At 52.9% G+C, this 139,689-nt stretch overlaps 6 protein-coding genes and 3 pseudogenes across 11 annotated transcripts in view; 6 read left to right on the top strand and 3 right to left on the bottom strand.

The window, feature by feature from the left end:
* The first annotated feature begins 546 nt into the window (after positions 1-546).
* On the top strand, positions 547-7,454 carry LOC132499519 (keratin, type II cuticular Hb5-like). The gene is made up of 6 exons (XM_060114181.1): positions 547-966; positions 2,644-2,852; positions 3,425-3,485; positions 3,627-3,767; positions 4,383-4,547; positions 7,434-7,454. Exons 1-6 carry the CDS (start codon positions 547-549, stop codon positions 7,452-7,454), a joined length of 1,017 nt encoding a protein of 338 aa, XP_059970164.1.
* Positions 7,455-19,520: 12,066 nt separating this feature from the next.
* On the bottom strand, positions 19,521-26,056 carry LOC132499168 (keratin, type II cuticular Hb6-like). The gene is made up of 9 exons (XM_060113566.1): positions 25,688-26,056; positions 24,741-24,949; positions 23,880-23,940; positions 23,009-23,104; positions 22,618-22,782; positions 22,230-22,355; positions 21,756-21,976; positions 19,834-19,865; positions 19,521-19,702 (listed from the first exon to the last, which is right to left on the bottom strand). The coding sequence occupies exons 1-9, from the start codon at positions 26,054-26,056 to the stop codon at positions 19,521-19,523; spliced, it is 1,461 nt and encodes a 486-aa protein (XP_059969549.1).
* Positions 26,057-35,032: 8,976 nt separating this feature from the next.
* Positions 35,033-40,110, top strand: LOC132499520 (keratin, type II cuticular Hb1). The gene is made up of 9 exons (XM_060114182.1): positions 35,033-35,401; positions 36,140-36,348; positions 37,149-37,209; positions 37,985-38,080; positions 38,307-38,471; positions 38,734-38,859; positions 39,113-39,333; positions 39,602-39,633; positions 39,881-40,110. The coding sequence occupies exons 1-9, from the start codon at positions 35,033-35,035 to the stop codon at positions 40,108-40,110; spliced, it is 1,509 nt and encodes a 502-aa protein (XP_059970165.1).
* Positions 40,111-46,488: 6,378 nt separating this feature from the next.
* LOC132499521 (putative keratin-87 protein) lies at positions 46,489-51,771 on the bottom strand. The gene is given in 10 exon segments (XM_060114183.1): positions 46,489-46,649; positions 47,179-47,210; positions 48,199-48,245; positions 49,183-49,356; positions 49,594-49,631; positions 49,634-49,718; positions 49,959-50,123; positions 50,364-50,459; positions 50,838-50,898; positions 51,521-51,771. Coding segments are annotated over 10 exon segments (1,110 nt in total).
* Positions 51,772-54,185: 2,414 nt separating this feature from the next.
* Positions 54,186-62,345, top strand: LOC132499522 (keratin, type II microfibrillar, component 7C-like; annotated as a pseudogene).
* An 821-nt stretch (positions 62,346-63,166) lies between these two features.
* KRT7 (keratin 7) lies at positions 63,167-81,858 on the bottom strand. Of its 6 annotated transcripts, XM_060113561.1 has the most exons (11): positions 81,756-81,836; positions 79,394-79,522; positions 76,370-77,103; positions 74,711-74,922; positions 72,303-72,363; positions 71,055-71,150; positions 69,435-69,599; positions 67,818-67,943; positions 65,323-65,543; positions 63,814-63,848; positions 63,167-63,442 (listed from the first exon to the last, which is right to left on the bottom strand). In XM_060113561.1, the coding sequence occupies exons 3-11, from the start codon at positions 76,700-76,702 to the stop codon at positions 63,285-63,287; spliced, it is 1,407 nt and encodes a 468-aa protein (XP_059969544.1). In that variant the 5' UTR covers positions 76,703-77,103; positions 79,394-79,522; positions 81,756-81,836; the 3' UTR covers positions 63,167-63,284. The 6 variants fall into 6 exon arrangements, with proteins under 6 accessions (XP_059969544.1, XP_059969548.1, XP_059969547.1 ...); XM_060113565.1 differs by lacking the exon at positions 79,394-79,522 and having other exon boundaries at positions 76,370-76,435; positions 81,756-81,858; XM_060113564.1 differs by lacking the exon at positions 79,394-79,522 and having other exon boundaries at positions 76,370-76,438; positions 81,756-81,858.
* Positions 81,859-81,949: 91 nt separating this feature from the next.
* On the top strand, positions 81,950-94,667 carry LOC132499523 (N6-adenosine-methyltransferase TMT1A-like; annotated as a pseudogene).
* Positions 94,668-95,545: 878 nt separating this feature from the next.
* Positions 95,546-97,324, top strand: LOC132499166 (dixin-like; annotated as a pseudogene).
* A 22,562-nt stretch (positions 97,325-119,886) lies between these two features.
* KRT80 (keratin 80) overlaps positions 119,887-139,689 on the top strand; it is a 20,875-nt gene continuing 1,072 nt past the window's right edge. The window contains exons 1-6 of the mRNA XM_060113568.1: positions 119,887-120,186; positions 125,941-126,149; positions 130,674-130,734; positions 131,011-131,106; positions 138,334-138,498; positions 138,984-139,109. Coding sequence (XP_059969551.1) covers positions 119,887-120,186; positions 125,941-126,149; positions 130,674-130,734; positions 131,011-131,106; positions 138,334-138,498; positions 138,984-139,109 — 957 coding nt within the window. The remainder of the gene's footprint in view (positions 120,187-125,940; positions 126,150-130,673; positions 130,735-131,010; positions 131,107-138,333; positions 138,499-138,983; positions 139,110-139,689) is intronic.

The following is a 139,689-nucleotide window of genomic DNA, read 5'->3' on the forward strand; positions in this document are numbered from 1 at the left end:
TGCCCCTGAAACACATGGATTTACTTGAGAATGTGTTCAGTGTGGAGCCAAGAGGACAGAGGTGATGACCACTGGTGGTCTCACCCAACCTGGGACCCTAGAACTTCTCCCTGGAGACAGTGGCCCCAGCCCTTACCCCATGCCCAGCCATCTCAGACAGTTGTGGAGTTCAAACCCGCCTCCAGGTGTGGGTGGAGACCATCTCACAGGGAGACTGCGAGAAAATTCATTACCTAATGTATGTAAACGAGCTTTGAAGATGAAAAGTGCAAACACACAGTATCCCTAATAACATCTTCAATACTTTTAGGGAAGCCCAGAGTTGCAGCTGAAGTCACCTTTAAGACAAGTCCTTGAGGAGTCTCTGGCAAACTCCCCAAGCCAATAAACAACATAAAATGACTTTTCACTCCTTTCATGCAGCCAACCCCAGCTCTCCCCACCAATAAAAGGACCAGGATCAGAGGAGCCAGAGCATCCTAAGCAGCTCACACGCCGCCCTCGACACCCCAGCGCGCTCAGCCTCCATCCGCTCAGATCCACACCATGACCTGCCGCTCCTACAGGATCAGTTCAGGATGTGGGGTCACCAGGACCTTCAACTCGTGCTCAGCTGTGGCCCCCGAAACTGGCAGCCGCTGCTGCATCAGCGCTGCCCCCTACCGAGGGGTGTCCTGCTACCGGGGGCTGACGGGCTTCGGCAGCCTCAGCGTCTCAGCCCTGGGCTCCTGTGGGCCCCACAGAGCGGAGGGCGGCTTCCACACCGGTTCCTGCGTCCACAGCTTCGGGTACCGCTTCGGCGGCGTGTGCAGCCCCAGGCCACCCTGCATCACCACCGTGTCGGTCAACGAGAGGCTCCTTGCGCCCCTCAACCTGGAGATCGACCCCAAGGCACAGTGTGTGAAGCACGAAGAGAAGGAGCAGATCAAGTGTCTCAACAGCAGGTTCGCTGCTTTCATCGACAAGGTCAGTGAGACCTGGGATGGTCCAGAGACAGCCCCAGCCCTGCCCTCCCCTTGGGAGGATCTGTAGGGGAGCCAGCATGGCAGCCAGCAGCGGGAGAGAAATTCAGACCAGTGTGCGCGGAACAATCCGTCTTCTCGTTTAATTCCTGCAAAGTATATCGGACACCCACTGTGGTCCAGAAATTGAGTCTATAGTCTATAAGGTGTGTGTGTTTCCCGAGACAAGACAGCATGGGAATATCAGAGCTGCCACTGAAACACAGGGCACTGGGTACCGGAAGAGCGGGAGACGGTGGGGAGAGGAGATTCCTGCGGTGGGGCTGCTACAGAAGTCGTTAGGGTGCTGCAGCTCCGGAAGTGTTTAGGGTGCTGCTCAGAGCCATGCTGCCTCCCCACCCTCGCCCTGCCCCTCCGCCATGGGAGTCCTCAGGCGGGCTGCTTGTCCGGCCTCACATGCTTGGTGTGAGGATTCACGGGGTTCATGCAGGGACAGTGCTGGCACACAGTAAGTGCTTTTGATAAACGTTAGCTGTTAGCATTCTTTTCCAAGGACAGTAGTGGGTGGGGAGGTGTGACAGTTAACCAAGCAGGCTGGGCAGCCTCCTTCATGGACGCAGAGCTGGGAATGGGGAAGGCAAGGCCGCCAGGCTGGCGGGAGGAGGCCCACCAGTGCAGAGCGTGAGGAACCTGGAACTGCCCTGAGGCTGCCTCTCAGAAAGGCCACCTCTGCATCTCCCCTCATGTCGGCTTCTACTGTGTCGGTGAGGCCTTACTCCAGCTGAGGAAGTATGACCAGGCTCTGGGGTCTGGGAGCGGGGGCAACAGGGGTACCTTCTTACTATCCCTTTCTCTTTAGTGATCTCAGTTAATACTCAACATGACTCAATGGAGTAGCTGTTATCATCTTTATTTTTTGAATAACAACTTGAAGCTGAGAGTTTAGTGAGCAGCTTAGACAGACTATGGTGACAGGCAAGTGAAGGGGACTCAAGGGCCATGAGATCCTGACTCCTTACTAATTATGAGACAATAAGTTAGTCATTTCATACCTTGGGGTCTGTGTTTCCCCTTCTGTACTATAGGAGAAATAAGATCTCCCCCCAAAGGGTTGTGAGAATTGAATAAAATTGATTGATAGGTACAGACATAGACAAAGGGGTGTGTGTGTGTGTGTGTGTGTGTGTGTATTAGCACAAGTCCTGGCACCACATAGTAAATATTCAATAAATGTTTATTGCATAAATGAATAAATGAAGAATGACTGGTAATTAACAAGTCATAGTTCAACTGATTGAGCACTTACTGTGTGTCAGAAACTGTTCTAAGCACTTTACATATAGTAACTTGTTCAATTTTCACAACTTTAAGGAAGGTACTATTATCATCTCTGTTTCGGAAATGAGAAAACCAAGCACCCAGAGGTTAGACAATTTGCTGTTACAGTGGCAGACCTGGGAGCTGAATCAGACCCTTGACCTCAAGCTGGGGGCACTCACACCCACAGTGCCTCCCTTGGGGACTGGGAGCAAGGCCCGCTGAGTCGCAGACACTCCATGGCTCAGCCCTTGCCTGGCCCTGGTTGTTCAGAGAACATCAGAGCAGAGGGAGAGAGAGCTCTGGGGAGGCAGGCACCTCCCCAGCCTCCTCCTGAGTCTCTTTCTCCCACCCTGGGCGGCAGGTGCGCTTCCTGGAGCAGCAGAACAGGCTGCTGGAGACCAAGTGGCAGTTCTACCAGAACCGCCAGTGCTGCGAGAGCAACCTGGAGCCCCTGTTCCAGGGCTACATCCAGACGCTGAGGTGGGAGGCCGAGCGCGTGGAGGCCGACAGCGGGAGGCTGGCCTCGGAGCTCAGCCATGTGCAGGAGGTGCTGGAGGGCTACAAGGAGAAGTGAGTGCGCCCGACCCAGAATAACAGGGGCAGTGGGAAAGCTCCACCCACAAGCCTGTTGAAGCAGCTTCATTAAGATTCCTGCCTGTCTGTCAACAGGGGCTTCCTGGGACCCAAGGCGATGGTCAGTAGGGCCCTAGGTTTTTTCAGATTCTTTGGCTCCACCTCAACCCCATGGAGGCCCGTGAGTCTGAGAGCTGTTTTCGGGGGAGTAAGGAAACCCAATATGGGGTTCTACAGCTTTCTTGTTCCTCCACTCCCGCTCACCTTCATGACACGGGCTCTGTGCCCTTCCTGTCCATGGCACCACCTCTCTTTGGATCTAGGATGCAAAGATGATTTTAGACTTGGGGGATGGAGTGTTACTCATCCAGAGGCAGCAGGAGTGGGGTGGAATAAGCCAGGCTGGGACAGGGCTAGCCCACGAACAATGCACAAAATAGACCAAGGAGAGGACAGGATGACATTTGCACAGTTCATCCCTTCTGAGCCCCGGAAGAGCTTGCCCAGGAGCTGAGATGGTTGCCAAGCCCCGACCCCTCACTTCCGGACCCTGTCTCCCCCACCCCCAGGTCTGAAGAGGAGGGGGCTCTGAGGGCCACAGCAGAGAACGAGTTCGTGGTTCTAAAGAAGGTGAGGGGCTGGTCACAGGGCAGGGAGGGAGGGGCACCCTCTGTGCAGCCTCCACCGTGGTGGGTCACCACACCGACCCAGAGGCACCTTCCGGGGGCCTCTTCCCACATGCACACCCCCTCCTCTTCACCCTACTGCCAGGACGTGGACTGCGCCTACCTGCAGAAGTCAGACCTGGAAGCCAACGTGGAGGCCCTGGTGGAGGAGTCTAGTTTCCTGAAGCGCCTCTATGACGAGGTGAGAAGGCCCCTGCCAGCCAGCCAGGAAGCAGGGAGGGAAGGCGTGAGGACTCGGGGGAGGTGTTGTTTGCATGTTTGCACGTTTCCCTGAGTGACGGAAGCATGTAAAGAACATGCACGCACAGGCAAGAGGGACGTGTCGTGTAGCTGTCACAGACACGTGCAGGTAAGCCCCAAGGATGGTGGCGCTTGAGTGTGCTTGGGCCTTTCTGTGCCAGTGAGCCCCTGGGTGTTGCAGTGTGTGTGCCTGTGCGCTGGCCTTTGTGCGTGTTGGTCTCTACATGGATATGAAAGAGTATATGTGGGAGGGGGATAGGGTGGGTTTCCAGTTAGAGAGGGGGTCTTAGTTCCTGGACAGATCACTAGTCCCGGCATTCAGACCCCAGCTCCCTTGCTGAATGACTTTGAGTCAGGCCTTTTTCACATGCTGGGCCTCAGTTTCCCTCTTTGTTAAGTCGTGGGCTGTCCCCAGCTGACCTCTGAAGCCCCTCCCAGCTTTACTGTCTTATGATGTACCTGTGTGTGGATGAAAGGGAGTGGGAGTCATGTATCATACATGACCAGTGCCCCATCCAGGGAGTGGACACGGCCCCCAGGGGTGGAGCACATGGCCCTGACAAGGCACCAGAACCAAATGCATTGGCTCTCGGCCCCCCAGGAGCTCCAGGTCCTCAACGCCCACATCTCAGACACCTCAGTCTTCGTCAAGATGGACAACAGCTGGGACCTGAACATGGACTGTTTCGTCGCCGAGATCAAGGCTCAGTACGATGATGTTGCCAGCCGCAGCCAGGCCGAGGCTGAGTCCTGGTACCGCAGCAAGGTGAGTGGCCCAGGACACCTGCCTCCTAGACATGGCACTGGGAAGGATGCGAGGTGCATATTAGAAAAGGCTTCTTTTGTCTGGGAATTTTGATCTTTAGGGATGGTAAGAAAAGGACTGACATCTCAATTTGGGGGTCAGGGTGGGGCTGCCATGTCTGGCTGCACAGGCTGAGCACTGTACAAACTTCACAATCATCCATGCTGTCCTGAATGGATGGGATGTCCCACCCTGGGAACGGTTCATCCCTGTAAGGAGACAGCGGGTCTGAATTCTCTTCCATTCCAGACATGGTGTGACCCAGAATTTTTCTGGAACCAATGACTACCTCTCTTCACATGCTAATGGACCGGTGACATGAACCTTTTTAAACTACAGGAAAAGCTAAACCCATGGCCATCTTCTTGAAGGAGTATGATTAGCAAGTTGGACACCTAAATCTACTTGACTAATGTTGCAATGTTGAAACCTTTAGGCAAAAACTGACTGATCACAGGAGAGGAATCATCTAGAAATATGGTTGCTGGAAAGGTGAGGGGAACAGATAGACACCTAGGCTAGGGGCTGCACACACACTGAATTATTAAAGATACAGATTTAAGAGATGCTTTCAGTAGCCCCAGCTGATCAGAATACACAGCTCATGTTTTTTTCTCATAAAACACTGTACCACTTGAGGAGTATTCTGTGTGGCTGAAAGACTTGGGTGACTTTTGCAGAACTAATTAGCGGGTCCGAATTTGCCACATGCATAAGCTTAGGCTTCATGGATGCTCCAGATGGATCCACGTAGGGGCCAAATATTTTGGACCATCCATTTCTATCAGCTCCTTCACCCAGTGCCCTGTGGACAGAGGTTCAGTCACCAGTCAGAGGCAACCCGATATTAAGGCCACTGACCCCCAAAGAACCATGCCCACCCACATCCCCAAATGTGCAGATATTGATGGAGTCCATGTCTTCCCACACCCTACAGGGGAGAGGAGAGTGAGCGGTTAGCACCTGGTTCCTCTGTTCTTGAAGCAGGCCTGTTCTCCTCCATCCTGAAGCGGGGAGGGGGAGAGATGAGGGGTGGGGCCTGCTGCAGAAGGATCAGGGCTAGCACTGCTCCTGGGGATCCCCAAAGGACAGAGGAATGTTAGTTTGCAGGATCCAAAAGACCACTTTATGCCCTGTTTGCTTCTCGGCCATGGAAACTCAGGGTGTTGAAAAGTAGGGGTGGGGTGGGGTCACCCTCCTTGTCCCTGTGCTAGGGAGAAAGGTGATGGGAGCAGCTACTGCCTAACTGGACACCTCTGCGTAGGAAAAATCTTCCTAGCATCCAAATGGATCCATTTTTATCTCACGCTTTTAAATGTTACCCCAGACACGCACCTGACTTGATAAATTCAGAGGGAGGGAGGGAGGGTGGAGGGTGTGGTAGTTAAGAGCCTGGACCCTAGAGCCAGGCTGCCTGGGCTCAAATCTGGCTGAGCCACTTACTAGCTGGGTGACCTTGCCCAAGTCACCTAAACTTTCTGTGCCTCAGTTTCCTCAGCTCTAAAATGGGGATGATAATACCACCTCATAGGATTGTTATAAGCTCTATGTGTAAAGTGCCTGCGGACAGAGCCTGGCATGCAGTAAATCTGATGTAAGGGTTTGCTGTGAGCACTATAAACATTTCGTTATGAGGAGACATTATACCAGGACCTTGCACTCTTCATAAACACCTGTACTTTCTGTTCTCTGTCTCCCCCCTGTTTAAAACAACTCCCAGCTTCAAAACTTTTCCTCCAGGAAAGCAGTGCTCTGATTCATTCTGCCTAACTCAGAACACTTCTCCACTCCACAGCTTCTCAGGGGATATATGCATCCAGCTCACCTTCCTCCTACATGAACCTGGCTTTGCCACAGCCTCAGAACTGTGCCCTTCCAGAAGATTCGATTCTAGCAAATGCCCATCATTGTGCCTGTCAGGCCACAATACTGGCAGCAGCTATCTCCAGGTTGAGTGATTATGCCTGCTTTTATTTTCTGTGTTTTCCGCAGTGAGAATTATTTGTATAATCTAATTACACACGTTATATGCAAAAGGAGAAGGTCTATTAAAAGGGCAGTTGCCACCATACGCAAAGATACTAAACCACCTTTTAAAATCTCATGTGTAGGGAACGATGCATCATTCATTATATGATTGAGTTATCAACACACTAATGATGATTTCCGTAATGAAAGTAAGTTTCACGGTGCAAATGCCGAGAGCCACACTGAGTGCTGGCAGGTGGATTAGGGACTTCCGGGTGCAAAGGAGGAGACTGCGCTTGTGGCTTCACTCAAAGTCCTGAGGAAATGGACAGAAAAGTTTCCCTGCTTCGGTCAGCCATGGCCAACTGCTTTGGGTGCCACTCTTGTCAGATTTCTAACACTACCCAGGTTAATAAAGAGTCTCTCCATGGGTGCGGCCCTGCCCGGCCACCCTGGATAAAGATATTCTAATTCTGATAATAACCTGTTTCTACGTACACTTACTATGTTCCGTTAACCCTTTGAATCCCTGCAACAGCCTGAAGCAGTGGATTTTATGATTATCTGTTTTACAGATTAGGACACTGAGGCATAAAGGTTCGAAGCTAGTAAGTGTAGAGCTGGGATCTAAACCCAGGCGATCTGGCTCACAGCCTGTGATCTTAACCTCTATACTCTACTCCCTGGTCTAGCCTGCTCCCTGGGATGGGATCCAACTCAGAGGCAATAATGACATGGCCACCCAAGGCTAGAGGCCCATGTGCCATCCGATGTGCAAATCCACATTGCTCCCTCCCATGCTGACTTCACCTGACCCTGATTCTTGGCTCAAACTGTCAGCACAGCCTGAAGTGTCCTGTCCCTTTCCTGCCCCCTTAGCTCCTCTACCTCCTCCCCTGAGAAGCCTCTGACATCCTCCCTGGGACACTGAGCCCAGTCACCTGGAGGATGGATGGATTTGTGTCTGCCCCTGTCTTCCCTCCTGGGCAAGGATACTGCGCTGCTCCTGTCTATTCGCTGGTCCTGAACCCCAGACTATCCAGGCTGATAGGATTCCTTGTCTGTGCATCTTAAATCAAATGGTCTTTAACAAACCTTCTGAATGATTGCAGCTTTCACAACCCACTGAGATGTGACTGCAGAAACACCCTTTCAGCCAACAGGGTAGAATAGTTACCTGGGAACGAGTTTTAGATGCAGCTGGAGGGGCAATGCGGGAAGGGAGAGAGATTGTTGGAGTGCTAGCCAGGAGGCTGATGCAGTTCTAGCTTAGCCACTAGCTAGCTGAGATCTTGGACGAGCCCTTCCCCTCTCTGAGCCTCAGTTTCCCTATCTGAGAATGGGGAAATGGCAGAACTCTCTAGATCTCTAGAGACTTTGCCAGTTTGAATGCTCTCTCCCTGGAGATAAGTCAGTGAGGCACTCTTCTAGCCCGGAGTGGGGATGTGAAGTGACCCTGGACCCGTTCTCACCGGCTCTCCTCGCCCTCCAGCAGTTTGCGATAAGTGGCGATCTCCACGTCCAGGCCCAGTTTGGAGTTCATCACCTCCTGGAACTCCTTGAGCAGGCAGGCCATGTCCCGCTTGGCCTTCTGCAGGGCCTCCTCCAGCCCGGCCAGCTTGCAGCGGGCATCATTAAGGGACGCCTCGCCCTGTTGCTCCGCCTTGGCCACGGCAGCCTCCAGCTTGCCGCACTGCAGGGAAGGAGAGGAGGGAAGGGGCTTGAGAAGAGTGCAGGCTGTGGGAACCCTGGTGGGTCTCCCATGGCCTTGGTCATCCCAGTTCACCTCCATTCAAAATGGTCAACTTTTAAATTACCTAGGCAGGGAAATCACAGCCATTTGGAGCTTTCTTCCTTCATTTCTTAAACCACCTTATTGTAAAACTCAAGTCCATGGTGAGCCATTAGGGGAAGGAAATGTTAGCACTAGAATCGGACTAACACTAATATAAGATAATTATCTTATATTTTTGTACTGTTGCTGTTTACAAGGTACTTTCGCAGATGGTATCTTATTTGACCAGGAAGTTACCCCTGAGCTTGTCAGAACAGGCATCCTTATTTCCATTATGCAGATGAAGAAATTGAGAGTCAGAGACGTTGTGACTTGCCCTGAGCTACCCAATTAGTTAGTGCTAAGCCCAGATTCTCAGAGGCCACTGTATGGGGTCTCATTCCTTGGCCCACTGAGGTGAGCATGCTGGAAGAAGTTCCCCACACACTAACTATAGCTCCTTCTTTTTGCCCAGCTTAAGAAAGTGTAAGGCACTCCTACAACTCAATAGGAAAAAATAATAATAAAGACAAAAAAAATTAACCCGATTTTTTAAATGGTCTAAGGACTTGAATAGACATTTCTCCAGACAAGATATATAAATGGCTAACAGAGATATGAAAAAAAAGTTCAACATCACTAATCATCAAGGAAATGCAAACCAAATCCACAATTTCACAGGCTATCAACTGTCTGTTAACTTCATAGTCTTTCATTGAAGTAGAATTCTTAACTTTGATGTGATCATGTCAATCTATTTTGTTATCTTGTGGTTTTGATTTTTAAAATTTTTGGTGTGGTTTTGATTTTTAAGGTTTGCTTAAGAAGTCTTTCCCCACCCTTAAGTTACAAGGATATTCTCTTACATTTTCTTCTGTTTGCTTTATACTTTAATCTTTCATGCCCAGGCCTTGCATTCATCTGAGGTCCCCCATGGTATATGGTACAAACTGGACTCCGGCTCTACTTAGGCTTTCCATACAGTGGGTCTATTTTTACTAATCTCACCAGCTGAATAAACAGCCTTTTACTTGTTGCTACCTTCATCAAATACTAAGTTTACCTTACATCAAAGGGCCTGTTTTGAGCTCTCTCTTCTGCTCCAGTGGTCCAATGGTCCATTTACCTGCTCCTACACAGGTACTAGACATTTTTATTACTGTGGCTCTCGAATCCTCAGACATTCTCTTTGCTTTCCTTTTCCTTTTCTTTTTTTTTTCATATTCTTTTCCATTATGGTTTATTACAGGATATTGAATATTGCTTTCATTTTTCATAACTGACTTTACTATAAATGGACTTTATTTTTTGCATAAAAATTATATTGATCTCATCAAGTCCCTCAAAAGAAATTCAGATGGAATTTTATTGCATTATACTTATAAATTAGAGGGAATTGATATCTTTAGAATATCAGGCCAAATTATGTCTGAATATGATATAATTCTACTTAATCAGATTTTTTTGTATTTTTTATAATAAAGCCTTACACTGTTTTTCATGACTATGAATACTTTTTTGCTATATCACAACTACTTCACTGTTTTTATCACTCTTAGGAATGGTATCTTTATTTTTCTATTTATTTTCCAATTGGTTGCCACTGATACTGAAAAACACTTTTTAATTTTTGCAAGTTGACCTTGTAACTAGAAGCACTGCTCAACTCATTGTATTATTTCTAGAGTTTATTGGTTGATTTTTGTTGGTTTTTCTACGTAGCTGATCCCATTGTCTACAAATAATGCCAGTCCTATCTCTTCTAATACTTGAGCATATTTATTTTCTTGGCCAGGCACTTGGCCAGTATGTCAAGCAAGGCATTGAGAGCGGGTGTCCTTGTCTTGCTCCCAGTCCTCATTGGAATGAGCCCGAAGTTCATCCTTTAGGTCTGACATCCTCTCAGCTCCACCAGTGCTCATCTACTGCCCTTTGAATAGTTCTGTGCTTTTCTGCCTTTCTTCAGCTGGCAGTGCCTCCATCCTTCCGACTTTTCCAAGCCCTTCCCACCCTTCAAAACCCAGCTCAAGCCTGACCTTTCCCACAGAGCCTCCCTGATTACACCAGCTCAAGGTGAGCTCAGCCCCTGAAACAGACCAGAGAGGGCCCCTTGTCAGGTAATTGACAATCAGTCACAAACTGCCTTGAAAAACAGGTGTCTAAGGCTTCCCTGGTGGCACAGTGGTTGAGAGTCCGCCTGCCGATGCGGGGGACACGGGTTCGTGCCCCGGTCCGGGAAGATCCCACATGCCGCGGAGCGGCTGGGCCCGTGAGCCATGGCCGCTGAGCCTGCGCGTCCGGAGCCTGTGCTCTGCAACGGGAGAGGCCACAACAGTGAGAGGCCCACGTACCGCAAAAAAAAAAACCCAAAAACCAGGTGTCTCTTACCCGTTTAACTTGTACCTATTTCCGAATCTACCCGACTGAGCAGTCAGATCCTGGAGGACAGAGCTGTGGAGTATGTGAAGGTGCCACGATTTATCAGCTCCAGGCCATAGGCCTCAGTGTGTTGCAAGTTCAAGATCAAGAAGGCAGGGCCTCCCTGGTGGCGCAGTGGTTGAGAGTCCGCCTGCCGATGCAGGGGATACGGGTTCGTGCCCCGATCTGGGAGGATCCCATATGCCGCGGAGCGGCTGGGCCCGTGAGCCATGGCCGCTGGGCCTGCGCATCCGGAGCCTGTGCTCCGCAACGGGAGAGGCCACAGCAGTGAGAGGCCCGCATACCGCAAAAAGAAAAAAAAAAAAAAAAAAAGAAGGCAAAACCGGAGGCGGCAAGATTGGAGAACAAAGCAAGCAAAGGCGAGGCAGTCCCCGTCCTGGTCACAGGCGATGCAGGCTCAGCCTCGGGTGCTTTCACAAAGACCATCTCATTTCATCCTTATGGAGGCCCAGGAGGCCAATGTTCCAATCCTCACTTTTCAGATGAAGAAGCAAGACACACAGAGAGGGACTAGCTTGTCAAGCAGCTAGTCCGAGTCAGACATGGGATTTGCATCCACACCTCCTGGCTCTCAAATCCTCTACTTCGCTGCAGTAGCCTCCTCGCTTCCACGGCCAGACAGCAGACAGGCACAGCCAGGGCCAGGATAGTCCTCTTGAGCCCAGTGATTCTACCTCCAGTAATTTATTTTAAAGAAATTATTAGAGATGTGCACAAAGATATATTTGTGAACGCTCATCACAGAGTTGTTTATCAAAAACCCATGAAGAAGGGACCAAAAAGTAAAAGGCTCATGGATATTAAGACAAGAAGAAATGACAAAAGTCAGGGCATCCATGGGTCACAAGCCAGGCAGACAGGCAGGTTACCACCAGAAAGCCACACAGTTATGAAAGGCCCGGTGATGCTTGCAAACCCATGGAGGTAGGCAGGAATCAGAGGACCAGAGCTACAGGGCAAGCTCTCATTCCAGGCAGCGGAGACAGGTCAGCCCCCAGGCCAACTCAGGCCAGCCGTGTGAAGGGCAGGCACAGGACACAGACCTTGGCGACTGAACCGGCCTGGGATTCGGCCAGAGCCTTTATAGCCCGTGGTGAGGGCGGGACCCAATCCAGCCTGGAGCCCAGGTGGAAGAGAGCAGCCTGTCAGGCTGCTGCTGTCCCCTTGTCAGCTTCCTGTCTACGGCTGTTTTCAAGGGGCTCACCCTGTCTCAATTCTCTCTGTTCTGGGCCATTTACAAATAGGTGCTCTAATTCAAGCTTTCTAAGGTGGCCATGATTGCCTCGTAAAACTGCAGGGCTGTGGGCTGTTTTCTGCTCACGCAAGGATGACACTTCACAGCCGATGCTCACTGTCCCTTTGCAAGGTTCTGCTGGCCGCATGCAACCCAGACCAGTCACCTTGTTAAAGTACTCAGGGTGGGGGGAGCACCTCCTGCCTCTAGGCACTCGCCTCATCCTCCCAGCATCCCAGTGAGGCCTGGATTGCTGTTCATATTTTACAGGTAAGGAACCTGGGGAAACATCACTTGTCACGGGTCTCAAAGCTAGTAAGTGGCAGAGCTGAGCTTCCAACCATGCTTTTTATCTCTGGAGTCCATGCTACCGTCATCTCCCATCAGGACAGGGGCCTGGGTACACTCACAGCTCCCCCAACCCAAAGAGATGGGTGTGTCTACACAAAGACCCTCAGTGAAGGGTCCAATTTGATACTGAGCTTGCTGGGTTGGGGCAGATGTGCAGGATCAGAGGACAGAGGCTCAGTTACCAGCGTGGTGATAGAGAAATGCTTTGTGGGAGACCCGCCATGTTGCATCCCTCAGCATCTGACCGAGACTCAATCTCACGTAACTATTGCATGTGCATTGAGAACCATCCAGATGCTCACCAGTTCCAGCTTCGAGGGTTGGCTACCTTCCTTCAGTTTCGCTCTCAGCCATGGATTTCCCAGGCTACCGTGCTCCTTGCCTCCGGCTCTGAGCTGGCCTGCCCACAGAGGGCGAGGACCAGGACCAGAACCCAGGGCTCCTGACTCCTAGGCTAAGGTTCCTTCCACACCTTCAGAACTAGAACTGAAGGCCCTTGTGTCCTTCCCTGGAGGGTTGGACAGATCAGAGAGGCCAAAGGAAGGTGGCCAGATGGGGTGGCCACCAGCCAGGCCTCCTGACGCTGCCCTTGTCCCCGCAGGTGTCGGCAGCACCCAGGGCGGGGTCGTCTGCGGGGACCTCTGCGTGTCGGGCTCCCGGCCGGTGACGGGCAGCGTCTGCAGCGCCCCTTGTAGCAGGAACCTGGGGGTGAGCACCGGCCTGTGCGCCCTGTGGCCAGCTCAGCAACAGCTGCGGAGGGGGTTCCTTCGACCTGGGGAAGTGCTAGGTGGCCCCCAGAGAGAGCCAGAGAGGCCCCTTCTGCCTGCCAGACATTCCACTGCCCCCACTGCCAGCTGAGAACAGCCGCGCCTCGGTAGCTGTCCCCCTCGTTCTGAGAATACACCACACTCTCCTTCCCATCAGCCACTTCTCTGCTCCTCTTTGCCCACTGGAAGGGGATGCTGCGTGGGAAGGGACCCCTCCCTTCCGCTGTCTGGGCCTCTGGCCCCGCCCAGGAAGAAGGGCTCCCCTTCCCAGGAAGGAGCACTGTTGGGCCACCTCCCGCAACTCTCTGGCCTCTTGTCCCCCGTTTTTCCAATAAACTGAGGGACCCGCTTTCTGTGCTGTGATGTGTTGCTTTCTGGGAGTGAGTCCCTGTCCACCGACGGGTGAGCACACCAGCCCATGGAGGTGGCCTGAGGACTGGGGTGCTTCTGTCCTGCTCTAAACCTGTGCACCGGCAGGGCATGTCCCCAAACAGTTCTGGCCTCCCCTGGACAGGCAGTGCCAACCTTCCACCTCGGTCACGCCTCTGGGTCTGGGGTAGTTGGGGACTTATTCTTCTGACTGGTTTTGAAGGGAACCAGAGGAGGGCATGGGATCTGCTGGAAGGCTGTGTGTGCGCGCGTGTGCGTGTGCATGCTTTCTGGGCACGCCACCTCCCTTTCTGGGCACACATTCAGCCTGCTCCCCCGCCATCACCGCCACACACACGCACCACAGCCACCACTACCAGGGGGCTACCTGTGTCAGTCTGGACCCCACCCCACCCATTCCCACTGCTGCCCATCAATCAAGGGGAGATGAGACCCTTGACACCCACCTCTCCCCCCATACACGCCTCTTCGGCACCTGGAACAGCCTCCCCACCAAAGCCCTGTAGCCGGTGAGGGGAGACCGTCTACTCCCTCTGTCAAGCGCTCTCTCGCCCCACTCACTGCCCTCAGCCCCAGATACCTCAGAGCTTCAATTCCGGGGCTAAGCTGGCTCCTCTGCCTCCACCATGGCCTGACCTCACCTGTCCTCTGCTCAGGGAGAGTCTGGGAGGTCTGGGAGGAAGACCTTCAGGAGCCCTTAACCCCATTCCGGAAGCACCAAGCCTGGAATAGCCCCGCTCCTGTGCTGTCATTTCCTTCTCACTGGCCCTCTCCTTGTCTCCCTTCACCCAGCCCTACCCCAGCCCCAGTGCCGGTCCTTCCTCAGACCCTGGACTTTCTATGCATCTCACCACGCTGTCCCAGGAGGACCCGCATCTTCCCTCACTCCCTCCTGGTGTCTCTAGGGTCCCCTCAACTCCTCATCCAAGCCCTCTCTGCTCCCCATTGCCCTCGCCCCTCCCCCTCTGGAGCCCTGAGTCTCCAACCTTTCACTTCCTTGTTCTGCAGGCCAGGCTCTCAGTTCTTCCCTGACTCACTTCCCTCACCCAGACAACCTCACCCTCAAGCAAGAAAGTGCCTCGGCGTCCTTCTCTCGCTCCTCTGCACACACTTCCTGGGCAATCACATCAGCCCCTTGCCTTCAGTTCCCACCCTGGTTAACGTCCTCCCTGGTTCAAAGCCTTCAGCTGTGCTCAAGTCCCGATGGCTCTCCTGCTGCCCTGACCTCACTCCTCAGCTTCAGACCCACTTGCCCCAGTTCCTCCAAGATCTCTCCACTTGGCTGTCCTGGAGACTCTTCCAACACAGCAGACCTTCAAGCTGTACTCACTACTTCCCGCTCTCTCCACCGGTGTCTCCTGCTGCCTCTCCCCTGTCAAGATCATCAACACAGTTGCCCAAACCTGAACCTATATGATCTATCCGGGCCTTCACCCTCACCCTCAAAGCCAATTAACCCCCAAGTGCTTTCCTTTTCTACCTCCTAAGTACCTCTCTCATCCATCCCTTTCCTCTCTCTCTGCTACTACCACCCACATTCCAGCCACCACCACCTTGGTTGGAGTCCTGCTCATCTCTCCTTCCAATCCATACTATGCAGCAGCCAGAGAGATCTTTACAAAACACAGATCTGACCTATCAGTGGATGAAGTCCAGACTCTTCACCATGGCATGCCAGTCCTGTGTATCTGGCTGTGACCCATCTCTCAGTGTCTCTCATCACTCCCCACTGCCCCGCTCCTTCCTCCCCTGCTCTGACTCAGGGGCCCTGAACACTTGTCAAATGAGGGCTGGATAGGGGCCCTACAAGGGCTTTTTCAGTTCTGACCCTCTGGGGAAGTGACTCTGAGCTCTGCTCTGGGATTGTAACACCTCCTTCCCAGGGACTTAAGGAGGATTCTGTAATAACTGCCAGCCTTGGGAGGTCATCCACATGCCACCTAGGGAAGCCCAGGGAAGCTCCACATTTCTGGAGGTGATGCACCTGCCTTTCACCTATCAACTCAAGGGACCAAGCAGGACTGACATTGCATACTTACCTTCTGTTAGAACCTCCTGTTCTGAGTCCCTGAGCCCTACCTCACACCTTACAAAATTTTTTAAAGAATTATAGCAGTTCTAACTACAAGAACAGAGACCATTCAAAATGAAAAGAGGCCTCTGGGCTCCTAACCTCCTACAGACAGGAAGCAGGCTAAGAACACATGGGCTGTTTATCATGGAAAAAAAAGGATGATACAGAAGGTGGAGCCAAGATCCCAAAGGATAGAGCCAAGAGCAGAGGGAGAACCACTTCCAGGGAGCAAAACTAGGCACAAATCAGATATAGTCACTGCCACTACACCAGGAGGAGTTTGCAGTGGGTGCCTGACTGTACTTAGAGTTGTTATAAATCAGGGACTTCCAAGTGCCTCCAGCTTTTCCTCTTTCTAAACGAGAGTGTGGGAATTCCCTGGCTGCCCAGTGGTTAGGACTCAGCACTTTCACTGCCGTGGGTCCAGGTTCAATCCTTGGTCAGGGAACTAAGATCCCACAAGCCATGTGGCACAGCCAAAATAAAAGTAAAAATTAAAAAAATAAATGAGAGTGCAGACTATGGCTATCCTATCCCATCTCACCATTGCATGATAGGTGTGGTGGACATAAATAATTGCCATTTAATTCACAGGACTTCAGACTGAGGTAGACCATAATGGGGGAGCTGCAACAAAAGAACCATATCCCGGGCCTCCCTGGTGGCGCAGTGGTTGAGAGTCCGCCTGCCGATGCAGGGGATACGGGTTCGTGCCCCGGTCCGGGAGGATCCCATATGCCGCGGAGCGGCTGGGCCCGTGAGCCATGGCCGCTGGGCCTGCGCGTCCGGAGCCTGTGCTCCGCAACGGGGGAGGCCACAACAGTGTAGAGGCCCGCATACTGCAAAAAGAAAAAAAAAAAAAAAAAAAGAACCATATCCCAAGAGCTTCACATGTAACTGGATTGAATCCAAATAGCAAGATCCTGAAATTCAAGCTGATATAATAATGGGGAGAAATCTGGGGGGGTCTCTGGAGGGGTGAGCATATGTTGTTTGTGGGAGGGACATGAATTGTTGTGACCAGAGAATGCACTGTGGGATCTAGTCTCCACAAGTGGCCCCAACAATTCCTTCCCTCTCTGCACATATAAGCCATCACAAGGAGAAGCCTATTTCCTCTCCCCTTGAATCTGAGCTGACCCTGTGACTGCTCTGCCCAATAGAATATGGTGGAAGTGAACTTCTGAGCTCAGGCCTAAAGAGGACTGGATGCTTCTGCTTCCTACCTTCCTTCTTCTTGGAACCCAGCCACCAGGCTGCGAGGAAGCCCAAGCAGCTACATGAGAAAGGCTCCTGTGAAGGAGAACCAAGTCCCTGGATGCCAATTATCAAAGTATTTTCTCTCAGCTCCAGATTCACCCCTCATTGCCTGCTCTATGAAAATTTAGAGGGGCTCTTTAAATATTTTCCTTTGTTTGCTGGCACAATATTACGCTTTGTCAGTAGAGGATGCTGGAGAGATATTGCAGGAGGAAGGGGCTTTCCTTCCTGGTTCCAGGTTCCTCCTGGCAGATTCTGGCAGCACCCACAGTTTCTCCAGAACTGCTCCTGCCGTGCGGTAACTTCACTGCTGCAGTGCACGGTGGTCAGCAGTATCCTGAGGCCAGCAGCTTCCAATATCCTTCTCAGGTGGTTTTGAGGTGGAGACATGTCTTCTTGAACAGGTTTCCCTAGCTTCCCCTGGATCTGAGGCCCAGATCTTGGCCACAGGGGGTCCACTTCCTTGGGTGCACTCTCTCAGGCCTAGGGGTAGGGGCTGCTCCTTATATCTGCAGCTCCTGTATGCTTTATTTTGTTTTAATAAATTTATTTATTTTATTTATTTATTTTTGGCTGCATTGGGCCGTTGTTGCGCGTGCGGGCTTTCCCTAGTTGTGGCAAGCGGGGGCTGCTCTTCATTGCGGTGCACAGGCTTCTCAGTGCTGTGGTTTCTCTTGTTGCGGAGCATGGGTTCTAGGCATGCGGGCTTCAGTAGTTGTGGCTCACGGGCTCTAGAGCGCAGGCTCAGTAGTTGTGGCGCACGGGCTTAGTTGCTCTGCGGCATGTGGGATCTTGCCAGACCAGGGCTCGAACCTGTGTCCCCAGCATTGGCAGGCGGATTCTTAACCACTGCGCCACCAGGGAAGTCCAGCAGCTCCTGTATGCTTTAGATTTTTTGCTTCTTACTAGCCAGTCTCTCATTACTCAATCCCCTGTTATAGTTAATAATTATTTATATTAAACTTCATCTGTTCAAATTATTGTCTCCTGATTAGGCCCTGACTGACGTGTCCTGGCCAATAGCTCCAGCTGAACTCATAGCTGGTGGCTAGTACCAAATCCAGCCACATGGAATGAGGTCATTTTGGACCTTCCAGACATCCTAGCATCCCAAACAGCATCACATAAAGTAGAAGAACTGCCCAGTAAGCCCATCGAGTCATGAGAAATAATAAAGCATTATTGTTTCAAGCCTCTAAATTTTGGAGTGATTTGTTATGTGCAATAGATATCTGAAACCTCCCTACAACCCAGGAGGTAACATTATTCCATTTGACAGATGAAGAAGCTAAAGCTCAGTGAGGATCAATGACTTGCCCACAATTACAGAACTAGTAAATGGCTGAACCAACATTCAAACATAGGTTTGTATTAACCAAACTCTTTTAAATACATAATCTCACTTAGGGAGCCAGAAGGGACCTTAGGAATAATGTCCAACATCCCTCATTCTATAGCCAAAGAAAATGAAGCTCAGAAGGTGGAAGCAATTTGCCCAAAGTCACCCACTTAAGAAATGGCAGAATCGGGACTCTGAATTAGAAGCCTGGTTCTCCTGACCCAAATCTCTTCGTCTCCCTCACACTGTCATCCCACATGCCTTCCTTCACCCATTTCCTCATGTACTTTCCCCCTCCAAGAATGTCCCCAGCAGGGTGGAGGAGACGATCACCCTGGTTGAGAAGCCCTAGGGCACATCTGGCCATGTCTAGGGACATCTTTGGTTGTCACAATTGGAGGTGAGGAGTACTACTGGCATCTAGTGGGTAGAGGCCAGTGCTACTGCTAAACATCCTACAATGCACAGGACATTCACCCTCCAACAAAGAAGTCTCCAGCCCAAAATCTCAATAGTGTTGAAGTTGAGCAACCTTGGTCTATAGAAACCCATAACCACACAAGGCAGGGAGGGATTCCCTGCCTCCATGGGTCTTCTCTTGTTTTTCCAAGCCTCAGGTTGCTCAAGGCCAGATGGGCAGCTTCTACTGCAGTCATTTTCACCTACTGAAAAATAACTAAGTGCATGAGAGGTGCTGAGGAAATCTCTGGCAGGGAGCACCTATCACATTAGGGCCCTGGCATTTGCAAGACTCTGAGGCACCAGGTTGGATTAACTACAATTAGTTTATTGGAAACACAGAGTGAAATAAAGGCAAACAAACTTGCAGGCAGTTGACTCACTGGCTTTTTTAGAAGCCTCTGCAGGCACCCCTGGAAGGTGATGGTCTCCCCTCCAATGGGTCACATCCCTCACAGAGTTACAGGAAAACCACCATCAGTGTTCTTTATCTCCATTCCATAGGTACAAGCACACTGGCAGATTCCCCAGGATGTGCAGATGGGGAGATTCTGGGGCCTGTCCTGTTCCTCCAAGCTTAGATGAAGGGATCAGGCAAGACCAATGAATCCAGCAAAAAACAGAAGGCGGAAGAAAGGATGAATCCTCAGAACAACAAAACGACTACTAGGAAAGACTACAGAAAGAAGCCAAGGTGCGCCCCAGTCTCACTGGGGCTCAGGTGCCAGGGGACGGCACACAGAGGGAGCAGCTAGGGAGCAGGATAGGCAAAAGGTACACATCTGGAGCCTGTTCTCGGGAAGCCAGCAGCCGGCGGCGCGTGGGGCCACGGAAGGGGCGTTCCGCTTGCGAGAGGTCCTGGCTGGGGGGAGGGCGACCCTAGCACCTCTTAGAGCCCACGATGCTGCGGCCCAGCCCGGAGCAGGGGCCGCAGGCGTCGGCGGTGCCCACCACCACGTTGCCGCTGCAGGGGGCGCTGCAGGCGCTGGTGGTGACAGCAGGGGCAGCGCCGGAGGCGCAGAGATCGCCACAGATGACGGCACGGCGGCAGCTGCTGACGCCTGGATGGGGGAAGAACAGGCAGAGTCGCGGGTCAGGCACTGCCACAGCCAGGCGGCTTGAGGCAGCGAAAACGCCCCCTCCCCAAAGGCACTGTGACCACCCAGCTGAAGGGGGTGGGGCGGCTACTTACAGACATTCACAGCCCCGACGCCCTCGCACAGCCTGCGGGAAAAGGAAAAGAGAAAGGTCAGTGCCCTGAAAAGCCGCTGGACCACACGCAGCCAAGGTGAAAGGTCAGGTCCCCCACCTTCCTTCTGCGCACTTGCCCAGGGGAAGGGGCGATTTAGCGGTAACAGGGTCCCTGTATGGGTTCTGGAGACAGATCACCTGGTGCGCCGGCTCTCCACCCCTTATTAGCTGAGCAACCTCAGAAATGCCCTCCCTCAGCCTGCCTCCTCCTGGGGAAAATCTACTCCCTGATCTGTTGTGAGAATGAACTCAGAATACGCCTACAAGTGCGTAATGCCTGCCACGCAGTAAGCACTTCAAAAATGGTAGCTGCTACTCTTTACTTCGGTTCTTATGGACTTGTAAATGCAACTGAGGTGCAGCAAATTTAAATTCCTGAATCTGGTCTGATTGGTGTCACTAAAATGTGAGTTTCCGGAGGACAGAATTTTTTGTCTATTCTTTTCCCCATTGCAGACAGTGCCCCAAACGATGCCTGGCTCAATAAATAACTTGCATGAATGAATGGGATGCTAGAACCCATTGAGAGCAGGCTCAGAGACTAGCCACACCAATTCCCTCACTTAACAGATGGAGAAACTGAGGCCCGGAGAGAGGAAATAACCAGTGCCGGAGGCAGGGATATCACTCCTGCCACCTAACTCCACCCCGCCCGTGTTTCCTTCCCACACAACGCTCTCTCCTTAAGGAAAACACACAGAGTCCCTCTGAGAGACCGTGGCAAAGGGTTGTCAATATCAGCTTCAGAAATGTGGAGAATCTGCAGCCCACCATCTACCGTCCCATGCCCAGGTTTCCTAGGGAACCCACACCAAAGCTTCGGAGTTCATTCCAAGAGCGCTTGTGGCAAAGGGGTGGACCTCTCTATTTCCAGTGCTACCTCTGTGTCTCTCCAGTGTTCACACTCAGTCTTGAAAAAGTCTCCCTCCCAGATTTCTGCCCCAATGAAACTACCCAGGCCCAGAGAGCCCCAGTGCCTCTGAACTCTCCAAGGCAATGACTTGAGTTTGTTGCGAGTCTCACAGGTGATCACTTTGATTCCAGCTACCAAACCTGTGTCCCCATTTCCCCAATACACAGGATGCTCCCTCTGCATCCTCACTCTACTCTGTCCAGGGCCAAGGGCCTGGCTGGACATGAGAAGAGGAAGGCTCAGGGTAAGAGCACCTGACTAACCGGGGGAAAGAACCAAAGGGCAACATCCCGGGACTGTTGTCCTCATAGGAGCTGTTCAGCCGCCCCCCTCCAGCTGAACATAGAAGGCTGATGACCAGTGGGTCTCCCCACGCCCTCAAAACAAGCAACAAGCAAAAATGCCCAGACCAGGGCAACTGCTTCAAGGGACCAGTCCCTGCTGTCTGTCTATCCTTAGTCCCACTTGCTGCAATGGATGACCACTTAGGGATGCTCACTGTAGTTAACATATATAAGTGTGTGTTGATAAAACCCCCTATTGAAGCTGTCATTTGGGGAGAAATCTGAACTCCCAGGGCTGGGGCCAGGATCAGGCTTGAAAAGAGATCTGGAACCCTGAGGGGCATCTGCAACGAGGGCCTGGGAGGGAAGAGGCACTATAGAGGGAAGGTGGCCCAGCCCAGACAGGACTTCTCAGGAACAGCAATTACTATGGCCTTGACTCCAGGCTCTGAGAAACAGATCTGCAAAAGGCACCAATCCCAGATCAGCACCTAAGTGGGCATGAGAGACTCAAATGGGGCTAGAAACATACCTAATGAATAACTCAAATTACCTTTCCAGTTGCAGGATGGGGAGGTTGGGAAACAGGATTCAAGTAGGAATGTGAGGGACAGCACACTGAGAACCCAGGCAGGGCTGAGAGAGAAACTGGGCTACAGAACCCACCTGTGCTCCTCGCCCTCCAGCAGGCGCCTGTAGGTGGCGATCTCGATGTCCAGGCCCAGCTTGGAGTTCATCACCTCCTGGTACTCCTTGAGCAGGCAGGTCATGTTCTGCTTGGCCTTCTGCAGGGCCTCCTCCAGCCCGGCCAGCTTGCAGCGGGCATCATTAAGGGACGCCTCGCCCTGCTGCTCAGCCTGGGTCACAGTGGCCTCCAACTTGGAGTTCTAAAGGCCCAGAAGAGAACAAGGTGGGTTATGGTCCCTGGGTCTCTGTCTCCACTTCCTGGATGCATCCAGTCTCTCCTGGCCAGCTGGGATCACCCCAGGAAAAGGTCTCCCCTCTTCATCACCTGCATTTCCTTAAGTGACCACAACCTGGGACTCAGGTCATGCAGATGGGCTGGAGAATGAATGGTGAGATCCAGTTGGGTGCACACACTGCCTGTGGGACCCTGGGTGGGCCTCAGACGACCCCTACCTGGCACTTGACATTCTTGACCTCGGCCGTCAGCCTCTGGATCATGCGGTTCAGCTCGTTGATCTCCTCCTTGGAGCGGCACATGGTCTCCCCGTGCCGGATCACCGTGGCCTTCATCTCCTCACACTGGAGGGAAGCAGAGAGGCTCATGAAACTCAGGATGGAACATCCCACCCACTCAGGACACCACAGATGATTTGCAAATTGTACAGTGCTCAGCCTGTGCAACCATACGTGGCAGCCATGTCCTGCTACTATAACCTGAGAGGGGTCTGCACTTCTTTCACCACCTCTAGGGATCAGAATCCCCAGACAAAAGAAGCCTTGTTAATATATACCACCCATCCCTCCCACCATGTCTAGGAGACAGGTGCCCTGAGACACTCACCTTGCTGCGGTACCAGCTCTCAGCCTCGGCCCGACTGCGGGCGACAATGTCGTCATAGTTCGCCTTGATCTCGGCCACAATGCTGTCCATGTTCAGGTCCCGGCTGTTGTCCATCTTGATGATGACCGAGGTGTCTGAGATGTTGGCGTGGAGAACTCGGATCTCCTGCAGATGAGGCGGGGGGGAAGGATGTGTGTGGTTTACACCATCCCCTCCCCCACCACAGTGTATACCCAGCCTTCTCAGCCCTCCTTGGTCTCTAGCTCCTGCCCTCTCTGACAGCCTCACGGACTGCAGCTCCTGCCCCAATCCCTGTCCCACTCTGATCCCAGACCAACGCCCTCTCTTCCAGGCCAGCTGCTGGTTTTCTGCCTGGACCACAACCCCTCACCTCCTCATACAGTCGCCGCAGGAAGTCGATCTCCTGAATCAGGGCCTCTGAGTTGGCCTCCAGGTCTGACTTGCAGAGGTAGGCGCAGTCCACATCCTAGGAAGGTGGGGAGTCTTTGAGTTCAGAGGACCTCTGGTGATCACCACCCCCACATTCCTCTCTCTCTTCACCCATTACATGGAGGTGAGCGGGAAAGGATTCCCAGTGCTCCTATTCCCGTCCCATCTCCATACCCTCTGCCCTTCCCCAGAGGCACCTCACAACCTCCTCCCCTTCTAAGAACAAACCCTTCGTGCCTTGGAGATGGGTCACCAGCCTTTCACTCCTCCCACCTGAGACCTCTTACCTCCCAGCTCTCCTTCTTACCCTCCCCTGTACCAGGAAGCCTGCCAGACTGGCTCCCTCACTCAGCCACCTTGACACTTCCCTGTCCCCAGCAGTCCTCCGAGACTCCACCTGGCCTCTCCTGGCTCTGCTCCATGCTCCCCCAGATCCGGAGCCTGTGCCCCTCTTCTTAATCAGACTTCCTGCAGCACTAGACAGGACACCGTCCCTCAACAGAGAGGCTGAAGCTGCCATGCCTCCACGGGACCCCAGCCACAGACCACCACCTCTGAAGCAGCACAGAACATCCAGAGGTCAACTCAGCCACCCCCCTGCTTCAGGGCAGGGTGCTAGCGGATATTCCAAGGTTATTGCCCTTCTCAAAGCCCTACATGTGCCTTTCATGGCCTAATCTCTGGGAACTTCCCATCCTGACTTGGCAAGGTCACTGCACCCCGCCGTGAGGTTGAGACCATGGGTCTCCCCAACAAGAGCCTGTCATTCTGAGATCCCTCGTGTCTCTGCTTCCCGATCCCATGTTACTCACCTTCTTCAGAGCCACAAACTCATTCTCCGCTGTCACTCTCAGAGCGACTTCCGCCTCGTACCTGAGGCAGAAGAGGGCAGAAAGGGAGGTCATGGCAGGGCAGGTCTCCCCAGAACCCCCTCCACTTCATACCAGTGAAGGAGGCAATGTTAGGGACCTGCCAACACAGCCCGCCCCCTGGCAGCCCTGCTGGGGTCCTCATGGTTGGATTTGGGATGTGTTTGTGATTCTCTCTCCACTGTGAATTGAGGGGTCCAGGGGGCTACTCTTCTGGGACCTCACAGCCCTGTTCCCAAAGCTGCTCTGAGGTCACGTCTGGAGGAGAATGAGGACTCAGCACCAGCCCCATGCTAGGAGTGGACAGCAGCACGTGTGGGGGACTGCAGCTTCTGCTCTCCTGGGTGTCCATCCTGCTCAGCTGTGGGAGGGCCTATGAGTCCCAGAGGCCCTCAGCGCTCCGCACCCTAGACGGTGGGACACCAGCAGCCCCAGGACCTGGCAGCCCTGAGCGACACTGGGACTCCTATCTCGTCCAGGTGCTACAGGTGGGAGCCTGAGAGGCCAGGAGGAGATGGCTTCGGAGACTGCAGAAGCCCCCTCCCCACAGACCGCAGGGCAAGCTGCTGGGTGATCAGGCTCCAGGAAGTGAAGGCTGAAGGAGCAGAGAGAGACCTCCTGGGGAATCACGGCCCTACTCTTAGGCATCTGATCAGTGACTGCCTGATGTGAAGATCTTGCCGCACAGCGCCCACCTGCCCTGCAAGGTCACTCGCCCTTCTCGGAAAGTCTTCTCCAGTCTCATCCAATAGGCTTTAACTCAAGTCCATTCCCGTGCCCTACGTCATCCCTGACCGCACTCACTTCTCCTTGTAGCCCTCCAGCACCTCCTGCATGTGGCTGAGCTCTGAGGCCAGCCTCCCGCTGTCGGCCTCCACGCGCTCGGCCTCCCGCCTCAGCGTCTGGATGTAGCCCTGGAACAGGGGCTCCAGGTTGCTCTCGCAGCACTGGCGGTTCTGGTAGAACTGCCACTTGGTCTCCAGCAGCTTGTTCTGCTGCTCCAGGAAGCGCACCTGCCATTTGGGGTGGGAGGACGGGTCAGATGGCTCCCACTGCCCCAGAGCCTACTTGGGGCATGGAGGGATGGGGGAGGGCGCTGATTGCTTTAAGGTAAACTCCCAAACCAGGAGCTCAGCAGAGATTACACAGAGGGCGCTGAGGAAGGCAAGGCAACTTCTGGATTTCGGGATTGGGATCTATGTTTGGATTTTCCAACCTAGGGGTGAGAGCAAGGGGCTGGGAGAGATCAGTCCCTGCTCAGGTGAACTGAGTTATCCTGACGTGCTGAGCCTAGGTGGCATGTGGTCAGGAGCCAAGTAGAGGTCTTTTTGCCTCCAACTGCCCCATCAGTGCCCAGCCTGAATTGAGCATGGGTGGGTTCAGGAAAGGTGTGATCAAGGACACCCACCCAAAGGCTGACCTGTGGTCCTCTTCCTATATCTTATGTGCATTTCTTGTGTCTTGTTTGCACATATGGCCTTCTTCCTCTGACATGCGGTTCCAAACCTTGTCCTTGTCTGTCTATGGGGACCCTGCCTGTCTGGACAGAGGTTGTATATAATAACAAGTGCCTAATCAGGAGCCCCTGCTCTAGACTCATCTCTCTGATCTTTCTGTGCCCTGGATGTGTGTCCATCTCCTCCATTAGACTGGGATCTCCTGGGCACCACATCTCTCCTGCCCCCCGACTACCCCTTCGGTGCCTACCCAGGAAGGGAGGGTTCAGGAAGGGTGTGATCAAGGACACCCACCTTGTCGATGAAGGAAGCGAACCTGTTGTTGAGACACTTGATCTGCTCCTTCTCCTCGTGCTTCACACACTGCACGTTGGGGTCGATCTCCAGGTTGAGGGGCGTGAGGAGGCTCTTGTTGACTGACACGGTGGTGATGCAGGGCGGGCTGGGGCCGCACGTGCTGCGAGAGCTGTACCCGAAGCTGCGGCCGCAGGAGCCGGCGCGGAAGCCCCCGCTGAGGCTGCGGCTGCTGAAGCCCCCGGTGAGGCTGCTGTAGCAGGAGGCGCCGCGGTAGGGGGCGGCCGTGATGCAGCAGCGGCCGGGCCGGGGCCCGCAGGCTGAGACGCAGCTGAAGGCGCGGCCAGCACGGTAAGATCCACAAGTCATGGTGCTTCCTTGGGGCACGGGAGGCTCTGAGGAGGAAGACGGCCTAATGGAGGACACAGTGGACGAAGGTGTTTACTTCTTGGACATCGTTGCACATTTTATATATGTGGGGAGCCTGACGCATCCACAGGTTACGAGCAGTCAGACATTTATAGGCTTGGGCTGTTTAGCTGCTATTGCTTCTTCCTTAATGTGCTTAATTGGGGGCCAGATGAGACCAGATGTTTCTGGTCTGTTTCTGGTCTCTGTTACCCTAAAATGCACAATTTTTGACTTCAAAGAGCCAGCTGACCTCCCCCACCCACCCCCAACCTCCCTATACAAAGTTGGCAAAGCTCAGGGTTTGGAGGATGGGGGGGAGCGGTGACTCAGGTTGGAATGGAGGGCGGGGAGAGGCGGGGCTGCGGCTCCTCCTGTCCCGCCCCATTTGATGAATCATGCCGCTGTCCGTGGTGCCCCGCACACCGGGGAAGTGTGAGATCAACAGAAAGTGTGGAACTTGAGGCGCGCTTGGTGATTTCCCTCACACTGACGGCCTCTTTCTGCACTACCAAAGCCCCACACTTACACAATCTCTCACTTAATCGCACACCTGCTCCCAAATCCCTCACCTACATCCATCAACATATTCTCTCTCTCTCTCTCACACACACACACACGTACACACTGTGCACTCACATGCTGGCCTTCCCATCCACAATCTCACACATACTCACACGTGCTCACATACACACGTGCCGCTTGCACACAGACCAGTCCCTAGGCCACTTATTAGATCTTCTTTGTCAACCTATGCTGAGAGAAGGCAATCCCTCCCTCAGAGTCTTCCATGAGGCCTAAGGGGGCACACACGGGCTCAATGGCCTCAGGAATGCCCAGCCATTTCCAACAAGGCCCCAACCAAGGATAGCCTGTCTAGAGTTCACCTCCAGTCTCCATGTTTTCTCCAGGGCCCAGAAGGACTGGAGTAGACACAGCTGTTATAAATCTTTATAGCATTTGGCTCAAATACCAGAGAATCATTCTAGATAGGGACATATAAGGAGAGCATTCAGCCCCCTGCCATCACCCCCCTTAGCCCGTACTGCTTTCCATGCTGTACCAAACCTGCAAGCCCCTTCCCTTTACAGCAGTTTGTCAGTAGCCTTGGAAGATGTCAGAACACATCCATTTTGGTGTGTGCCATCCATCCAGTGTGGGTACGTTGGGCCTTGAACCATAAAAGACTGGGTAGGAACCAAGGCTCTGCCATGAATAGCTCTGTGTGATCTAGGGGCAAAGCAGTTCACTCCTCTGGGAAATGGATTAAGCCTCTTCTTCCTAGAGCTGCCTTGGAGTATTACAGAAATGTGCATATGCTCAGTAAACTCCAGAGCACAGTGCAGACGTGCTTTACTGTATCATTAAGAAGCAGCAGGCTCTGGGACTGCATTTTTTTTTTTCAGAGTTCACATTGTGATCCACCAATAGGAACAACCAGAATTTTAATGAGACAGATTAGGACAAAATCAAGTAGAGTAGAATATAGTAGAAAATATTAGAGTGTAACATATGTAGTAAAAGTAACATTTCAGGATCTTTTGTTTCAATAGCATGTGATATGTATGTATGTGTGTACTTAGTCATTATGCAAAGTTATTTCTTAATATAATTGAAACTAAAAAGTTTAAGTACATGGTCTATCAGTTAAGAACACAGACCCAGATTCCAAACTGCCTAGTTTCAAAGTCCAGCTCTACCACTTTCTAGCTGTGTAACCTCAGGCAATTACCTAACCTCTCCGCATCTTATTTCGTAATTTGTAAAATAGGGATAATAGTACCCACCTCATAAAGTTTTTATGAGGATTAAAAGAATTAATCAGTGTCAAGCACTTAGAACAGAGCCTGACACACTCTAAGTATGTAATCATATTAGTGGTTGGTATCGGTGCTGCTGCTGTAGTTATAGTGGCAGATTGGATGCAGAGACAGAGATATGTGTTATTGTTGCTGCTGCTGTGGATGTATCAGCAGGTTTGATGGAATATACCTACCCACATTCCTAAACCACCTATGTAAAATTCCCACTAATAGTGCCTATCTGAAAGGACTAATAGAAGGATTAAATTTAAAAATACATGGACAATGCTTAACTCAACACCTGACACATAGCAAGTACTCCATAAATGTTATCAACTATTATTCTACCATGGTGGTCAGTCCAAGGGGCAGGGAGGACTGGAGACCTTTGACCATCGTCACTTCCTTTATCCTGGAAAAGAACCCCAAATCAAACATCCATCCTCAAGCCCAGCTGCCCCAGGGAAGGCCCAATGAGAATCTCTCCTCTTAGGCAAAGGGAAAATGTCACCAATCCTTGGGCAACCACACTACTGAATGAAAAGAAAAGCTTGGACAGTCCAAAAAGTCTGTTCTCTGTAGTAACTGATAAATTTGTATGCCTTAATTTGGCCTTATTGGAAGTCCTCAGCCATAAATCAATGACATGCTCATTCATCTTGCTTTTTTGCCTGATTCTGAAAACTCCTGATTGGTCAGTAGCCCAGGGATACCATGGGGTTGAGAGTGGCGGATTTGCCATTGATAATCCATCCAAGTATAATGGAATTCCGAAGAGAGAAAGAGAAGTCAGGCTTTCACTGCGACTGGAAAGATAGAAGTTGGATTTGAGGAAAGACTTGCCAGAGGAGGGCAAATAGTCATGGTTTCCTAAGGAGCTTGCATTATGTCTCCCATTTAGGGAAGCTTTATGTAAAAGAGAAACACTGTTTATTCTGGAGTGGCTATCATGTTTGTGGAGCCAGGGCGAACCAAAAGACCTTCAGATCTGGAGATCACAGCCTCTTCTTTTAGCCCAAGTAGATCTTGTTTCAAGGGTTGCCTGGAAAGAAGGAGTAAATCAGGTGGTTTTAACATTGAGAAGTTTCTTGTTCAAGACTCCCTTCAGTCCATCCTGCTCCTCTGGAGGATGTTACAAGGCAGATTCCCCAAAATGGATAATGGGTTAAACAAGGTAACATCTTGTTGTGGGATTCAGGGATTCTGTGATTGATGTGTCCCTGCAATATGCTGAATCCTGTCTTAATTTTGGAGGGAGGGAGGAAAACACTAAGAAGAGGAACGAGACATGGATTCTGGAGCTCCTGATCTGATGAGGAAGACAGACCCAGAAGTTCATGAGAAAGTCCAGAAGTCTGAAGAGGGCTGGGTTTTAGCTACACCATCAGATGCTCAGGAACACAATGCCTACTGATAGGGCCCATTCTGAGGCAATGTGAAGTACAGCTGGTCTGATGAGAAAGGCAAGAAAGGCTCCCTGGGAAGGGTGAGGACAGGCTTCAGTAAGGCAGCAGGAGGGACAGTGTTGGTAAAAAGATGTACATGGAGATATTTCAGAGAGTGGACGGTAGGGGCAGCTGAGGGACCTTGCAGAAGAGGAAGGGATCATGAGATACTGTGACAGTAGAGAACCAGCTGAGACAGAGACCTCAGAAACAGGGCCCATGTCATTCTGCTCCATGGCTAGAGGCTGGGAAGCAGCCTGTGGACTCTACATCTGGAAGATACCAAAACTGCACTCTAGGCTTGCAGGTATCCAAGAGGTCGCGCCAGAGCTCTGCCTCCTCACCAAGACAGCCTGAGACAGTGGCCAATTATCCATGAGAACTCACCAGAGGAGGGAGGGCCAAAGGCCATCCTTGAGAGTCTGGCAGAGGATGAAGCCTGACTCAGGAGCTCCACCCTTGGTGAGGTCCATTCCCACTAACTGGCTGAGCCCCTGCACCTCCCCCAGCCCACGTCTCTGCCCCATGGAGGTTCATTTCTTTAGAGCTGGAGACGAGGTTGCCCACCCCTTCAGGTAGGTCTACACCTTGTCCTCAGTGCTGTGCCCCTTCCCTCATCAACCTCCTCCTCCTCTGCTCTTCCACCCCTGGAGTGTCTCCCCACCATTCTCCCATAGGTCTTCTCCCTCTTTTCCTCCACTGTCCTCCACTTCCCTCCTCTCCTCTCTGTCTCCCACAATCTCCCCTCCCTCCTATTCCCCTCACCTCCCAGCCGGTCTCCATCCTTCTTCCAAGGGGCCCTGGAGAGTAATAGTCTAACACCAAGCATCTTCTTCCTCCTTTTATCTAGAAATCTACCTTCCATCCACTTCTCTCTTTCTTTCACCAACCCTACCCCATCTCTACTCTGACCTGTGGCATTCAGAATTCTTGCCCTTGTTGGTTGCTTTTCCCTACCACCCCATCATCACTCAGATCAAAGACTCAGGTAAAGAACACACCTACTCACTGCGTCTTTCCTTCAGGCCCCAGACAGGATCTCTCCCCACCCCATCCCTAGCCCCAGGAATGGCTGCCCTCTGGTCTGCTTCATCTGGTCCCCACCCCATCTTACCAAAAAGCTTTGCATAATTAACCACCAAGCTTTGATGGCTCCATTACTCAGCACTTAATATGTAGCTGGTATTCATTTCATTCACTCAAGAAATATTTATTGAGCACCTACTATGTGCCAAGCCCTTGGAATATAGCCATGAACCAAACATTTGTACCCATTGGTGTGCTGCAGGGTTTGCATTTTTGTTCATGATCTAGGTATATGTTCAGCTTTTCTCTTAGAACTGGAAGCTCACATCAAATAAGGGTGAGTTCATCCTCTGGCCCTGAACACTGAGAACACACTGAAAGACCCTGAAGAGGTACTGGAGGGAGGAATTAGCGAGTGTGTATGAATGTGTCCTATACAAACACCATCTACCATGTGATGCTTTAGTGATGACAGATGGTGGGTTGATAGGAGTGCAGTGAGATAAACTCATCCCTTCCACTGGTACCAAACACACCAAGCTCTGAGTGCCAGCTCTGCCTCTAACTACACAACCTGAGCAATCTCTTAACCCTCTAGGCCTCAGTGTCCTCATCTGTAAAACTAGAATAATAACACCTGCTTCAGAGGGTAATTGTAAAAATTAAATGCTTTAACAAAAATTGGGCAATCAGTATAGTATCTACTATGAAGTAAGATGGACATCAAAAGATGTTGTTATAAGTTTGGAAGAATATTCATAAAATAGTTTTCTACACTAAGCATATGCTACCTGAATATTTTTTTTTTTAAATAACCCATACCCTAGAGAAACTCTTGCACAAATACACCAGAAGACATGGAAAAGAAAGTTCATGGCAGCTCTGTTCATAATACAAACTCTGGGGACAACCATGAGGCTACCAGGGTGGAAAGATGAATAAATCGTGACATATTCATACAAAGAATACAGTCCACAGTGAAAATGCACACAATACAGCTACAGGAAGCAACATTGAACAATGGAATACACACAATATGATTCCATTTATATGAAGTTCAAAAACTGGAAAACTAAATCATATGGTTTAGGGATGCCTTCCTTGGTCCTTAAACTGTAAAGAAAAGCAAGGGAATGATTCAACACAAAATCCCAGAGAGGAGCCATGCCTGGGTCAGGAAGGAAGGGGGTACAGTGAGAATGAGGCTCAGAGGAAGCTCCTAAGTTACACATATGTTCTATTTCTTCCTACAGGTGGTAGGCACACCACCTATACTTTCTTTTTGGGGGGTGGTCTATTTCACCATAAAAGCAATTTTAACTTCCATAAAGCTCCCATTGCCAGAGCCAAGACCACGGAGTGGTCATTCTGCCAACTATCCCCCCCTCCCCTCTTCCCTTCCCCCACCACAAGCTGTTTTACTCCAAGAAAACCTACGGATTGAATGTCTTTTTAAGCCTTCAAAATTAGCAGCCATTAATAATACCTGAAGTTAAATGAAATGTCACATCTGAATTTTTTTTAATATCTTGTTTTAAATTGCTTGCTGTTCCTTTCAAATTGCTTAGCAAAGACCAGCCATTAGTAATTAGCTCATGTTTATGCGTGTCATTTTTATAGGGAGTTACACTGGTAGAAAAGGCAAAGCGTGTGTGAGCTGCACCCTGACTCACAGGGCTTCTCCTCAGGACACCCGGCCAGCTGGCTGGCTGGGAGCACCACAGCTCCCTTGTGGGCAGTGCCCAGAGTGGCGGATGAGGGCATAAAGGGCCTCAGAAGAGCTGACCCAGCTCCCCAAACACATAAAGTTTCAGGAGCAACTCCCTCCTCTGGGATGGCAAGATGGCTGACACAGTCCGTGACCCCATGTCAGTCCTGTCACAAGCCCCACTCCTGAGTGTTTTGCACAGACACACTATTCTCTTTTCCCACCAACCCCCTCCACCCGCCACCTTCCTCCTGCCCTAAGCTGATTTGCCTGCCTTTGCCCCTAAGACACAGCAGCTATGGGGGCAGGGCAGGGGGGCGGGGGAAGACTGCCAGCTGCGACGTTTCACTTCTCTTTTCTTCCCTTCCATTTAATGCAAACCCCTGTACTTTACGGTATCATTTTTCTAGACCTGCTCTATTGGAATGGGGTGCTTCACGGGTACATAGAACACAGTATAACCTATCTAGGTACTTACAATATACCAGAGGTAAACAAATAACTAAAACTGCTGTTCTCCATCCCCTTCCTTCAGTTCGCAGCCACACGGTCCTGCAGATCTCCACCCCGCCCCCCAGCCTCTCATTGCCCTGTGCCACATACATGCCCATTGGCCCTCCTGGTTCCAACCATTCCAGCTTCCTCTGACTCTGCCCACCTTCCTTAGACTGACTCTCCCCAATCCTATATCCACAGATATCCTCCCTCTAACAACTTCTCCACCCTCTTGAAAGTTTGCAGGGATTAGGAAATCCAGGGGTTGCCATAGCCTATAGGTGAGAAGGCATTGCATCTCCTGAGCTTCACTACTTAATAGATGGGAGACTGGAGCCTACCCGGCTCTTTGGTGGGGATAATGGCAGACTCTGGGAGGGCTCACGCCAAGGAGTACTTCCCAGAACTTCTACTGCCAGTGTCCTTGTTCCCCCGGTGAGCCACAGCCACCCCCGCCTCTGCAGAAGACCCTCCAACACTAGCAGGAGTTGTATCCTTTTGATGGGATTCGATTTGGGGTGGTCCGGGAAGATCCCACATGCTGCAGAGCAACTAAGCCCGTGCACCGCAACTACTGAGCCTGCACTCTAGAGCCAGCGAGCCACAACTACTGAGCCCGCGTGCCACAACTACTGAAGCCCCTGTGCCTAGAGCCTGTGCTCTGCAACAAGAGAAGCCACTGCAATGAGAAGCCTGAGCACCGCAACGAAGAGTAGCCTCCACCAGCTGCAACTAGAGAAAGCCCACGCACAGCAACGAGGACCCAACACAGCCAAAAATAGATAGATAAATAAATAAATAGATAAATACATTTTTTAAAAAAACAGAAGCAATATTGTAACAAATTCAATAACGACTTTAAAAATGGTCCACATTAAAAAAATCTTTTAAAAAAATAGATGGGAGACTTTGGTTGAGTTATTTAACCTCTCTGAGCCTCAGTTTCCTCATCTGTAAAATGGGGATAATGATACATACTTCATATGGTTGATGTGAGAATTAGAAATCATTTATAGCATATAATGATGGTCACATAGTAGGTGGCCAATAAAAAGAAAATAGGACCTATGTTGCCCTGTGGAGTTCTTTCTAATTGTAAAGGGGAAAATGTACTCAAGTGATCCAGTTTAGCATCACCAGTAACAGGACAACCTGATATTTTGTGCTTCCTGGGGTGATACAGTAAGAGTTATAAAGCATCAGTTATGACGGATTCTGCCCAAAAATGTTTCAGTTAAACCCAGTCAAGCCTCCAGACCAGCACTATCTAATAGAAGCTGGTGTGATGGTGGAACTGTTCTGTAGCTGTGCTGTTCAATAAGGTAGCCAGTAGTCATGTGTGGCATGTAACTGAGGGACTAGATTTTGAATTTATTTAATTTTAACTAATTTAAATAACCACATGTGTCTATTGGCTACCATATTGCACAGCCTAGCTCAAGAGTTAATTTTCAGTGTACAGAAAATACAAGAGATAGAGCCATAAGTTAAATCAAGAAAACCTATCTTTAAAAATTATTAGGGCAATTGGGAAATTTTAATATGGAATGGATAGTAAATGATTCTTTGGAATTATCATTCTTTTTCTTGCGTATGAAAATGGTACCGTCCTTATTCTTAAGAAATGCATGCTTAAGTATTTAAGGGCTCCATGTTATGCTTTCTGTAATCGTCAAATAATTGGGCAAATGTGAAAGCAGATATGGCATAATGTTAACAACTCTTGAATCTGGGTACCTGGGTGGAACACATCAGGGTGTTTGTTACACGGGTACTAGTCCTTCAACTTTTCTATATGTTTGAAAACTCTCATAATAAAAGTGGAAGAAGACATAAAACAAATATTTAATAATCTGCTGGCTGCTACCATGACAGGAAAAGTCAGGTGTATTTCAGCAGCCAACTGGACTTTCTGCAGATGGGGGAAATACAGCTTTATGTTATAGTAGGACCTTGGCCACTACTGGGATGGAAACTTCTAGAAGTTATTCATAAATATCGCAGTCTTTCCTGGGTCCCCCACTCACACCTTACACACATACAGTTTGCCTGCTTCTGCCCCATCTGGTTTCCCTTCTCCTCCCCTTTTCTTGGCCCCATTCTTCCCTCCCTTCCCCTGCCCTGCCCTTCTCTCTCCAGTACCCTCAGATGTGTGCATGCCCTGCTGTCAAGGCACTTTGAAGATGAAACATGCTGAGTTCCCCTACAGCCCACGGGTTGGCATCATTTACACAGAGGAGGGTGCGGGCCACAACACTATTAAAGCACATTCTAGAGAGGCGTTGGACCCAGCTAGCTACCCAAGCCCATAAAGCACAAATTGCAAAACCCCATCTGCATAGCCAAGCACTTCCTATCGGAGCATAAATAGGACCCGGACTCCTAGAGGAGGACATTAGAGTTTCCACAAGACTCCAGTTCTCCTATCCTGTACTCCGCAAGCCAAACGGCCAGAAGCATCATGACCTGCAGATCAGGATTCGGCGGCCGCGCCTTCAGCTGCTTCTCAGCCTGCGGGCCCCGGCCCGGCCGCAGCTGCATCACGGCCGCCCCCTACCGCGGCGCCTCCTGCTACAGCAGCCTCACCGGGGGCTTCAGCAGCCGCAGCCTCAGCGGGGGCTTCCGCGCCGGCTCCTGCGGCCGCAGCTTCGGGTACAGCTCTCGCAGCGCGTGCGGCCCCAGCCCGCCCTGCATCACCACCGTGTCAGTCAACAAGAGCCTCCTCACGCCCCTCAACCTGGAGATCGACCCCAACGTGCAGTGTGTGAAGCACGAGGAGAAGGAGCAGATCAAGTGTCTCAACAACAGGTTCGCTTCCTTCATCGACAAGGTGGGTGCCCTTGATCATACCCTTCCTGAACCCTCCCTTCCTGGGTAGGCACCGAAGGGGTAGTCGGGGGGCAGGAGAGATGTGGTGCCCAGGAGATCCCAGTCTAATGGAGGAGATGGACACACATCCAGGGCACAGAAAGATCAGAGAGATGAGTCTAGAGCAGGGGCTCCTGATTAGGCACTTGTTATTATATACAACCTCTGTCCAGACAGGCAGGGTCCCCATAGACAGACAAGGACAAGGTTTGGAACCGCATGTCAGAGGAAGAAGGCCATATGTGCAAACAAGACACAAGAAATGCACATAAGATATAGGAAGAGGACCACAGGTCAGCCTTTGGGTGGGTGTCCTTGATCACACCTTTCCTGAACCCACCCATGCTCAATTCAGGCTGGGCACTGATGGGGCAGTTGGAGGCAAAAAGACCTCTACTTGGCTCCTGACCACATGCCACCTAGGCTCAGCACGTCAGGATAACTCAGTTCACCTGAGCAGGGACTGATCTCTCCCAGCCCCTTGCTCTCACCCCTAGGTTGGAAAATCCAAACATAGATCCCAATCCCGAAATCCAGAAGTTGCCTTGCCTTCCTCAGCGCCCTCTGTGTAATCTCTGCTGAGCTCCTGGTTTGAGAGTTTACCTTAAAGCAATCAGCGCCCTCCCCCATCCCTCCATGCCCCAAGTAGGCTCTGGGGCAGTGGGAGCCATCTGACCCGTCCTCCCACCCCAAATGGCAGGTGCGCTTCCTGGAGCAGCAGAACAAGCTGCTGAAGACCAAGTGGCAGTTCTACCAGAACCGCCAGCGCTGCGAGAGCAACCTGGAGCCCCTGTTCCAGGGCTACATCCAGACGCTGAGGCGGGAGGCCGAGCGCATGGAGGCCGACAGCGGGAGGCTGGCCTCAGAGCTCAGCCACATGCAGGAGGTGCTGGAGGGCTACAAGGAGAAGTGAGTGCGGTCAGGGATGACGTAGGGCACGGGAATGGACTTGAGTTAAAGCCTATTGGGTGAGACTGGAGAAGACTTTCCGAGAAGGGCGAGTGACCTTGCAGGGCAGGTGGGCGCTGTGCGGCAAGATCTTCACATCAGGCAGTCACTGATCAGATGCCTAAGAGTAGGGCCGTGATTCCCCAGGAGGTCTCTCTCTGCTCCTTCAGCCTTCACTTCCTGGAGCCTGATCACCCAGCAGCTTGCCCTGCGGTCTGTGGGGAGGGGGCTTCTGCAGTCTCCGAAGCCATCTCCTCCTGGCCTCTCAGGCTCCCACCTGTAGCACCTGGACGAGATAGGAGTCCCAGTGTCGCTCAGGGCTGCCAGGTCCTGGGGCTGCTGGTGTCCCACCGTCTAGGGTGCGGAGCGCTGAGGGCCTCTGGGACTCATAGGCCCTCCCACAGCTGAGCAGGATGGACACCCAGGAGAGCAGAAGCTGCAGTCCCCCACACGTGCTGCTGTCCACTCCTAGCATGGGGCTGGTGCTGAGTCCTCATTCTCCTCCAGACGTGACCTCAGAGCAGCTTTGGGAACAGGGCTGTGAGGTCCCAGAAGAGTAGCCCCCTGGACCCCTCAATTCACAGTGGAGAGAGAATCACAAACACATCCCAAATCCAACCATGAGGACCCCAGCAGGGCTGCCAGGGGGCGGGCTGTGTTGGCAGGTCCCTAACATTGCCTCCTTCACTGGTATGAAGTGGAGGGGGTTCTGGGGAGACCTGCCCTGCCATGACCTCCCTTTCTGCCCTCTTCTGCCTCAGGTACGAGGCGGAAGTCGCTCTGAGAGCGACAGCGGAGAATGAGTTTGTGGCTCTGAAGAAGGTGAGTAACATGGGATCGGGAAGCAGAGACACGAGGGATCTCAGAATGACAGGCTCTTGTTGGGGAGACCCATGGTCTCAACCTCACGGCGGGGTGCAGTGACCTTGCCAAGTCAGGATGGGAAGTTCCCAGAGATTAGGCCATGAAAGGCACATGTAGGGCTTTGAAAAGGGCAATAACCTTGGAATATCCGCTAGCACCCTGCCCTGAAGCAGGGGGGTGGCTGAGTTGACCTCTGGATGTTCTGTGCTGCTTCAGAGGTGGTGGTCTGTGGCTGGGGTCCCGTGGAGGCATGGCAGCTTCAGCCTCTCTGTTGAGGGACGGTGTCCTGTCTAGTGCTGCAGGAAGTCTGATTAAGAAGAGGGGCACAGGCTCCGGATCTGGGGGAGCATGGAGCAGAGCCAGGAGAGGCCAGGTGGAGTCTCGGAGGACTGCTGGGGACAGGGAAGTGTCAAGGTGGCTGAGTGAGGGAGCCAGTCTGGCAGGCTTCCTGGTACAGGGGAGGGTAAGAAGGAGAGCTGGGAGGTAAGAGGTCTCAGGTGGGAGGAGTGAAAGGCTGGTGACCCATCTCCAAGGCACGAAGGGTTTGTTCTTAGAAGGGGAGGAGGTTGTGAGGTGCCTCTGGGGAAGGGCAGAGGGTATGGAGATGGGACGGGAATAGGAGCACTGGGAATCCTTTCCCGCTCACCTCCATGTAATGGGTGAAGAGAGAGAGGAATGTGGGGGTGGTGATCACCAGAGGTCCTCTGAACTCAAAGACTCCCCACCTTCCTAGGATGTGGACTGCGCCTACCTCTGCAAGTCAGACCTGGAGGCCAACTCAGAGGCCCTGATTCAGGAGATCGACTTCCTGCGGCGACTGTATGAGGAGGTGAGGGGTTGTGGTCCAGGCAGAAAACCAGCAGCTGGCCTGGAAGAGAGGGCGTTGGTCTGGGATCAGAGTGGGACAGGGATTGGGGCAGGAGCTGCAGTCCGTGAGGCTGTCAGAGAGGGCAGGAGCTAGAGACCAAGGAGGGCTGAGAAGGCTGGGTATACACTGTGGTGGGGGAGGGGATGGTGTAAACCACACACATCCTTCCCCCCCGCCTCATCTGCAGGAGATCCGAGTTCTCCACGCCAACATCTCAGACACCTCGGTCATCATCAAGATGGACAACAGCCGGGACCTGAACATGGACAGCATTGTGGCCGAGATCAAGGCGAACTATGACGACATTGTCGCCCGCAGTCGGGCCGAGGCTGAGAGCTGGTACCGCAGCAAGGTGAGTGTCTCAGGGCACCTGTCTCCTAGACATGGTGGGAGGGATGGGTGGTATATATTAACAAGGCTTCTTTTGTCTGGGGATTCTGATCCCTAGAGGTGGTGAAAGAAGTGCAGACCCCTCTCAGGTTATAGTAGCAGGACATGGCTGCCACGTATGGTTGCACAGGCTGAGCACTGTACAATTTGCAAATCATCTGTGGTGTCCTGAGTGGGTGGGATGTTCCATCCTGAGTTTCATGAGCCTCTCTGCTTCCCTCCAGTGTGAGGAGATGAAGGCCACGGTGATCCGGCACAGGGAGACCCTGTGCCGCTCCAAGGAGGAGATCAATGAGCTGAACCGCATGATCCAGAGGCTGACGGCCGAGGTCAAGAATGTCAAGTGCCAGGTAGGGGTCATCTGAGGCCCACCCAGGGTCCCACAGGCAGTGTGTGCACCCAACTGGATCTCACCATTCATTCTCCAGCCCATCTGCATGACCTGAGTCCCAGGTTGTGGTCACTTAAGGAAACGCAGGTGATGAAGAGGAGAGACCTGTTCCTGGGGTGATCCCAGCTGGCCAGGAGAGACTGGATGCATCCAGGAAGTGGAGACAGAGACCCAGGGACCATAACCCACCTTGTTCTCTTCTGGGCCTTTAGAACTCCAAACTGGAGGCCGCAGTGACCCAGGCTGAGCAGCAGGGCGAGGCGTCCCTTAATGATGCCCGCTGCAAGCTGGCCAGGCTGGAGGAGGCCCTGCAGAAGGCCAAGCAGGACATGGCCTGCCTGCTCAAGGAGTACCAGCAGGTGATGAACTCCAAGCTGGGCCTGGACATCGAGATCGCCACCTACAGGCGCCTGCTGGAGGGCGAGGAGCACAGGTGGGGCCCATCCCAGCCTGGCCCTGAGCTGCCCATTCCCACCCTCCTACAAGCACCACCCTTGATCCTGGCTGAGCAATGGCCAGGGATCTGGGACAAACCTATCATTTATCAGTTTGGGGTGGGGGGCGGTTTGTGAGGACTATGACTTCTGACCCTCTGCCCCCTCCTTCCTGACCACTTGTGAACCCCACCCCAGGAATTTGTAGAGCTCTGTCGGCAACTCTGGCTCAGTCACTAATGTTGCTTTTTTCCTCTTCCCTCTCAGACTGTGTGAAGGCGTTGGGGCCGTGAATGTCTGTGAGTAACCTAGACCCTGTGTGGATGAATTTACTCTCTTCCTGTAAGGGATGGAAGGAGGAGTTCCACTGGACCTAAATATAAAGTGGGCTGGCATCACAGGAGGAGGGATTTGGGGTTAGACAAGAAGCAAGGACCACATCTTTGGGACTAGAGTTGTGAAGTAAAGATGCTTGGAGAGGTGCATCGTCGGGGAGGCCGGAGACTCGGTCCCCCAGAATTTTGACTCAGCCTTTGGGGTTCGCAGGTGTCAGCAGCTCCCGGGGCGGGGTCGTCTGTGGGGACCTCTGCGTGTCCGGCTCCCGGCCCGTGACTGGCAGCGTCTGCAGCGCCCCCTGCAGCGGGAACCTGGCGGTGAGCACCGGCCTATGTGCGCCCATTGGCCCCTGCAGTTCCGTCACGTCTTGCGGCGTGGGCCCCTGCGGCATCAGCTCCTACGGCGTGGGCTCCTGCGCCAGCAGCTGCCGCAAATATTAGGCGCCCCAACTCAGGCCCGGCCCTGCCAACCCTCCCGCGCAGCCCGGCAGGGCCCGCCTTGCCTGACCCCGCCCCGCTCACCTCTGGGTGGAGCAAGCCCTAGGCTACTTCGCTGGCTCTTCGAAAGGTCCATCCCACTCCTAGCCTCTCAAGCCTGTGTGTGATCCCCTCTTCCCGGGCCCTGCCGCCCACGCTGGGAAAGGCTACCCTAGAAAGAAGTCTCTTTGGCCACCACAGGAAGGGGACTCCGGGGCAGGGAGGACCAGGATCAGAACCTGGGCTGCTATGGGGCCAATGGCCAAAGCTCCCACTCTGTCCCGGCATCTCCCCTTCCTTCTCTGCCGTGTTCCTCCCTTTCTTGATTTGTGTTTCCAATAAATCAATATAGCCAACCCTGAGCCTTGTCTGCACTTCTGCTATCCTCCTCAGGGGTCGAGGTTTGGGAGGGTCCCCAAAGTCACATGGAGCAGAAAAAGCCCTAGATCTGGGGTCTCCACTACAGTCTTTTGTCCCTGGGCTCACAGCACTCTCAGATTTAGCCAAGGATTGTGCTAGGCCGCTACATCCTGTAATTTTATCCATACCACCTTCACAATATCTCTTGCAGAGTTCAGGGACCCGCAGTAGCCAGGGCAGGGCCCCACCCTGAGTTCGGTGGCACAGCTGGGGTTTGATCCCCGTGAGCATGTTTAGTACTCATTTCACTAAACCACAGCTGCCTGCCAGAGAACATATCTGTGCAGGTCTGTACACCTATGGGTAGATGCACCAGTCACTCAAAGCTTAAGGAAACATCACTCCTGGCTTTGGTGGGGAAGACTCAAGCCTGAGTAATTTACAAGAATTCTTTAAGGGGTGAATACATGAACATGACTTAAACTTTCAAAAAGCCTTTGAGGGGCTTCCCTGGTGGCGCAGTGGTTGAGAGTCCGCCTGCCGATGCAGGGGACAGGGGTTCGTACCCTGGTCCGGGAGGATCCCACATGCCACGGAGCGGCTGGGCCCGTGGGCCATAGCCGCTGAGCCTGCACGTCCGGAGCCTGTGCTCCGCAACGGGAGAGGCCACAACAGTGAGAGGCCCGCGTACCACAGGGGAAAAGAAAAAAAAAAAAGCCTTTGATATGGCTGTCTTTTTTTAATGGAGTCCTTTTGGGGTTTGGAGACCTTCCATAGCTGATAAATTGCCTCAAAGCTAGAAAACGGCACGTAGCAAGAAGATGATGTGGTGTAGAGGTGAGCACACAGACCCTGGAGCCAAACTGCATGGGTCCAAAACTGAGCTCTGTTCCTAGCTGAGTGACTTCGGGCAATTTACTTACCCTCTCTGTGCCTCAGTTTCCATATGTCTAAAGTGAAAATGAGAAAAAGAGCACCTCTCTTTTACCTCCTAGGGTTGTTGGGAAGATTAAGGAATTTCGTATACATAAAATACTTAGTGCCTGCCACAAAATAATCACAATATGCATTTATCATCAGTAGTATTCTTTTGCAGAATATAAAGTAGAAATCCCTCCTGGGATCAGGGCCATGGGCAACCTCTCATTACACTTATACCTGTGATCAGAGATTGCAAGCACAGAAAGAAAGCCCCACATCTTCCAGACCATCAAGCTCCTTCATGCAGGAAACCATCCCCGCCACACTGATGAGGATATTACAAGTGATGGTGGGAGTGGAGAGATGGCCCCTCAGCTTCACTATAGGCCAAGGCAAGTCCCTGAACATACATTTGTACAGCAGAGTGAATCTCTAAACTTCCAGTGCTGGGCCCAGGAAACTATAGCAAAAATGGAAGTCCCCATCCCCACCTCTAAGTGTGATAGAAATAAATTGAGAATATTGAGAGATCAGAAGTGAGCGGTCTGAAAAGACACGGGCTCTTTTAAAAGATAGGATTAATTCCAGGTCTCCTGGCAACCAATGTGTCCCTTCCACCCTCCAATGGAATTCTGAGGACAGAGCCCTCAGAGAGTTCCAGAATATGCAACTGTTCTAACCAGCCCTCTGTGCTGTGACACCACACAGCTCAGAAGCAGGCCCTGTCTGGAGTCCAGACCTGAGGCCCCAGCACCAGCTCTATCCCTCCATCCCTCCCCAGTTCAGAAGCCACCAGTCCTGAGGGACTTCTCATCTCTGTCATCTGACCCCTCCCTCTGCATCTCACTAGTCTCATCAGCCCAGCTGGACCTTGATAACCTGTCATACTTCACTCTCTCATCCTCCCTCTGGCTCTGACCTTCTCTTTCCTACTCCAGTTCCACAGTCTTCACCTTCACAGACCTAGGTTCCCACTCCTGGACAGCTCAGGCAGAGGAGCGAGGGTGAATGAATCACATACATATTGCCCATGATACAGAACGGTGAAGAAAATGAAACACCTCGCTGTGTGACATTTAGCAAGTCACCTCCCCTTTCTGGGTCTCAGTGTATCCACTAGTGAAAAAAAAATGATTGGACTAGATGACTGCTTAGCCATTTAAAGTCCCTTAGCCATTTAAAGTTCTATTATTCTTTTTAATTGAAGTATAGTTGATTTACAATGTTGTGTTAGTTTCAGGTGTATAGCAAAGTGATTCAGTTTATAAATAATATATATATACATATATATATTCTTTCTCAGATTCTTTTCCATTATAGGTTATTACAAGATATCGAATATAGTTCCCTATGCTATACAGTAGGACCTGTTGTTTATCTATTTTATATATAGTAGTTTGTATCTGCTAAACCCAAACTCCTAACTTACCCTTCTTCTCACCTTTCCCCTTTGGTAACCATATGCTTGTTTTCTATGTCTGTTTTGTAAATAAGTTCATTTGAATCATTTCTTTTAGATTCCACATATAAGTGATATCATATGATATTTGTCTTTCTCTGCCTGACTTACTTCACCCAATATGATAATCTCTAGGTCCATCCATGTTTCTGAAAATGACATTATTTCATTTTTGATGGCTGAGTAGTATTCCATTGTGTGTATGTATATATACATATACATATATATATACCATATCTTCTTTATCCATTCATTTGTCGATGGACATTTAGGTTGTTTCCATGTCTTGGCTATTGTAAGTAGTGAAAGCTCTATTATTCTTTAGGAGATGTGGGAAAGGATGAGGAGCTAGAGGGAAGTAGGGAACCAGGTGCCATGCACTGTGCTGTGTGCATGCTGTGTCTTCATCCCGCACAGCTCACTGTCTATAGGCTGCTGTCTGTGAGTGGAACAGAATGATTGCAACCAGGTACACACACGTGTCCGGGCATCTGTGTGGAAACATGTACATTTGTGTGTAACTGTGAGGGTTCCTATATGTGTGATGATATGTGTGAATGTGTGTACACCTGTATATATGTGCTGAAGAGAGGACTTTTGTGGGTACGTGTGAGTGCACAAGTGGACTCGTGTTGGTGACATGGGGTCACAGATGGAGAACTGGGTATGGTGGGAGTGGTGATGGGAAGGTGCTGCTGGGTGTTATCCTGAGGAGGTGACCTCTGACTAGGGAACCCTAGCTCTAACCCTTGGGCTCCCCTATGTATCCCTCCTGCCCTGCAATTACTGTAGCGCCAGCCAGGGCAGAGGGGGATCAGTTGGCCTTCTTGAAGTTGGAGAGCCTTCTTTAAAGGTGCTCAAAACCCTTCCCAAGGACTCCAGTAAGTGAAATATTAATTACATTCATATCGATACAATTCTTACTATGTTTTCAGCACTTTACATATAGTAATATATTTAATTCTGAAACAACGCTATGATAGATACTATTCTTGTTTTACAGATAAACTGTGGAGCAGAGAGGTTAATTAGGGAGGAAAAATAAAAGAGATAAATGAATCTTCACTAGTTAGGTCTGGGGGGGGCAGGACTGAGGCCCAGAAACAGGTGAAAAGTAACAGCAAGATTGGGAACAGAATCTGGGCCCTTTCTTCTTATTCCAGACTGGACTGGTCAATATATTGCAGCTAGAATCACATCAGGAAGGGCTGCATTTACACTCATCAAGAGACTCCCAAGGAGGGTCTCGTGAAACACGTAAATAGTGGAAGAACAGGACCCAATTCATCCAAGGACAGAGCAGACCAAACAGGACCCCAGAGCCTCAGCTCGTTCATATCTCCTACGTGGCAGGCTCTGGAGACAGATGGATAAGAAAGGTCACGTGCTTGAGGGGCCTGAATAGAGATGCGAGCACAGCGAAGTCACGTCCAGTGCTTTAAGTTCTGCTATCAAGTGTGAGGCAGGCGTGGGGAGCTGATAGGGGCTGATTCCTCGGGATCCCCTTCTGCTGAGAAGCAACCGATGACAACCCTCCTCCCTTCAGAAGTCACTCCAACTCACAAAGCTTGTAAATGGGTGAGGACTGACTCTCCATAAATGCCCCAGGCTGGAATATGGCCCGTGGCCAGGGGAACCACTCAGAAAAGTGGTCCCCTAACCGCAAGCATTGCTGGTGGCCCATGTGGCCCTGGCCCAGAAAGTGACTAAAACCTGACCTCATGGCCCTTGGGATCTCCTGGCCTGACATCAGGCTTAGGATTTGGAAAGAAAACCTGTGGTCCACAACCAGTCCTCAGTGATGCTGGATGCAGGATGCTCACCATCAATCCTGCCTACAGCTCCTGGTTGGGGAAGGGCGACATTTCCTTCTGCACATCCCACAAAGTTCCTTTGTTGACATGATCAGCAGAGCAGGAGCTAGAAAAACATGACCTTGAATATCAGAGAATCTCATTACCTCCTAGCAAAATGCAGGGAATAAGGAGTCCAGCTGAAAAATCTTGCAGAGGAGTGGCTCTGCTTTCAGGCAGCTGCTTTGCATTGGGAGTCTTGGTAAGAATGTTTATACAATTGGTGTCAGTCAGAAAGGATCAAAAGGGTCTGATGCATGAGTCCAATGGGGCCATGTTCCCTACCCCTCAGGTGGATGACAGCCTGCCAGCCAAGTTCTGGTCCCATTCCTCTTGCATGAGACTGCTCTGTTTATCCAGTAAGGGGAGCCTTTTGGGTGCCTATTCTCTGGGCTGGGACCCAAGTGAACACAGCAGACACTCTGGCACTAGTGAACCTTAAAAGGTAAAGCCGGGGCCTCTGGCTAATTATGCACCTTAGCCCCACCCAGTGACATAGAAAGCAGGGACCATTGTTCCCCAGATACAGAAAGCAGGGACCATTGTTCCCCAGATGCATTGGTGATGTAATCCTTTGTGCAACAGAAAAGAATATGAGCTCGCTGAATGGAGGCTTCTCTCAGGCCTGTGTGGCAAAGAAAGAGCCCAGAAACCCAGCCTTTCTCTGCTCACCCCACCCGCACAAAGTGGCTTACCTTCTGCCCCCCCCCCAAAGTTGCCTTGTGAAAACTCAGACCAAACTACACCATGGATCTGGAAGTAGAAGCAAAGCTGGAGTCTCTGATTCCAAAGCCCATGTTTTCCTCCACCGTGGTATGTTGTTCCCAGCCCACAGTCAGATCACTTGTTCAACTAAAACCTGGGCCACCCAATTGTGTCTATGTCCTCCAGCCCCAGTCTGCCAGGGCCATCTTCCCCAGGGCCTGCCTTCAAGCGCCCCTGCCAGGGCAGTGGAAGGAGGTCCACCTTCATCCCTGTCTCACGGTATGTCTTTCTGGTCCATTTCCTGGCTTGTGGCCTGCTTCACCACCAGACCGTCATCTCCAGAGGCCCAGGACTAGAGTGTCTTGCCCACCAAGCACTATGTCTGACCCTCAGAGGCCATTTTGCACTTGTAGAGTGAGTGAGTGGCTGAATGAATGCAGTTCTCAGCAACTCTGCCAAGGACAGCTGCCTGTGGACCCCAGGCTAGGACTAAGTCCACCATCATGCATGAATTAACCCCTTCTTTCCCTTTCACCGGGGACCCTCTGACACACACACACACACACACACACACACACACACACACACTCACCAACCTTTAAGATTCTGGTTCTATGATACCACCATCATCTGAAGTCACGTGGACCCACACACCAAAGGGTTCCCCCTTTTCTTTCCCCTCCCCCAAATCCGGCCAGCTTTGTCTTTGCTCTGGGGATAAATAGCCTGAGGAATCTAGGCACAAACAGTGGGAAGGCTCCATTCGCTGCATCACTTTTTATTGCAAAGGAGGAGTCCCCGGAAAAGAGTAGGTGGGGCAGTTCAGAGGGGTGGGGCGCTGGGTCCAGATAAGCCAAAAACCTTGCCTCCCAGTGGCACAGCGTCCAGCCTGTCCACACCCTGGGAATGTGTCTGTCATTGTCCAGTAAACTACATTCCAAGACTTAACACTCTAAGGTGGGGGGCAAGAGGGAAAGGTGAGGCAAGGGCCAGAACCGTGGGAGGGGGCGTCTGAGACACAGCGCCAAGTCACTGGGGCGGAAGCTAGAGTTTCCTGAACTTCTCCTGAGCAGGGCAGGAAGGGTTCAGCATCCGCTGGAGCCGCTGCCGCTGAAGCCCCCGACCCCGCCGGGGGAGCCGCAGGGCGCGCAGCCGCCGCCAGGGGCGCTCGTCTCCAGGGCACAGGGGCCAGCTCCAGACGGCAGCTGGACCGAGAGGCCCGAGGTTGAGACCGGCCGGCAGGTGTTGAGAGCGGCTGTTGGAGGAGGAAACCCCTTCTTCTCCCCTGCTCGCGCCGCCCCCGAAGACAGACATACAGATGCACAGACAACACCCCTCCCCCAGGAGACAGACGTGCAGTGCAAACTCCCCAAAGTGTTAGAGACACAGACCGCATCCCCCAGAACCAAACTCGGGAATCTCCCCCGACCCTGAAGTCAGACACGGATTCTCCCCACACGAGAATAAAACAGTCTCCTCCACGGGGATAAACACACAGAACTTCTTCCCACACCCCAGGACACACCAAGAGATCCTCCCCGCAAAGAACAGACCACAGAATGCCCTCCCCCAACACACACAAACACAAAAACACCACGACGAGAGGGAACAGGCCCCACAGAAGGGAGACACAGAGGCAGCAGACCCCTTCTCCCTTCCCAAGAGGATACAGAGCAGGTGGGGGGGAGTTAAGATGAGACCCCTCTAACCCAAGCTACTCTATTATTTACTTACTGATGTTCCCTGCCCCAAATCCCAGACCAAGCCTGCAGGGAGAAAGAGGAAGCAGGTGAGTGAACCCATATACCAGGTAGAATAGTCTCCATTCTTCAAGACAAAGCACTCCTGGCCCTCTCCAGACAGGCAAAATCCTTCCATCCTGCAAGCTGCTTGGTTCTCTCAGATCCCCTCAGCCCTTCTGACTAAAGCCTCCTTCTGGGCCTTTAAACTCAACCCTTCTTGCCTTAAAGTCAAATAATTCACTTTTACTGATGAATTCTTAGAGAAGGGAGAAGGCAGAAGATCTACACTGTCTTTGGGCTAAACTTATCTTGAAATTAGAGACCATGAGGGGGGCACTTTGAAGAAGACCGCAGAGGAGATAGGTCAATTGTCTGGAGAATATTGTTCAAGCCTCATCCAATCAGCTTCCACCTGTGTGTCCTTGAGGTGGTCTTTTACTCTCTGACACTCAGTTTTCTCATCTGTAAAATGGGGATAATAGCACCTCCCTCCCAGGGTTTTGTGGGGTTTAAAGGAGACAATAAATGCAGACTGCCTGTTGCACGGTGCGTTCCCTTTCCTTCCTCTCAGACTGGTGAGCCCAGCTGAAGCTGGCAGACCTTGGGTCTCTACCTGCCTAAGGTTAAAAAGCCAGGCCCTACCTCTTGCCATAAACCCTGCCTCCCCCAGGCCTGGAGGAGAGATGGGCAGAGTTGAGAAGGCACCCCACACTGGGGACTTTACTCCCCCTGGCTGGGCCTTGGTCCCTGCAGCTGTCTCGATAGACAAACTGGCCCCTGCTTTCTGATCCTGGGGGTGAATGAATTGCCCACCACAGGTGCCAAGGGTGCTCGTTAGCTGGGACGTTTTGTCTAAAGGGCTGTAAGATGGAGGAAAAAAACTGGCTCCAGGAGAACAGATTCCTGGATACCCAGCTCACCTCTCCCCACCCCTCCCAAGCTGGCGAGGACCCAGGTGGTACCCTCCCTATGCCCCTGCACCACCGCATCTCAAGCACCGCCCAGCCCTCACCTCCTCTCCTCGCCTTCCAGCAGCTTGCGGTAGGTGGCGATCTCAAAGTCCAAGCCCAGTTTGACCATCATGAGCCCCTGGTACTCGCACAGCTGGCGCACCATGTCCTGCTTGGCCCGCTGCAGGGCAGCCTCCGGCCAGGCCAGCTTGCTCTTAGCGCTTCCTGAGGCACCCTCCTCCTGCCGAGCTGCTGGGTCCTTGCCTCCTCTCTCTGGTTCACAGGGCTGGGGGTGAAGGGAAGACCACAGACAAGAGGACATCCTTGGCCCCCACCCCTCCCCACTCAAGGATCCAGACCTTTCTCAGCAGCTGGAGGGCCAATGAGGGATTAGAGATCATTGTGAGGAGTGAGCGTGCCTGTTCTGAACGGTGTGTTTGTGTGTCTGCCTCCCTCCCAGGGTGGAGGTTGGGGGCCAGCCGTCTTGATGACTGAGAGCCTTTTGCATCTAGTATAGTGACGCCTCTAAAATGAGCTAGGGTCTGGGAAGCATCAAATGCTTTTTAGCACATAATGCTGCGATTATTGTTTCATCAGGGAAACAAACAGGAAAAATATCCTTTCCTCACAATAGACTAGAATTTGCAGTCTCTAGGGAAAAATCATAACAATAAAGGTCACAGTGGTAGCTTGAGATCAGCCATGATACAAGTATTTACACTACTGAAATCAGCAAATATTATAAATTGGAGACTTTTTATCTTCAGAGAACCAGCAAACCACTGTCCCTAACTAAATCATGTAGGAGCCTATTGGAAATCATGCAGTGGACCTCAATTAAGATTATTCCCCATAGCCTCCCCTCGGGGAAGGGAGGAGGCCAGAATGGGTTCCCAGATGGAAGCAGAAGAAGAAATGGGGGCTGGGGAAGTATGCAGCAAAAAAGTGGGCCACGTCTATGCAAATGAGGCTCCGGCCCCAACTGTGCTGGCTGCACCCACTCTGCTCCTCGCCCTCCAGCAGCGCCTGTAGGTGGCGATCTCGATGTCCAGGCCCAGCTTAGAGCTCATCACCTCCTGGTACTCCTTGAGCAGGCAGGCCATGTCCTGCTTGGCCTTCTGCAGGGCCTCCTTCAGCCCAGCCAGCTTGCAGCGGGCATCATTAAGGGCTGCCTCGCCCTGCTGCTCAGCCTGGGTCACTGCAGCCTCCAGTTTGGAGTTCTAAGGGCCCAGAAGAGAACAAGGTGGGTCTCTGTGTCCAATTCCTGGATGTGTCCAGACTCTCCACCCAGCTGGGATCACCCCAGGAACAGGTCTCTGCTCTTCATCACCTGGGTCTCCCCAAGTGGCCACAACCTGGGACTTGAGTCATGCAAATGAGCTGGAGAATGAATGGTGAGATCCAGGTGGGCACACACACTGCCTGTGGGACCCTGCGTGGGCCTCAAAGACCCCTACCTGGCACTTGGCATTCTCGACCTCAGCCATCAGCCTCAGATAATGCGGTTCAGCTCGTTGATCTCCTCCTTGGTGCGGGGCAGGGTGTCCTCATGCCGGATCACAGTGGCCTTGATCTCCTCACACTGGAGGGAAGCAGAGAGGCTCATGAAGCTCAGGATACCTCCCATGATAGTGCAGGTTGTCCAGTGCTCAGCCTGTGCAACCATACATGGCAGCCATGTCCTGCTACTATAACCTGAGAGCTGTCTGCACTTCTTTCATCACCTCTAGGGATCAGAATCCCTGGACAAAAGAAGCCTTGTTAATATATACCACCCATCCCTCCCACCATGTCAAGGAGGCAGGTGCCCTGGGACAGTCACCTTGTTGTGGTCCCAGCTCTCAGCCTCAGCTCGGCTGCAGCTGGCAATGTCATCATAGTTAGCCTTGATCTCAGCCACAGTGCTGTCCATGTTCAGGTCCTGGCTGTTGTCCATCTTGACAATGACCAAGGTGTGTGAAATATGGGCTTGCATGATTCTCATCTCCTGTGGAGCCAACAGCCATTCACATTACTTACACCATCCAGAGCCAAGTAGAGCAGAGTTCACATTCCCCCTTTATACACACACACACACACACACACACACACACACACACACACTCACATGAGCCCACCATTTCCAAAGCCCTCAAGCTGCAGACCCCCCTGTCTGTTTCCTCTGTACACAGACTGGCCTGGGAATCAGAGAGGAGGGCTGAGTAATGTCGTCCCTGCTGGTGCTCACCTCCTCATACAGGGTCTTCAGGAAGTCCACCTCCTCTGCCAGGCTGTGGGCACTGGCTTCCAGATCTCCCTTGCACACGTAGGCACAGTTAACCTCCTAGAGACACAAACACACAGCAGTCCCATGTCATTGCAGAGGCTTTCCAGGGGGCTCCACCTGCCCCTATCCCATCCCCAGCCCTGCAAAGCAAATCATAGGCATAGATCCAGAAGTCAAGGATTAGGGAACTAAGGTCTCCCAGTAACTCCAGCAAAATGTCATATGTGACTTTGGAAAGTCCTTCTATCTCTCTGGGTGGCCCTGTAAAGGAAGAGCCAGAGAATTCCTGCCCTGTTGATCTCCTGGGGTGTGAGAAGGGAAATGCCCTTCCATGGGTTAGAATAAAATATGAGCTTATTAACTGAACAAGGGTGTACTGATGCCCTGAGAACTGCCAGACTCCCAGGCTCCTGGCCCACAGGCAGACCCACTCACCTGCTTGATTCTGACAAGTTCATTCTCTGCTGTGGTCCTCAGGGCAACCTCCTCTTCATACCTCCACAAGGGAAGGGGATTTGGAACAAGGGAAATTATTCAGATATTTGGCTAGTAATGGAAAGGAGAGCCCAACCTAATAGAAAGCAGGGTCCCACCTGACCCATCACACCCCTCCCCCAGGATGTCTGAAACATCCCTCTCACCCACTTCCCTTTTCGTACATTTCTCTAACTTAAGCATGATCCGTTTTAAAGATCTGGGTTTTGTTATTACTCTAATATAACAAACTGATTGCCTGGAAAGGTGGACGGAATTAGCAACTTGAACCAGTGGTTGTGAACAGTGGAGAAGAGGTGGTGTCATTTCTTTGTACCCCTAGTACCTAGCACAATAAAGGAATAGAGTAAGTGCTCAGAACAGGCTTATGGGATGCATGGATGGATGCATGAACAGGGGTATGGTCCCTATCCTAAGAAGTTCATAATGCAATGGAAAAAGGCTCTTTGCTGACATTTCAGCTTCTCTACATGTGTCTTCCTGTCACCGCCCTTAAAGCTGACGAAAGCACAAAGTGGGTTAATGAAGAAAGAAATTTCTAAGGCCAGTGTGCTCAGTGGCTCCCCAGTTGTCATATCATGTCACCCCTTATGAGAGAAGTGGACCTCCCCCGATACACTCACTTCTTGTAGCCCTCCAGCACCTCCTGCACGTGGCTGAGCTCCGAGGCCAGCCTCCCGCTGTCAGCCTCCACACGCTGAGCCTCCTGCCTCAGCATCTCGATGTAGCCATTGAACAGGGGCGCCAGTTTGCTCTCGCAGCACTGGCCGTTCTTCTAGAACTGCCACTTGGTCTCCAGCAGCTTGTTCTGCTGCTCCAGGAAGCGCACCTGCTGCCCAGAGGAATGCCATCCAGACACCTGTAATTCCAGCATCCTGCAGGATCCATCCCCCCGCCCGCGCTTCCACACCAGCCCTTTCCCCACACCAACAGACATATGAGGACCTCTCTCTATCGTTTGAAATGGCTGCAGGTATTAGTCCAAGTATCCCATGATCGAGTGGAAAAGTCCTTTCTCATGCCTGGCTTCACCATGCCAGGGATCAATGACCAAGCTTTCCTCGGGAAACCTTCCCTGGCTAACCTTCCTGCTGGCCCATACCCATCTGAAGTGAACGTTACCCAGGACGTCTCAGCTGACCCCGGTGGAATGGTGTTCCTGCATTAGAGCCAGACCCCCTGCAGCCTTGTATTAAGGTCTTCTGCGTATGCCTGCCCTGTCTGGGTACTGCAGACTCCTTTGAGCTCTGAGCCTGGTTCCTGTTGTGTGTCTATTTGCTCCCTGCCTTGAATTGGCTCCAGGGGCCCACAGTGGGGTAAAAAAGAAACACAGCACCAAGACAGAGCATTAGCTTTTCATCAGTAGACCGGTAGATTGGAGATAAAGGGGGCAAGGGAACGATTTCTAGAAGATCTGGCTGAAAATGGAGCAGCTCTCTCTTCCCCAGCACCTGTGACTACCAACCCTCTTTATGGGGAAGTCTGTTCTTGATTGTGTCTGAGATCTCTCATGCTTTAGCCCATTTCTCCCCACTGGGTTCCAAGAATAATAACGGGGACACCAGGGAGCGTGTGTCCCTGAGGCTGGGTCAGGGATTAGTACTGACACTTGGGGGACCACTGTGCTCTAGCTGTCAAACCTGTCAATTCCATCCCCTTCGAGTTGTGTTCTTAGAGGGCACAACTCAGTCTGCAGCCCTCCGGTCTCTCGGGACTGTAAATACACTTAATTATCAGTGTGAACAAAAGCTGATTATTAACTTCCTCACTGATCGTGATAGCACAGAAAGTCTGCTCCATCCACCCGCCAAAATCCAGAAGGAGGTCCAAGCAAGCCTATGAAAGTGCTCCTGTAAGTCTAATTTAAATCTTTAATTAAATTAGGGAAATTAAATGCTTTGGGGTAAGTCCACTTCCTCTTGTGAGAAAGATACCAAGGGAAGACGTCGCCAATACTACTATTCCCTGAAGAAAATTGGAATAGAAATTCATAATCCTGAAGCCATTAATCACACGGCTGGTGACCCCAGCTGGAGCCGGAAGTGCAAGCACAGACAACTGTGGAGCTGCACTCCATATTCCACAGAGGATGGCACTAAGGTTGCACTGAGACCCCTGCGAAATCAAAGCTGGACCAAAGGGATTCAGGCCCAGAAGAGTGTTGGGAAAGAAAGCAAGGGGGTGGGGGCAGTGGGGCATTCCCTAGAAATGGGATGCCAGGCAGCCAAAGGCAGGCATGTCTGGCCATGGTGACCTCTGAGGTTCTGGGATTTAATTACCCCTTGCACAATGACAACTCATATTTAAAAGCAAAGGAAGCTAAGGATGATTTGCATATTTCTCTTTAATGTTGGCTGCTGAGTTTATACTCTGGTTTTCTCTGTCCATAGCTGGACACATAATTAACTTCCACTGTGATGGATCATAGCCTTCTAGTGTTGGTGGCCATGACCAAGCATCAGTTGAGAAGAAGGCTTTGGATCAGGCTGATTTCTCTAAGACCCCAAAGCCTAGCAGTCTGGGCTCCTGACTCCAGGAGGAACTTAACCCTCACTCAGTCCTAAAGACTCAAACCCTGAGAGGGGCCACCTTGGGGAAGGGCTGGGAGCCTCCTTTCAGATTCTGATTCTGCCCCTCTATGGAGCCTTCTGTGCTTGACCTTAAACAAGTCCTTGGAGCACTCTGAGCTCCCCTTCCTAATCAGGTAAACAGGCACAGTAATTCTGACCTGAGAAGAATGCCCTGGGGATGAGATAATGCATTATAAAGTCCTCACACATTGTAAGTACTCCATAAATGCAAATTCCCCTCCCCTCCCCCAGGCAGAGTGGAGAGGGGGATAGGGGATGGGGGTGGGGGAGTCAACCTTACTAGGAGAGAGGCTATGAGCTGAGTCCTGAGAAACAGAAGGGAAAGTCTTTGCCCCAAGGGAGACAGGATGAATGGCAAATTATTAATAATAGAATAAATAGAACAAAAAAACATTTATGGAGCTCTTATTAAGTGCCAGGTAGGGCCCTAACTGCTCTCCAGTCCGTTGTGCCATTAGGTTCTCTCAACAACTCTCCCATGGGTACTATTAGGATCCCTATTTTGCACATGAGGAAACTGAGGCTCAGAAAGGTTATTCACCTGTCCCAGCTCATAACAAGAATCTCCAGGACTGACCTCTAAGACGCCTCCCCTTCAACACATACACACACATTCCCGCTCCTACGCCCTACACACACACCCAGCATGCAGAGATGCACAGGTGACTAAGACCAAAGCTACCCAGCCAGCAGGGTGATGGCGCCGGCTGGGATAGACGTGGAGGCCGGGTGTGCCCAGCTGCCCAGCTTGGGACTGGAGCCAATGACCCGCGCTACCCAGCCGAGTCCTTGCAGAGAGGCGCAGGCGGCCCACCTGGAGTCCGCAGCGTACGGCCGACGGAGCTGAGCAGGCGCTTCTCGGCGCCATAAAGCGCGGGCGGGAGGCGAACGCCATTTTACAGAGGCGACCGGGCGGCCCAGGTCCCTTTGATTCCCGGCTCGCAGAGGCGCCAGGCCCGACCTCCAAGCTCGTAAACGCGTGGGCCGCGCGCTCCCTCCTCCGGCCCACGGGCCGCGTTATAAGGCGCAGCGCGGGCTTCGAGGCCCAGCCGCCCGCTGCCACCGCCGCCTCACCAAGTCCTGCTTCTCCTCGCGCTTCGGCGCCCCCTGCGGGGTCCACGCCTTCAGCTGCGTCTCAGCCTGCGGCCCCGGCCCGGCAGCTGCTGCATCACGGCCGCCCTCTACCGCGGCACCTCCTGCTACCGCGGCCTCACCGGGGGCTTCCGCGCCGGCTCCTGCGGCCGCAGCTTCGGGTACCGCTTCGGCGGCGTGTGCAGCCCCAGCCCGCCCTGCTTCACCACCGTGTCGGTCAACGAGAGGCTCCTCGCGCCCCTCAACCTGGAGATCGACCCCAACGTGCAGTGTGTGAAGCACGAGGAGAAGGAGCCAGATCAAGAGCCTCAACAGGTTCGCTGCCTTCATCGACAAGGTGGGTGTCCTTGATCACACCCTTCCTGAACCCTCCCTTCCTGGGTAGGCACTGAAGGGGTAGTCCGGGGGCAGGAGAGATGTGAGCCCCGAGTCTGATGGAAGAAGTGGACACACATTCAGGATACAGGCAGACACAGAGAGATGAGTGTAGAGAAGGGGCTCCTGATTAGAGCACTGTTATTATACACAGCCTCTGTCCAGATGGGCAGAATCCCCACAGACAAGATGAGTGTCCTTGATCCCACCCTTCCTGAGCCTGGAATTCCTGGGAGGACCTGAGAATTTCCAGGCCAGTCTCTCCTAGAAATGGGAATGGGGACTGCTGATATTTTGTGTGATATTTTTAGGTGGTCTATTAAAGTGTTAAATAACATTGAAACACCTGATGAGAAAACTCATCTCTTCAGTTTGTTTCAATCCTTAAGATCAAATGGAGAGGGCTTCCCTGGTGGTGCAGTGGTTAAGAATCCGCCTACCAACGTAGGGGACACGGGTTCGAGCCCTGGTCCAGGAAGATCCCACATGCCGCAGAGCACCTAAGCCCGTGCGCCACAACTACTGAGCCTGCTCTGTAGAGCCCGTGAGCCACAACTACTGAAGCCCGCCTGCCTAGAGCCCGTGCTCCGCAAGAAGAGAAGCCACCGCAGTGAGAAGCCCGCGCACCTGCTCGCTGCAACTAGAGAAAGCCCGCGTGCAGCAACGAGACCCAACGCAGCCAAAAATAAATAAAAATAAAATAAATTTATATTTAAAAAAAGATCAAATGGAGAAAATCTCCTTGGGTACTAATATGTCTTTAATATCCCTCTAATACGTGCTACTCTCATGCTCTTAATAAAGGAGAGCAAGCCTCAGCTTCAAAGTTGTCTGGGGCAACAATTTCAGCTAGAATTTCATGCTTTCTGATTTCCTCTTATGTATGACTAGTGATACTGGTTTTACAATTATGGTGGTAATATAAGTGTGAATTAGCCCCATTTAAGTGTGAATGTTAATCAAATCCATTTATAGATAAATCATTAGTAAAATAGAGCAAGGGGATGACAAAATCCTGAAGTCAGCCGGTGAAGGGTTCATGTTTGAGAATCACCACCCCCAGTGCAGGGCCTGCCCCAGGGCCCTCCCTCCCACCCCCCACCCCCCTAGAGTGGGTGGCGGAGCAGGATTCCAAGCCCAGGCTCTCCCTGGTTCTCCAGGTCCCTGGGGCCGGAGGGTCCAAAGCTTGGGGTCCAGCTCCCCCACACCCCTCCAGCAGGAGCTTGTCCACATCAGCAGGCACTCTATCCTGAGTCTGCTGGCACTCACACCCGGGAAAGCCAGGGAGGGGAGCGGAAAGGGTCCTGACGCAGGAGCAGGTGGCCTGGGCTCCATGTCCAGTTTCTCCAATGATTCTCTGGGAGACACTGGGCAGTGGCTTCCCCTCTCAGCCCCAGAGCTGTGCACAGTGCAGTTGTGAGCTGGCCATGACTTGGAAAGGAAAGATGAGGACCAAGACAGGCATGCAGCTCCCCACCACAGCCCGAGCCGTGTCAGCTAAGACCACCTAAAATGATCCCATATAATATCAGCAGTCCCCATTCCCCATCTCTGGAAGTTCCAACCGGGGATTTCCAGCTGCACTCATCGAGTTGGATGAAAGGATACCAGGGCTAAAAGGCAAGGTAACATCTCAACTCCAGCTAAAAAAAATCTGAGAAGGGGAAACCTGGAGGCCAGGGCACCTGGTCTTGTTTGCTGATGTCCTTTCTGGCTGGCACAGTGGTTGTTGTTTCCGCACCTCTCCAGGTTTGAATGACTTCCAGCAAAGGCTTTCATGCTTCACTTCCCTACAGTCCCCACTCTCCCTATTTTCCAAAACCTTCCCCCGTTCACATTACCTGCCTGGCCCCCAGACACATAGGAGTGTCCAGCATAGGAGTTTAGGCCACTTACGACCACAGCCCACTCTCCCCTATGCCTCCTCAGATCCCAGGCATCCTGCTTGTTGAGAGACTGCCCTCTCCAACTACCAGCACTAGGAAGCCCTTCCCAGCCCGACCATCCATTCAAATAACTGCTCAGCAAGCCCCAGGCTGGCCACTGAGGAGAGAGATACATAAGCCATAGGCCCTGCCCTGGGGGAGCTCGTAGGGAAAGGCTTTCCTCCTATTCTCTCCCTCCCAACACTGCTCTACATTCCTTTCCTCCAGGAAGCCTTCCCTGATTGTCACTACCCTCTACCCCTACCTGTCCCCACCACCCAGCCCAACCCAGCACAGCCCAAATCCCCCTCAGTTTCTCACTCACCCCATCCAGGCCCACCTGGACAGACCCTGACTCAGACCTGAATAAGCAGTCATGAAACAAGGATTCTCCAGCTGCCTCCCCAGGCCAGGAGAGCCCAGCAGAGTCCATGCCCTCCATCCACCCTTTGCCTCTTCACACCTCTCTGCTAGTTCCTTCTTACTCTGCCTGCTCTGTCAGGACAGCTGGGGATATTGGCTCCTCCCTCTGAGTTTCTCCCACCTCCACACCAGGTGCGCTTCCTGGAGCAGCAGAACAAGCTGCTGGAGACCAAGTGGCAGTTCTACCAGAACCGCCAGTGCTGCGAGAGCAACCTGGAGCCCCTGTTCCAGGGCTACATCCAGACGCTGAGGCGGGAGGCCGAGCGCGTGGAAGCCGACAACAGGAGGCTGGCCTCGGAGCTCAGCCACGTGCAGGAGGTGCTGGAGGGCTACAAGAAGGAGTGAGGGTATGGGGAGGAGGGTGTGGAGAAAGGAAATCGGGTTAAGTCAAAGCAGGATAGATTTCAGTTAGACCACAAGAAGAACTTTCTGCTTGGAAGAAGAGAGTGACAGGAAACCTGCGGGGGAAATTTTTCTTTTCTGGGATGGGAGTTGAAACACTGGAGAGAGTCTGGGCTGCTCCAGCTACCTCATCATTATGTGTTTATTTTAATTTATCAAACATTTATTGAGCATCTATTCTATGTTCCAGGTGCTGTGTTGGGCCCTGAAGTAGGGTAGGGATAAGGAAGTAAGGAGGACAGGAAAAGGGGCCACCAGAACTAGGTCAGGGTGCCCACCACCACCTCCAGGGAATTACCTTTCAGAAGCAGAGAGGAGCCCTACAAAAATGTGCGAGGCACCAACCCTGGCCCTGAAACAGGAAGAGCAATGGGTGACATGGTTGGCTTGAGTACCCAGAGGAAAGGGATGGACACTTTTTGATTCTATGACCACCTCCAAAAAAATCCAGTTCCTGGAATGTGTTTGTCTGGGCCTTCATTCTCTTTTTTTCTCTTCAAATCCCAGCCTATTGAAATTCTAGCCGCTGAAACTTGTGCCCTTTTTGTCCCCAGGTATGAAGAGGAAGTGGCCCTAAGGGCCACCGCTGAGAATGAATCTGTGGCCCTGAAGAAGGTGAGTGACCCCAGAATACATGTCCCACAACTCAGAACCAAGGACAGAGGCAGAGGGAGCTCTCTGTGATTCAGAAAAGCTGAGCAACTTCCCCAGAATCACACAGCCCAACCTCTCCCCTATTTCTTTCCCCAAATGCCCCCAATGCTCCCTGGGTGGCCCTGCACATCAGAGTACACTGCCTGCTTCAAGCAGGGTAATCCTTCACCATCCAAGGTCACTCCCATTGGGTCAATGGCTTCCCTCCTCCTTCCGCCCTGTGCCTGGTGGAAAATAGGCACTGCATAAATTTTTGTGAACGGAAGAGTACATGAATGCTTGGGGATGGCTCCATCCTCAGGCCAGCAACAGCTGGGAGATGCTGGCATGAACAGTGCTGTTGTTCCTCACCTCTTAGACCTGACTCAGCATAACCGCCATCAGTATACTGAGGCACAGAGACCAAGCAAGGGTCTCGCCCTGAGTCGCATTGGCTCGGGAGCAGAGTTGATCCCTCGGACTTCTTCTGACCACAGATCTCTAGATTCCTTTCCATGAGGTTCCAGAGCAGAGAGGGGTGGATCATCATTAAAACAGCCATTTTACACCAGATCCTAAGTCTCATGATAGTGCAAGCTGTGCATTCTAGAGGGATCATCCTAGCGGGTACCAGAGGAAATGCCTGGAAACCTCAGGACCCCCTCCCTTACCCAGACCTGCTTCTGACCCCTTGAACTGAGTGAGTAAAGGACTTCATCAATGCCATGACACCAGACACTGGAATGAGCAGCTAAGGAGGGCCCAGGGAGTGTGCCCAGCCTGATGGGGAGCCCCTCCCTGGTGGGGAGAGCTCTGTGCTGTCTCCCCAGCGAGACTCCTGTGCCACCCTCTCCCTTTAGGTTGTGGACTGCGGCTACCTGCAAAAGTCAGACCTGGAGGCCGATGCGGAGGCCCTGACCCAGGAGATCGACTTCCTGCAGCAGCTGTTTAAAGAGGTGAGGGGCCACAGAGCAGTGGGGCAGCAAGGAGGATGGTATTTGGACGTTGGAAAGGACTTGCCACCATCTGGCTTCTGAAACCCCTGGGTGAGGGGAGCACAGGGCAGAGTTGAGGGACCCGAGGCAGGTTTACTGTCAGAAGATGAAAAAGTATAGCTTCGTGTCTTATCTGCCAAACCCAAACAAGCTGTTGTTCCTGGTTACTGTGGTGATAACTACCACAAATTGTATATTCACAAATCAGGCACAAATTGTAAATTGCTGCCTGATTTCAGAGGCCCTGACTGAAATCAGGCAGCAAGCCTCAGAGCTGGGCTCCTCTCAGCCTTGGGACTTTGGTCCTGAGGAGCACTGAGAGGCTCCAGGGTTGAAGGGGAGATGTCACCTTTGTATTGGGGCTTCAGACAGTGAGGCTGTGGAGGAAGCAAGGGCAGGGGACAGGGAAGGACCATGAGAAAGAGGGCTTCCGGGAGTGGGGCTATGGTCCAGGAAGCTCTTACCACTCCCCCACTTCCCCACAGGAGCTCCAGGTCCTCCATGCCCACATCTCAGGCACGTCAGTCTTCGTCAAGATGGACAACAGCTGGGACCTGAACATAGACTGCATTGTCGCCGAGATCAAGGCTCAGTACAATGACATGGCCAGCCGCAGCCGGGCTGAGGCTGAGTCCTGGTACCGCAGCAAGGTGAGTGGTCCAGCGCCCCCTTCCCAGAACAGGGATGCTAAAAGCTGAAAGTATTAGCAGGAGAGATGCTAAAAGGGCTTTGGCCTTTGTCTAGGTGGGATGGGTAAGGGAAGGGCAGGCAGCTCTCAGGATGGGGTGGCCGAGGTGCAAACTGTGGGGCTCAATGGGATGGCATATCCTGTGTCCCATGAGCATCTGTGCTTCCCTCCAGTGTGAGGAGATCAAGGCCACAGTGATCCAGCATGGGGAGACCCTGCGCCGCACCAAGGAGGAGATCAATGAGCTGAAACGCACGATCCAGAGTCTGACAGCTGAGGTTGAGAGGTTGAGAATGCCAAGTGCCAAGTACAGAAGCCTGGCCCACCCCTCAGAGTAGAAAGAGAGCAGGGTTGGCCTGCAGCAGGGGGATTTAAGTCAGACACCTTGCCAAAGTGTGGGAGAAGGAGCAACATCAAACTTTAGGCAAGTCTTCTCCATGGAGAATGCTCTCCGTTCCCGCTGAATGGGGGGTGCAGGGGGAGGGCTATGGAGGGGAACGGAATGACCAGGGCTTTCATGGTCCCAGGGTCAGAATGGGGCAGAGGAAATAGCACCAGTCTGAGAGGCAGGAAACCTGGGCTCTCAAACCAGCCCTGCCACTAGCTCACCATGTGATTCGGGGGAAGCCATTTCACCTCTCTGGCCCATTGTTCTAGATCACTGACCACACACTTAGATGTCCCCAGAGGTTAGTAAGTGAGTGAAGCAGGCTGTACTGAAGGCACTAGGGTGTGGTAAACTGGAAAACAAAACAAACGGGCAGAGCTGATCAGAGCCAACTGAGGCAGGCCCTACAGAAATGCAGGTACAGTGTGGCCGCATCCTCTGGTTTTTCAAGAGAAGCCAGGAATTCGGATTTTTACATTAAATTTCAAAAATTAAGGACGCTGTGCCAACATTCCCCAAGCTCACTAATTTGCAACCCTGACCTAACAAACGAGTAAGGCCCCTTCTTCCTCTGATAGTCAATGGTCACTGGATACCTAGTCTCTGACCCTAAATCCAGGAGAAGGAGCCTTAATAACCCTCCCCTGTCCCCCAGAACTCCAAGCTGGAGGCTGCCGTGCCCGAGGCGGAGCAACACAGCGAGGCGTCCCTTAATGATGCCCGCTGCAAGCTGGCCGGGCTGGAGGAGGCCCTGCAGAAGGCCAAGCGGGACATGGCCTGCCTGCTCAAGGAGTTCCAGGAGGTGATGAACTCCAAGCTGGGCCTGGACATCGAGATCGCCACCTACAGGCGCCTGCTGGAGGGCGAGGAGCAGGGGTGAGGACCACATCTGTGGGGATGATGTCTCTTCATCCTCCGAGCTGTGCTTAGAGCTAGGAGCATGTTTGCATATTATTTGCATCTAATTTGCATCATGATTACTTGGAGGAGGGAATTTGCAAGTTCTGCTCCCCCCAGCTAATTTTTGACTCTCCTCTCCCCACAAGGTTGTTTAAGGGCATTGGTGCTGTAAATGTAAGTTATCTATACTGTGGGTTCTGAAATAAGAGCTTGGGGCTCCTGGTGGTCAGTCTTTTTCTTAAAGGGCCAAATAGTAAATATTTTAGGCTTGCAGGTCATGCAGTCTCTGCTCAACTGCTTAGCTTGTTGTAATGTGAAAGCAGCCACAGCCATAGCAATACTTCAGGAATAGGTGTGGCTGGGTTCCAATAAAATTTTATTTACAAAAACAGGAGGCGGGGGGTGGGCGGGGGAGCGGGGACGGGGGCACAGTTTAAGACCCTGAAAGGAAGGAGGGGGATGTGGCAGTGAACAATTATGGTAACTTAAATAGCTATTTCAGCCTATAGGGAGGGCCTGGGCTAACAGTTTATCAAGGATGCTTGAGGTTAGACTACTGGAAGAAGTGCCCAGGTGTGAGGTTGTTTGAGGGGGAAGGGGGAATAGAAATAGAAGGAAGGAGCTCTGAGCAAGAGAAGAGGGGGTTGGGGGACTCTGGCCCTTAGGCAGGAGCCGCTGGTGACGACCTTGCGAGGCGACTCAGCCCTGTTCTCTCCCCTCCCCGGCCCCCCACGCAGGTGTCAGCAGCTCCCGGGGCGGGCTCGTCTGCGGGGACCTCTGCGTGTCCGGCTCCCAGCCGGCGACGGGCATCGTCTGCAGCGCCCGCTGCAGCGGGAACCTGGGGGTGAGCACCGGCGTGTGCGTGCCATGTGGCCAAAGCAGTGGCGGCAGCCACCTGGTGTGGTTTGCCTGGGGACTTCTGCTTCGTAAATACACCGCTCCGCGAGCCAACCGTCCCTGCCTCCGGCGGCGGGTCCCAGAGCTCGGAAAGCCCCTGGGCTTGCGGCAGAAGGGCTTTGGGAACCAGCCGGCCTGACCTGCCCAATTGCTGCCTTCTGCTCCTGCATCTCTCTCCCCGCTTGTCTCTTCACTTTCTCCAGGGAGGGCGGGCTACTCGCCCGCAGCTCTGGCAGCTCCCCTCCAACCCCAAGAGTCTAAATGACTGGTTTCCCCCAGCCCTGGGCAAAGAGCCAACCCTGACTCCGGCTGCTCTGGAGGCTTGGACGCCTGTGGCTTCTAACGGACAGATTGGTCCCAGGGCCTCTCCAGCGTGGACTTGCTGCTGCTTCCCCTGCCTCCTAAACCCTCCCACGGTGACTGAGGTTGCGTCTCCCAGGGGACAACTTTATGCCCCGCCTGGCTCCCTCTCTCTCCCAGGAAGGGCTGATTTGCCAGTTGGCTGGTCCACCCCAAACCCAGGCCTAGGGCAGCTAAATGTGTGGTCTTCTCACCACTGAGGAATGTTCTCTGACAGCACAGGGCATTGGCTGGGGGAGGGGGGTGGGTGAAAACAGCCCTCCCACGCCCTCAGCAGGAGAGGACTCTAGTGCCCACTTCCTGGCAGAGCCAGAACTTCCAGGGGCTTCTGGGCTTCTTCAGGAGAGGAGCTGGAATCAGGCCCAGGCCTGGGAGGGGTCAAGGCCTCACTCTGGATAAGAGTCAAGTTCCATAGAGCAGCACCCCCATGTCACCAATGTGCTGTCCCAGTTATCAGGGCAGCACAGGGCAGTATTTACCCTGTGCTCTCTCGAGCCCTCCCCTCCCCACCGCCTTCCCCGCCCAGCCTAATGAAGCCAGGATACCAGGTGCTGGGCATGGGCTCACCCAAGCCTCAGAAAGCAGCTGCTTTATTGGAAGCTATTCTGACATCATTTTTCAGACTGCCTTGCAGTCTTGGGACCAGGGATGGGACCAGGGATGGAGGTCCTCTTGTGACGATGGGAGGAGAGGGTATGTGTCTCCCCACACCAGGGGCTCAGTTGCGGGTGCACCTGCTGGGGGCGGATGTGGTCCTAATGGAATAGGCCTTGGGGGCCCCAGGCCCTCCACCACTGGAGAATCTCAGGGCATTGCTGCCCATGGTTCCCCCGAAGGTCAGCCGGCTGCCAGCACCGCCCGTGGAACTGACCACAGCTGAGAGAGAAGGGAGGAGGTCTCCATCGGCGTGAGGCCCACTGCCCGAGGCCCCCGCCCTCCTGCCATAGCTGCCCGTCTCCCTCCTCCCACCCACCTCCCTTCCCACCAACAGCCAGGGGCCAACCCAGAAGGAGCCTCAGACAGAGGTGAGGGCTGCTCCACACTGCCCCCACCCACCCTGTCCTCATGCATGGCTTTCCTGGGCTGTTGAGCCTCTCTGGATGGGAGCTGCAAGCCACTGCTGAAAGCTATTGAAGGGAAGGAGGCTCCCAGCCTCCAGAAGGCCAGGCCTTCAGGCTGATGTGCCATCCAATAGACCCAGCCTAGTCTGGACGGCATAGGTGATGGGCCCGCAGCCAAGGACTTACAGACGTTCATGGCTCCCACTCCATCTCCGGTCATCCTGGGGCAGAGGAGATACCTGTGAGGGCTGCTCTCTCCTCAGCACTGGAGGAAGCACTCCCGCACCCCTCCGTCCAGGCCCCGAGCAGAACTGAGGTTCCTTCCTCTGTCCCCACACATTCAGCCTTCCTTCAGCCTTTTCACTTTGGCCCTCCTGCCTACTGGCTACATGACCTTGGGAATGTCTCAGAGTCTCCATTTTCTCACCTATAATGGGGCCTAACTCAGTACCAACCTCACAGTGTTGTCTGTGAGGACTAAATAACATAAGTTACCTAAAGCCGTGGGCACACAGGATTCTGTAAATGGTAGCTGTTCTCATTGTTTAGTAGATGGCTGCCTCTCTTAACCAGATCATAAAATCCTCAGAGAAGGCTGTAGCTTATTGATTCCTGCATCTCCAGTCCTTAGCATGAGGTCTGGCACATGGTAATTACTTAATATGTGTTGAAATAATTAGTGAATCGTTGACTGAGTGAATTCAGCTCCAGCCAGGACTGATGGGGGAGGGAGGAGAGGGGGTTGTTTTAAGCAGGCTGTGGGGCTGAAACAGGTCTTGCACTGGAAATTAAAAATCTATCCGAGACAGCTGGTGTTTGTTTTGTGTCTCACAGTCCCACTGTCACCAAGCCCTTGGCCTTGGGAATGAGTTTACTCTGCAGGGAGGAGGAGAGGCCTCAATTTAGTGGAGGGAGTGAGGGAAGCCCAGCTGCAGCCCCAAATCCTGGAAGGGGGCAGGGCAAAGGTCAAGGGCAAGACATGGGGACACTAGAAAGCTTCCAGGCCACCTGTCTGTTGACTGAATGAGTCAATCAAGCCATCAAGGTACTAATGAAGACCCAACTTCATGGACATAGATGTGGAGTTTTTTGTGAAGAATTCCCTGTAAGACTAACCCAACCCAGCTTCACCTCAGGCTGCAGGTGAGTACGCAAATATTTCTGGAGATAGGGGAAATTTACCTCCTCACCACACTCAGTCAATACCACGTGACTTAGCCCTCAGTTATGTAGTGAGAAGCAGCCTGTCGCCATGGAAGATGCCTGGACCAGGAATCAGCAGAGCTTGACTGCACACTGGCCCTGTCCCCTCAATTAATAAAACTAACCACAATTTCCCCTCTGTACACTAAGGAGTCAATAATACCTGCCTTGCTTACCTGATGTGTTCTGAGGATCAAATAAGATAAGCTTGCTAATAGCCACACACACACACACACACACACACACACACACACACGAAAGCGCTGTTATTACTTCAACTTTCTCACTGAGCTTACACCATCTGGTCTTTCCCTCTCGAAAGTCATCTCATCAAGGGCAAAGAAGCAAACATCATCTGTACCCTCCCTGCACTTCCCACACCCAGTGCCCTGCAGAAGAGGGTACACAGGAAATGCTTGCAAATGGATGAATGTCAAGCCCCAGGCCTCACTGAGCCCTGAAGGATCCCCTTTCCAGATTCTTTGTCTTCACCTGCTCTCCTCGCCCTCCAGCAGCTTGCGGTAGGTGGCGATCTCGATGTCCAGGGCCAGTTTGGTGCTCATGAGCTCCTGGTACTCCCGGAGCTGCCGGGCCATGTCCTGCTTGGCCTTCTGCAGGGCCTCCTCCAGATCCACCAGCTTGGCCCGTGCATCCTTGACGGCCAGCTCCCCACGCTCCTCGGCCTCGGCGATGGCAGCCTCCAGCTTGGCACGCTGTGGGGAGCAGTGGGGCTTTGAGCTGGGGGGGCAGGCCTTACCAGCCACTGCCTTCCTGCTTCCCCATGCTGCAGTGAGCATCTGGGCACCTTGCTTATGGTGGCTTCACTGGCACCAGCCTCCTCTCCCAAGCACCAGGGAATCCCAGGGGTTTCAAACATGGGTTTTGATACCCAATGCATAGCTTCCACTTCTGGCTCTGCCACTTACAAGCCATTTGATCTTGGATGAATCAACCCTTCTAAGCCAAAAGTCTCCTCTTTTCTAAAATAGCAGTCATCACAGTATGTATAGAGAGATATTGCAAGTAATGAAATGAAATAATACAAAAGTCTTTGGCACAGTGTCTGGTATACAGTAAGCATTTAATAAATGCTAGTATGATCACTATTATGAGTAAATGCTGTTATGATTTACAAATGCCCACACACCTGACCCCTAGCTAGAGGAGCTCCAAGGCTATGGGATCCTAGTTTAGTCCTCAAATTTCAGGCAGCTGACCAGAACCGAAAACACCTTCAAAATAGGAACCAGTTTGGAACAGGCCCAGAACAGGGAGACTTGGAGTACAGAGATGCTGCTTGGAACCCCTAGACTCCAAGTCAACAGGCCCCAGGTTTGGGCAGGGGTGACAATTCAGGACGGGCGTGAGCATCAGCTGCCACTTCCTGCCTGGCCTTAGTGTTCCCTCTCTCGTGGCCCGTCCCTCACTAGAGGGGTCTATTTAGTCCTGAGCCACTTCTCGTTCAGCTCCGAGAGCCACCATCCCCATCCCCTCGCACAGTGCTCCTCCTCCTTCCCTCTCACAACCGTGCTTTGCCCTCAGACCCTCTCTCCTCTCTGCCCAACACCCCCAGTCCTGCCCAGGAGGCTGGCTGATGCCCTCTGCCCCCATCCACTGGTCAGTGCCCTTCCCTGTCACACTGGTGCCCCCTTGGCAAGGCCATGCCACTGCCTCTGAGCCCCCCGACGGTGACAGACACCCCAGCTCGGGGGTCTGGCTCTGCCCTGCTGGGTAAGAGGAGAACCAGATGTGGCAGAAGCTGCAGCGTTTGGGAAACCGCCATTCATTATTCTGTGCCTCCCCTCCAGGGCTGGACGCTGGCTTGCTGCACTGGTGACTCACAGCCCTGAATCTGTGCTGGGAGGCAGTTTCCACCCTCACCCGCATGTAAAAAGGCCTGCAGGCCTCCAAGGGGAGGACATTTCTGGGTAGATCACCCCCACATCCCATCCCCCGGCTCATCTGGAAAGTAGCCACCACCTATCAGCTTCCCTCCCTCCCCACTGCAGACACCTGCCCAGGCGTAGCTGCCTCGAGCACCCCCATGCCTCGGTCAGGGCTTGGGGGACCCTTCCTCATCAATACCTCCCACCCCAGCTTCACAGCGCCTCTTCCCATCAGTCTGTCGTCTGAGACCTGTGCCCTGACTATGTGTCAGGTGCTGGGAAGGGAGGAACAGTGAACCAGACAGACGGGGGACCCTGCACTTAAGGCATCTTTAATATCCCAGTGGAGGTAGGGGACAATACTTATTTATACTTAATTAATAAGTCAATACTAAATTAATAAGACAGAAAATTTCAGAGAGTGACAGGTGTTTCAGGAACCTCACACAGACTGCTGAGAGAGTGGCTGGGTGGTTGAGGAAGCCACCTCTGAGAAGAGGTCTTTTGTCCTAAACCCCAGGGGTGAGAAAGGGGCAGCCATGTGCAGAGCTGGGAGAACCACATTCCAGGTAGAGGGAACACCAAGTGCAAGGGCCCTGAAGCATGAAGATGCTTTGGTAAATATAAGCTACAGGAAGCAGCAAGAGCACAGCCAGAGAGGGAGTGGTGAGTAGTGAGGTCAGCAGGTGGGGCGGGGCCTTGGGAGCCATAGTGAGGGACTCTGCTGACCTCCGGCCCGCCACCCCCTACCCCCCTGCCCCCAGGTACACATTGCACTCAGAGCTAGGTGCAAGGAGAGGGCTCAGTACCAATGTGGTAACGAATGGTGGCTCTAGTCTAGCCAGCCAGCCTGAGGCTCCTTCCACAAGCTCCATGCCCAGCTAGGACTCCTGTTCTCCCTTCGGTCAAGCAGGACCTGGCCAGGAACATTTCATCCTAGAGAGCTCACAGGTGGGCCCGAGAGACTTGAGCCGCACCGGCCTCGTCCCCAGAGCAGCAGGGGCAGGGATGACATCCTCACCCCGAACCTCCTGCCCCTCATCCTGCGTGGTCCCAGCTGGCTGCCCTTCACATGCCCCAAGGAGGAGGGCAGGTGCCCACCTGGTTCTTGTTGCTGTCGATCTCAGCCTGCAGCCTCTGGACGGCCCGGTTCAGCTCCGCAATCTCATTCCGGGTATTCCGGAGGTTGTCCCCGTGCTTCCCAGCCTGGGCCTGGAGGGTCTCAAACTGAAGGGACCACACAGAAGAGTATGGCAACGGTGGACCGTGATTACAGGTGACTTGTCTTCTCCCGACCCAAGGAAGGCCCCAGGTTCTGAGTGACAAGCCCTCCCAGCTTATCTTCCCAGGGAGGGACAGTCTGACTCCCAGCAAGCTCTGCCCGATGCCAGGAGGCCAAGACTCCCGGACAGTGGGGTGGGGGAGGGGTTCAGTTTCCTCCCAGCCAGGACGGCGGTGGGGGGAACAAGGATGGCTCACCGGGCCCATTACCACTGATCCTGGGGCTCTTCCCATGCCCATTATGTCCTAATGCTGGAGAATCACTGGAAGTCTGAGATCCTCACCTATTAACCCCTTCGTCAGCACCACCCATTTTACAGATGAGGAGAATGAGTCCCAGAGAATAGAAGGGACTGGCCTAGTGTCACACAGTAAGTCCTTATTGGCATACATGTGTCCTCGCATACACCATGGATGACTCCCTGTCTCTGCAGAGACACTGCTCTATGCTGCTTTTAAACCCTCAGACTCCCTCCCCCAGATCACTGGTTTGCCCCAGCCCACCCCCTCCCCGCCCATTCCCTCAGCACCTGCACTGTCAGCTGCCCTGCCCACACCCAGTGCATATAACGATTAAACCTGCTCTGGGGGGCTTCCCTGGTGGCGCAGTGGTTGGGAGTCTGCCTGCTAATGCAGGGGACACGGGTTCGAGCCCTGGTCTGGGAGGATCCCACGTGCTGCGGAGCAACTGGGCCCGTGAGCCACGGCTGCTGAGCCTGCGCGTCTGGAGCCTGTGCTCCACAGCGGGAGAGGCCGCGATAGTGAGAGGCCCGCGCACCGCAATGAAGAGTGACCCCCGCTTGCCACAACTAGAGAAAGCCCTCGCACAGAAACGAAAACCCAAGACAGCCAAAAAAATAAATAAATAAACAAATGTGGGGTTTAAAAAAAAAAAAAGAAGAAAAGAATTAAAAAAAAAATTTTTTTTTAAATTAAAAAAAAAAAAAAAAACCCTGCTCTGGAGCCCTTGGACCCAGGATCTGGTCCCTGCTCTTCTATCTGCTAGCTGTGCAGAGCTAGACAAATCACTTAACCTCTCCATGTCTCAGTTTCTTCATCTGTAAAAGGGGGATAATAATAGTGCCTACCTAACAGGGCTGTTCTGTGGGTTATATGAGTCAATACAGGTAAAACATTTGAAACTTTGCCTAGCATTGTGCTTACTTGACAGATTCTAGCTATAATAATTATTAATCCATGTCCATTCCCTCTGCCCTCTCCCCCACCACATCAGGCTGGAATCTTGCCCTGGGCAGGGACCTAGCCTTCTCCTCCTCTTATTCCCAGGACACTGGAGACCACCACAGATTTAATTCCTGGTGCCTGTCAGCACAGTGGGACCCAGGCCCCAAAGGCTTGAGACAGGGTGAGGAGTAAGGGAAGCCGCCACGGAGGACTCTGCCAGGAAGAGAAAATATGCCTCCAGCGGCCACACACCTTGGTCTGGTACCAGGCCTCGGCCTCAGCCTGGCTGCGGTTGGCGATCCCCTCGTACTGGGCCTTGACCTCGGCGATGATGCCATCTAGGTCCAGGGAGCGGTTGTTGTCCATGGACAGGACCACAGACGTGTCTGAGACCTTGGACTGCAGCTCTTTCAACTCCTGTAGGGACCAGACAGAACATCAGGACTTGGGGCATGACCCATCCCTGTCCCCATGCCCATCCTGGGATTCCCCGCACACTAGGGAAAGAAAAAGAGAGAAGAGGCCAGAGTGGGAGTGAGTCACCAGGTAGCCAGGGGGCACAGACCCAGCACCTACTAAACAGCTCCACCAGCCCTGGCTCCCAGAAAAGCCCATTAGCACCTTCTGAAATCAAAGAGTCTGGCAGGATCACAGCGGACAAACAAGTGACAGAGTGTGGTGAACTGCGGTGGCTCCTGGCTGCGAGGTGCTACTGGAGTTGAGCTCTGTTGTGAAGGGGATGACTAGGGGCTGGGTAAAGTAAATCATGTTCCATCCTATTATGCACACTCCACAGCCTTTAACACCGATGATACAGCCGTATTTACAGACAGGGAACTATATCTGTGGTATACTGTTACATGAAAAAAGGTATGATTCTATTTTATTAAATATATGTATTTCTATATCTCTATGTGTATATATGCAGAGAAGAAGTCTGAAAAGGTAGGTATCAAGATGATAAGAGTAGGTATAGGAAACTTGTTTTCAATTTTATGCTTTACTTAATTTTCTAGATTTTCTGCAATGAGTGTGTATTTCATAATAAGAGGAAAATAATTATATATACATGTATATACATTCACACACACATATATATAACATGTGATAGACATATGAAGGCCCACACTGAGGCCAAAAGTACCCAAAGTCAGCCTCAAGGATCCAGCCCCTGAAGTTAACACACATGGAAATTCTCTCGGAGATGCTAATGGAGGCTGGATGTTCAGGTAAAGACCAGACTGAAGAGAAATGAGAACTGGTCTGTAATTTGCCTCACGTTTTCCTATGTCCCAGACTAGCCAGATCATCAACCACCCTATCTTCTGCCTAAGGCCAGAGACTCACACTGATGGGATGAAGAGGTTTTTAAATCCCCCTGAGAGAAAGGAACTGGAAGCCCAGAGCAGGGCAAGCTGAGCAGGAGGGGAGATGGGAGGGGCAGGCAGAGAGGGTGGCTGAGTGGTGGTTGTAAACCCTCAGGCACTGCAGTCTCTCCTGACTCAGGCTCCCCTGCCAGCCCACCCAGTCCACCTGTGAACCCTGTCACAGCCCGGACCCCTCAACATCCTCCTGGTTTCTTCCAGCCCCTCCCAATCCCCCTTGCTGACAAATGATCATCCCACATCTCTGGAAGGCCAGTTTTGACTGACCCCACCCTGGTGTGCTGCCCCAGCTCCTACTGAGCTCCTCGCCCACCATGGATTCCTGAATCCAGAAAGAATAAAGAGCAGGGGTCTTTATTCAGGGGTCAACTCCCCTACATGCACCCAACACACACCCCGGGCAGACCCAGAGGCAGGGGGTGGACCAGGTAGCCCCCTGGCTAGGACATGCAGGTTGTGGCGTATCTCCCACCCCTGAGGTTCTCACCTCCTCATAGAGGGTCCTGAGGAAGTTGATCTCATCATTCAGGGTGTCCACCTTGGCCTCCAACTCCACCTTGCTCACGTAGGCAACATCCACATCCTGGGAGGGGTAGAGGGACCCCATGTCCTCAGTTCACGAAACACTTAGCAGGCGTGGGAGCAAGCCAGTACTGTCCAACCCCCAGGGCCAATCACCGCTGCCCTACCAAGAAACATGCCCACGGTGGGAAGTTCCCTCCACTGGACCCGCCCAGGCTCCAGAAGAACATCATCTCCACGCACCCCCAGAACTGGAGGTGCCTACTCAGCGCTGATAGCCCAGAGCAGCCTGAAGCCCCAAACCTAGTGCTTTACCAGTTCCTAAAGGCTTTAGTGGTTTAGACACACCCCCGGCTCTGCCACCTACTAGCTATGTGACCTTGAACAAATCACCTCAACTTTATGAGCCTCAGCTTCTCATCAGTCAAATGGGAGAGCATGAAATCATTCAGACTCCAGGACACCGCTCCCAGAGATGGCAAATCTCTAGCCTAAATATGTAGCTTGCAGCATGGGTGATATAAGGCAGGTGGGCAACAGATAACACCGCAAGTCTGGTCCCCTGAGAGCCATCCTTTGCTGTGGTTAAGCTCCTGTGGAAAGGGCTCACTTCCACTCATCCCTGAATCTCCAAGGGCCCAGCACTCCGGGGCAGGTTACATTTCTGTGGATGGGCCTGGAACGCTGAGTGAGTGTGTAATCTTAAGTCAATCCCCTCTAAGATATTCCTAAGGCCTTCTGACCTCACTTGCACACCTCCAGGGACGGGGAGCTCACTTTGCCCCAAGGCACCCCATCCCTTTCATTCAGCAAATATTTCAGGCATGCCATGTGCCACCCTCATCTGTAATTAAATGTTCTGATAGAGCACTTCCTTATTTGGGGTTGAAATCGTCCCTTCTAACCTCCATCCTGTAGTCATAATTCTAACCCCTCCAAAAGCCCAGAAACAAGTCTAGTGACTCGCCAGACACACCTACACACAAATACACACACACAGACATGCAGACACATATGTGCACATACGTACACGAAGCAGGCTATAAAAGGCTGGCTTCCATATCTCTCCTTCTCCAAGCCCATCGCTCCCTCCTTATAGACCCAGCCAGACCCTGACCACAGGTCCCTAGTGGCTGTTCAGGTGAGAGGCATGTGGTCCCCTGTCCCCTGTGCTTCCTATAATGCCACCCACCCTACCTGTCTGACCCCTCACCTTCTTCAGCACTACAAACTCATTCTCAGCAGCCGTGCGATGGTTAATTTCGTCCTCGTACCTGCAGTAAAGGAGGGGAGCCTGGTGTTGGTGCAGCTCTGCCTCCATCCCCCCATATCCAGGTGTGAGAGTCTGCCGTGCATCACCTTTACCCCTCCTTAATGACACACCTGCAAAAACAGGTGTCAGCTACGAAACAAAATGTCCCTGACTTTTCCATATGGCTGTTCCTAGGGCTTTGAGTCTTGGCAGGCATGGGGGTGAGGGAGCAGGGAACATACGTGGATAAAAGGACAAAGGCTGCATATACTGGGAGTGAGAAGACGAATAGCAGCCATGCTTATGGACCACTCTGTACGGGGCCTGCCCTGTTATATGCTTCCCATGCATTCTCTCAGTTAAGCCCTACAACAATCCTATAACAATGGTGCTATGATTCTCAGGGAAAGGAACAAAGGCACAGCAAGGCTGGGTACTCTGTCCAGTCACCAAGCTGCTAAGTGGCAAAGCCCGGACTTGAAGCCTGGCCATCTGCCGCCTGAGCTCACACCTTAACCTGCTTAATCCCACCCGCTGAGGGTGAAGAAGGGGCCTGGGGCCTCCCTGGTGGCGCAGTGGTTGAGAGTCCGCCTGCCGATGCAGGGGATACGGGTTCGTGCCCCGGTCTGGGAGGATCCCATATGCCGCGGAGCGGCTGGGCCCCTGAGCCATGGCCGCTGGGCCTGCGCATCCGGAGCCTGTGCTCCGCAACGGGAGAGGCCACAACAGTGAGAGGCCCGCATACCGCAAAAAAAAAAAAAAAAAAGAAGGGGCCTGAAGAGGAGGAACCTTGTGGACTCAGGAAGGAGGAAGAACCAGCCCCAACTAGGTGACAAGCCCCCATCGCTACTCCCAGAGCACCCCCCTCCATCCCTCTTTCTCCCAAGGAGCCAGCCCCCTGCCCATAGGAGGATGCCGGCAAAGCAGGGCACAGAGCAAGAGGGCAGGTGGGCCTGACCCAGTATTTACTTGAGGATTCAAAATAGGTGTCAGAAACAGAAAGTCAGCAGTGTCCACGAGCTTCTGGAGAACAGCAGGAGCAAGGTGGGGCAGCTTTAGCGGGGAGCAGGATGCTCAGGCAGGCAGAGGCCCTCCCGGAGCCCAGACCCCCAAAGTTCCACTCCCCCAGGGCCTCTAGAAGAGTTAGGAAAATATCTGCGAGGCCATTTGTCCACCCCTGCTGTGCCACTGGGCCCAGAGGATGTGCAGATAGGAGCTCCCTGGGCAGCTGCACTCAGGACCCCTTCCAGTTCCTCCTTCAGCCCCGGCCTGGAGCTCAGCCTGGCTCCCCAGGAAAGTGCTCCGTGGGTTCTGGGTTTGGGGAGTATGTGTGCACACACGCACACCTGACAGCAGGGGCTCACAGGTTGTCCCAGGCCTTCCCTGCCCTGCACCGGTCTGCTTCCACCTGCCTTCCACGTGCCTTCCACCTCCCGTGGGATTAATCCTGTTGACTGTTGCCCTAGGGAAGTCGGGGGTGGGGATGGGGGGTGGGAATGGAGAGACACTCCCTGCAGAGGCCTTTGTTTGTTCTACCTCCAGTCAAAGGCAGTGTCCCTGCTCTGGCTTAGTCATACACCACCACCCCAGGCAGAGCACAGAACTCACTCATTACCCCGAGTGCCCACTGGGCTGGTGGATGCCCGGCCCAGCCTCTGGCTTTGGTTTCTATTCAATGTGAACAGAGAGTTCAGCAGGCACCTCAAAGGCCTGTCCTCAAGACCCAGCCTTCCCCGCCTCTAGCCTCCCACTCCCTGCCCCTCCTCACAGCCTCCTTTCTGGTTCCTGCCCTGGCCGCACCCACCCCCAGCCTCCGCAACCCCTTCCATCCCTCACAATGATCATGCCCTCTGCTTCTTTCCTTCCCAAGTTGGTTCCAGGTCTCCTCCTGGGAGTCAGGGGCCCAAAAACAAGCCCCAGCTCTCCCAATGACCTACTATGCGATTTCAATCAAGCCCCTGAAACTTTCTGGACTCTAATTCCTCATGGGAACAAAACAGAGTTGTTCTAGAATAATCGGAGGGTCATGCAAGTTCTGACGCACATCATCTCTTGCCCTGCCCTTTCCTGGGCCTTGGTCAGGCTTCTGAAGGGAGCAGTGCAGATCAGGGCTGGGCTGCGATATTTCACTGGGAGTAAGTCAGAAGAAAGAACCAGAGCGACTTGGAAACGGCCCCCAGAGACACAGAGGAGAGAGGGGAAGCAGGGAACGTGTTAATCAAGACCTTCCCTTCTGGGAGTTGTTGTACTGAGCAGCTGTACCCCTTGACCCCTGACCCCTGACCCAGAGAGGATTTGCAGAGGGTGAGCTGAGAGGGGCGCATGGGCCCAGGGCATGGATCCCGGCAGGTCGTACTGCGGGGCAGTACTTGTTCTTGAAGTCTTCCATGACGTCCTGCATGTTCCGGAGCTCCACCTCCAGGCGGCCCCCGTCCAGCTGCAGGGCCTCGAGCTGCTTCCGCTGGCCAGTAATCTGGGCCTCAAAGATACCCAGGAGGCAGCTGCTCTTGGTCGACTTCTGCTCCTGCAGCAGTGCCCACTTGGTCTCCAGCAGTTTGTTCTGCTGCTCCAGAAACCGAACCTAGAAGGGGCGGGAGGAGGAAACTCATGAGAGGCAGACCGTGCCACCCACAGTGTGGTTGGGAGGGTCTCCAGCCATCCAGCAGAATCCACGCTCGCACTGGCTCTTCCCCCAACCTGGGCCCCTAGCCCTTGGCTCTCTCCTCCAGGAGGCCCACCCTGAAAAAGCCTCTCCTCCAGGACTCTCTGTCTCAACTGTCTCAGAGTGTGTCCAGGGCTCAGGTCACTGACATGTGCCAGTGCTTGTGCTCTAGGGTCTCCTCCCTCCTCTGCTTCCCCTCGCATCACAGGCGATGGCTTCCACCTCCCTGTCTGAAGGGCTGCCCCCTTCCTGTCTGTGTCCTGAGCCCGACTCGGGCCCCCTCCCTTCAGGCTGGGACCTCATCTCTTCCTCTCTCAGTATCCTCTCTCCCCTTCCCTCTTTCTCCAACAAGGCCTCAGGACAGGATGCTACAATCAAGCCAATGGAAAATAAGTCCCGAAGGAGCACCAAAATGACTGGTGGTGGGAAGCAGGCCTCCTCAAAACCAGCAACTCAGGCAGCAGGATCTGGGGGCTGCAGCCGAGCAGCAGTGGTGGGGAACCTGGGCCTGGGGCTTCCTGCGGAGGCTGCCCCAGAACTTGAAGGATGTGTACAGTCTGAAGGGTGAAGGAGAGGAGGACATGGGGGACCAGGGAAGCAGATAGGTACACAAAGGCAGGAAAGGGAAAGCCTCCTCTACGGCCAGGGAGGAGCCCCTGGCCAGAGGGGCCCAGGGGGCTAGTCCTTAGTTCTTGGGTCCAGCCCCACAAGTGCGCTCCCCCCCCCATCTCTATGCTCCACCCCTTTGGGACATAAGAGGAGAAACACCTCTTAAATGGCCCTTCCCCGTGACCCTCAGTGCCCTCAGATGAGCTCTCTCCAAGGGCAAGTATAACCTCACCTCCTATCACCCAAAGGAGGATGAAGGACCAGGTAGGTGGGGCCGATGGGGCCAGGAGCCTGCCTCCCTCCAGCCCTTTATTTCCAGCATCTGCTAGATAATAAGTGGGGCGGGAGGGGAGAATCTCACCCTGCCCCATCTCTGACTCCACACAGCCCCCTCTCAGAGAAGGGGGCCCAGAGAAAGAAGTCCTGGCCTTGGCTTCTGGAGCTCCCAACCTGACTCGGATGACAAAAGCTGCCCAAGAACCCCAGCGACTCACAGGCACAGCCCACCAGGGCAACCGGACAGACCCACGCACACATTCCCGGAGGAGAAAGCAGGGAGATTTGGGTAGCTTGCTGCAAGAGAGGGCTTGGAGGCCGAGGGGGACAAAAATAGCTACAGGGTTCATGGAGAGGGTACACAGTCCCAGATACCGGCGGAAAGACAGCAGGCAGCAGCCCTCCCAGCCCCTGGCCCACGTGCGCTGCGGGGCGGCTGCTGGGGCCTGGATCCTGGCTTGGGGCAGCGCGGGCCGCTCACCTTGTCGATGAAGGAGGCGAACTTGTTGTTCAGGGTCTTGATCTGCTCGCGCTCCTCCTGGCGCACCTGCTGGATGGAGGGGTCGATGTTCACCTGCAGCGGGGTCAGCAGGCTCTGGTTGATGGTGACCTCGCGGATGCCGGCGTCCACTGGGCCCCCGTAGAATAAGCGCGCGGCCACGCGCGGCCGCGAGGCGCCAAGGCCATAGAGGCTGCTGCTGCTGCCGCCTCCGAAGCCGCCGGGGCGCACCGAGTTCAGGCGCACCTGGGTGCCGCGCCCCGGGAAGGCGGAGGAGCGCGAGCTGAAGACCTGGGAGCTAAAGTGGATGGACATGCTGGCTGGGCCGGGCTGGACCGGGCTGGACCGAGCGGCGGGCGACAGGGGGCCGAATTCGCTGACCTCCGGGCGACTTGGCCGCTTTTAGCCTCTAGGCGCGGGCGGATAGGTTTACACAGGTAGGGGCGGGGCTGGCCGCCGGCCACATTTCTCTGCCCGCCAGCTCCTCTCGGGGCCGCGCTTCCGCCATCGCGCCGTCCACCCCTCCGACGCCCAGGCTTTCGGTCCAAGCCTGAACCGTCCAGAGTAGGGAGGAGGGCCGTAGAGGCTCAGACCCCTTGATGCAGGCGGACGCAGAGAGCGGGGGAAGACAGCGGTCCCAGTCGATCTGCAACAGGCTCAGTCAGGGAAGGCTCCCTGGAGGAGGCTTGGGGAAGGAGTGAGGAATATCCATATTCCTGAGACAAGACCAGGAAGATCAAGCGGTAAAAGATTGGCGGAAGGGGGTGGACAAAATGTTCTAGCCCAGGAATCAACCCCTCCCCAAGCTACTGAGAGCCAGAAAGGCATTCCCCGACAGCCTCCGTCCCAAGTCCAGCTCTTCCTTGAGACAGCTCGGCTCTTGAGTAAGCTGACCCCAAGGTGGGCCTGGGTGAACTGGTTTCCCTGGCCACGTGTCCCCACGCCTCATTTGCATACAGAGACCAGGCCAAGTGGGGCATGACCCCTCTCTCGCCCCTCTCCTCCCCGCTCCAGTAGAGACATCTTCTGGTGATGGTTACCCTGGGCCTGCACTTCCCCCCGCCCCAGATCACATTCCTGTCCACTTAGTTTATTTGTCCCTGGAGAGGAAGGGGACACCTGTGTGTATTTGAGACACTTTGTGTGAATGTCTGTACACTTTTGTGTGTACGCACCTGCCCTGGGCTTGGCTGTGTGCACACCCTAGGCATGTGTGTTTACATATGTGTCTGTATGTCTGCGAATGTACTTATACAAGTGGGCGTCTATGTTCGGGGGGTCAGGGGGATAGGTGTGTCTGTGAATACACACTTGCACGCCTTTGTACGAATGTTTGTGGAACGTGCTTGTATTTGCCCTCAGACACTCCTCCCCATTCCCCACCCCTGCCACTTTCCTGTTTAAACGTCCCCAGCTCTCATCATCTCCCCCTCCTGAAGCCACCACCAAACAATTCCCAGCAGTTTCAAACCCAGTCCAAGATGGGGATGAATGTGCTGTTCGCTCTGCTAGAGGGGCAGCCTGAGGAGCCTTTGGAAAAGACAGCCAACAGGACATTGTCGCCTTTAGTCCACCTCTAGTCCCACCCAGTGAGCTGGCCAGGTTCTAGCCAGCTTCAGACCAAGCCCTTGGGGGCATCCTGGGTGGAGGAGGCTGGGGATGGAATGCCCTTCCTGGTTTCCATTTCAGTTACACAAGGAGGACTAACGCACAGGAGCCCCTTCTCAGTGATCACCGTGGAGACCCAGGCCCCTTCCCCTCCCTCTCCTCCATGTTGGTGTTGGGACAGCTCGGGCCAGAGGCTGAGGGATGCCCAAGGAGACCTTCAGTGTGTCTGCTGCAGGGTGTGTGTGTGTGAGAGAGAGAGAGGGAGAGAGAAAGAGAGACACACACACCACATCACACACATACACACTCACATACATATATGCGTACATAAACACTCCCACACATTCATACACATACACACCATATCACTTACACACACACACACACCACATCACTCACATGAACACATGCACATGCACACATATATACCACATCACACACACACACACACACACTCATACACTCCAAAGTCCTTACCCTTCGGCGCTCATCCTCTTTTCCCCACTACCCCCTACCCCAGCCCCCTAGCCCTCCACCCCCTAAACCCACCCAAGTTCCACAGCTGCCCCCCACACACCTGAATCTGACCTCTGGAGGCTACGCCCTGCCCATGCCAGGAATCCCTCCCTTCCCCGCCACCCCCACTGCTTCCCTAGAGCCTGGCCTGGGAACTCCGGCAGGGCAATGCTGGTGACCCTGAATAAGTCGCTGCCCCACCCTGGGCCACAGCTTCTTCACCAGAGACGAAATCCTCAGGTTCGTGGGGAGAGGGAGCTGGGAGGACACTACAAAGGAGAAAAGGTCTGTGGGCTTTTCAGGCCCAGGATGCAGCCTCACCTCCGGCCACATTTCCCCATTCCAGACCCACCCAGGATCCGCCCATCACCTCCCCATCCCCTCCCCCAAGCGTTCCTGGTGGCTCCAGCCCTCACCAGTCTCTTCCTGTCTTTCCATTCCTAGGCCAAAGCCATGAGCCCGCAGGGTGCCAGCCTGCCCACAGAAACACCCTCTGGAGGGCTTCATGAGGAGTGTCCACACCAAGAGGCCGAGGATCAAATTCCTGCCCCACAAGACTGCTCCGTCCATTGGTTCATCTAAACCCAGTCTCCCACCAGCCCATGCTGGCCTCACAGAGACCCTGTGAGGAGATTCCAGGCATAATCTTGAGATGAATTAATTTCCAAAACCTTTTGCAGTTGTTCTTCCGTAATCCAGAGGCTCACTTCCATCTCTGTAGCGTTCTGTCACACACACACACACACACACACACACACACACACACACACCACGCACATCACTTGTCCTCCCACTGCCCGCCTGGCCTCCCCTGCACCTCTGGACCCAGCTGTGAACAAACAAGCAGCCCAAGTTCCACAGCCCTGCTTGGTGTCACTAAACCTGTCCAGACACCGCGGTCCTGCAGCCCTCAAAGCTGGAACTGGCTGGTCCTCTCTGGAGAGGTGGGGGAGACATTCTTTCTGGCTCCATTACTCATTGTCCATCCCCTCAAAACACCTCCTCAAATTCCTAAAGTAAAAAATATTTAAGGCATAACGTGTTTTCATTGTCTTGGAATTCCAATGATTGCAATCATAACAAAAGCCATGTAATATTTTTGCATGGAATGTAATATCTTAAAAATAAAGTCAAATGACAAAACACATATATGACAGCCAACAGGCTTTCCAGAAGAGACAAATCCATAAGGAAAAGACAACACAGCAGAAGAGTGGGCAACAGACATGGATATTATCAGCCAATGCTTATAGCGTACTTACTTAGCATGTGCCTGGCCCTGTTCTAAGCACTTCGTGTAGTGTACGTTATTTTCTCATTTTAAGAAGAAATTGAAACACAACGAATTTAAGTAAATGGCCCGTGGTCACACAGCTAGTATGTAGAAAAGCCAGGATTTGAACCTTGGCAGTTTGAACTACTAGGTAACTTATTAAAAAAGAAAAGAAAGAAACAAAATCAAATAGTAAATGTGAAAAAAAAATGCTCAACTTCATTCAAATTAAAGAAATGCCACAAGAATAGCAATAAAAATCCATTTGCACCTGTCAGATTATCAAAGACAAGTTTGCTAACACTGTTGGAAAGTGTGTGGGTAACAGAAAGTTCTGTCCTTTGTGTTCAGGGTCATCTATTGGCACCTCTTCTTTAGAGGGCAAGTTGGCAATAGCTATCAAAATTAAAGACACTGGCCTTTACCTCAATAAACAAAACAAATAAAATGAATACACTTGTCCTTGATCAAGTACACTCACTGCCAGGAACTTATCCTACAGATGTTCTCACCAAAAGTGCACCCATACATGTGGTCTCTACCTCCATTATTTTATACGAGCGAAAAATAGGAAACAACATAAATGCCCATCAGTGGGATGTGATTCAATGCATTGGGCGACATACATTCAGAGGAATGCTATCTATTGAAAAGAAGAAAAGCCTTTACATACTGAGTGAAATTTTACCTTTATATATTGATTGTACAAATCACTGTAATTTTTAAAAAATCCCAGGAGGCTCATGCTATACCATGTCCACCCCCCTCCCCTGTGGCTGGTCCCTGCGGGCCCCACAGTCACCTCCTAATCCCCTGGCCACTCCCTCACACTCACCAGGGATGCTGGCACCTGGTCCTGAGTGCTCCCCTTCACCCTGGCACCCTCAGCTCCAGGCACGTGACCCACTCAGCATCTTAGCCTGATCGTTCCTTAGCTCCTCAGTTCCAGTGACCTTCACGTTCATCTTTTTTCTCTTGTCTCTGCCCTTGTCCCCTCTCTAGACCCTAAACTGGTTCATCTCTGAAGTTTCAAACTCTGATCTCACACCACGGTACCATTCATAACTCTCTCACTTTCAGCAGGTGGGTTCTTCAGCCACACCAGCATGTCCAGTCCTGAACCCAGTCATTCCATTTTCTAACCCCCCCTACCCTCCTTCACACTTTCTTTCCAGCTTGGACTCCTTGTACCCCACCTTCTTTGGCCCCTACCCTTCAGTCTCCTACACCTGGATAAACCCCCAGCCCTGTTTAGCCTAAACGTTGACCTTCTCTGCTCTAAACTGCCATGCCTCGTGAAGAAAACCATATCCTCAAGATCCAGTGTCACCACCGACCCACAGTCCCCAGGCTCACCTGCATCCTCTTTGCTACTAAGGGCTTCTCTCTGCCTTTGGTCAGCAATTTCTCCCAGTCCCCCCGGTTGCTGCTGCAAAGTTTCTTTACTCTCTTCCTATCGCCCACCCTGTACCCTACACCCCCATTCTCAGCAATAGATCATAGCCTTCTCCTTCACTGAGAAAATCAAAGCCCTCTGGTTAAAAACTCTCTTACCATATATACGGGAATAAAGACACAGATCTACTAGAGAATGGACTTGAGGATATGGGGAGGGGGAAGGGTAAGCTGTGACAAAGTGAGAGAGTGGCATGGACACATACACACTACCAAACGTAAAATAGATAGCTAGTGGGAAGCAGCCGCATAGCACAGGGAGATCAGCTCGGTACTTTGTGACAACCTAGAGGGGTGGGATAGGGAGGGTGGGAGGGAGGGAGACTCAAGAGCGAAGAGATATGGGAACATATGTATATGTATAACTGATTCACTTTGTTATAAAGCAGAAACTAACACACAATTGTAAAGCAATTATACTCCAATAAAGATGTAAAAAAAACCCAAAAAACAAAAAACCTCTCTTACATTCTTTCCCCCACCTGAACTTACCTCCTTTCCCCCACCTGAACTTACCTCCCCACCCATCTTTTCTCTCTGCCTCCAGGCTCTGAGGACAGATTGTCTCTCCACCTGCGCCCTGGATACAGCGTCCCGCACCTCCTCAGATACAGGCTTCCATTCCGTGGCCACCACTCCCTAATACAGTCACCCTCTCTTTCTCCCCTGTCCCTCCCCTCCCTCTGACTGCCTTCCGTTTGTCTGCAAGCATGTTCATTGGCGTTGTAGGGGTAGAAGCCAAATGTCAGTGGGCTGAGGTCTGAATGAGGGGAGGACACGGAAACTGTGAGTGCTGAACACAATTTCTAATGGAGCCTGGCAGTAAAAGGAAGCGAGACGGGAAATTAGCTTGAAAGGAAAGAAAACTCAAGGAAAGGATTATTGTAGGATAAGAGACTTGAGCAGGCAGATTGGCAGAGGAGAAGGAGAAGGGCCGCAAAGAGAGATGTTAAGTATGAGAGGGGGGCGGAGCTAATTAAGGGAGCGAGGCGGGTGGAGGTGGAAGATGGATTTAGGAGTGGGCTGCGCAGTATCCAGCCCTGGGTAGAGGACAAACGCCTTCGTCTATGGCAGGAATCAGCTAAGGGTGGACAAAGATCTAGATATTCCAAGGTGTGGGCAGAGGAGGCTAGTTCAGAGACGTTTCTACAGACTCTAAGAGAATGGCTATTTCTGCTTCCAAAACATTCTGTGGGGCTCTTCTCACCAAATGCTCTACCCAATCATCCTATGCACGCACTTTCTCTGATCTCAGTCCGCGTGACAATGACTCTCCCTAAAGGAGATCAGCAGTCTCCAAGGAAACCAGGCAGCTCCAGGTGAAAGGTGGAGACTCTGACTCGGCTGCGCTTCCCAGCTACACGACCTTGCAGCTACCTTCTGTGAGACTCAGTTTCTCCTTCTGTAAAATGGGGGATTAAGAGTGTCTGTCTCATGAGTCCTTTTAAGTATTGAAGAAGATAATGTAGAAAATGTACTTAAGGACTCAGTAAGCGGGAGTTTTTGCTGGCCTTGGAGCACCTGCCAGCGGCGATTCCTACCGTGTCTTTTCTGGTAGGAGTCCAAGGAGGTTGGGACTTGAGACACCACTCCCCTTGATGTGTCCTTCATTTGACGACTCGGTGCTACTGGGGGGTTTACAGGGTGTTCCATTCCCCGAGGGGGTGGCGCCACCCCCCACCCCGCTCCCATTCCTCCATCCCCTGTCCCCATGGCTCTCTTTCCTGCACGCTGCCCCTGGCAGTCCTCACCCACCCTCTCTTTCTTTCCGTCTGCATCCTGGCATTTCCCATGTACCTTCTGGACTTTCTGGGCTTGTGGAATCGGATATGCAAAAAAGGCTTCCCCTACTGCTTGGCGAGGTTCACTGTGATGTACAACGAACAGATGGCGAGCAAGAAGCGGGAGATCTCCAGCAATCTACAGGAGTTCGTGGGCCCCTCCGGGAAGCTCTCCCTGCTGGAGCTGGGCTGCGGCACAGGGCCCAACTTCAAGTTCTACCCGCCTGGATGCCGGGTGACCTGTATTGATCCCAACCCCAACTTTGAGAAGTTCTTGATCAAGAGCATTGCTGAGAACCGACACCTGCAGTTCGAGCACTTCCTGGTGGCTGCTGGGGAGGACCTGCACCAGGTGGCCGACGACTCCATGGATGTGGTGGTCTGCACACTGGTGCTGTGCTCCGTGAAGAACTAGGAGCAGATCCTCCAGGACGTGTGCAGAGTGCGGAGGCCGGTGAGTGCGGGGCGTGAGGAGGGAGAGACCACCTTCACTGCGTGTTAAGCCGCTAGAGCGTCGGGCTGCATAGACGCCTGTGGGCTTCAGGTACAGCTCCCACGGGCCTTAGACAAGCCACTTCATTCATTCCTTTGATCATTGATCTATTCAACAAATATTTAAAGAATGCTGACTCTGTAGCAGCACTGTCTTTCCGGGGTGAGAAATGAGCCTCAGAGAGGTTAAATGACCCACACAAAGACAGATGGCTCATAAAAATGGCAGAGACACAACAAAAATCCAGGCGCCCTAACTTCTAGGTTAAGAAGACCTAGGCCAGAGATCTCACCAAGCCATCCCTCTAGTGACTTCCAACCTGGGGTCACCTAAGTCCCATCACAGACTCCAATTTTCTAACGATGAGAACACTGAATCTCCCAGAGGGCTGCCAGAGCGTCTCCCTTCTGCAACAAATGAGAATGCATTGAGTACACAGATAGCCATCTTCATTTATAGCATGTGTTCTTCATTTTTCACCTTGGGGCCTCAGGAGTTATCTACATACCATTCCCTAGCCCTTTCCTCAAGCAGCAGTCATTAATCATTGGTAGAAAATGAACAACTATGCTGGGAAAGAAAGGGAGAGTCAGGGCAGAGCAGTTCTCCAACGACATTGCAGATGGTATCACCTTGCATCTTTGACCGCTGTTAACTTTTCAGAGTTCCTTATGTCATTGTCTTTAATTATAAAGGCAATTAATCAATGTGTCCTACTTGTTTAAGAGAATTCAAAAATTCAAGAAGAACATAGAGGGAAAAATGAAAGTTCTCCCTTCACTTCCTAAATCCCACTCCCCTTACCTGTCCCTGAAGTCACTATGTTAGTGGGTGTCCTTCTGGTTTTTTCTTTTTTAAATTCATGTTTCTCCTCCCCGGTGTTTGGCAGTTTTTCTATCTATCTCAGGTTTACTAATAATTACTTTCAGGTTTCAAGTTATATTTGAACTAGTACTTCCCCATCAACATACCAAAAGTATATAGTCATGTGACACCCTCCACCTATTTTGTTTTTTATTTCCTCATCCTCATCCCCTCTTTTTTCTCAACACCATCAGTCTCTCCATCCCATATCCTGGGCTTGGTTGAAATAATCTGTCACTTTAATTTCAACTTTCTGCTAAGGATTTTTCCCCTTGTCTTCTATTTCAAAGATCTTTTCTAATTTATAACATAGTTAAAAGTCAGTTTGTCATCATCCATTTACTTGCTATAGATTTTACTAGATTTATTGCTCTCCACTGCTTGATATGCTTTTGGTCTTCTTTTATCTTGAGATGTCTCTGTTTTCATTCAAATTTAATTTTCATTTGTCTTAACTACCTTCTTTTTTTTTTTTTTTGCGGTACGCGGGCCTCTCACTGCTGTGGCCTCTCCTGTTGCGGAGCACAGGCTCCGGACGCGCAGGCCCAGTGGCCATGGCTCACAGGCCCAGCTGCTCCGCAGCATGCAGGACCCTCTCAGACCAGGGCACAAACCCGTGTCCCCTGCATTGGCAGGCAGACTCTCAACCACTGCGCCACCAGGGAAGCCCTTAACTACCTTCTTGAATAGGTTCCTGAGAAATGGTTCATGGATCTTGCAGATCTGAAAATGTCTGCCTTCTACCCTAATATTTTAACAATATTTTGGCCAAGATTCCTTCCCCCTGGAAGCTGTGAGTCTTTTCCATGGCCCTGGGGCTTTCCAAGTTGCAGATGATAGCTTCAATGCCAGTATAATTCACTTTCCTTTTCAGATAACTTGTTTTTGTTGTTAATTGTTTTATGACTGGGGTTTTTAGGATTTTCACTCTTTTTTTTTTAAGTTCTGGAATTTCACCAGGGTCTAGGGTTCTAAGAACTCAAAGAACTCAAAGTTTCTGATGTATCTCCTCTGGGGTCCAGCTAGAAACCAAACCTTCCCCAACCACTTATTAGCTGGTTAGCTTTTTATCCTATTAGTTGAGTATCCCAGCAGGACAATGGGAAAAAGAAAGTCTCCCTTTCCCACTTCAGCCACCATTTTCCCAGTATGCCCCAGATATAGATAGATCAAAAGATGGATGGACCCCTTATTTTCTCTCTTGCACTTGAATCCCTGTTTCCTGCATTCTATCTCTTCCTCTTTCTTAGTTTACCCCTTAGTTTTTATAGAGCATATCCTCCAGTAGCTTTCTGAGAAAGGTGAGGTAAATGTGTTGATAAAATGCATGTCTGAATATTCTTTATACTCAAAACTAATTCATAGTTTGTACAACTGTAGAATTCTGAGTTGGAAAAAGTTTTCCCTCAAAAATTTTAAGGTTTTCATTGTCTTCTAGCTGCTAATATTACTGCTGACAAGTTTGAAGTCATTCTGATTCAAGATTCTGTATATGAAACTTTTTTCTCCTCTCTGTAAGTTGGTAGAGTCTTCCCTGTTCCCAGTAAAATGATTTGTTATCTGTTGGAGATTTAGTGGTCCATTTCAACCTGCAAACTTATGTCCTTCAGTTCTGGAAGTTTTTCTGGGACTCTTTCTTTTTTTTTTTCCTCCCCTTATATTTCCCTTGTTCTCTCTTTCTGGGACTCTTCTTTTTTTTTTTTTTTGCGGTACGCGGGCCTCTCACTATTGTGGCCTCTCCCATTGCGGAGCACAGGCTCCAGACGTGCAGGCTCAGAGGCCATGGCTCACGGGCCCAGCCGCTCCGCGGCATGTGGGATCTTCCCGGACCGGGGCACAAACCTGTGTCCCCTGCATCGGCAGGCGGACTCTCAACCACTGCGCCACCAGGGAAGCCCGGGACTCTTCTTACTTAAATGCTGGACCTCTTTGAACTGGTTCCCTAACTTTCTTATCTTTGATGTCCTATTTCCCATATCTTTACCCTTTTTCTCTATTTTCTAGACTTCCTTCATATTCTTTTCAAAATAATTTACTCAAGTTTTCATTTCTGCTATCATAGTTTTCATATTTCCAAGGGCTGATTTTTTTTTCTAACTATGCATTTTTAATTGAATCCTGTTCTTGTTTCAAGAATAATCTATCTTCTCTTTTTCTTTGATAACATTAATAAAAAGGAGGGTTTTATTTTTAATATTTTCATCTCCCTACTTAGTCTCTGCTTCCTCCAGATTTTTTTTCCTGCTTGTTTTTTTGTGTGTGTGTGTGTGGTATGTGGGCCTCTCACTGTTGTGACCTCTCCCATTGTGGAGCACAGGCTCCGGACGCGTAGGCTCAGTGGCCATGGCTCACGGGCCTAGCCGCTCCGTAGCATGTGGGATCTTCCCCGACCGGGGCACGAACCCGTGTCCCCTGCATCAGCAGGCGGACTCTCAACCACTGCGCCACCAGGGAAGCCCACCTGCTTGTTTTCTGAGCTTCAGTTTTTATGTTGGAGGCTCTTCTCAGATGACTATCGGTCCATGACTGATGGCTCACATTTCCAGAGGCAGCACTAACAGCTCCATGAGCATGCATGAACCATGTCAATGCTAGGCTCTCTGGAGAGCGAGCTAGCTAAGCTATTCACATGGAGAGATTCCAGTAACAGCGTTTGGGGTCTTTCCTTTGAAGCTGGTCAGAAAAATCTTCCAAACCCCTTCTTGGACTCTGTAAGTCTGACTTCTAGCATTCTGGAAACCAAATGAGAGAAGAGGGCTGGGGGTCTCAGCACGTGCTTGTAAACTTTACTTCATTCACCATCTTTTCAGTAAGGTGTCTATGCCCCACTGTGCCTTGTTATAAAGACCCTCTGTTTAACCAACTCCAGAGAATAAAACTGAAGTCCTCTGTGGAGGTGGGGAGAAACAGTGTCTGGCTGTTCTGAGGAGGGGAGGGGATTCCAAGGTCCAATGGCTCATAAATAGATTTCAACCAATCTTCTAGATTTTTTAAATCAATTTTATTGAAGTACAATTTGCATACAATAAAATGCATCCATTTTAAGTGTACAGTTGGATCTGTTTTGATAAAGGTATACACTCATGTAGCCACCACCAAAATAAAGATATAGAACATACCCATTACCCGCAAAGGATTTCCTTGTGCGTCTTTATAATCAATGCCCACCACCCTAGGCCCCAAGCAAACACTCATCTCTTTTCTGTCACTATAGAACAGATGTCTCTTCTAGAATTTCATATAAATAGAATTATACAGTAAGTACTCTTTAGTGTCTAGCTTTTTTGCTCAACATAAATTTTTTGAGATTCATCCATGCTGTTGCATGGGTAAGCCTTCATTTCTTTTTATCGCTGAGTAGCACTCCATCACATGAATATAGCACAATCCATACCTTTTATGGACATTTGAGTTCTTTCCAATTTGGGGCTATATTGAATACCTGATATGAAATCTCTTGTACATGCATTTTTTATGGACATACATTTTCATTTCTCTTGGGTAAATAAATACCTAGAACTGGAGTTGCTGGGTCATAAGTAAATATATGTTTACCTTTATAAGAAACTGCAATGTGATTTTGCAAAGTGGTTATGCAAGTTTACTTTTCTACCAGCAACACATGAACATTCTAGTTGCTCCACACACTCACTAATACTTGATATTATTAATAATTCTAATGGGGGTTTGGTGGATCTCATTGTGGTTTTAATTTGATTTCCCTAATAATTAATAACATTAAGCATATTTTCATGTGCTTACCAGCCATTCATGCATCTTATTCTGTGATGTGTATGATCAAATATTTTACCCATTTTTCAACTGGGCTATTTGTCTTCTTACCAAGTTGTAAGTGTTCTTTCTGTATTCTACATTCAAGTCCATTGTCAAATATATAAATTATGAATATTTTCTACCAGGCTGACTTGACTTTTCATTTTCTTAATGATGTCTTTTGAAAAGCAAAAGGTTTTATTTTGATGAAGTCTGGTTTATCAAATGTTTTCTTTTATGCTTCATGCTTTTTGTGTCTTAGCAAAGAACTCTCTCTCTACCCCAAGATTGTAAAGATTTTCTCTTATGTTTTCTTTTGGAAGTTATATAGTTTTACCTTTTATGTTAATGTCTATGATCCATTTATAGTTCGTTCTTGTGTAATGCATCAAATTCTTTTTTTTTTTAATGGATACACAGTTCTTCCAGGACCCTTTGTTGAAAAACCTATTCTTTCTCCATGGAATTGCCTTTTTGTCTTTGTCAAATATCAATTGACCATATACGTGTGGGTTTATTTTTAGATTCTATTCCATTCCATTGGTCTATGTGTCTATCCTTTTGCCAATATCATACTGTCTTAATTACTGTAGCTTTATATTAAGTCTTGGAATTAGGTAGCTTAAGTCCCCCAGTGTTAAGTTCTGTTAGGGTAAGTTTAGAGTAGTCTTTACTCTGGACTACCTTGGGCTCTCCACTAGTGCATGATCCTTCTGGGGTCTCTGCTGAGTGCCCCGGGTGTTTATTAAGGACTCTCCTCTCTGACTGGTTCTAACTTGAATGAGCTCTGAAAATTGTTCAGCTTACAACTCCCCAGTCATTCTTTGCCTAACCTCATGGAGTATCACTCTACACATACAAGACTGGTTACTCAACCATGGACCCAAGGAGAATCCATGCAGATTTCTGAAGCTCTCTCTCTGTAGATCCCTTCTTTCTCCCAGCTGGCTTAAGAGTCAACTTTCTTGGGTCTAAGATATTGTATTTAAAACCCTAGAGTTCTCCTCCCATGTGTCTCATTTACTACTCACACAGAACACTTCACTTCTGACACTTGTGGTGGCCAAATGTATTGGAAGTTTTCCCCACACCAAGCAATTCTGCAACACCATCCAGATATCCTACAATTTACTCCATTCTGGCACTTATCCACCTAGAGATAGGGTCAGGTCCCACAGATTAAGGGCTCAGTCCCACAAAATTGCCCCCTCCCTTCAGCCACCAATCACAAGTCCAGGTTGTCAGGTGTGCTTCTGATTGATTTGCTATAAATCTGAGGTTCCCACGACCCCTTCCTCAGGTTCCATTAATTTGCTAGAGTGACTCACAGAACTCAGGAACATTTATGTTAACCAGTTTATTAAAGGATATGATAAAGGATACAGTGGACAGCCAGATGAGAAATACATGGGGCAAGGTGTGGGAGGGTCCCAAGAGCAGGAGCTTCTGTCCCCATGGAGTCGGGTTGCATCACTCCCCCAGCCCCATCCATGGATGTTTTTAGCAATTTAGAAGCTCTCCAAACCCCCTTCTCTTGGGATTTTATGGAGGATTCTTCACATAGGTGTGATCAATTATTAACTCCATTTCCAACCCCTCTCCCCTCTCTGGAAGATGCGGGGGTGAAGATAAAAATTCCAAGCTTCTATTCATGGCTTGCCATCCAGGAGCTCACCCAGAGCCTCCTGAGAAGAACAAAAGATGCTCCTAGTGCTATTACACTTAGGAATTTACAAGGGTTTTAGCAGCCCTGTGTCAGAGACAGGGTCAAAGGCCAAATATTAGAACAAAAGGTGCTCCTAAGGCTCTTATCACTTAGGGAATTATGAGGGTTTTAGGAGCTCTGTGCCAGGAATGGGAGGTTGGGGGGCAGAGATCAATATATTTATTTTTCTATTAGCTCACAGTTAGTTACAACTTGTTCTACTTTCTAGCTTCCAGAAGTGTTCTGCCTTAACCCTTGCTGTTTTCTTTGTCTTACACACAACAGTTCTGCTATAACATGATATATACATTCCTGAAAATCACGGTACTATGTGTACATCAACTATATGTCAATTTAAACAAAAGGTTTTTTTTATCACCATACTGTGCAAAATCATGCAACAAAACCACAGAGCTTATGGAGGGGAAAAGGGGTTAGGGGCACAATACTCAAATTTTATGTCATCAGTGACCTGTTAAAAGAAGATAGGAGCCTAATAAAAACAGTAGCACAGTTTTACACATATTAAATGGCTAAGAAATACATAACAACTACAATAAATAAAACATTTTACCTGGAAAAAGGCTTGACATTTGCTTGTGGACATGGGCACCGGAAGGGTTGCAGCTTGTGAGTTATTGTGAGTTGTATGTTATTAGCAGCAGGAGGGTTACCTGAAATTTGATGGAAAGTTGTAACAGCTAATGTGGATGGATGTGGGTTGTGAACTGAGGCAGGTGGTAGTTGTTTGAGTTGTGTGTGTTTTGTGTATTTCTACGTGGCTCAGTTATCCACATTCACCCATGTGCCTTACACACACAAAGTTGTGCAAAAGCAAATGTGAAATTCACATTAGGCTCAAATCATTCCATGATATATCAATCATGTTGAAATGAATTCTCATTTTCAAAACAACCAACTGTATTTGTATCCAAACAAACTTCACTGCAGTTTTTGTGAGTTTCGGAGAGTAAATATGTGTGTTCAATCTGCCATATTTATTTCTTTCCACAGGTGACTCCCCCAAGTAGACAGTGGGACCTGCCGGAGTAAGGACACGTGACGCTCTGTCAAATTTCCCCACTGTCTAACCCAGCATCTGACCCTCACTGTGTGCTCACTGATGTTGGTTTAATAGAGTTCCAATGAAAGTTGTTCTTTGGCCATTTAAAGCATCAAACAGACAAAATATTTTTGTTAATTTATGAAGACACACTATTTAAAATAGATTGCCATCTCCAGGAGATGCCCTTAACTTCATGGAACATACAGCAGCCAAACATTCTAGCTGGAATTTCTCCGGTCAGCAATTCCTCAGCCTAGCTAGACACTTCTTATTTGAAGCCTGTAAGAAAGAGCCAGAATGTTCTGGAAGGGGCTACTTTCTTTCAGCCAACGTTACATCTCCCACAGGTCCACTGGCCAGGGAGCTATCCCTTCCTCATACCTCTGCGTACACAGAACTAAAAAGAAAGCACGTAGGCACTGCAAAGGCCTCTGCATCTCAGGAACTCAAGATCTGCCCTTTGTCAGTCAGGTTCCAATAGGGAGAAAATGGTCACACTAGTTATTTAAACAGAAAGAATTCAACGTAAAGAATTGTTAACTAAGTACAGAACTGTTAACTGCATAACTGAAAGAGAACCCTAAGATATCAGGGAACTTGGCACTGACAGAAGTAGATACTGTAACTAGGGCTGAGGGAACAAAGGGAAGAGGTTAGAAGTGTTAAAACTCAGAACCTTAGGGGAGGGGCCCCTGAGACGCAGAACTCTGGGGCAGAGGTGCTGCTTGGCTGGCACTGATACCTCTAGTAGGGGGCAGGATGAAACTGATTGATTCTTCAAGTGTTGGGAAAACTGCCAACTGGATTCAGCTGCTGCTACAGGAAGGCAGGGCTGCTGCCAGGGTGAAGACACATTGCTGGGGCATTGCGTGCGGACCGGAAGCCCACAGAAAGCAAACACCCTGCAGTCTCCCTCTGGCATCCCCTACTGGCAGATCCTAACAGAGCCAGCTGGAAAAGCCAAGTTGCAACTCCACATTGGAGGCAAGACACAGTAACAACTATTACACCCGTCAACTGGGAATCCCATCTACCTGCCATCACATTTTCCTGAGCTGACTAAACAAGCCCATCGTTTGGGCATTTGCCCCATATCACTCTTCAGTCTTTCAGGGATAGCATCACCAGCACAGCCCCTAAAACAATTGGCTTAGTCATGGGTTGAATAAATGGAGATGCCTTGTTGGCTTTCTCACCAAGTTGTGCAATAAAAGTATCTTTGCAGTTTCCATTCCTGCCATGACTCCTGGTAAACAGCAGGTAGCCTTAAATGCTCCTTGAATAAAAACAAACTTGTATTCAAATATATGCTAGTTAAATCAAGTAATTTGCCTATTAAAGTATAGGCTCTCTTTTTTAAATGATAATACGCCAATGTCATTTCAGCGTGGCATTCAAATTAGGTCAACCCTTTAGAAAACAATTAGTGAAAAACCATGTCCATGAAGATGTTCATTAAGGCAGTGTGTGTGTGTGTGTGTGTGTGTAGAGAGAGAGAGGAAGAAGGAGAAGGAGAAGAAAGAGGAGAAGAGGAGGAGGAGGAAGAAGAAAGAGGGGAGGGGGAGGGGAGGAGGAGGGGGAAGAGCAGGGGGGCTGGGGGGGGAGAGAGTAAGCAGCCCACATATCCTACAGTAGGGGAGTAGTTGAGTATGAAACAGTCTCTCATTAGTATAATATGCCCTCACTTAAAATCAGAGTTATGGAACTAGTGTTGTACTATGGAAAAAATACTTATCTTCAGGAAGCCTGGTAGCAAAACAGATTTGGAGTCAGAGCTACCTGGTTTCCAGTCCTAGCTCAACCACTTACTAGAAGTGTAACATTTAACAGTCTCCCTGAGCCTCAGTTTATCTCTGATATCAGGAAAACACCTACTCTGCAAGATACATTAAGGATTAAATGAGAAAGAGAAAACAACCTACACAGAGCCTGGTACATACTAGGTATTTCATAAGCAGTGAGTGTTTTTATTTGCCTTAGGTAAACATGCAGATGGAAAGGTGTAGCAACGTTACAGCTGTAATTATATTTAAAAGAAAACAGGCGCACAGAGGGGAGAAACTGAAAGGAAATACACTAAAATACCAAATAGTGGTTGTATCTGAGTGGTAAAATTATGGATGATTTTCCTCTTTTTCTGTTTTCCAAATATTAATCATGCAGTTTGGAACATTTAAAATGGCAAAACAAGAATCATGTTGAAGGACAAGTTTTGAGAAAACCTCCCAAAGATCAGGAAAAGTGACGATTCATTGGTCAGTAAAAAGTCTAAAATGTTGTCTGCCTGCCTGTATAATTCAGTCCCAATGCTATAAGATGGGGCCAAGGAAAGCAGGCATCCATGCCAGAGAGCTGTAGGGCTAGGGAGTGACGGGTGCTTGTCTCTACACAGCAGAGGGCATCTGTGCCGGGGGCAGTGGCTACAAGAAGAGATGATGGATGGGAGAAACCTGGAATGAACCATGTGATGTTGGGATTGATATTGAAGGTATAAGTGTAGACTCATGGCCTTCAAATTAGACAGATAAATTAAAATACATAGATTTAAGTTGTGTTTGTGTGTATATATATATATATTCCCTACCTCCCTTCACTGATGTCTTTGATTCAGTAAACTATTGTTTACTCGCTAAATACACCATACATTTCCATTAAAAGTCTCATTATGTCTATGTTGTCCACCACCTGAACAGGTTTTGCAGTCACTAGTCCAGAAGGTTAAAGCTTGAAGGTAACATTCTGTTCCTGGCTTAAGAGTCACAAAATCACTGACAACATTTCAAAAGCTGTGAGCATACCTACTGCCCAGATCTTGGTTTATAGATACCATCCTCCACTAAAAGAAACTAATTTGCCTCTGAGAAATGACAAATTCTAGAGCTGGGACAGATAAATCACAAGATGAGTCAGGACTATCTTGTTCCAGAAACTTGGGAAGTGCTTAAAGAATGGAGGGACTATGTCAAAAGGACACAGAAGCCAGCTTGAAGGGGTTCCCACTGGCCAAAGCTGAGATAATCTGAGCCTCGAGATAAATAATAAATAAAATAAGGATCCCTGAGTCTATACTAATATAAATAAATAAATGTGGAGTAGAGAAAGGGTTTTTTTATCCCCTACAGAAGATGCCAACTAATAAATGTAGAAGTAATCCTGGATTTGTCAACCATCATAGTAATAATTAAACCAAGAAACATCAGCAATGCTCGTGAAGGAATTTTGGTGAGGATCAGGATATTTACATGGTCCCAAAGTGCCTTTCCACAAAGTGCTTTTTTTTTTAATTTTTATTTATTATTTATTTTTGGCTGCATTGGGTCTTCGTTGCTGCGCACGGGCTTTCTCTAGTTGCGGTGAGCAGGGGCTACTCTTCATTGTGGTGCGCGGGCTTCTCATTGCAGTGGCTTCTCTTGTTGTGGAGCCCAGGCTCTAGGCGCGTGGACTTCATCAGTTGCAGCACGCGGGCTCAGTAGTTGTGGCTCGCGGGCTCTAGAGCGCAGGCTCAGTAGTTGTGGCGCATGGGCTTCGTTGCTCTGCCGCATGTGGGATCGCCCCACATCAGGACTTGAACCTGTGTCCCCTGCATTGGCAGGCGGATTCTTAACCACTGCACCACCAGGGAAGTCCCAATAAATGTATATTTAATCCATAAAACGTCACCAAACTTTGTTGTCCTTGGACCTCTATGCCATTCCCCAGCGTTGTGTCCCCAGCAGCAGTGGGCAGGACCCTGCTGGTGCAGTAGACAGGGGAACCAGGAAAGGGCTGCCTTTGAAGCAGGTGTCCCAGCCGCCAGTCACTGAGGGATTGTGAGGTTTGGTTTTTTTGCCACCCAGCAAAGTTGCTGCTTCATTTTTTGCATATTTTAATAGGTTTAGTGTTTTCCCTGAGATAGATCTGCAAATTTCAAGAATGGAAAAGAAATAAATGTTTGTCGATGCATATCTCCTCTGTGTGAATATGAGCTGCTATAGGCGAGAGCTGTGCAAAGTCAGCCTCGAGTGGCACTGTTTTATCCACTCTTTCCCAGTCCCTAATAAGGACTGGGCCACAGCCAGTGCTCAGTGAATGCTTTGTTTCTCTCTCTCTCTCTCTGTGTGTGTGTGTGTGTGTGTGTGTGTGTGATATTTAATGGACTTTTTATTGCATGTCTAGGTGGCAGAGATAAGTCCCATCACCCCACAACTTCCCTCCATTTTTCCACCTGCAAAGGCTCTCTGAGGCATCTCATCCCAAATCACGTGTTGTATATGAATGTCTGGAGTGTGTTTAATTACTGAGAGATGGGGAAGCCATAGTTAGATGCCCTTAGAAACCAGTAAGTTCCCAGCTTCAAAGAAGCAATGGCTCCTAGCGATAAGAAGCCAGGTACGGGGGATGAGCATAGTGTAGATAAAATATTGAATGTTGGTTTTCTCCGGTGGGTCGGAGATGGGTTGAAATGCCTGCGCCCGGGGGCACGCCTGGAGCCGCGCGGCCGCGGGGACCACGATGCCGCTGCCGGGGACCCGCAGCCTGCGAGGGGAGGCGGCTTCCACCGAGGCCGGGCTGCTGCACTGTCTGAGCTGCCGGGACAGCGCGCCTCAGAGCTGGGAGCATCCCCGTCCCTGGGGCCGAGACGCCTGCTTCTCTGTCCTCCCTCCTCCCTCTCGGGACCGGGGAGAGCGGCTCTGGTAGTTGGCCTGCCCGTGGAGTCGTTCTTCGGGCCCCAGCGTGGGGAGACATGCCCGAATTGGGGAGCACTGTGACTTTCAGCCTCCCACTTCACCCCGGGAAGCCGACTTGCTGAAGCCAGAGCCACGAGGGGGACCATGGGAGGGACGCAAGTCAAATGCCTGACTTCCCCCAGTCCTATCCACAGTGCAAAGAGGGACTCCATTATAACCCAGTCGGAGGAGAAGGCAGATTTCGTGATTATTCCCTCTGAAGGAATAGAGAACAAAACAGAGGAGACAGACTCTCCATTATCCCGGGACTGGAGACCAGGCAGCCCCCGGCCCTATCTGGAGACTTCACGGGAAGAACAGCTGTTGGAACAACAAGAACATTTGGAAAAAGAAGGAGGAAGCCAAGAAAAATGATATGAGGATTACAGGCCTTACTGCTCAATGGATCCTTACCCGAAGATGAACAGGAGAGGCCCTTGGCCCTCTGTGAACCAGGAGTCAATCCCGAGGAAAAATTGATTATAATCCAAAGTCGTCTGGATCAGAGTATGGAGGCGAGTCAGGACCTAAAGAAGGAGCTGCTGAAGTATAAACAAGAAGCCAGAAACTTACAGGGGATAAAGGATGCCTTGCAGCAGAGGCTGACTCAGCAGGACACGTCTGTCCTTCAGCTCAGACAAGAACTACTGAGGGTAAATATGGACAAAGATGAGCTGCACAGCCAGAACGTGGATCTGCAGAGGAAGCTAGACGAGAGGAATCGGCTCTTGGGAGAATATAAATAAGAACTGGGGCAGGAGGACCGCCTCCTGAAGCAGTACCAGGCCAAGCTATAGGAAGCACTTTGGAAACTCTCTGAGGCCAGTTACCGGCAGGTGGATCTGGAGCAGGAGCTGGAACACAAAGACGTCCTTTTGGCTCACTGTATGAAAAGAGAGGCAGAGGAGGTGACCCACTGCAGCAGTCACAACCCTCAAAGCAATGGTTTTCTCCTTCCAGTGGCAGGAAAAGGAGCTGCTTCAGTCACTCACAGAGGGAGCAGTGACCTGCAGCTTATTCGGGATGCCCTCCGCAGCCTGCACAACAGCCTGCGCAACAGCTTCAGCGGCCACGACCCTCAGCACCACACCATCGACAGCTTGGAGCAGGGCATCTCCAGCCTCATGGAGCGCCTGCACGCCATGGAGACCCAGAGGAAACAGGACAGAAGGGTTCGGGGCAAGTCACCCAGAACTCAAGCAGGGAGTGAATACCGGGAGTCCTGGCCCCCTAATTCAAAGTTGCCTCACTCACAGAGCTCTCCAACTGTCAGCAGCGCCTGCGCGAAGGTGCTCTATTTCCCTGACCGACCACTTACGCGCTTCATGGCCAATATACCAAAGAGGTTGGGGGAGGTGATACTGAAGGATTTTAAAGCAGCTGTTGACCAGGAGGGAAATCATCGGTATCACTTCAAAGCACTGGATCCCGAGTTTGACACCGTCAAGCAGGAGGTTTTCCACGATGACGATGCCATCCCTGGATGGGAAGGGAAAATTGTAGCCTGGGTGGAAGAAGACCATGGAGAGAATTAATGCTGAGTATTAGCTTGAGGGCTTGTGGAACTTGGCAGTCCCTGGCTGCTTCACTCAGGAGAGAGGACTAAAACCAGAATACACTAAGAAGTTTTTAGTTTGTGCTGCCAAAACAGAAGCTTCTCCAAGTGTGACAGCCATAGGCCAGTCCTGTTTCTGTGCCTGGCACGTGTGGTACTTCAAGTCCCTGTCCAAAAGTAGACCATGGGTTCTTGTGGAGTTCCTTGTCCGTGGGAACACAGTGTTTTATTCTACTCTGAGGACAACAAACCGAAGGCCTTAACCAATGGGGATGGATGATCCCACTCTTATATGGGCATGGCTGTTATTATCTGGAACCTGGGAACTGGATGTATCACTCCTGTGTGTTACAGTATTATTTTAATTGGCCTCAGGGGTTGCAGCAATCAGAGTACCAGCATTTGTACTCACAGACAAGGTGAAGGTACCAGCTTTTTTGCTTCTTTGCAGCTATTGCAAACCAAGAATAACTCGTAAGGTGGTACCAAAGATGAAAGCCCACTCTTCAGGAATTTTTTGGACTGGACATGGATAGTGCTGAATTGTTGAATGGATTGAAAAAGGGCTGCCCATATTGTGCTATATACTATGCTAAAACCATAATTAAGTAAGAAAAAAAATATTGAATGTTGCAAGAGATGCTCATCTCTACCTAAGCTCACCCAACACATGGGCACTGTCCATTGTGCTGAACGGTCACATTTTACAGAGACAGGGAAGGGCAGACCCCCTGCCCAGAGTCACGGGTATAGGAGAGAGAGTTCAAAGTAGGAATTTCCACATCTCAGATGTTCACCAAAGCCTAGAGAAAGTTCATCTGGGTCTTCATTGGAGATCACTGATATCTAGATGAAGAAGAGAGGCTCTCAGGGAACCAAGACAGGGCTCTGGACGTCACAAGCTGGATTCAGGAGCTCTGATAGAGACAAGGCCACCCCCAGGCCGGGCCCAGCCCCAGGACCAGAGGCCGCACCCCCAGCAGCAGCAGCTATGAAAGCAAAGCCTTCTAGGGCTTGGCTGGGTCCTTTTCAGCCTGTTCTATCTGAAAAGCACCTACATATCACAAAGCCCATATCAACAACACCTTCAGCCCACAGACCTGGAGGTACTCAATTCAGCCCCAGGGGCCTGCCCTCCCAGCTCCTGAGATCCAGTTACTGACAACGGGCATCGCATTATGATAAGGTAGCAGCCAGACACGTGCCTGCTCCTGCCTGGGTCCACCAACTGACCCCAGTGTGACCTCCCTCCTCCAGGACTTGGGCTTGACTCATGCTTCCAGAATGGGAACCTGAGGATTACTGCCGCTCCACGATACCTGACTCATGGGGTAGCTGTGGTCCAGGGGTAGCTGTGGAAGGGGCTCAGAGCAGCTGTCAGCTATCAGGGAGGAGACGCCTATCGCTTCCTGAGTACCTAAAAGGGACCAGGGACCAGTCATCAGGCACACTGCCACATTTCATTGGTGTAATGACTCTGTGGGGCCATTCCTAGAAAGGAGGAAAGTGAGATTCAGAAAAGATCACGCACTTACCAGCCACGCACTTACCCTTGGGAGGCTCCCTGGAGCCAGCCAGCACCACCCCCTGGGAACCACCGTTTGTTCATTCATTCCTCCAGCCAGTATTTATTGAGGGCTTCCTGCCCGCTGCTTCATGGCCACTCAGTCCCTGAGGGCAGCCTGTAGGAGGCCCGCCCAGCTCTCCTGGAGGAGCCTGGCTTGGCTGGAAAAGGGGTTCCTCCCAGGTCCACCAAGGTGTCCCACAGGTATCCCACTCCCTGTCAGCATGCTGCCTTGGTGCCCAGGGAGGGATCTGTGGTTGGGACTGGGGCATCAGCTGGGCAGTGGGCCCCTGCACCCAGTAGGTGCTTCAGAGCAGGAAATGTGCTTGCTCTCCCAGGCCTCAGCCTGCGGCAGGTGGGCAGGTCGGGGAGGCAGTCTCTTCTCATTCCTGTGGTTTCAGGTGCCTGGGTGATGTCAGGCCTGAGTGATGCATGGGACTCACTATGACTGGGGCCCAACTGGGGTGGAGGCATTTTTTTTTTTTTTTTTTTTTTTGCGGTACGCGGGCCTCTCACTGTTGTGGCCTCTCCCGTTGCGGAGCACAGGCTCCGGATGCACAGGCTCAGCGGCCATGGCTCACGGGCCCAGCCGCTCCGTGGCATGTGGGATCTTCCCGGACCGGGGCACGAACCCGTGCCCCCTGCATCGGCAGGCGGACTCTCAACCACTGTGCCACCAGGGAAGCCCAGAGGCATTTCTTTAAAAGCTTATAAATCACTACTTCCCCTTTCAGCCCAGCCCCACCACTGGCGTAGGAGGAGTTGCTCCACAGGTACACAAAGACAGCTTCCCCCTCGCCCTCCTTGATGCTTACATGTGTCTACGGCGCTACAGATCCAAAGAGTCACCCTTCTGGGGATCTCCTATCCTCCACACTGCAGTGATAACGTGTACCCACAAACCTACCTCACAGGCAGCCAGCCCACCTTGGACACACAGGTGCACACTGTAAGCAGCGCCGTGCATGGGCTCACAGCCACACACACAGCCACACACACACACGCACACGTGTCCTCATACTACTCCCATGCTCACTGGTGTCCTCAGGCACAGATGAGCTCCTACCTGTCAGAGCCCTCAAGCTCCTCCAGGTACCCACAGAAACATGTGCCTTTCCACTGTCACACGTGCTCTGGAGTGTGCACACGCACCTGTATACAAGGGGTTTACATACGGGCAACAGTCTGCGGGAGCCCGCATTCCATTCACACACACGCACACCCGTGCACGCACTCTACACAGACCTAGACACACTCCAATCACACACCCACACCAGACACACTCGCCCAAGTCTCCACACACCTTCACACACTCAGGCACACCCTTCACAAACAAGTGTGGCTTTCAGAATGCCTGGGGTGAGAATGTGAGCCAGCAGGGAGCCAAAGCCAGTACGAAGCCGCAATCCCCAGCCTCACCTCCAGGGGCCGCTGCCCAGTCTGCAGCCCCAGCTCAGCTGCAGGGACAGAGCCCGCCTCAGGCACAGTCATCCCAGAGGACTCTTCAGGAGGAGAGGGACATTCTGGAGAGGAGACAGCCCTGAACTCCCCGCAGTGTGTGGGGTGACCTCCCACCGAGGTGGGCAGGGATTCCGAGAGGGGAAGAATCTGAATGGGGACAAGTGAGTGGAAGAGAACCGCAGGGAATAAGGAGCAGATGCGAAAAGGAAGACCAGGAGGTCCTGGAGGGAAACAGGAGACAGGGAAGGACTGGGGGCAGAAGAAGAGAGAAATGGAAGGAGATGGAAAGGATGGTGCCGGCGGCGGGGGGGGGGGGGCGGGGGGGAGTGGGCGGGGGGCGGGGGGGAGAACTAGAGGGAGGAGTTAGGGAGACGCGTGAGAGATGAGAAGGGAAAGAGGGCGGCCGAGACAGCGACGAGGCTGAGCGCACCTCTTCCAGGACCAGGAAGGGGGTGGCGCTTTCTGTCTCCTAGACCACCCTCCACCCTGCCCCACCATCAGCAATCCCCTAGGGGGTGTACCCTGCCCCGGTGCCTTGGCCAGCCCTAACCTGCCACCCGCCTGACACCCTTGTGAGGATGACTTCCAACAAGACCCAGGTGGCAGGCGCCCCAGGAGGGGGCCCTGGGGTGTGAGCACCTCTCAACCCGACTCACCCAGCTGCTCCCCTAGAGTGTGGAGAAAGCTGGGCACCCTGAGACAGAGCTGGAAGTTCTCCTTGCTGGAATCCGTCCTGCCGGCCCGCAGGGAAGCCTACCGCCTCCTGCTCAGGGCTCTGTGGAGTAAGAAGTCGAGCCATAAAAATGCCAAGATTTGCAGACTTTCCGAGCGGGGCAAGTCCCAGGTTCTCGCCCCTTTATGCCTAAGCTGTCACCCATCTTCCCTGTCCTCCCAACCCTGGAGGGCTCCGTCCAATTCTCACAGGGTAGGTGGTGAGCCTGGTAAGCTGGAAGGTCCTGAGAGAGCAGCTCAGATTACAGAGAAGCAAAGGCGGCCTTGGACCCGGCATCTTGTCCACCAGCTCTTCACCCGGACACACTCCCAGGACCCCTGTCCCTCCAGTCCCTCCGAGAGCACCCCAAGAGCTTCACATCATGCCCAGAACCCCCCTTGGGCCATTTGCCACAGATTCTGCCTCTCCCAACTTCTGTGCCCCAGAACTCAGGCCCAGACGGAGGAACAGTGACTGCTTATTGGTTGGATACCCCAAGTGACAGGGAGAAAGGTACGGTGCTCTCTATTTTACAGATGAAAATATTGAAGTTCAGAGAGGTGGCCTGTCTTGTCTGAGGGCCTGTGGAGCAGACCAGCATCTGAGATCGAAAGCCACAGTCTCAGCCCTGTGGCTCAGCCTTCCCCCTCCAGCGGAGCCCCGACTCAACCCCTACCCGTGTACCCCACCCCTCCCACCCATGTGGGACACACCTCAACTCCCCGCTCCAGACCCACACCCCACTCTACACCCATCCCACTCCCTCCCCCTCCCCCAGAGCACGCTGTCCCCCATCACTCCCTCCTCCGGAAAGCTGAAGTCAGACCCCTCCATCCTTCCCCATTCCCATAGCACTGCAGCCCCTGCATCTGACTACGTCTCTCCCCTGCTTAAAAACCCTTCAAGGCTCCCCCCTCACCTTGAGACAGAGTGTTCACTCCTCAGCCTAGCATTCAAGACCCTTGCGAACTTTTCTGGCCTCACCTCCACCCATTCCCCCCAACACCCAGGCCCCCATCTGCTCTCCACCACCCCCTGTTTTCAGGTCCTGGCTCAGCCTACCGGGCTCAGCTTCTGTCTCACCCCAAGCAGCCCCACACCACCATTGATGGTGGCTCGAGTGTCGCCCTCAGAGCTGCCGTAGCCCCCTGGGCTTCCCCGCAGAGGCCCGTCTGAATCTCTCTCTGCGCAGGCAGGACCCAGTCGATCTTTGCCAAATGATTATCCTCAGTGCCTGGCACACCGCTCAGCTTCCAGCAGGTGTTTTATAATTGGCTAATAATGATTAGACTCTATTTCAATGATGGTGTCTCGGGCTCTCCTCTCCACAAATGCGGGCCAAGGAGATGCTCAGTGCCAGGTGGGATAGCTGACAGTCAGTTTCCCATCAGCCCTCCATCCCATGCTCCCTCTCTGGGCGCTACACCTGCCTCTCTCCATGGGGTTCACAAGCAGCAAGACCCACTGCAGTGCCTGGGGCCCCAAGCACCATCCCTGGGAGAGTTGGCTCAACATCCCGGCGATGTTGATGCACATCTTGCTGACACACAACTCCCTGCTCACCTTAATCCCCTCAGACTCTATAAGGGTAATGGGTGGCCAGGAGGGCCTGAGACACCACCACCCCCCTCCGCCTGCCTGCAGGTCTCTGAGGCTTCTGCAGAACCACCCAGAGGCCCCCAAGTGCATCTATCTCCCTCCTCAGCAGCTTTTCCAGCTCCTTCAATTCCTGGAGCAACTAGAGCAGGGAGACCACGCATGTGAGCCCTGCCCTTGGGAATCTTCCAAGCTGGAAAGTGAGGAATGATCCTGTAACCCAGGGGCCAGACAGACCCAGGGACAAAGGCAGACCAGGATGCAGGTGGACACGAGCTGGTGGATGATGAAGGCCACAACAGTCATCATGGCTACTCCTCATTAAGCACTTACTAAGTGCAAGACTCCAAGCTGAGCAGTTTATAGATGTTTTCTCATTTAATCCTCCCATTACGTCTATGGAGAAGATATCATTCTTATTTTATGGACTGGAAGAGGAAACCCAGAGAGATCTAGCAATCTGTGTGGCATCGTACAGCTAACCAGTGGAAGAGCTGAAACGTAAATTCAGATCTGACAATTCCAAAGCCCAGGCCATTTCCACTCCATTTCACAGCCACTCCAAACTCCAGGTGGGGATTTGTTACTTCCCTTCCAAAGAGGCCTCAAGGGCTCCCCACTGCCAAGAGCAGAACCTCTCCCTACTGAGGTGCCCCACGATCTGGCCCCTGCCTGCCTTCTGCCGCCACCCTGCCCACACCCACTACGCTTCGGATTGCAATCTTGCCATTTTCCAAGTCGAGCCCTCTGAGCTTCGCTGTTCACTCAGGCTCAAACATCTGCCCCCATTTTACAGATGAGAAAACGGAGAATTAAGAACGTTAAGTAACTAGCCCAAGGTTACACAGTCAGGAAGCAATTGAGCCTGGTTGGAACCCAGGTCATTAGAGCATCAAGTAATAAAGCATTCATTTGTGTTCCAGACAATTAGGGAATGGGAATTAGCAGGACATGCTGCCAGTAGTGCAGAAGAAGGTAAGGGAGAGTAATCAGGTTGGTTCCAGAGTGAAGGAAGGCCAGGCTAGGCCTTCAGGAATGACAGGGTCTGGATGGGCGAACTTGAGAGGGGAAAGTCTAAGAAAACTACAGACAAGAGAAAAAAGAGACAGAGAGAGAAAGGCTGGTCAAAATTAGGGAGGCAGTGTACATGGTGGAAAGGGCCGTGTCATGGGGAGGCCCGCAGTGTCCTCCAAATTACTGTGTGACCTTGAGCAAGTCCTTTCCCTCTCTGGGGGATGCCTTGTCTGTAAATGAAGGATAGATGAGCCTTGATGGTCTCTAGGGTCCCACCTGGCCCTGACATCTTAGGATTCTGACTGTGTGTGTTGCCACTGGGCCTTAAAACATAGGATCTGATCCCAGACCCATTGACATAGGGCACAGGCTCGGAAACCAAGAGCAGACAGGGGCCAGTAGTCAACATGGCACTTGACAGGGCACACTGAGTGCTGGCCCCAGTTACACACCGAGGATGGCCCGTGCATCCTCCTTTTCCACACATCCGTGCTGTACATGTGGACTCACTGCAGTGGGTCCAGTCCTATGGAAGCTGGAACACAGGGGTGAGTGAGTCAAGGTGGAATTGTGGGCTCAGCGGGGAAGGTCCAGGACATGTCCAGCACAAGCTAAAAGCCCAGGCCCCAGCTCCTCCTCAGGAAAGGGGAAGGGAATGGGGGTCCCTGAAGAAGAGGAAGAGAAAACATCCTGAGGGTAAGGTGAGGGTGTCAGGACTAGAATAAGTGGTCTGCCCAACTGGAGGACATTTGGGGACCAAGAATGGTCCCCAGTCAAGACAGCATTGCACCCAAATATAGAGTACATTCCAGACCATCAGCAGAGGGGTTGTTCTCCCTTGGGTCCCTGTGGTACAAAAACACAGATGCACTGGAGGACTCAGTTGGGGCAGAAAATGTACCACTAGAGACTGTGGACACACATATGTGTGCACACGCATGCACACACACATGCACACACACAGAAACTCCTGCACAAAGACCCCCAAATCAGATCATCCCTCCCCCTCACCTCCAGACTGAGCCCTTCAAAGTGCTCTCTCTCCCCAGAGAACACGCCCTTCACGTGCCAGTGACACACAGCCCTGAAAGTCAGAAGGTCTTGCTGTCTCACCTTGATCCCTGTTGCTGCAGTTCTGATGCGCCTGCTTCCTCTCTGACTCAAGAGGCGCCAAACAAACTGGCCCACCCACCTCTGCGTGGCTGATTTCTACACTCTGGAACGTGAGCTCACCTCTTATCTTTCCTGCCTCTTTGACCTCCAGCTCTTGCCCTCAAGAACCCTGTCTTATTCACCACTGAACACTAAACTAGGGGATGAGTGAGCCCTTGGGAGCCCACCTGGTCCTCCAGTGGCCAGCCCCATTGGACCCTCAAGATGTATCAAAGAGCTTGAGAGTATCAGGACTCAGTGAGGACTGCTCCACTTATTCATATGTGTCCTTAATTATCCCACTATCTTCATCTCCTGAGTAGGAAGTCCTTCTTGAAGTCTAGCCTCAAGCCCTCGTGCCATGGTATGAGTCAGTGTACCACCTTTGTTGGAGTCAGGAGACCAAACAGGATGAGGCTACACTGGTTGGCTAGAGGAGCCACCTTCCTGGAAGGGGATGAGGCCAGGAGGGAGATTACGCAGGCACCGGGCCCAGGGCTCCACCAGGCAACTGCCATGGCTCCAACGGAGATGGGGGCGCCTGCCAACTTACCCCACCCCATGATCTCATAGCTGCGTTTGCCAGGCGCTGGCTCAGGGAGCAGGTGCTGACAGCAAGGATTGGGCACAGAGCCCAAGGACAAGAAGGCGGGAAGGCTGCAAGGGACAACAACAGAGCCGTCTCCACGGGGCTGAGACGCGAGTTCCCTCCAGCCTCCATGTGCCACCTTTGGCTAGTGACGCCCCATCTTGGCTCCTCTTCCCAGGCCCCCCGATTTCCCCCCCACCCTCAAAGGACAGCAGAAAAGGGGAGGAGAGACTCCCTCTTCCTCTCCAAGGGTCAGTCTCTCCATTTGCATCTCTTTCGGCTTCTCTTGCTCCAAATCGCTGGCCCTGAACAGGATGCTACTGTTTCGAATCATGGGGAGCTTGTTGGGCAGGAGACGGATGGTCAAATATTGTCGTTCTCGAGGGTGCTGCAGGCACGCATCTAAATGCCTTTTAAAAGCGACTATGGGGCTTCCCTGGTGGTGCAGTGGTTGAGAGTCCGCCTGCCGATGCAGGGGACACGGGTTTGTGCCCTGGTCCGGGAAGATCCCACATGCCACGGAGCGGCTGGACCCGTGAGCCATGGCCGCTGAGCCTGCGCGTCTGGAGCCTGTGCTCCGCAGCGGGAGAGGCCACAGCAGTGAGAGGCCCGCATACCGCAAAAAAAAAAAAAAAAAAGTGACTATGAATCCCTAAATAGATGCCTCTGTCCTGGTTCAGGCTGTCCCCAGAGGTGTCAACCCTAGTCCCAAGGCTCTCCTGAGCCTTGATCCTCAACTCTTCCTCCCGAGGATGCCCCCCACAAGAACTCCCCTCCACCCACCACGATATCCACCTGTAGGGTCAAGAGACCCCTCCACGCAGTTCTAGTTGGATAAACTGCCACTTTTGGACTCAGCACGGGGATACCTTGTGGAAACCCCAGGCCTCAGAGTGAAGAGTCATCTGCGTCCAAGGACTGCAGCCAGAGCCCTGCTGGGCAATCAGAGGCTCCATTTGCCTCTTGATTCAAAGGTGAAGCCCTCAGTTTGGGCGGACAGCTCTGTCCCTCGGGGTGCTCTGTCTGCTCCCCATTGCACTCTCTCCTCAGCCAGCCTCCCTCTGCATGCCTCCCTCTCCCCACCAGGGAGCCCTAGCCAGTCGTACCCCTTCTACCTGCTCAGCCCTGCTTCATGGCCAACCCTCCTACAGGGCGCCACCTGGGATTTGCCCCTCTCCCTTCTCAACCATTGCCCAGCACTACTGCCCGAGGTGCGTCTGCTGTTCCCACCTTGGACCGCAGCCTGGGATGTGCCGGTCACCCTGCAGGGAACGCCTCGAAAACCACAGCAGTTCCTCTTCCTTAAATCCTGGGTCTATCCCACCCTCTCCCCCACCCACACAATCTATCCTCCCCTCCCAACTCCTGGCCCTCCACGTCCCTCTCTGTATAGGAAGTGGGTAGACTAAGGGCCCCTCCCATTCAGGAGCTCTGTGAATCTGAGGCTTCTCTCCACCGTCCCAAGCCCAGGCCCAGGCCCAAAGCAGCCAAGCATGGAGACAGGCTGACTGCAGGTCTGCCGTCATCGTCATCACTATCGGCACCCTGGCCCCTGAGAAGGAGGCAGGAGGCCTTATTAGCATCCTCCCTCCACTTCTCAGAATCTCCCTCAGTCTCCCAGAGGCCCCGCACTCCTCCCTCATCTCACTCCCCAGACATCCCAAGAGAAGCCACCTGGACGGTCCACAGGCCAAAACTCAGCCAAACTTCCTGGAGAGGAGGACCTGGCTCAAGCCTGCACCACATTTCTAGGTCATTTCTAAGTAGCTCCAAATGCGCTGGGCAGATGTGTGTCAGATCAATCCCCACCCAGGAGGTGGGGCAAATTCCCAGGGTACCAGGTCACTGAGCCGGCACTCTGAGGCATGGCTCCTGGGGACAGGCTGGCTCCAGAATGATGACGTCACTGGGATGCTAGGTGCCTGCTCTTCCCCCTGCCTGCCCCTACCCCAGGAAAGCCTTGTCCTTCTTCAACTGGTCCACACCCCCCGGCTCTGGGAAGCCTTTCCTGGACAACCCCACCCAGCTCTTACCACAACTTATTCCCAGTTCCCTAGTGACTTAGGTCCAAAGTTTTCCGTGTATTCAGTTGCCCTTGTTTATGTGCTGCCTTGCAAATGTTCTCATAAAGCTATATATCTCAGGACTTCCCTGGTAGTGCAGTGGTTAAGAATCCGCCTACCAATGCAGGGGACACAGGTTCGAGCCCTGGTCTGGGAAGATCCCACATGCCACAGAGCAGCTAAGCCCGTGCACCACAACTACTGAGCCTGCACTCTAGAGCCCGCGAGCCACAACTACTGAGCCTGCGCTCTAGAGCCCGCGAGCCACAACTACTGAAGCCGGTGCGCCTAGAGCCCGTGCTCTGCAACAAGAGAAGCCACCACGATGAGAAGCCCACGCCCCGCAACAAAGAGTAGCCCCCACTCACCGCAACCAGAGAAAGCCCACGCACAGCAACGAAGACCCAAGGCAGCCAAAAATAAATAAATAAAATAAATAAATAAAAATTTTAAAGCTATATATCTCATGGTCGTCACTCGTTGTGGGTCCCTGTATTAATTCAGCCCATTTTGCTAGAGGATTAGCTTCTGCCCTTAAGGAGTGCCAAGAAAGACTGTGAAATCTAAGTCACATCTCTCCTCCTGCAATTTTTTCCTCTTGATGATCAAGCAATCTCACTGATGAAACTCCCAACAGTGAGCAGCTTCTCCCCATGACCAAGTGCTTGCCTTGATTGCCAACAATAAGGCTGTATCCCAGCAGGAATTTCTGGGGAGTATCTAGAATAGGTCAGCTCTTCCTCAAGGGAAGTTTCTCACTTTGGAACATTGCGAACCCTTCCCAGATCAGGTTCCCTCTTCCTGGCCTCTGGAACTAGGCTGAGAACTAATGCAGTGTCCCCACCAACACACTGGGGTCCCTCAGCCACTGCAGGAGGAGGTAGGGAGAGACTGACATGGGATTGAATCTACACTAATTGTGAGGGCTTATTTCAGTGCTCTGGACCTTGATTTCCTTACCAGTAAAACGGGCACAACAGTAAAACGGAGGTGACATGTGTAAATCAGGCTGAGGAGGAGGATGCTGCAAGTCACTTCAAGGTCACACAGCTAGTTCCAGGGGGGCATTCATTAACCCAGAAACCCTTTAGTGAGTCCCTACTGAAACCGAGCAGAGGACTAAGTTTATCTGCTTATCTAGGTAAACTTATGGTAGGAGGAGGCAGACCTGTGAGTGGGAAGCATCAATAGGATGGAACAGGTTCAAAGCTATAAGAGAATATGAACAAATTGCTAAGGGCTCACAGAAAGGGACCAGCAGCCCTTCCCCAGCATCTCCTTCTGAGTCCAGAAGGCTCTTTTAACTTCATTTCAATCATAAAAGACAGTGTGATACAGTCAGCCAGTGAGGCTTCAGCAGTGAGACTCCAGAGGGTAGCTTTCCCTGGATGCTGCAAACTCCTGGGCTGCCCCAGACACCCCCCTCCACTCCCCAGGGGCAGCTCCAGACCAGAGCCTCTTGGGCACAGACAGGCTTGCTCAGAGAGGCTCTCTTCATTGGCAGAGGTGAGGAGGGACTGGAAGGCAGACTCCTGTCTATGGGAGCTAATGTGGGTCAAGGGCACCTTGTGGGGAGGGGCAGCAGGAAGCAATGTTGGGTCCAGGCAGCAGCTGCCCTGCCCGGGCAGAGACGGAGGGCAGGGCCCAGACCTGGGTCTTCCTGCCCAGGAATGACATCAGCCAGCTGAAATACCCAGCCCACTGGGCACCCCGGAGGACTGTGGGGGAGGGTGGGATTTATGCTTCTCCCCACCCCCACTGACACCCCAGCGGGAAATGCTTTGAGCTCGTCAACATCTCTCTGGCCATGGGCTCAGTGCTCCTGTGGCCCTTGAATGATGGGGCAGGAGCCAGGTCATTAGGCAGGAGAGACTGTCATTAATGCAGGCGATGCCACTGCCACACGGAAATGGCAAACAGTCATTAGTGGCTGTGTCACACGGGTGAGGCAATGCTGGCGAGGTGCAGGGAGCCGCCCCTCCCCCAGCACAGCTCACACACACTGGCACGCTCACCTGTGCACACACACCGAGGAGAAAGCAGGCCCACACTGCCCCAAGCGCACGTTCACGCACTCACACACTTGCCCACTCACATGTTCACACACACACACACACACAAAGGGCCTGAACAGACACACTGCCCAGAAGGGTCCACAGGATCTGGGATGCCCCTCCACACACATCTGAAGGGCAGGGTCCCTGGATCCTTCCACAACCAGGTACCCAGACACACAGGTATCGCCCCCTGACTTGAGATGGACACACAGACCTCCAAGGGCCCCAGAGGAGACAGACTTCAGACACCCCCTCCCATCCCACCCGCTCCCTGCTTCAAAGGACCAGCACCCAGGACAGAGAAACCACGCAGAGTGCAGAAGCAGGCAGGCTACACGTGCCCTAAGGGTGGGGACCACATTGGTTTTAACACTGTAACCCCCTCCACACCCCCAGCCTTAATGGCTAGCACATGCCCTGCCTTACTTGAACCCCCAAGAAATGATCTACTGTAGGCATGTTTCTAAGCACTTTTCTGAGCTCCCCAGCAGGTGGAAGGGAGCAGGGCGCCAGCTGAGTCCTGGGTTCAGATCCAAGCTCTGCTACCTGCTGGGTGTATTCGTTTCCTCCTGCTGCTGTAACCATGAACTTAGTGGCTTAAAATAATGCAATTTCATTGTCTTACGGTTTGGAGATCAGAAGTCCAAAATGGGTATCCACAGGCTAAAATCAAGGTGCCAGCAGGGCTGCGCTCCTTCTGAAGGTACTAGAGGAAGATCACTTCCCCACCTTTTCCAGATTCTAGAGGCCACCCACCTTCCTTGGTCCCCTTCCATCTTCAAAGCAACAGGAGTCTTTCTCACAACATCACTCTCCTGGCACCCTCTTCCACATCTAAAGGACCCTTGTGATTACATTGGGCCCAATGTAATCATTCAGAGTAATCTCTCCATCTCAAGAGGCTTAACTTATTCATGTCGGCAAAGTCTGTGGCCATGGAAGGTAACATATTCACAGGCTCTGGGGGTTAGGACATAGACATTCGGGGGGTCCAAGACATTTGGGGGTTCCATTATTCTGTCTGCCAGACTGGGTGACCTTGGATAAGTCCTTTAACCCCCGAGAGCCCCAGCATCTTCAACTGTAATCTAAAAATAGCTCCTGCCACATGGGTGGTCATGGCGATTTAGAAAGCCACATGAACGGGAAGCTCTGTGCCTCACACTGGGGGCGGGGGGTGTCCTGGGCCAGCAGCACTGCCCTCTCCCTTTTGGGCTTCCTGAGGATAGAGGAAAAGGAGCAAGCTGCAGGAGAAACCTGGGTAAGGGATCTCAGAGGCTAGTGAGGGTGTGGGTCTCTGGGGGCTCAGGCAGGAACGGGAGGAGGTACGGGGGTCTGTGAGGGTTCCGGGATCTGGGCAGCTGTGAGGCCCTGCCTGGAGGGCAGCCACCCCACACGGCTACGGACACACACACCTGCAGTGACCCGGGACAGGGCAGCAGGCATGCCGCTCCTGCCTGTTCCTGCCTTCCTCTCCCTCATCTGCCGCCATCTGTTTGCAGGGCTCTGGGGCCAGCAGGCAGGCAGGAGCCCCAGTCCAGGCTGCTCTTACCCTGCTAAGTTCAGAGTGCGGAACAATGACCCAGGAAGATAAACCCCACATAGAGGAATCACCCGCTACAAAACACTGATTAGGCCCCAATCTTGCCCAGTGCTGTCTGCCCACTCAGGAGGCAACAGGCCACCTCAGAGAGGAGCTGAGGTCGTCAGACTCCCACTGGCCGGTCCTGCTCCATCCAGCAGCCCAGGCCATGGTGGGGGCTCCAGCCCTGCACCCTGCTCCCTCTCTCCTCACCCCACCTTCCCTTCCCTACCCCTCCCTGGTCCATCCCCACCCCGGCTTATCCCCCTCTCTCCCAGCCCCCAGCTCCTCCCAGCTTCCCCCAGAACTTCAGAGCTCAACTTAGGAACTAAGACTCCAATAGGGACTTCCCTGGTGGCACAGTGGTTAAGAATCCGCCTGCCAACGCAAGGGACACGGGTTCGATCCCTGGTCCAGGAAGATCCCACATGCCGCGGAGCAACTAAGCCCGTGCACCACAACTACTGAGCCTGCGCTCTAGAACCCGTGAGCCACAACTACTGAGCCCGCGTGCCACAACTACTGAAGCTCACGCACCTAGAGCCCATGCTCCACAACAAGAGAAGCCACTGCAGTGAGAAGCCCGCGCACTGCAACAAAGAGTAGCCCCTACTCACCGCAACTAGAGAAAACCTGTGTGCAACAGCAAAGACACACTGCAGCCAAAAATAAAAATAAATAAAATAAAATAAATTTTTAAAAAAAGACTCCAATCAACAGGAGGAAGCCTGGGCTGCGGGCTGCATTTAGAGGCAGAAGATCCAGGTGCCAATCCCACAGCTCTGCATGATGAGGGGGCAGGGATGCCTGGCCTGCCAAGCAGTGTTGGGGAGATGAAATTGGGTCACCTGTTGGAGTGCTTTTTGTAAGCCTGGGTACTAATCTGAGTTATGGGGACATATGGAAGGACTTCCTCCTCCTTTTCTCCCAGAGACACAGTGGGCAGGGCTGGCCTTGGATTGACCTTTCATAGACAGCTGTCTTGGAGACTCCCCACATCTCACTGCATCAGGAGATCCCCAGCAGGTGCTGGAAGAAGGAGATGGAAGGATGGAGAGGGAGGGAGCGCTCTTCTAATTCCTGGAAGGGATGCTGCCCAATTCATGAATCACTAATAAAGCCAATTAGATCTTCAATTTTTTTAAAAAAAGAACAGAAAGAAAGGGACTTCCCTGGTGGTCCAGTGGTTAAGACTCTGCACTTCCACAGCAGGGGGCAAGGGTTCGATTCCTGGTCAGGGAACTAATATCCCACATGCCATGCGTCGCAGCCAAAAGTAAAAAATAAAATAAAATAAATTTGTTTAAAAAAGAAGGATGGGGCTTCCCTGGTGGCGCAGTGGTTGAGAGTCCGCCTGCTGATGCAGCGGACATGGGTTCGTGGCCCGGTCCAGGAAGATCCCACATGCCACGGAGCGGCTGGGCCCGTGAGCCATGGCCGCTGAGCCTGCGCGTCCGGAGCCTGTGCTCTGCAATGGGAGAGGCCACGACAGTGAGAGGCCCGCGTATAGCAAAAAAATAAAAATAAAAATAAAAATAAAATAAAAAAGAAGGATGGAGAGGGAGAGGACACAGCTGCCTGCACGTGGTAGATCCTGATAAATAGGTGTTGAGTGCATAATGTTCAACCCCTGAGCTCCTACTGTATGCCCGGCATTGTGCTCAGTGCTACGGATACAAAGAGGAATGAACCATAAACCACCATAGCTCAAACACCAGTTCTCGGGATCCATCCTGAGGGTCTCCCGTGTGCCCGTATGGGCACTGGATGAGTGGGACATCCCTGCATTGGGGGGTGGTCTGCGTGTTGGTGACTACGCACAGGACCGCAGCCTCCTGGGGCTATCCAGCCTGTGTCAGCTGGCGCAGTGCCCAGCACCACCCTGGGCTACTGCCATCCTGGCAAGCTCGCAGAGGCCAGGCACTGACGGCTCCGCAGGGAGCAGAATATGGTTTCGGTCTATCATCAGGGCAGATAAAGCAGCAGCTGAAGCTCAGGGAGCAGTCTGGGCTTACAAATAAGCATCTCCAGATGCCCTACAACTCCCCCATCCTGCCTTTGTCAGCCACCCTGGCCTTCCAGTCCCTCTTTGTTCCTCTCTGAAAGCAGCCCCAGGGAAGAGGACACCTCCTAAATAGCTGCGTGCAGTGCCAGGAATGGAAGGGTGAGGAGGCTGGAACCAGCCAGGCAGCTGACCTGGAGGCAGCAGCTGGATGGAAAGAGATTCCAGAGTTCAGAAAGAGCTGGACTGGGAAGCAGAGGGGCCGGTAATGTGGGGAGAACACCCAAGTCACCACCCTGCCACCTGATCTTTGTATGTGCCCCACTGCTCAGCACAGGGATAGGCGCCCAGGAGAAATGCAGAAAGCATTTCCTGAATGAAGGCACAGTTGGCCGCGGTAGGTAAGGTTGGCGGTTTCTCCAGTGACCAGGATTCCAGGTGTGGGGGGACTCACTGGAGGGGAAACTGGGTCCCCAGATCCTGTCTAATGGGGGAGGGTGCTGGAGGAAAGAGACCCTTGCCTAAGAGAGCCATGGAAACAAGTGCTAAATAATAGAGGACACACCGTGTTTTAACTCAACAACTATTTCCATGCGCACCTACTATATGCCAGCTGTGATGGAACAGTGGGTAAAACAAAGTCCTGGCACCACAGAGGCTGCTACTGAGAGCTCTCCCCATCAGAGACAAGTAAGGGGGCTATCTGGGAAGACTTCCTGGAGGAAGGGGGCAGGCAGGCTGGCTGAGTGGCCAGCATGAAAGCTCAGAGGCAGCCAGGAGGGAGGGCCGTGGGGGAGGGAAGAAGAAAGCTGAGTGTCTGAGGCCTGAGAAATGAGGGCTCTTAGGAGGAACCATCCTTGTGGGTTGAGCAGCCACAGTGGGTGGTTGGAGAGTGGGCAGGAGGCCACTAGGAGTGGCCTGTTTCTGGGACCTGGCATTTCCTCCTGGGGAGGAGGGAGGCGAGAAGGTGCAGTGTTTCCCGGGGAACAGGGGTCTGTGCCGCCGAGGGGCCCTCCCTGGGAGCAGCTGGCGGAAGTGGGGCCTCCTGCCAGTTTCCGTTTGTGCAATCCTCCTTCCTGCCCCCTCCACCCAGAAGCAGGCCTGGCAACCCTGCCGGATGTCACTGGCATGAGCCCAGCACCCACACAGCTGGGCAGGGGCTGAGGTCCCTACCTTACATGGAAGGAGAGGGACCTGGGCAGCTTATGGCTCTGTCCCTGCCCTGCCCCAAATGCACGCCTGACCAAAGTCTAAGCCTAATGGGGCTTCTGCCAGCTTAGGGAGGCTTCCTCCTGCCTCCTTCTTTTGCAAGAAGGACCATGAATCTTCTCGCCCACCTGAGGCACCTGGCCATGACAGGAGGGCATCAGAGTTCCCACCCTGTGCTGAGTGGGAGGCCAGGCCTCTGGGAGTCCCCACCAGTGGACCCCTGCCACCCCAAGCAGAGGGCCCAGTGTCTCGCTCCACGACCCACCTGGGGTCTGTCGCTCTATACCATCTGAAGCTCTTGGTGTTGTATCCTGTGTTGCAATATCATATAACAAGTGCCGGGTGTGGAAGGGTGGCCTTTTACTCATTCCAGAAGGAAATAGTCATCAAGAACCTACTACGTGCCAGGCATTGTGTCAGGCCCTGGAACCCCAAGGAATAAAACCATCTTGTGGTCCCTGGGCTCACAGAGCTTCACAGGGTAGGCAGGCACAAGTAAACAACCAACAACAAATCATCACAAATTGGGCTAAGTGCTATGAGGACAGGAAAGTGTAATTAGCCTCTGCTTACCTCTCCCTGACCCCAGAGGCCTGCCCTCAGTACAGAATGCCCATACCTGCCTGACCTCTCCAGAACACTGCTTGGCTAGAGACCTTGGATCACACTGGAAACCACTGAGGACCTGGCATAACAAAGGGATTGACCACACTGTAAGGAACATTTGTCGAACCAAACTGGAAAAAAAATGTTTAATTAAAAAAAATTCAAATCATCCAGTACAATCTAATTTTACAAGCTATTAAGGCCCAGAGAGGCCAAGCGTTTGGCCCCAAACCACACAGCTGATGAGTAGCAGAGCCCAGACCAGAAACCAGCTCTGCCAGCACCCCATGCTGCCCCCTAGTCTATCCTGGACCAGTTCACAGCCTCCAGGGCCCTGTAGCCTCATGGCCCATCTCAGATGCCTTCTTTGCAGATCAGCACTGGCTGATTGAATTGTACGCAGTGATGGAAATGTTCTGTATCTGCGCCAGCACGGACACATGACGTCGCTCGTCAGGTTCAGGGAAACGGGGCCAGTTTGGTGGGGGTGGGAATGGGCAGGGCCTGTGGAGAGAAGGAGAGTGTGAGGAGATGAAACACAGAGAGGACGAAGGGTAGCAGGTGCAAAGAATCTTGTTTGACATTCCAAGGAATCTTCTAGAACTTAATCCACGGAGAGCCACTGAAGGACTTTATGCCAAGTGATGAGATGCCTGCATTGCAGCCTTCCTGGGTCCCCGAGGAGGCTGCTGTTCCTCTGAGCTCCGTAGCACCTCTGACACCCCAGTCACGCTGGCTCCCGTCATCGTCACCGTCCTACACGAAGAGTTTGCTGCCATCTTAGCCTGAAAGAACCTCCCCACACCCTTCCTGGACACGTCTTCCTCTTCCTTCAAGCCTTTGCTCACTGCCCCAAACACCTTCGCCCGGATCAGTGCCTATCCCGTGTCTCCGCAGCCTGCCTGGCACGTGGAGGGAGCTTCATAGGCACCGTTTTTAATGTCTCCATCCTTGCTATTGGTCCCCCTTTCTTGGCCCCAGTCCTTCCCAGTCTACTCTCAGCTTCCCAGTCCCCAGTTCTGGGACCCTCAGAAATTCTTTCCACCAAGGCACAGATTGCACAAAGAGAGAGGGCGCTGACCTAGGCGAGGGCATAGGTGTGGGTGTGCATTTTGGAGAGAGGAGGAGAGAGGGGCAAAAAACCTAAGCAGGTTCATCTGGGAAGCTTCCTGGAGAAGTGGCCTGGCCTTCCCATCATGCCCTGGGGTGAGGCTAAGAGTCTTCCTCTCCCGGAGTCCCTGTCTGTCTTGCCAAGAGCCACGTCCCGCCCCAGAGCCTCAGGCAGGCTAGGATGTGCTCACTGGCACATTCATCCAGCAACTATGCATTGCTGTCCTGCATTATACCAAACCTGCCTGGGCCAAAGGGGGAAAAGGCACAGACGAGGCACTGAAACTGTGACACGGGCGTGCCATTCCCATAACGCCATCCAGCTGGGCTGCGGGGCCAGGATGCCTCTCCTATCCCAGGGCTGGGAGATGGAGGAGCCCTGGACCAGGACTCTCCCAGAGGCACAGGCAGGCAGGGAGGCAAGAAACAAGAGGTGGATGGGAGTGAGCAGGAGATACATCAGCTGTTGCGGGGTAGTGACTTGGAGAGAGACATAGAAGGAAGGAGGAAGTAGAGAAAATAAGAAAACTCCCCCTTGCTTCTCTGAGGACCAATTTCAGGGGCCCAAGCCTCCCCCATACTTACCTCTGGCCAGCCCCTGTCCCACTTCCACCTTTTCTCGGCCTCCTGGATGATCAGGATTGCCCCTTGTCTCCAGTTACAGGGGACCAGGGGCAAAGGAGGTGGACTCGAGGTGGAAGGTGGGGGATGGAGATTTCTGTCCCTGGACTATGTAAGTATCAACAAGGACAGGGCTCCAGAATCCCAAAGGGGCACAAGACGCTGTCTCCAGGTGGGGTCACCCAAGCTCATGCCCCACCAGAAGCCCCAAGAATGTTTGTCTGTGAGTAGATCCAGGAGGGGTTGGGAGACTGCCCAGGTACCCAAATATACCCCAGAGAGACTGAAATTTTCGCCCACCCTCCACCTTCCCTCTCCTAACCCCTGCCAGGCTTCCTGCTCCCTGGGGGCCTGAACCCCTAGGAAGTTTGGGCTCCATATCAAGGCCAGGAGAGGGTTATGTCAGGTCCTCGGTTAGGGTGCAAAGTCAGAGGCCTGTACAGTGAACCCCCAAGGATGCTAATTCAGGGGTGGAGGGAGGCATGGGTTAAGCTAGGGTAGGGAAGGGGAAGGGGAGGAAGGTGGGTCTGGGTGCTTCCATGGAGTTATGTTTGGGGCTTTTTTGCTGCACTTCCTGTTCAGCAGCCAGAGCTGTGACAGCCAAAGACACCTCTGTGACTGCACCCAAGGAAGACTTCTGGGCCAGAGAGGAAGCGGCAGGTGGGACCACATCCCTCTCCCCACACACAGCGTCCAAGGTTAGCATGCCCTCCGTGCCTCCAAGAAGCCAGGCCACCCGCAAGGAAGGCCGCACAGTGCTCAGACCCCAGAGACCGCCCTGCAAGGCCAGCCTCGAAGCCAGGGACTGTGACTTGTCAAAACACAGGGGCTGACGGAGGTCAGCAGAAGTCATCAAGAAATAACAGACTTAAGTTATCCAAAGGTGCTCTGGAGAATTGAGCATCCAGCTTAAAGACAGTTAGGTAGAATCGAGCCCCAGATGGTAAGAAGACAGCTTCCTTTTCTGTCCCACTGCCCTTTCCAGGAGTCACCTGGCTTAGAGGCTAAGACAGGAGGAAAGGCTCATAATTCCAATTGTCTGGGTTCAAATCCATTACTTATAAATTGCTATCAACAGACCAGACACTCAACCCCTCCAAGCCTCAGCTTCCCCCTCTGTAAATAGGGGCTGATGAGAATTAAAGCGTCTGCAAAGGATGAGTGTCGTGAGGATTAGAGGAGCTAATCCATGTAAAGCACTGGGGACATACATGACATGTCTGCTGCTATTTTGGCATCAGCAGGGCCCATATGCCTTTGTCTGCCCTCCCCCCTCCCCACAGAGCACACGGGGGTAGTCAGTGTTGGAGCGGGCAGGGTGCTGATCTCCACCACATGTTATTCAGATACCAGATCAGGGAGGCAGGTGGGTGCTGCATGGGGGAGGGGAAGCCCGTGTCAGGAGGGGTTGGGAGACTTCCCAGGTACCCAAACTTACCCCGGAGACACTGCACAGACACCCCTGCAGTGACCCCATCACCCAGAAGTGTCTCAGCAGCCCACCCCCAGCATCAGAGCCTGGAATCCAGCCTCAGGATAGGCTCGTGCCCTCAGGGCAGATTCCTGTGCCCCAGTGGAGCCAGAAATGCCCACTGTGTAGGACGGAGGTCTGGCCTGGGAGGCAGGAGGCCTGGAAGGGGCGATGTGACCCGGGCAGGAGCTCCATCTCCAGCCTGTCTCCCCCTCCAGTCCCAGAGATCTCTCCACCCCTGACCACCGGAGTCTCTCCCAGACGCGCTCCTCTCTCTGCTGTAGCCCCACCACCTAGGGTGGTGCACCAGGTCCAGGGAGGGCACACAGAGCCATCCAGCCAGGGCAAGAGCACCCAGGGACATCAGGCCAGGGAGGAAGGAAGAGACAGGCCCAAGAGAGCTGGAAAGTCCCTGGAAGTGGAAGAGCGGGGCCTCCAGAACTTCAGGAAGGCAGGAGGAAGTGCCCTGGGCTGGCCGAACCCTCTGCCACCCCATCAGAGGCTCTGCAGGAGCAAATCAGTGCCTTTTCTACTTGCACTTCATATTTAAGATGAAACCAGGGCAGGAGAAGGAGAAGAGGGGCAGGAGGAACGGGAAGAAGGGGGAGGAAGGAGGAAGGGGCACCTTCTCATAGCCCTTGAGGCAGAGCTGCACTTGACCCTGGCCATGCCCCCCCTCAGGCTCAGATCCCCGAAGGTGGGCTCGGGCCTCAGCCACCATCCATGGAGGGCTTGGTGCCCAGCCCTCTCCCAAGTTCTCCACATGTACCGCCTCCTGTGGGGTTGGTGTCTTCATCCTGATTTTACACGCTAGGACAGAAGTCAAGGAACATGCCAGAGGCCACACCAGTGGTGAGCAGCCAGGCTGAGTCTTTTCTTTTCTTTTTTTTTTTTAGGTTTGGGCAGGGATGACTTTTTATTTGTTTGTTTGTTTATCTGGTTGCGCAGGGTCTTAGTTGCAGCAGGCAGTCTCCTTCGTTGTGGGATGCGAACTCTTAGTTGTGGCATGCATGTGGGATCTAGCTCCCTGGCCTGGGCCCCCTGCATTGGGAGCACGGAGTCTTACCCACTGCACCACCAGGGAAGTCCCCATGCTGAGTCTTGAACCAAGTCTCAATTGTCCAAAGCCACAGGCTCTTGACCTTGACCATCTATTTCCTCTCCAGCCCCTCAGATGGTGGAATGCACACAGTAGGTGCTCAATAAACAATAGATCAAAGGCAGGAAGGAGGCGGAGCAGGAGGAAGAAAGGAAGAGGAGAAGGTAAGCGGGGGAGACTCTTGCGCATGTAGAAACTAAACAGTCAAGGTGCTGTTTTCCAATGCCAGGCTGGCACGGTGCCCGGGACAGCTGCCCTACACTCGGGAGCCCAGGCCCTGCACTTGCCTCATCTTTTCCAGAAATATGTAAGCCTAGATACGTCAGCCTTCAGGTATGCAGTGAGGTCTTCGGTGAGAGGCATAGCTCTCTCTCTCTCCCTCCCTCTCTCTCTCTCTCTCTCTTCTCTCTCTCTCCTTCTTCATTGAATCTGCCTTTCCTCTGGCTACCACCCGACCCCCACCCAGCCAGCCAGCCCAGCTATGTCCCTCTCCCCTGGAACCAGGCCTGGCTTGGTTGGGAGGCCTATGAACAGCCCCCCTCAGCAAGGCAGATCCCTGCCCCGGGAGGAGATGGGTACATGGTGCCGGGGGAGGGGCAGGAACCACATCATCTAACAGGTTGGTCGGGCTGGGAGGCGTCCCGCCTTCGCGGAGCTAATGAGCACTGTGCAACAGGTGTCTGCTCCTCAGTCCCCAGCCTGCCCTGCCTGCGACCGGAGCCAGCTGCCGCCACCCCTCAAAGGCTCGCTCGCCCATCCCTGCGCCCTGCCTGCTCTGGGTCCCGGGGGGCTGCAATGGCCTGCCGCTCCTGCGTCGTTGGCTTCGGCAACCTCAACAGCTGTGTGGTGACCCAGGCGAGCAGTCCCTGGCTTGGGACCTCCGGATGGAGCAATTACAGAGCCCCCGAGCTGGGCTTCAGCTCCAGCAGCCTCACAGGCTGTCTGTCAGCTAGCGCCATCCCCAAGGTGACCGTGAACCCCAGCCTGCTGGTACCTCTGGACCTCAAGGTGGACCCAGCCATCCAGCAGCAGAAGAGCCAGAAGAAGGAGGAAATGAAGGTCCTCAATGATAAATTTGCCTCCCTGATTGGCAAGGTGAGCAAAAGTTGTGGAGGGGCTGTCTCAAAACTAAGCCCTGGGCAGGTGGCTGAGCTCTGTATTTCCCAAGCATCACGTCCCACGCCCGCCCCCAGCCAATGGGAAGTCAGCACTGCTAACTCCGCAGGCTAGCTCTGAGCGGAGAGATGGGGAGGGAAGTGCCTGCGCCATCCTGACGTGGGGGAGAAAGGGACCCCAGAATGGCCTCTGAGGGGTGTCAGGATAATAATGTGTTGCATGGCCTGGGGTCACCCTCCCTCCCAGGTGTGGACTAGAGAGGGGCTCTGAGTGTGACCAAGAGGATGCCCCCTCGTAGGAATGGCCGATGGGGGCATGGGCTGCAGTCCGACTCCAAGGTAGATGGACAGGGCCCACCTTCCTGTCCACGCTGCTGGCTCTGTTCAGCTTCCCAGGGTCAGAAACACCGGCAAGGGCTGGGGTCGGGGGGCACGTGTGGGGAGGCCAGAAGGAGGCTGCAAAATGGGGCTGCAGCTGTGGCTTGTCAGGAGATAGGAATGCGAGAGATGGATGCTGCGAGTCAGAAACAGGTGGCCAGCCAGTCCTCCCTGCACCCACCTGAGTAGAGGGATTGGGTCCCTGGCACCCCACTTCCTGGACCCCACTGCCATGGCCAGCATGCCGGTCTGGGCAGTGGTGTCCACCTCCGGCCCAGGGCAAGGGCTTCAAGGGCTCCAAGGAAGTCCCGTCTACCTCCCGAAGCCGGTCCTCACTCGCCTCCTCCAAGCACCTCCCCTAACCAGCCCTCCCAGCTCTGCTCCCTGCCGCCCTGTCCGAGAACAATAGTCAGAGAGTAACAACAGCTCACCATGTGCCAGGAACTGTGCTGGGTACTTTACATATGTATCTCAATTTCCCTCAACCTTAGGAAAGAAGTCATTTTCATGCCCATTTTACAGATAAGGAAAACTCAACTTTCTTGCCCCCACCCCCCATCCTTCTGCCCCTGGCTGGTCCTTCTCTTCCCCTTGCTCTCCCAGCCTCTGTGTCCCTCTGTACTTCCACTAGGTGGGCACTCACAGAGAGGGGAAGAAAGTAACATCTGGAGCACCGGCCTGTGTTCTGCCCACACCAGCCAGCACTCCACAGTGGTCGTTCCCCTCCTGTGTAGATGGGGAGACAGAGCAGCCCATGGGGGAAGTGCGTTGCCCAAGGTCATACAACCAGCAAGGGTACGGTCTGGACTTGACCTCAGCTCTGTGAGACACGAAGCCAGTAGCCTCTGAGGTGGGAGTCATTTCTCCCCGGCCCCCTCTCCCGCATTCATGTGTCCAGACCAGCATTCCTGCACCCACACCTGGGGTGCCTGGGGTAGGGGTGTGGAGGGGAAGTGACAACTGGAGGACAACCATCCTAGGAGAAGAGCCCGCTGCCCTGGGAAGGCAGGTCCCTGAAGAGCCACCTCCTCTCCAAATACAGCTTAATCCCTTAAAAGGAATGTTTCATGAGCTACGTAATTCGTATAATTCGGCACGGATGGGTGGCTTTCTCCCTGAACGCCAGGGCTGATATCACCCTGTGCCTCTCCGCCATGGGGACAGGAGGGGTGTGTAGGCACAGGGAAGGGCCCAAGTGGTCTGGGTTCTGTTCCCAGGGCCAGGGTGATGCCCTCTAAGATCTTCAGAAGAACTGGAGCTTCCCCATCTGCAATTCAAGCCTTGGCCTTGAGGATGGTGCTCTTCAGGGTAGGACGCAGGCAGCGGGGGTGCCAGCCCCTTGGGGAAGCTGATCACTGGGGCTCTGCCCAAGGAGTCCCAGCTGATCCACCAACTCTATGGAGAAGGCCTGTTATTACCTCAAACCCCTCCTTGTAAAGACTGTGAGGGCCCAAGTGGAAGCAAGCAGAGGTTAAGAATGTGAAACCTGGAGTCGCGTTGCTTGGTTGGGATCCTGGCTTCCCCTCTGACCGGCTGCATAACCTCAGGCAAATTATTTAACCTCTCTCTGCCTCAGTACACATCGGTGTAATGGGCTTGTCAAACGGGATCATTTTTGAAAAGCATTTATAAAGCCCTTACCAGGTACCAGGTGCATTCTGTTTGTTATATTAAAAAATACCATAAATGGGCCCAGCCCAGGGAATTCTTGAACCCATTTAGTCCCTTCCAGGCAGGAGGGAGCCTGGGAAGAGGGAGGGAAGGGCCCTGATGGAGGGAGGGGTGGAGGAGCTTCATGGGTAGGGGTGCAGCATGGGGCTGGAAAGAGATGCATGAGCCGGGGGGTGAGATGCCATCACCAGTGGAGGGGTGGGCTCTAGGCAAAGAGAAGAGACAGGCAGGGCCACCCTCCAGCTCCACATCCCCTTCTGGGCCCTCTGAGGCACCGAGAGAAATCAGAGAGCACTGAGGAGGAGGAGGAGGAAGAGGGAGAGGGTTGGCGAGGAGACCCCCAGGAGTCCACCGAGGGGCCCTGGAGCAATGCTAATTCTTCCACTTGCAGGCTGTGTTTCCTTGGGCAAGGCACTTACCCTCTCTGTGCTTCAGACTCCACTTCCCTGCTCTGAGGGTAACCCTGAGCTCATGCTGGCGGAGGGACTGGTACAGCTGCAGCCATGAAGGAGGGGCATGAGCTGAAGCAGCAGCAGGAGAGGAGGCCGAGGGAGGAAGGGAGAGGGCAATGCCAACATCCAGCAGAGGCTGCTGGCTGGGCCCCCTCACCTTCACATGCGGACACCAGAGGGGACGGAGGTGGGACAAGAGGGAGGACTACCAGCGGCGCCCAAAGAGGCTATAGAGAGGGAATCCCAGAGGGGTGGTAAAATGCCTGGGGACAGAGAGTCACCAGAGCCAGCGGACACCTGCACGCAGGAAGGCACAAACCAGCCCTTCCTGACGAAGAGACCCCGAGGCTCCTTAGGCAAAGCCAAGTTCTGGCTGGAGGCAGAGGATGTGACACCACCCCACCTGAGGAATAGGACCTGCAAGCACCAGAGGCATCGCTCCAAATGCTCACCTGCCCGGACCGTGGGCCATGGGCTGGGGACGTGAAGCCTCCCAGGCAGTCAGCCCCCCTCCTCAGAGGGGGCCCCAGCCCAGCCCAGGCTGCTCAGCTCCCTCCACAAAAAGCACATCTCTCCCCACCCTCGTCTGGGCCTGCTTTTCAGCAGGGCGGCCCAGGAACCTGGAGTTGGGTCACAGTGAGTTCTGTGCTTCTGAGCCTCAGTTTCTTCATCTGTAAAATGGGAAGCAGGTAGACCAGGGGCTTGCTCTCTGAGGCTCCTCCTAGAGCTGCGGCCTGCGATCTAAGGGCAGGGGTCAGCCAGGATGGGGAGGAAGGGGAATGAGAGGGGAGTGCTCGGCAGCCTTGACAGGTTGGAAGCAGTTAACCCGGCACCTCACAGGGTGCCAGGATTTCCTGCCCTCCCAAGGCCTTTGTTCCGAGAGGGAGGAGCCCTTCTGCGGGGAAGGTTCTGGGTGGGGGATGGAACATCCGCACCCACTGAGACAACAAGAAACTCCCCCAAGGGCAGCAGGGGGAGGGGGCTTCCCTGGATCCCCCAGAGGCAAAAGTGCCCTTAGACTGGCTGGCCAAATGCACACCATCTCCCAGCAGGCAAGTACTAAAGCATAGGGGATCGAGGTTAGACTAAGGGAAGGACTTCCTGGTCTAAAGGGTTTTTTGGTTGCTTATGGGTGGAGGAAGGAGCCTCACATCTCTCCTCTCACCCCACCCCCAGTATAAACATGGGGCTCTTGTCAAAACACCGAGAAGGTGGAGTGAGCAGAAACCTGCCCTCACCCCCACCCAGCAATCCCTCACACACACAAGTAGACAGAAACTCTCTTGACTGCATCCCTACTGAACCTGTTTGATTGTGATGACAGCAAACTGTAGGCTGAAAGTCAGCTTCAAGCAGAATTTACCAGTACCAATGGGAGTTAAGGAGGGGAATGACAGCCCACAAATGCCACTGTCCAGTGCTCCCGCTGGTGTTGTCTGCTGCAAGGGTCAAAGGGGCCTTCCCCAGAGCATCAGAGTATCTCAGGGAAACCCGGGTATGTGGGTAGGACAGAAAGAGAGGCGAGGCCACCTGGCACCCAAATTCAGGAGGAACAGGACCACGAATGTCCAGAGCAGGCAGCTGCCATCAGATGGGCCTGTCTGTGCAGCTTGGCCACCGAGTTGCTGTGGACACCCTGGACAAGTGACCTGACTGCCCTGGGTCCCTATCTCCTCCTCTGTATATGAAGGGTATAGACCAGCTGATCCAAAAGGCTCCTGGCTGTGGTCCTGGCTCTTTCAGAATGTGATTCTGGGAGCTGATGCCAGCCGTGGACGGGAGGAGGTCCAGCTACTTGCCTGTGGTCATGGGGAACCTCACCAGGCCCGTTGTCACAACATCCTCACGACAACAACAGCCTGCACTGTCCAGGAGCCTAGCCCCAGCCACCCGTCTTGCCTCGGTGGCTTACCCGCGTCCCGGACTCTGACGGGCTAGGGACCCCAAGAGGCAAGCAGATGGCTCTCAGTCTGATAGGGAGTGTGGGAGATCAGGACAAACAAGGAGCAGATAAACCAAGGGCCCAATACTGGAGGGAAGAGGGGAGGCGGCTGGGATGGTGGGAAGGAGAGTGAGTGCCTGAGAAAGGCTGGGCCTGGAGAGGACAGGCGGGGTGGGGAAGAGGCAGGGGGAGCCCCCAGGCTGCGCTGGGCTGAACTGGGTGGAGGGAAGGAGAGGACTCAGGAGGGACCCTGCCAATCTGCCAGTGGCTGGGTGGGAGCTGTAGGAGCCCCTGCAGAAGTCTGAGCAGGAGAGTGTGAAGGACGCAGAGTTTGAAAGGAGCCCTGGGCCCAGAGCCCTCCCAGTCTTTGTCCTCCAGGCAAGACCGGCCCTGACTAGAGGCAGAAGCCAGGCCAGCAAGGGCAGCTGGGTCCTAGGGCCTGCAGAGACCTTGCAGCCAACCGGAGGCCTATGCTGCAGCGGTTCAAACATTCTAAACCCAAACTGCCTGGATTCCGCCCCTGGCCCTGACACTTGCTAATTGTGTGACCTTGGGCAAGTTATTTCACCTCCCTGTACCCTATTTGTCTGTAAAGCGCAGCTGAAAATAATACCTACCCCGTCGGGTTGTTTGGAGATTTAATGCGTTAAAGATGTCCAGCAAGTAGAACAAGGCCCGGTGCACAGTAGAAGCCAGAGCAGCGTTTGCTATTTGCTGCTCCAAAGCACATCCCCGGGTTCTTCTCTCCGCAGGTGGGCAGGGCAGGTGACGTCATCCCTGACTTCTAGCTGGGGAAACTGAGGCTTGGAGAGGCTACAAGTCCAGGGTTGTCGGGAGGATTAGCATTTAAAAACTAACCAGGCCTTACCCTGCTGAGTTTCCAAGGCAAGATGAGACCAGGCTTGCCGAGGTGGGCAGCAGACAGGCCTCTGACACCCCAAATTCCCTGGGGTCTCCGACCCAAGCCCCAGGCAGGCCTGGAGAGCCTGTCGCATGCGGGCACGTTCACAGCTTAGTCCCCCTTCCCTCATCTCCTTGGCCCTGCCCCTCCCATAGGAAACTTTGGCTAATTGTCTCCACCTCCCTGGGATTCTTGGATTCCACCCTTATCTCACCATCTGCAGTTTGAACAATCAGTAATTGGAGATGCCACCTGAAGGCTCTAAGTGGGGGCCCCGGGTGGGTGTGCTCCGAGCAGATGAGCTGCCACTTCGCATGGAGGCCCCCGGAAGGGGCGTGAGCTGGCTGGGCCGCACCTGGCCCTCTCACAGCAGCCCTTCCGCTCTCCCAGGTGCAAGCCCTGGAGCAGCGCAACCAGCTGCTGGAGACCCGTTGGCGCTTCCTGCAGAGCCAGGACTTGGCAGCCTTTGACCTTGGACACCTCTACGAGGAGTACCAGGGCCGACTGCAGGAGAAACTGCGCAAAGTGAACCAGGAGAGGGGCCCGATTGAGGCCAAACTGCTGCAGGAGCTTGAGATGGTGGAGGAGTTTCAGATCAGGTAGGGGGCGCCCTGTGGGGGATGTGGGCCGGGACTGAGGCTGGGGACCAACCTGCACTCAGGTGCAAGGTCTGGGAGCCCAGGCCAGAAAAAGAGGAAACTTCTTTAGAAAACAATTCTTTAGCCCACACTTACTTATTGAAGACCTGCAACGTGCTAGCGGTACTCTAAATATTGGGAGGATATGACGGTGAAGCTACAGTTACCCCCCAAATAGTGACCCTTACGACGAAGCCAGTCTCATGCTGGCTGACGGCCAAGCCCTGTGCTTGCTGGCCCCTGGGCACTGTCACAGCTCGCATCCCCATCCCCTCCTCTTGTGCCCATAAACACACTGGCTCTCGGCCACACGACCCTCTGGCAATGGGAAGTTGTGTCACTAGCTAGAGCAACAGATGGGCTCCTGCTTTGAATGTAGCTTGGGATTTTGATCTCTCTTGGACTGGCAAGAGAAGGGGGCGGGTGCAGGCAGGGAGCAGAAATGATGGGGTTTGTTTGCACAAGGAAACAATCCCCTAGAGGTAATGCGTGCCTGACCTCAATGGTGGACTTGGGATCTAGAGAGAGATGAGGAAAACAGCCCCAGCCTGCAGGATGCTTTTATAACTTAATGGGACACACAGACAGGGGGACAAGCAGCTGGCAAGCAGTACGGCCCAGTGGTTAAGGGCCCAGGCTTGGGCATGACTATGTCCTGTGGAAGGGGGTTACTCCCTGCCCACACCCCTCATTAGCTCTGTGACCTCGGGCAAGTTGCCTCACACGTGAACCCCAGTCTCCTCCCGTGTGGAGTGGGAAGGGTGATGGTTGATGCCAAGCCAAGGCTGGTGTGAGGAGGAAGCTGAGAGTTCAGCGTGGTGCCTGGGGCTGATAAACGGCCACTTTTCTGACCCCTAAAAGGCTGAGTGCCCAGCACACAGCAGTCCTTGACTCGGGCTTGCTGAGCTGAATCAGCCAGTCTAGAAAGGCAGACCAGTTACTTTGGTAGCTCAGAGGAGAGGTGACCCTTTCTGACCAGACAACGGCCACGGCTTCAAGGACAAGGAGGCTGGGCAGAGCAGAGAGGCCGGTCTCCTTGCAAGGAGGCCCCCTGGCCAGGGTGAGGGGAGGCCAGGGTGTGGTTGAGCCCGCACCCTCCTCCGGCAGGGCTTGGGCCAGACCCCAGGCCAGCGATGAGGCGAGGCCCAAAGCCTCCAGAGTCAGAGGGTGGAGGAAGCCTGTCAGGAGTCCAGGGACCTGGCTCAGCTTTTGCCCACCACCTCTCAGCATGGCCTCCCCTGCTCAGACCACATTCAGAGGGGAGGGTCACACAGGGAGCTCTCCGCTCTCTGGGGACCTCAGTTTCCACATCTGTGGATATGGCTGGAACTTCCCAGCCAACTGGCATGATCTGCAGCCCTGGCCTGGGCTGGTCCTCGAGACTGGGCCCTTTTTTGACCTGGGGGCCACCTCTCCCCCGAGCCCTGCCCTCCCAGCTCCTAGGGAAACTGATTGCCCATTCTGACGGTGACGAGGCAAATCATATTGGTGCGCCAGAGCCCACGACTCATTTCACTGATACCTAGCAGGTCTTTGGCCCTCAAAGGAGCAGAGAATGGCAGAGCTGGATGGCAACTTGGATCCTCCTTTTATGGGGGTGGAAACAGAGGCCCAGAGAGGGCGGGGGCTTGTCCTCAGTCACGTAGCCATGCATACTAAGCCCCATCCCTAACCTCACAAGCTCCCGGGTGAAGCTGCTCCCATGAGAGCAGCCAGATCACAGCCACAGAGGCACTTTGTAACTGGAAGTTCTGTAGAAACACTACTTGTTGTCTTAATCTGGCTCAGCCCCCCTCACTTGGCCTGCTGCCTGGTTTGCATCTGCTGCCTGATTTTACTATTTAGGCTCAGGGCCTCTCTTCCCCTCTCTGGGTAGGGAACACACCTGAGTTGGGGGAGGTAAGGCTGGAGGGTTTCTGGGTCTGCGGGCCAGAGCCATAGAAGCTGAAGCCTGGCTGTGCAAAGCCTGGGGCCCCCAGGAGCCAGGAGACGCCAGGCCAAGCCCTGACAGGGAGGGGTGTGCCTTGACTCTACAAGGCCGATGAGATCAGCTTCACTCCTAGAAATAAACAAGTTTGGTGGGGGGAGGTATGGGTGTGACGAGCTGAAAAGGGCTAAGAACAGTTTGGGGAGCCGGTGGCTGACAGACTGGCAGGGGATTGGTGGTGAATGGGGGGACATGGCGTCACGTAAGCCTCTATAGGAATGGAGACTTCCAAAAGCTTTGATGTAGCAGGGACCCCAAGGATCAGCTAGCTAACCCCTCTATTTACTAAGGATGAAGCAGAGGCCCAGCAAGGGGAAGCAACTTGCCCAAGCCCACACAGCAAGTGACTCAGGAATGTCACATACGATTGTGTAAGCTGTCTGCCGCACAAGAGCGTCTGTTTGAGGGGGTGAACTGGAATTGAAATGCAGTGGAGTCAACGAGAAGGGGGTGGAAGGCTGCACAGAAGGCTGGGAAGGGCAGAGAGGGGTAAAAAGGAGGTTTGACACCTCGGAGGGCTCCCCACTGGACAGTTCTCCCCAAGGTCCTGCACCCAGGCTGGCAGAACTCTGCTATCCAGAGAAGGGGGGGAGGGGGAGAGGCTGGACACAGGGCGTGCGTGGGGAGGGCCAGTCAATGGGAGCTGCTCAGCTTGGGGCTCCCCAGATCCCTGTCCCCAACTCCGGAGGCCCCCAGATTCCAGAGGGAAGCCTCTTCAAGTCAGATTTGGGAAGGATGTGCAGAGAACTGCCCCCTCCCTCGCCTGCAATGAGGATTCCCGTGGTTTCTTTCTGGAAGTGCTGAGACAGAGGGGCTGAGGGCCGGGGTCTGGTGTTGGAGAGGAGGGAGCTTGGGTAATAATAATAGCAGTAGCTTTAGTGGGTGCCACGCACCGTTGTAAACACTTTATGTATTAACTTATTTAATACTCGGATGTCAACATTATAATGACAAAGGCACACAGAAGTAGCCTGTCCAAGGTCACACAGCTAGTTAGCAAGACAGCGAAGAATTGAACCCAGTCTGGCTCTGGAGCCCCATGCTTCACCAGCACACTACACGAGCCTCCAAGCCCCCCTCTGTGCCTCCATTTCCTCATCTGTGAAATGGGACCAATAGGACATCCCTGGCTGGCAGCTCTGAAGGTCACAGGTGGGGGTGCAAGTAAAGCTTCTTGGGCATTTTGTTTGCCCTGGCGGGCCCCAGATTGCAGGCCAGTCTCCCTGGCCCTCCCCACCACCCTGCCCCCATGACCCGTACTCTCAGAGTGTCCCTCCAAACTCTCGGAAGCCGAGGCAGTGACCGGGGAGAGTGCAGGCCCTCAGCACACTGAGTTCCAGAGACCCAAGTGCCCCATGGGCTCTCACCCCCTGGGGCCTGCTCCCCTGAGTCCCTCAGGGAGGCTGGGGGAAAAGAAGGCCTAGGGGGTGGCAGGTCCAGCTAGCTGACGTGGGCGATGGGTGACGCTGCCCCCTCTGTGAGGTCAGGGACTGGGGCAGGCGGGCGGCTGTAATTAGAGCTGCCAGTGATTCAGGCATTCCCTGGAGAGGAGGGGAGAAAACAGGAAGCCACAGAATCCCTACATCCGCTGGGGCAGGCAGGGCTGCAGGTGGGAAGCATGCAGCTGGCCGACACCAACCCCGGTGGCCAAGAAAGTAAGGTCAAGGATCCAGGGAGCCCGTCTAGCCAACCAACAGTGTCCTTGTTCTGAATACGAGGTGGACTCGAGTAAGGAAGAGGCACATCTGAGGAAGAGAGGGAACCCACCTTTGTGGAATGCTGGTGGACTTCAGCCCCCATGCACACACACATGCACCCACGCACATGCACACGTGCATACCCTGAAAGACAAGAGAGGGGGTGGAGTTACCTGCCCCCAAACACACCGGGGGCCCATCTGACTGCAAAGTCCATGCCCTTCCTGTCCTCCCTCTGTGGGGAAGATGGCATGGTATCTTACTGTCTAGCAAAGCAGTGGGGATAAGGGTGGGGCTGCAGGGACAGGTAGAGTTAGGAGAGGATAACGTGTGAGCAAGATGCTCAGAGCAGACTCAACCAAAGGCACAGCTTGTTTGAAACTGAGACTCTCCGGGGAGGAGATGGGAAAAAGATGAGGGAACAAAACGTCAGGGTGAAAGGGCTGCACAATCAGGAGAGGCTTCCTGGAGGAGGTGAATGTGAAGCAGAGCCAGGAAGCGGGCAGATGCCACTGGGAGAGGAATGGCTGATCATCAGGAAGGAGTGAGCCTGGGGAGCGGGATGCCTGCTTCCCCAGAGCCAACACTAGGGTGTCGTGGAGGAGAGGGGCTGCATCCACCGGAAGAAAGGGACCACGTTTTCCTAACTGGCACAAGGCACCAAATGGGACTACAGAGGTCCTGAGCCCCACCCAAGGAGGGTTAAACAAGCCCTCACAAGTCCTACCACATCCAGCTGAGCAGCCCCTCTCTCTCTCTGTCTCTCCCTGCCTCCCTCTTCCCTCCCTCCCCACCTCCCAGGTATGAGGACGAGCTCGCCAAGCGCACGGACATGGAGTTCACCTATGTGCAGCTGAAGAAGGTAGCCTCCCCAGCCTGCCCCGGGGGCTCCTTCCTCATGGACACTCTGCCCTCTTTTGCTCAGGATCCCCAAGCAAAGCCCCCAGAGGCTGAGTCCCAGGACCTCAGGCAGAGAGACATGAACCTGTCCCCACCCTGCTCCTTCTGCCAGGCTGAGCCAGGTCTCCTCTGGGAATCACCCCCATCTCACCCAGGAAGCAAAGTCCCCCCTACCCCACCCCTGCCCTGGGACCCCTCCATTCCCTCTCCCATCATTCACTGCTGCTCCCACCCCCAGGACCTGGATGCAGAGTGTCTTCGACGGACAGGACTAGAGACCAAGTTAAAAGGCCTGAAGAGCTTTGTGGAACTGATGAAAAGCATCTACGAGCAGGTGAGAAGGTGGGGCCAGGGTCCCTCTGAGCCGTGGGTAAGGGATACAGGGGAGGCAAAGGTGTCCAGTGGGTCGTGGAAACTTCAGCAGGCACTCACTGTTGCCAGCCACAGATGTAACAGTTTCCTAAACCCCTTGCATGCTGTTGTCAATAATCCAACGTGTCCCCTCGTCACTCACTTCATGGAGTGTGGCAGGTTCCCACAAAGCCCCTCTCAGGGAGAGCCCTGCTTTCATGTGTGCTGGAGCGCTGAGGGCATGCAGGAGACCAGGTACATCAAGGGTCAGGAGGTGGCCTCAGAGCAGGGAACCAGGAGGCCTTGAACAACCGTTCTAATTGAACTAACCTCTCTCTCATCCCCGTAGCCTAAATTGCAGACACCCACAGTTCTAGCTCTGATAGGCCTTCACTGCACCCTCCTCCATTTTGGGGTCAGGCAGGGAAGACCTAGAGTCAGATTCTCTGGTTCCCAGACACTAGCTTCTGCCAGACAAAAATGACGCAGTAGGGACTTACCTGGCGGTCCAGTGGTTAAGACTCTGCACTTCCACTGCAGGGAGCATGGGTTCGATCCCTGGGGAACTAAGATCCCACATGTTGCGTGGTGCAGCCAAAAAAAAAAAAGACCCAGTAAATGTAGACAGAGGAGGCTCCAGACACATTCTCATATGTCCTCAGCTGAGCCTGGGGGAACAGCGGCCCAGCAAGGCCTGTCCCACTGCCAGTGCCGCCAGCAGATGAGCCCTGCCACTGGACTCCTCCCCTCGGCGCCACTCTGCCTCCCGGGCATCCCTTGGGACATGTGTTCTCCTCTCTACATCCCCCATCTCAGGGGTGAGGAGGCTGATGGGGCGATGCTTCAGTTCATCTACAAGCAGGCAGGACCCTCGCTGGGGATGACAGGGCGCATCAGCCTGTGTGCTGCAAACCGCTGGCGCCAAGCTATGGTGACGCAGCCCAGGGCAGAGCAGGGGTCAAAGTCACCACCGCAATCAGAAAGGTCTGCTAGGGACTTCCCTGGTGGCTCAGTGGTTGCGAGTCCGCCTGCCGATGCAGGGGACACGGGTTCGTGCCCCGGTCTGGGAAGATCCCATATGCCGCAGAGTGGCTGGGTCCGTGAGCCATGGCCACTGAGCCTGCGCGTCCGGAGCCTGTGCTCCACAACGGGAGAAGCCACAGCAGTGAGAGGCCCACGTACCGCAAAAAAAAAAAACGTCTGCTAAACTGGCCCTAGGGCTGCTGACCAAGGCTTCAGGGCCTCGCCCTGTGGAGACGGAGACTGGGCCTCGTGGCTGCACGTGGGCCTCACTACTCTCCGGCGGCTCAGCTCCCAGAGGGGCTTCCATGGGCCTGAGACCTGCCTGCTGCCATGGGAGGTGGCAGAACTGAGAGAACATCCCAACCCTCGCCAACAGCAGGGAAGCAGCCCTCGCAGGCAGACGGCTCCAATGCCCACTGAGTGGCGTGGGGAGTGGGTGAGGGTTTCCGCTGCCCAGACTCACCAGGCCCTGCTGCCGCCCCGGCAGACGTCAGCAGGACCAACGTTTCAGCCTCTGGTCCGTCCTGCGAGCCTACACCTCCGCGATGGTGGAGGCCCTACAGGGGTAGAGACATAGCTGAGGAAGGTCAGGCATAGCCAGCCATCTATCTGAGCATTGCTGGAGGCACACCCGCCAAACTTCTGGGCCCCCACCCCAATAGCCAGGCTGCGGACTCCATTCGGACTTGGCAGCCCTTGGACCCCAATCCTGACTCTACTTTTTTTTTTTTTTTTTTTACCATTTCTGTGACTCAGAGCAAGTTATTTCTCCCCTCTGTGCCTCACTTGCCTAATCTCTAAAATGGGGAGAGTGATAGTAGCAGGCTCATCGGACTTTGATGGGATAAATCCGTTCATTCACTGAACAAATGTTTATGGCATGCCTGCTAGATGCCAGGCACTGATATCACAACAGTGAGCCAGGCGGGCAAGTTCACTGCTCTCAGGAGGGCACAACTTAGCTAAGAGGGGACAGGCTAATAAGCACCTGGACAAGATCATTTTGGAGGGTGAAAAGTTGCTGGTATGCAAAGAAACAGGGTGATGCCTTACTGCAAGAGGGCAGGGAAGCTTCCGGCCCTGAGGCCGAGTGTTGACGGGGGTGCATCTCAGAGGAGGCCCAAGCGTGTGAAGGCCCAAACCAGGAAGATCCAGCTCAGCAGAGACTTGAGGTGGCTTCCGCCAAAGGAAGAGCTGTGTGAAGCACCTGAGGCAGGAATGATTTGATCCTGGGAGGGAGAGAAAGCAGCAGCTGTGGCTAAGGCAACATGGGCAAGGGCCAGCTCATGCAGGGTCTGGGGCCCAGGATGGGGTGTGGGCCTTATTCTAAGCATGATGGGCAGCCCTTGGTAGGGACTACAGACGGGGTAAATGTATGGCTTGTGCTGCTGGAGGACTGCTGTGGAGAAAGGGCCACAGTGAATGCAGAAGTGCATTTATTATTATTTATATTATATTATAAATACTATCATATTATATATTATATTATAGCATATTTATAATATATATGAAATAATATATTTTTATTATTATTACATATTATATATAATATATATAATAACAGCAGTTATTATTGCTTTGGGAGGCAGTGAGGTGGCAGGTTGATATCGGGCCATGAGGTTTGAGTTTCTCTCCACACACCTCTGTAGGCTGAGAAAGCAACGCTGACCCATTGCTAAAATGATTTCCCCACCAGTGGGTCTCTAAGCTGGCACTGCCTAGTAGGAATATAATGCAAGCCACATAGGTAACTGTAAGTTTTCTAGTAGCCACATTGTTTTAAAAAGCAAAGAAATGGAAAAAAATAATTTTAATGTATTCTATTTAGCCCAATATATCCAAAATATGATTATTCAACATGTAAACCATATAAAAAAATGAATGGGCTATTTCACATTCTTTTTCCCATTCTAAATCTTCAAAATCTGGTCTGTATTTTACACCTCCAGCTCATCTCAATTCTGACTGGCCACATTTCAAGTGCTCGTAACCACATAGAGCTAGTGGCTACCGCATCAGACAGAGCAGGTCCAAGCACAGGAAGGTGCCGGCCATGGCCAGCTCAGGTAGAGGGAAAACATGGCGGGATGTGAGTAGCTCCAGGTGAGGCCATATGCTCTGGTTTCAACTTTGGAGCAGACACCAGAAAAGCACGGCTATATAGGCTCACCCCAGGGTCCCAGGAAAGAGCCCTCCCCTCTCCCCAAAACACACACACACCACACACACACACGCACCCAGGATAAGTTGTGGAAGGCCTTTCCCAGAAGCCAATGGCCGTAGGCTGCTCCGGGCCTCATCTACACACTGCAGCCTCCCAGGCAACCCCCTTACCCCTCACCTCCAGGAATATAGGCTGTGAGAGGACCCTGGGGCCCCCATTCCCCTTCAGCTTCCAGGGTACACCCCAGCTCCCAAGTGCACTCGGGCCTGGCTGCATCCAGCCAGAACGCCACCTGCCCCACCCGTACACTCTAGTTCCAGGGAGATTAGCTACGGAATCCACTGACAACCCCCTGCAGCCAGGCACACCTCCTAGGATGCTGATGCCTGCAAAGAGGACCTGGCGTGACTAAGTTGCTTTGGCACCTGCCTTCGTGGTGCCTCGGGGAGGCTGCTCCAGGCCCTGGACACTTCCTCCCGGCTCCATCACCGTTACCAATCACAATAGTTTCCTTAGCTGTTGCTTATTGAGCACCTACTACATTCCAGGCACCAGGCTGAGTGCTTTCAGATGTAATCTCATCTACTCTTCCCAATAACCCTATAAAGTAGGGATAATGATTGAGAAAGCATGGACTTTAGAGCAGCTTGGATTTGAATCCTGGCTTGGTGATGATGTGAACTTGAGCAGGTCCCTTTATTTCTCTATGCCTCAATTTCTCCATTTGTAAAATGGGGAGAACAATAGCACCTAGCTCACTGGCCTGTTGGGAGGATTTATTTTTCTAATATATCCTAAAACGCTTAGAACAGTGTCTGGCACATGGTATTTGTTAAATGTTAGCTGTGTTCAGTTCCATAATTATACACATTTTTCAAATGAGAAAACTGAGGCTCGGCTAAGTTTACAGACTTGGCCAGGGTTGCCCAGGTAATAAGATGTGGTGGTACTCAGAGCTCAGTTCCCTTTTCCTTTGGCCGCGCCACGTGGCACGCAGGATCTTAGTTCCCCAACCAGGGATCGAAACTGTGCCCCCTGCAGTGGAAGCGCGGAGTCTTAACCCCTGGACCGCCGGGGAAGTCCCCCAGTGCCATTAAACACTACACTTTACCAAGCAGTACTGGTACCCCTCAGAGTCACCATCTTCCCGGACCTGGGGGACTACAACGAGAGTGGTCATGCACATGGCAGCCTCCTCAGACTCTGGCTCTTAAGCAAAGCTCTGAACTGTACCTCGGCTTAATTCTTGCCAACTTGAAGGTACACATCCCATGGTGGCACTCCCACACCACACAAGTCAGCGTTGTTATGCTCTCCGCAGCCCGGCAGGGGCCGGCCTGTCTGAACAGGTCTGCAGATGTTCTAAACCCTCCACTTCCTGCTGCTGTTTACCATGCTCATGCTTACGCTGCCTCTTTCCAGAAAGGATCTGAGGCTGCCCCATCAGCTGTGTTTCTCCCCTCCTTTTGCCCCGGTGGTGCCCTGTGTTCTGACAGCGCCCTAGCCTTCTCCTGGTCCACAACAAATGCTACCCTAGGCCTGGGCTGGAAGTGTCCCTGGAGAGCTTTGTCTAAAACACCCCAAGTCCACCAACCTACACAACATGGTGACTGAGGAAGCCCCAAGCTACATCTCTGAAACTATTCACAGCCAAGCTCCGGCCGGGATGTCCGTTCCATTTGGGAGATGCCAGTCTCCAAAGATGACCCGAGGCAGCAGAGGTGGGGCGTGAATCTGTAGGCACCGTCCACCTTATTCTGGCATGGGTTGGGGCCTCCTCCTGCCTCTGCTCTGAGATCTCTGTTAAGTTCATCTGAAGGTCAGCCAAAACCCTCCATCAGGGAACACCCTAAAGGGCAGCTGGCCACTGAGCTCAGAGTCCCGCTGGCTCCAGGGTGGAGACAGGTTGCTGCCACTGCCCAAGCTGCCTTTTCCAGGAGGCGATCCTGATCACCAGAGATGCTAGTGGGCAGGGTCGGGCAGTGAGCAGACAGGGGAGGGGCGGCCTTCCTCTGCAGGCCTCGCAGCTGCCCGACCCCACGGTCTACAGCCACAGGGATACAAGCTGCAGGTCAGGAGTAGCAGCATCCGCAGGTCCAGATGCCAGAGCTTCAGCCACAGCCTCGCTGAGCATAAAGACAGATGAGGGTCAGGAGGGGGTCCAAAGTCAGGAACCAAGATCAGAATGCGGTCATGAGCCAAAAACAAAACCTGGATCTGAGCAGGCCTCCTGATCCAACTCCCACTTTTCAGGAAATGCAGGGGCCAGAGGAGCGTGTTAAACACCAACACGCAGGGCAATCAGTAAAATTCAGACGATGGGCAAGCAACTCGGTGCTTTCAATAAGAAAAAGAAAAAACAAAATAACAGAGACAGAGAGAGATGGAGATGGTATCTACAAAATAAGAGAGACTTAGAGACATATGGACCAATGACAGTGTATGGACCTTGTTTGGATCCTGAATCAAACAAAAACTTTTTTTAAAATTATATATATATATATAAATAGATAGATAGATATAGATATTTATTTTTATATATATGCCATAAAAATGAGAACACTGACCAAATTTTGATGATGAAGTAAGAGTCAAGGATGGACTGTGAACACAGGCAGGAGTAACTATGCCGCCCCTGTCCCACCCCCTCCCTCCCCCCGGCTGAGCACCGCCCCACCTCCCAGGGTGCCCGACCCCCCTCCCTGCCTCTCCGAGGCTCCCCGGCCACCTGCCTCACTCTGTCTGTAAGATGCTGGCCACGGACACTCTGCTTATGCCCACTCATTCCTTCCCACCCAGGCCCCACCCAGGCCCAGGTTGTTGATCAGCACCTCCAGGGAAAGCAGCCCAGGGCTCTGGAGGTGACACCTTGTAGCCCCTACAAAGACACCTGTCCCCACCTACCTTTCTAAACACCCCTGAACCTTCAGGCCAGAAAGCTGTCAGGCTGTGGGGCATGACAGAAAGCAGATCTGGGGCTTCAGCTCCTGTGTCCACCCCACTATGTGAGCTTAGCAGGAGCAGCAAAGGCTCTGGAGTCCAGCCCTGCACTCACAGCTGTTTCCATCAACTCTGTGCACTGCAGTTTCCTTCCTCTCTGTAATCTGGGGCTAACAATCGTGCCAACCTGATGAGGAGGAAATGTGAGGATGCCTGGAAAGCCCTTAGCACACACACAGCCTGGTCTATCATGAGCCCCCAGGGAAATGGGAGGTTTTACCGCTTCCGGGGTCTCTGAGGACATAGGCTAGCATTTTCTGGGCAGAGAAGAGGACAGAGAAGAGGGGAAAGGAAGGATCCCAAAGGACAGAGAGAAGAGAAGATACTGAGGCTAAATCCTGTTGTGGCCGGGCAAGCCCCTCAGCTAGATGGGGAGGGGCACTGAGTCCTCAGGGTGACCCTGAAGTCACCTCTGCCTTGGCCACTGGCAGGGGAGTGGGGATGCACAACTGTCAGCCTCTGGTCCACTCCTGCCCTCATCATTCATGGGCTTCCATCCCAACATGCATTCAACAGAGACATTCCCCTGCCAGATATGGAGGCCTGGAGGTGTAAATGGCTCATCCAGGCCCTCGAGGAGTTCCCGTCCTGGGAGGGCAGGGGTAGGTGAGGTCAAGCTGCCCAATGGTAGAATTCCCTCAGACCCAGAGGTCCTGGGCCCTTTCCTCCCCTGCCAGGAGAGGAGGAAGGTGGTCTGCCCTGGGAGTGGACAAGTGTAGACAGGGGGAAACTGAAGAGGAATAAGGCTTGTAGGGTGGGCCTCTGGAGCCAAGGGTCCCTCCCTGCCCTCTCAGAGAGGAAGACCAACAGGTGGGTGAGCGGGGGCCAAGAGCTGCTTCCCAAGAGTCCAAGCTGGGGAGGCAGGGCAGGGAGGCATCTATCCTCTGATCATCTCTCTGGGGAGACAGGGAGGAGCCTGCCCTCCCCTCGTCCCGGGGGATGAAGGCACAGTGGGGACTATGTCTGGCTGAGGGTCTGGTGCCCCCCTACCAGCCCTGAGCCCCCAAGTCTGTGCCCGGCCAGGAGCTGAAGGACTTGGCAGCCCAAGTGAAGGATGTGTCGGTGACCGTGGGTATGGACAGCCGCTGCCACATTGACCTGAGCGGCATCGTGGAGGAGGTGATGGCCCAGTATGACGCCGTCATGGCTCGCAGCCTGGAAGAGGCCAAGGCATACTCCCAGAGCCAGGTACGGGGCTCACGAGCAGGCTGGGGAAAGGCAGCCAGGGCAGAACGGGCTGCAGCAGTGATGGCTGAGGCCGCCTGCAGCTCTGCGTGCTGAGACTCTGGGAGAGGGGAATGGGGAAACATAGTGGGGACGGAGCCCACAGCAGTGAGTTCACAGGCAGGAAGGAGAATGTGAGAGCCCAGCGCTGTGCCCGGCCCCAGGGGTGATGGGGACAGGGGGAAGCCCACAGTCTGCACTCTTCAGAGGCTCACGGTGGTGCTGCCAGCCAGCAATGCCAGGCCAGGTGTGGGCACGGCCCGTGGGGCTCAGTCTAGGGCAGCCAGGAGAGGCCATCCAGAGACGGATGTGGTGGGGGGAGGAGGGGGAGTGGTGGGCCACAGAGGAGGAGGTGCTGCCGGGGTGAGGAAGAAGAAGGGACCAGGGGCCAGGGTGCCGGGGGGACACAGTGAGTGGCCCCTCATTGCCGCCTCCCCCACGGCCTCCAGCTGGAAGAGCGGGCTGCCTGCTCAGCCGAGTCTGAGAACAGCCTCCAGAGAAGCCGCGGCGAGATCGCTGACCTCAAAGTGCGCATCCAGAAGCTCCGATCCCAGATCCTCTCCATCAAGAGCCACGTGAGCGTCTGAAATACCCACCTGGGGGTGGAGCAGGGAGGAGCGTGGGACACACACTCTCGCCCACTCTCACACATGCACACACACTCACACATGCTGAGTCCAAGCAAGCCCTGGCTGAGTGACCCTGGGCAAGTCACTTAGCATCCCTGGGCCGCGGTTTCCTCATCTGTCCTCCTGAGATGGCTCTGCAGGCCACGTCAGCCTTGCAGGTAGAAGTGCTCTATAAACTGGCCGGGGCTGTTGGCACACTGGAGGGCCCCGCCACATACACCCAGAGCCCACCGCCTCCCTCCAGGCCTCCCACCAACTACACGGAGAGAAGGGAGGGGAGGCTTAAGCCCCAGCTTCCGGCCAGAGAAGTGCCATCCTTTAAGGACAGTTGAGACAGGCTCCTCTGGGGGCCTATTGTACTTCCTCCTTTGGTGGCCTTGGGAAAGTGTCTCCTTAGGTCTAACTGAATGCCCTCTTGCTGCAAGGCGACCCACTACCATGCTCAGGAATGCCGTGCTGGGTCCTCCCTCCCCATGCACACCCCCACCAAGGACAGAGGTGGGCTCCTGGCCCTGGCCCGATCTCT

The sequence above is a fragment of the Mesoplodon densirostris genome, chromosome 11, assembly GCF_025265405.1.
Source record: "Mesoplodon densirostris isolate mMesDen1 chromosome 11, mMesDen1 primary haplotype, whole genome shotgun sequence".
NCBI classification, from domain to species: domain Eukaryota; kingdom Metazoa; phylum Chordata; class Mammalia; order Artiodactyla; family Ziphiidae; genus Mesoplodon; species Mesoplodon densirostris.

Bases quoted from the DNA above. Each gene is read 5' to 3' on its own strand.
- KRT7 (XM_060113561.1), bottom strand. From the start codon at position 76,702: ATGTCCATCCACTTTAGCTCCCAGGTCTTCAGCTCGCGCTCCTCCGCC. The intron at 74,923-76,369 runs GTGAGCGGCCCG...CGCCCCTTCTAG, and splicing joins TCGCCTCCTTCATCGACAAG to GTTCGGTTTCTGGAGCAGCA. The intron at 63,849-65,322 runs GTGAAGACAAAG...CCTCTGCCCCAG, and splicing joins CTGGAGGGCGAGGAGAGCAG to GATGACCGGAGATGGAGTGG.
- LOC132499168 (XM_060113566.1), bottom strand. From the start codon at position 26,056: ATGACTTGTGGATCTTACCGTGCTGGCCGCGCCTTCAGCTGCGTCTCA. The intron at 23,941-24,740 runs GTGAGTGCGGTC...CTTCTGCCTCAG, and splicing joins CTGGAGGGCTACAAGGAGAA to GTACGAGGCGGAAGTCGCTC. The intron at 23,105-23,879 runs GTGAGTAACATG...CCACCTTCCTAG, and splicing joins AGTTTGTGGCTCTGAAGAAG to GATGTGGACTGCGCCTACCT.
- LOC132499520 (XM_060114182.1), top strand. From the start codon at position 35,033: ATGACCTGCAGATCAGGATTCGGCGGCCGCGCCTTCAGCTGCTTCTCA. The intron at 36,349-37,148 runs GTGAGTGCGGTC...CTTCTGCCTCAG, and splicing joins CTGGAGGGCTACAAGGAGAA to GTACGAGGCGGAAGTCGCTC. The intron at 39,634-39,880 runs GTGAGTAACCTA...TGGGGTTCGCAG, and splicing joins CGTTGGGGCCGTGAATGTCT to GTGTCAGCAGCTCCCGGGGC.
- LOC132499519 (XM_060114181.1), top strand. From the start codon at position 547: ATGACCTGCCGCTCCTACAGGATCAGTTCAGGATGTGGGGTCACCAGG. The intron at 3,768-4,382 runs GTGAGGACTCGG...TCGGCCCCCCAG, and splicing joins AGGAAGCAGGGAGGGAAGGC to GAGCTCCAGGTCCTCAACGC. The intron at 4,548-7,433 runs GTGAGTGGCCCA...CTGCCCCCTTAG, and splicing joins AGTCCTGGTACCGCAGCAAG to CTCCTCTACCTCCTCCCCTG.